The sequence below is a fragment of the Pelophylax lessonae genome (assembly GCF_965119305.1).
Source record: "Pelophylax lessonae genome assembly, chromosome: 4".
Taxonomy (NCBI): domain Eukaryota; kingdom Metazoa; phylum Chordata; class Amphibia; order Anura; family Ranidae; genus Pelophylax; species Pelophylax lessonae.
Window position 1 is genome coordinate 507,898,199 of NC_138771.1, and position 144,179 is coordinate 508,042,377.

General features: G+C 44.4%; 1 protein-coding gene across 1 annotated transcript; it reads right to left on the reverse strand.

The window, feature by feature from the left end:
* Positions 1 to 6,124: 6,124 nt before the first annotated feature.
* LOC309552734 (aldo-keto reductase family 1 member C1-like) lies at positions 6,125 to 101,357 on the reverse strand (the record flags this gene model as incomplete). Its single annotated transcript, XM_082253655.1, has 10 exons — positions 101,134 to 101,357; positions 72,713 to 72,880; positions 66,022 to 66,138; positions 63,416 to 63,493; positions 58,073 to 58,195; positions 39,741 to 39,850; positions 18,180 to 18,345; positions 13,156 to 13,232; positions 12,792 to 12,948; positions 6,125 to 6,340 (listed from the first exon to the last, which is right to left on the reverse strand). Exons 1-10 carry the CDS (start codon positions 101,218 to 101,220, stop codon positions 6,125 to 6,127), a joined length of 1,299 nt encoding a protein of 432 aa, XP_082109781.1. The 5' UTR covers positions 101,221 to 101,357.
* Between the last annotated feature and the right edge of the window lie 42,822 nt (positions 101,358 to 144,179).

A 144,179-nucleotide genomic window follows, 5' to 3' on the forward strand; every position in this document is an offset into this window, starting at 1 on the left:
ACGAGACAGCGCGTCAGCAATATCATTCTTAACCCCCGGAATGTGCACAGCGTACAGGAAAACATTCAACCGTAGACACCGCAAAACTAAATACCTGAGGAGGCGCACCACCGGCTGAGACGAAGCCGACGCACGGTTGATCACCTGAACCACCCCGAGATTGTCGCAATGGAGGCGAACCTTCAGGTTCCTGAACTCCGCCCCCCAAATCTCCAGGGCCACCACCACCGGGAACAGTTCCAGCAACACCAAGTTGCTGACCAGCCCCGCTACCTGCCATGCCCCCGGCCAAGGGGCGGCGCTCCACGCCCCCCGGTGAAAAGCCCCGTACCCCGCCGAACCAGCAGCATCGGTAAACAGTTCCAAATCAAAGTTGCTGATCGGCCCGGCCATCCACAAGGATCTACCATTGTATGTGGCCAAAAAACCGTGCCACAGACGCAAGTCATCCCTGTGTTCCCTGTTGAGCCTGACGAAGTGAGTGGGCAACTTCACCCCCGAAGTCGCCGCCGACAGCCGTCGGCAGAAAACCCGGCCCATGGGCATAATGCGGCAGGCAAAATTCAATTTACCCAGCAACGACTGCAAGCTGCGCAACTGAATCTTGCGCAAACCCAGCACCCCTTCAATTTCAGCTCTCAAAGCCCCCAATTTATCCTCCGGTAGGCGACACTCCATGGCCTCCGAATCCACGACAATGCCCAGGAAGCTGAGCACCGTGGTCGGGCCTTCCGTCTTGTCGGGGGCCAACGGAATGCCGAAGCTCCCGGCCACATGCTGCAACGTGGCAAGCAGGATCGCGCACCCGTTGGAAGAGGGCGGGCCCACACACAGAAAGTCGTCCAAATAGTGGATCACCGAATTCACACCGGAAACCTCCCGAACCACCCACTCCACAAAGGAACTGAAGGTCTCAAACAGCGCGCACGATATGGAGCAGCCCATAGGAAGGCAGCGATCCACATAATACGCCCCTTGCCACCGGCAGCCCAGCAATCGAAAACTGTCCGGGTGAACCGGGAGCAACCTGAACGCCGCCTCAATGTCCGATTTGGCCATCAAGGCCCCCCGCCCATAATGTCGCACCCAGGCCACCGCGGCGTCAAAGGAAATGTAAGACACCGTACAGGCATCCGGGTCGATGGCGTCATTCACAGACCCACCCTTTGGGAAGGAGAGGTGGTGAATGAGGCGAAACTTGTTGGGTTCCTTCTTGGGAACCACCCCCAACGGCGAAACCACCAAGTCACGCACCGGCACCTCCGAGAACGGGCCCGCCATGCGACCGAGAGCCACTTCCTTGTGCAACTTATCCGACACCACCAAAGGGTGGCGCAATGCCGAACGCAAATTCCTCGCCACCGGCGGTACCGAGGCCAAAGAGCAAGGGATACGAAAACCCACCGCAAAACCCTCCCCCAGAAGTCGGGCAGCCGCCCTATCGGGGTACCTATCTAGAAAAGGCCGCAGCCTTTCCACCCTCACCGGCGTCGTCCCCTTTGTGCGAAGGCTCTCCGGACCGCCCTTTTCCGGACTTAAAACACCGAGCCAAGGAATGGGAACCTCCGCAACCGGAGCATTCATGTTTGAAGCGACATGTGCCACCGAACTTACAGGAACCCTCATTAAATTGCCAGCAGAAACCCCTCCTCTTTGCGGCCGGCTGTCCCGGGGTCGCAGAACCACCGGCCCCCCCTGGAAAAAACTGATTCGGAGCCTTCGCAGACGACATGAGCCGCATCCACAGGCTGATGTCCTTGTGGTCCCACCGCAAGGACGGCCTAACCGCCTTCCGCTGCCGGAACTGTTCGTCGTACCGCAGCCAGGCCGACCCCCCGTAAACCCGATAGGCTTCCCCTACAGCGTCCATGTAGCAGAACAGGGCCGAGCAGTTTTCCGGCGCCTTTTCCCCTATGACGCCCGCCAGAATGGCAAAGGCCTGCAGCCAATTGGCGAAGGTCCGAGGGATAAGCCGATAGCGTCGCGCCTCCTCGTCCTCCTTCTTGCGCTCCTCCGGTTTAACCCTGTCCAGGTGAAACTTCTCGAGGGGCAACAGCGTGAAGATTTCCACGTACTCACCCTTCCAGATCTTCTCCCGGACTTCCTGCTTCAAATGTGCCCCCAATGGGCCCTCAAAACAAACATATACCTCACCTTTTGCCGAATCGTCCAGGCGAACAGCGTCCGCCTTCCCCTCCTTCGCCGTCCCGGTCTTGTCCCCCGCCGCCCCGGCCGTCACTGCCACCACTGCCGGCGCACCAACAACCTGGGGAGGGGCCCCAGCCCCCCCCGCAACTAGCCCCGTGGAAGACGGCCCCGCCAGCCCCGGGGCCCCCCCCGGCTCCGTGCCCGAGCCCCCCGCCGGAGGCACCCAAGCCGCCGCTGGAGACAAGCGGCCCCCGTCCCCCGGGGGCAAACGCCCCAATAGGTCCCGTAGACCCAGGAGGAAGCCCCTCAAACCCCCATCATCACCCCCTTCCGGGGTCCCCGCCCCCACTGGCCGGGACACCCCCACCCCCCGAGCCCCTCCAGCACTCCCACCCCCCACATCAAACAAGCCCCGCAAATCAGACAAAGCCAGAGAAGGAATTGTGACCTCACCTGTCTGCCCAGGGGGGGCGCCCCCAGCCGCCGATCCAGCCTCCCTCGTCGCCGACCGACCACCGACATCCTCTTCCACATCCGATCCGGACACCTCGCCTTCCGAACGATCGTCCCCGGGCACCGCCGACATCCGTCCACCAGGTGTCGCACTCCCGCCATCTGCAGAGCCGAGCGACAGGCGTCCACGCCCCCGTACTCCAGCTCCGCCCGACGGAGACCTCTGTGAACCAGCCGAACTTCCGATGACCCGGCCACGTGACTTGCCCCGCCGCGTCATCTCTCTGCGCCCAGCCGAGGCCGACTCCGAGTCCCGCCGATCACTGCTGCCACCGGCCGCCATGAAGCCGCTCCCACGCCGAGGCACCCCTCCGACCGGAGCATCGCCAGTAGGGGAGCCCGCCAGTCCAGTAGCACCCCGGCGAGAGGGACGGGGAGAGACCGAAGGCCGCCTCCCCCCACTACCCCCAGAGCTCCGTCCATGCAGAGGATTCCTCCCAGAGGCGCGCCCGGCCGCAGCAGGAGTACGCTTAGCCGGCGGCCCTGAAGGGTCCCTGTCGGGGCTCCTAGGATGACGCTGAGCTCGAGGGGAAGGGTCCGGTGAAAAACGCTCCGGCGGCCGTGACCGCCGAGCCCGCGGGACCGCAAGCCCCTCCGAATCCTGTGCAGAGTCCTGAACCCCCATCAACGTGGAGACCTGGGACCGGAGCCACTCAGTCCCCTTCACCGCGGCAGCGGCCTTAATTTGCTCCAGCAAAACGTCCAAATCCGCCATCACAGACCAGGGAAGCTGAGGTGAGATGCTCTGCAGTGAAAAAGGTGGGTGACCAAGCTTCTTCTTCCTTCGTCCGTTGAACTTCCACTGACCTCCAATCTGAGGGGCCACCCCTCCTAACTGTACCTCAACCCCTCCCAAACCTGATACACCAATCCCTGAAAACCCCCCAACTCAAAACAATTTAATTTAACTCACACCTGCCCTGTCTCCCCTCTTCACATGGTCATGTCTGCCCTGCGCTATTTTTTTTTTTTTTTTTCTTCGCTTCGGGCCTTGCTTTCATCATCTGCCAAAATTAAATGCCCGCAATGCCTGACCCCAGTCCTCTCCATGTGCAAATCCAAAACGCAGGATCGATCTGTTGCCGAAAACAAAGCCCTGCCAGTCAAAAAAAGTGGCTTCTACCTTTTTTAGCTGGCTCCTAGATTTGTTCAATCTTATTTTATTAAAAGATGAATAGAAAAGGAATGTACAACAATATAAAAAATTATATACCAAGTTATATAATATGGTGCAAAGAAAAGGATCATAAGAAAATTAGCATAGTTACAACATTATGGCATTTTCACAATATGATTTTCGGACGTAAAAGAATAATAAAGACCTCCAAAGGTTTCCGCATTGAAATACATGTAATAGATCTCATAGGCCACCAAAAAGCAAATGGACCTATTATATCGGAAAGCATATTGTGAGTTACGTCAATAACCTCCTCCTCACAGTAGGATATGATCTGTTAAGGTCATTAGAGATGTTATACACATGGAATTTTGCCATAATTTAGTGTAAAGGTAGCTCAGAAAAGTTTAATGCAGAAATATAAGGGGAATAATATAAATGAGACAGAAGAGGTAATAGGGAAAGAGTAGAGGGGGAAAGTGTTGTGAAGGTTGTACGCACTCCATCATCTGTTGCGCCCTTGGCCCAGTGAACAAAGTCAGCTGAACCAGTGGCCAGTGATAGTTTATGTGTTAATATGAGGCATTTTTGCCAGTCGATGGGTGAGATAGCAGGTTGAAGTTCCTTCTCCAATGCTTGCATGTGGGGCGGCAGATCAGGTGAAAAAGCCCGAAGCAACAGGGAGTACAGATTGGAGACGACCCGCTCGGGAGGACCGGCTTGCAAAAGCTGGTCCTCAAAACTCGAAGGGTCCGCTAGGATATCCGATAGAGAAGGCAGTGTACATAGATAGAAAAGGAACTGTTGTCTCTGTAACCATCCCGTCGTGAGTTGAAAAGATTCCCAAGATAGGACTGCAGTTATCAGTGATGGATCAGCGCGGAGCTCTTGGGCAAGGCGTCTGTGATCGTCTTTACTCCATGGGCCAAACCTCTTCCCACTAGGAGCGGACGGGAAGGCCGGGGGTTCCAAAAAAGGGGTCATGGGGCCCTGCAATTTAGATAGCTTCCCGGATGTGGTCAGTCGGTCCCAAATCTGAAGAGTCTGATAAGTAAGAGTACAAGAGGGAGGTGTAACCTTGCGGTGAACAACAGGTGTCCACGGAAGGGCACAGAGGTCTATTAAATTGAGGTGGCGTTCCCGCTAGACCCACAATTTAGATGGGTGATGGTGGAATCAGTCCACAATGCGCATAAGTACCGCTGCCTTGTGGTATAAAGAGGCATCAGGTACTCCAGCACCCCCTCGGGCCTTAGGAAGGGAGAGTGTTTGCATATCTAATCCTAGAATGGGCCGCTTGCCAAAGAAATTTGGAGAACAACCGGAGGAGCTTCCTAAAGTAGGATTTAGGAATAAACACAGGTATTGTTTGGAAAAAATACAGAAAGCGGGGAAGTACATCCATTTTCAACGTATTAATCCTCCCAAACCATGAGAGTCTCTTGGTGGCATATGTGGTCAAATCTGATTGGGTTCTGAGGGGTAGGGGCTCAAAACTCTCAGCAAAGAGTCGAGATGCATCGGATGGTATGTTAATCCCTAAGTAGCGAATAGAGGAAGATCCCGTCTTAAAAGGGAATAAATATGAAAGTTGGTGCAAAGTCCTCTCTGGCAGCGATATATTGAGAATCTCTGACTTGTTATGATTAACTTTGAAGTTACTCGTCTTCCCGAAGTCTTGGAATTCTCGCACAATTGAGGGCAATGGGGAGAGTGGCTGGGTGACAAACAATAGAATGTCATCCGCGAAGAGAGCAAGTTTGGAGTGTATGGGGCCCACCTGAACTCTTATGGCGATGGCAAAGTGTTCCATCGTAAGGATATAGAGAAGGGGATAAAGGAGGCACCCCTGCCGTGCCCCGTTCCAAATGGAAAACGCTGGGGACAACGGGTCATTGACTCGAATTCTAGCTGACGGGGAAGAATATAGGGCCAGGATCTTCGAAAGCATGTGTGAGCCAAGCCCGATCTGTTGTAAAGATAAACTAAGAAATTGCCAATCCACTCAGTCAAATGCCTTTTCTACATCGACCTTTAACAAGCAAAGAGGAAGATCTTGAGCATGCGCGTAATCAGTGAGAAGGAGAGCTTTGATAGTGTTGTCTCTTGCTTCATGTCCACTTACAAAGCCAACCTGATCCATGTAAATCAGGTAAGGTAACAAGGGTTGCAGCCTATTCGCCAACACTTTGGCATATATTTTCAGATCCACCCCAATTAATGAGATGGGTCTGTAATTCGCACAGAGGGATGGGTCTTTATCTGGTTTTGGGATATGGGAGATAAGAGCTTCAAGCGTCTGTGGGGGGGAGATAGAGCCTGCTGATAAGGAGGTAAATAAATTTGTCAAGGGACAAAGAGGGAAGCAAACACTTTATAGAATTTGGTGGTGAAGCCATCAGGGCCCGGGCTCTTGCCAGTAGGAGTACCAGCGATAGCCTTCACCACTTTGTCTTGTGAGAAAGGCTGCTCAAGTTCATCTATAGTATCTACATTTAATCTTGGCAGAGCGGTCCTAGCAATATAGTATGCCTTAGTCTCCTCCGGGGAAGGCGAAGGAATCTAGATTAGGTTCTGGAGTATATTGTACAAAGATTGGTAAAAATCCTTAAAGGTCTGGGCAATTTGTGAGGGAGCGGTAACTGATTCACCAGATTCACCCCGAATGTGGGTAATAAAGGTAAAAGGAGGCTTAGGGTGGAGTAAAAAGGAGGCTTAGGGTGGAGGGAGTGGGCCAGAGGCTTACCACATTTATCCTGCGATTTATACTGATGGAGAGCTAACTTGTCAGCGTAGGTGCGCGCTGACGCTTCATATAACTCCCTGAGTTGCGACTGGGCCAACCATAGAGCAGTTAACATGTCCACAGTGGGAGCCCATTTGTGATCTGTTTCTAAGGATTCAAGTTTGTGAATTGCAGACACTTAGGGCAGCCGAAGGTTCTGTCTTCAAATAGGTCCCCATTTGAATAAAGACGCCTCGTAAGACAGCTTAAAGTGCCTCCCATTGAATGAAGAGCGAGGTCATGTCCGTCGCATGATCCGCAAAAAAGTTAGAAATGGTTTTTGTGATCCAAGAGATACACTCCAAATTTAAAAGCAGGGAGTCAGTCAGGCGCCAAGTCCACTCCTTGACCGGAGTGGAGGAAAGTGAGAAAGTGAGGAATACAGGAGAGTGGTCTGACCAGACCATAGAGTCTATGACGCACTCAGGAGACCAATCTAGACAGCTATGATCTACCAAAAGGTAATCAATGCGGCTATAGGACTGATGGACATGAGAGAAATGAGTATAGTTCCGGGACTTAGAGTGGAGCATCATCCACACGTCAACAAGGTGTACACTGCATAGGGCACGCTTCAGGGCCCTCAGCTTAGTGAAAGGTATTGAGGAACGGGAAGATGAGGAATCTAACAGAGGATCTAACGGAATATTAAAATCCCCTCCCAGGATGAGCTTGCTCCGCAAAACCTGACAGGAGCTCTAGGTACTGCAGGGCCGTCGAGACCTGGTTGACATTTGGTAGATAAATATTAGCAACCGTGAGCTTAGTGCCCCAGAGAGAGAACTTCACAAACACATACCTTCCCTGTGGGTCCGAGACATGGTCTATCATTTCGATAGGAAGGGTTTTGTGGAAAGCAATGGAGACTCCGTTGGATTTCTGCAGCGGATTGGTGCTGTGGATCCACCTGTTGAAATATCTGTTAGAGCGGGAAGGAGCAGAGTTAGAACAAAAGTGAGTTTCTTGGAGGAGGAGCACATTTACTTGGCTCTTGTGCATCTGGTAGAGGATTTTTGCCCTTTTAGAGGCTACATTAAGACCATTGGTATTATAACACCACAATTTTAGCTTGGGGTGAGAACTGACCATATAGGCCATAATGGAGTGCGCAGAGGAGGGAAGGGGAAGCAAAGGAAAGGAAGAGAAGAAGGATCAAGGAAAAGATTAAGGAGCAGGGAGGGAAAAGAAGCAAGAGAGCAAGGAAGGTAGAAATGGAAAGAAAAGGACACAGAAGGGAGTGTCCAACAAATCTACGTGCTTATCACGTTCAGGCACAAACCATGCCAAACCTAATGTGGGAGAAAGGTCTAACAGGAGAAATCCGAGATGTGATCCCGGCAGTATGACAGGCATATAAGAAGAGTAATAAACACACCCTCTAGAAAATAAAATAAGCCGGAATAAAGTAACACTTGTACATTGATAATTAACAGAAAAACAACAGCACTCTAAATGGTCCAATGATGCATCTTAAGCAGAATGCAGTCCCCAACTCTCATCAGGCTTCCATACAAACCATTGGCATGGCCATTGCCCACAGGGTCGGCAAAAGCATACCTAGGACTGTGGGAGTTGGGGGGGGCGCATGTAAATAATTAAAAAAAAACATAGGTGACCACTCCTGAGAGTAGGGAACATGGTATACAACTACATCTTGTAATAACTAATGTAGAGCAACGGGTGTCAAGGTCCGTCCCAAACTCCAGCCAGATACAACTCACCGGCGAAGAGCAGGGTAAGAGCATGTCTAGCCAGAAGCCCCAAGCTCCAACATACCCATTCCCTGAAGTCATGTACATTGCCACGGGGAGAAAGGCATCATAGATGAAAGGACAGGACTAGAGTAGATTTGATGGGAGTTGATGAAATAAAGATAACCATATCTAGTCTATCGGTTAAGGCAAGTAAGGTCTTCAGCGGCCCTCCAATACAGGGTCTATTTAATCTCCTGGCGAGGTAGGGCATCTCATGCCATGATTCATAGACACAGATCTGGATCTTGGATGTCTACGCCGCTGTGGTAGAGGAGCCCATCTCTATAACCAGTGTCTGTCTCGGGGGGGGGGTCCAACAACCAGTTCAGAATGTCTATCGAATCTTGCTCAAGGAAGAGGAAAAGATCAGGGAGCTGTTCCGGGTCTGAGAGGACAAATTTGTGGTCATCGCGAGTTACCTTAACACTGAATGTATGACCCCAAGCGTATGTTGCACTGCTTGTCTAATAAGGTCCAGTAGGGAGCGAAGCAAATTTTTCAAGCCCTGGTTTATCACCTTCCTGCTCGGCTGATAGCAAAATTATAACCAGGCAGGAGCACTGTAGTCCTAGGAGGACATCATATGAATGCGCCTCTCATGCAGCCGCAGGATCTTTTACCGGCTGTGTCCTGTGGACACAGCCGATGACTGATCACTGTACCGGCCTGCTGCCAGTAGCATGTGATTGCTGTGACCAATCAAGGCAGATCACATGACAATTGTTAACAAAGGATGGCTTCCTTTCTTGCCATCCATTGTAAACAATTGTGTTGCTAGCTGTGCTTGATCACAGTATGGTACAGACAGGGCCCATCACAGCCAAACTGTACTATGTGATTAGCTTTGGCCGATCTTAAACCAATGAAATTCATTGGTATAAGCAATCATAAAGTGTAAAAAAAAATTCTGATCACTTTCTCAGAGTAGTACAGTAGTACTATGGTAACACTGCATTGCTCTGGTCATTTTTTTTTATTTATTTTTTTCACATACTGTCACTTGTCAGTGTCCCTGATCACTGCTACACCAGTTATACTGTATGATAATGCTGTACTGCACTTGTGAGAGTATGTAAAAAAAAAAAAAAAAATTTCAGACCTTAATACCATAAATAACAACATGTTATTCGATTTTTACTCCAGGAGTATATAATGTTTGGCGATTCTAGAGAAATTCTTAAATAATGTATTACAATTTAACTAAACCCATTAGATTTTAGGTGACTGAAAAATACTGGAGATTTTAGTCAACTAAAAGTAAACAATTCAGATGACTAAAATACGACTAAAACTAAAATGCCATTTTAGTCAAAAGACTAAAACCAAATCGAAATTTGACATCACAATTAACACAGATTGTCAGATTAGTTCAGGAATGTAGGGGCTCACTGGACTTCTGACAGGATCAACAGGTTTTTTTTTTTTTTTTGTACTTATTGAATAGATATAACAAACTACTGTCAAAAGTGTATTTGACAGACCAAAAAAAAAAAAAAAAAAAGAAAGTAACAGTTTATTTTTAAGGTTTACATAGAATCTAATTAATGTTTCAGCAGAGAACTATAATGGCTTTTAATGATAAAGGTGTAGTTGATGAAAATTACTCAGCCCCTATATATTGTAACATGTAATGACATTATTCATGTAGACATAAAGTTACTGAAAGGTTCACTTTAAAAATAAGCACACTTCAACTTTCTCTGTTATTTACCACTTTATAAAAAAACAGTGTTTGCCTGTAACCACAACATTCATGGCCCCTTGTATTGCATGCACCCATAATCCAGGGGATCACTAGATGCACAAAGTTAATTTAGAAGATTGTTTGAGGTGCTTGTAGTTTTGGCTTATATTTAGCAGCAATGGATTACCCTAGAAAAATCTTACTGTAGAAATAGCTAGCAAACAGGTTTCTAAAAAAAAAAGTAAACATGAAATAAAATACACGCTTTTTAAAAAATATTTTTATGGTTTTATTTTTTCCCTTTTGCAGGCATATATAAAAATATATAAACTTCGAAGATTCTTAAAGGATTAAATCACAGTTTTGTTACAGATGCAGTGCAGTGAGGGACATCAGCCTCATTTCCATGTCCCTTTACCAATACAGAAAATAAAGATTTTCAGAAAAAAAATACAATGAAACACATCAGCAGCGCAATGGGCGGAATATATCTTCAAGGATCACCAGGAGTAAGCGAGGTCATGCAATTCTAAAATATGGCCTTATTCTTCTCAATACTCATCCTGGAAAGGACATTTTGGGTGGTCAAACCATCTATAAAGGAATTTAACAGCTTAGATACAACCATTTTATTGGATTTACGCAAGAATAAGAAATGTACATTGTTATAATTGTGCAGGCATTTCCCTTCCCCTCATGTAGCTTTTCTTATAGTGTCAGAGTGAAAATCAGAGCGCATATAACTTTCAGGGTCTCACAGTTCCTGCCCCATCAGTTGGCCCCTTCATGATAAGGTTATGCGTAGTCTCTGAGCTCCTGAATGTGCAAATTAGGATTAGATAAAAAGCTATTTGTTGCAAATTTTTAAAATGAAGATTGGGTTTAGGCATATATCTGACACGTACCAAGCTGCCTATATAACCCCCTCAGTATAGGGACCCTTTAACATTATAAAAGAAGAACTATCATTACAATGTTTTACAATGTACTGCCTCTTATGGGACAAAGTACATATGGTACAGGTGCTACCTAAATCTAGTTACAAAGTTGAATCCAACAACAGCTTGGAAAGAGACTGATCCATTGTAACTGCAGCTTGTTTTGGCTCTGAGAATTTTCCCAAGACAAGAACAGAAGGGGACAGTGTTTTGCTTTGGTTAAACTTCAGCACAATATCCCGGATGAGCCCCCAATTGTTTTGCTTCGGTCTATCTAGTAAGGTTACTTTGCGGTATAAGCAAGGAAGCTCAGACCTCTGCAGTGTATACATGTGCTTTTACCACACAAAAATGCTTAACATAGAAAACTATTACAATATTAGGAATACCATACAAAACTGACAGATATACCTATAACAAGCAAGATGCTACCTACTTTCTAGCAAATAAGCAGACTATGGTCTGTAAACAGTAGAAATACACTTAAAAGTTACTTAACTCAGGTTAGAGTGCGTTCATGAACTTCGTTGGCAATAAGGACTCCATAATGCCTTAATACCAAGAAAGGTTTGTATCCAGCCAGAAGAAGCTATACCTGAAGACGCTTTCGCAGGATCTCCAGCAACTGCTTATACAAGCCTGGGGTCCTCATTGCCAATGGAGATAGTGAACCCAGTCTAACCTGAGTTAAGTAACTTTTAAGAGTATTTCTACTGTTGACAGTAGAAAGGTAGGTCGCATCTTTTTTGTAGTATGTAGCATCTTGCTTGTTTTAGGTATATCTGTCAGTCTTGTATTGTATTCCTAATATTGTAATAGTTTTGCATGTAAAGCATTTTTGTACATTTAAAGCACATTTATACACTGCAGAGGTCTGAGCTTAGGCCCACAGTTAACCCCTTGATTGCCTCTGATGTTAATCCCGTTCCCAGCCAGTGTCATGAGTAAAGTAACAGTGCATATTTTTAGCACTGATCACTATACTGGCGTCGCTGGTTCCCAAAAAAGTGTCAAAGTGTCAGTTAGTGTCAAATTTGTCTGCCACAATATCGAAGTCCCGCTTTAAGTCGCTGATCGCCATCATTGCTAGTAAAAAAATAAAAATTCCATAAATTTATTCCATAGTTTGTAGATGCTATAACTTTTGCCCAAACCAATCGATATACGCTTATTGGGATTTTTTTTCCAAAAGTAATGTACAAAAATATGTAGCAGAATACATATTGGCCTAAACTGGTGAAGAAATTCGATTGTTTTACATTTTTTTTATTGGATATGGTTTAGAGCAGAAAGTAAAAAATATGTTTTTTTTTTTATTCAAAATTCTCGTCGTTTTTGTTTATTGCACAAAAAGTATAAAAAAGCAGAGGTGATCAAATGCCACCAAAAGAAAACTTTATTTGTGGGAAAAAGAACATACATTTTATTTAGGTACAGTGTTGCATGACCGTGTAATTGTCAGTTAAAGTAATGCAATGCTATATCACAAAAAATAGCTTGAAGGGGGATAAATCTTATGGGGCTGAAGTGGTTAAACAAAATGCTTTTATTGCAGAAGAAGCTTTATATGTCTTTTCTGCAATAAAGCTCATCTTCTGCCTACCAGTAATATTTCTTCTGTATGTACACTCAGCAATGCACACACAGCTCAGTGTACATTCTTGGCATGCCCCACATTTCTCCTTTACCTTTAAAGCAAAGGATGAAAAAAAAAAATTAGATTAAAAAAAAAAAATAAAAAGGTTGTTTACTTCTACCCTTGCCTGGAAGTAATGTTATGGTGGCGCTCCGGTCCTCCAAGGCCATAGGGGCAATCAAGTCTTTTATCACATCTGTGACCAGCCGGCCGCACTGTCGGATCATTTCTCAGGCGTGCCTGTAAAAACCAGTAAGCCTGATAAACATCGTTGAACGACAGGAAGGGGGGAGGCGTCTCCTCCCGCTGCTTCTGAAAGCGTTTCAGCGGCTCATGAGCCACTCGTACTGCTTTCATGAGAGCTAGCCGCCAGCTGAAAAATAAAATACCTGGGTTATGGTGGATAGCTTAATATCGTATACATACTGCAGTTGGCAAGTGGTTAAAGCTAACCTCAGCAGAACACAGATTTACAATTAGCTTACTAGAAGCTGTTATGAGACCTTTGTACTGAGGCTCCTATTATCTACAAGGCCATCTATACTGGGACATGTATGGTACTAACTTATTATATACTCACCCTCTGACGTAGCGCATGTTTCTGTCAAGCTCGTTCAGCATTTTCATGTCTTCATCACTTAACTCAAAGTCAAATACCTGCAAAGCAAAATGACAAGTAAGATGGTATACTGGCAGGAAAATCAATAAATAGTCTATAGGAAAAACAACGCAGGACCTAGTCCTACAATAGATGGATTTTAGAGGCAATAGCATGAGCCGACTCAATATGTTTTATAAAAGTATCACAATAATTTTATTCATACATATATGGTTAAAAATTTGGGTATTTGCAAAACATCCAAAGATACAAAGAGAAAAACATTAAAATCCTACAGACAGTGTGTGAATACAGATTATGACCCGTACACAGCACCTCCCTTGCTTAGTACATCCTGGGTGTCTGTAACAATGGGTCACCTCCGTTGGTCAACGAGTTTCACTTTTAGCGTAGTTTCCTCACGAGCAATATTGGAGGAAATCATATTCTGCTAAACACAATGAACATAAGTTACATATATGCATTAGTACAGTTCCTTTAAATCATTTAGATTTAAGTACTTATTCAATATAAGATGTTTCAATTGGTTGACATCCCCCAAAGGAAACTTACAACTAGATCAGTTGGACCCACTGTAGGTCAACATACGCATGTCTTTTTGGCGGATAAAGGGAACGACAAAATATCTCACCTATAGAGGTGGCCATGCCAAAAAGGAAAATATGACATCTCTAGGGATAATGTGAAGAGAAAAGAGAAAAAGGTGTATTTGTAAAATACCGCTACAAAACACCTAAAAAGGTCTAAGCATCATTCAGCTCTCATAATTTATTGGTATGATATATACAGTATATATACCTTCACATTAGATATATCACCCTCCTTGGGATGTAGATATAGAACAAGGTCGGCAATCTTGTGTACAGTGGCCACAGAACATGAGCCACCAGGCATGCAAGTGTGAATCCAATACTCTGCAACATAAAGAGATGGTAAAATAGTAACCACCACCTTAAAGTTTGTATATCTATAAAGGTCCCTGCACCTCTAATATATGTACCTGAACGGTGCTGGGATAATGGAGACATCCATCTACCTATCCCAGTGACGTCACATGGCCAATCCCTAAAAGGAACCCCTAACTAAAAGAGATCAAACGATTCAACACATGAGCTATATGGGTAATCCGTGTATTACAGCCCTTCTGTTTATACACCGAGTCCCATATAGCCAAAAGTACCTTACCTCCCAACAATCCCTACGAGCAAGATGTCCGTCCACCTCCACAGAAGAACGGAATGATTCTAAGGGGAGTCCTTGTATGTCCCCACGGTATTGCACGTCAAGCTGGCAAATTTCCGGGATATGATGTCAGGACGCCCACCACTGCAGAGTTCGCACTTCCATTTGGGGAAGATGGAGATCCCCTAATGCAGTAGTCTTCAACCCTGGTCCTCAGGCCCCACTAACAGGCCAGGTTTGCAAGATAACTGAAATGCATCTCAGGTGATATAATTTGCTGCTCAGTGATTGCAGTATTCTAGTCTGCATCTCCCCAAGGTAATACATAAAATCTGGCCTGTTAGTGGGCCCTGAGGACCGGAGTTGAGGACCACTGCCCTAATGAACCCAATAAGTCCGGAAGGAGTCGGAAGGGAAGAAGGAGGAGTTTTGCAAACATCCTATATTTTTAACCATAAATGTATGAATAAAATTATTGTGATATTTTTATAAAACGTATTGAGTTGGTCTCATGCTATTGCCATTAGAGTCCATCTATTGTAGGACTAGGTCCTGCGTTGTTTTGCCTAAAGTATATATTTTGGCTGTGGCATGGGTGGAGGTCATCTTTTATGCTACCTTAAATAATCCTCATTCATTTCTTTGAAAGCAAAAGGCCTCAACTTCTGCCCATTTTAGGGCCTAACTCTACCTCCTCCTGGATAGGGATGAGGCTCGGGTTTGCAGTAACCATGAGATAGTGGTGAACCCTACATGTTCAAAACCGTAACTAAGTAAAAAAATGTGTTAATCCAAAATAGTAGCCATAATACACTACATTGCCTTTAAACAAAAGTTAGCTGGATTAGAAGGGCTAAAAACAGGGCTTTTGGATAAGCATAAATGTGTGAGGTCACAGCAGACATGTTGACAACAATTATTATCTGTGCAGCGCTACTCCCGGAGGAGCTTCTTGGTTTTAATGGGTCCTCTATTCTGCCAGGACTCCTTAAACTGCTCAGTCCCCACTGACACCTGCTTAAAGCAGAGCTTCACCCAAAAGTGGAAGTTCCGCTTTAAAGGCCTGCTCCTCAGCTCCTTTTCAAAAAGTGCACTTTTTTTTTGGGAGGGGGGACCTGGTCTTGACAGGAACCTGCTCTCACATACACTTGCCACTAGGCGATCCGAGCAGATGTTCTCCTAGCCAACTCCCCGTAGCCTTTTGGGACACGCTCAGGTCCCAGAAGATTGTGGGACCATTCACAATGCTCAGAGCAGCTCACGCATGCACAGTGAGCAGCTGGCTGTCAAGCCGCAAGTTGCCACAGCCGGCTGCTCACAGTTTAGATGCTGGCGCCAGGGATCAAAGACTAGTGGGGAAAATAGCTTTGGTGAGCATAGCACTGGATCCTGGGGCAGGTGAGTATCTGTTTAATAAAAGTTAGCAGCTACAGTTTTTGTAGCTGCTGATTTTTAATTTTTACAAATATGACTGGAGTTCCTCTTTAAAGATTGAGGGCCGCTCACACCCATGTAACTTAAGTGTTAGTATATTGCTACACCATATCAGTATTCAGGAAATAGGCAACAAACTGCTGAGTGTGAGATAAAGTAAATACATTGTAAAAATGCAAGTCAAACACAAAGAATAAACCTGTAGGCAGACAACTGTACATGTTTAAAGATGCTGAACTAAAAAGAGTGAACACTGGCCTATATTATGGCAATTATTATGCTGAAGTAATGCTAAACCAACTTGAAAACTAACCAATGCAAACATTGTTAAAAATGTATCACCATTAGCTAATCCCAAAAAATAAAGGTCATCGAGTGCACAGGACGCACACAGCCCCAAGAGAGATGTAACCCAGGAGGTGGGTGAAAAGTACCTGGCGCCCAAGGCTGGCTATAGACAGATCAAAATTTAGCCGTTTCAGCAGGAACTGGCTGATCCATCTATGGGCAGGCTGTCAGGTTTTTTCATACAATCACTGCCGCTGGCTATAACCAGCAACAGTGATCACTGGATTCTGATGGCGGTGAAACCTCCAGCTGTCTGAATACAATAGCACAGCAGGAGAGATTTCTTTTCATCAACCCGTGGTTGAAGGAAAGAAAATGTAATAATGTATGGCCAGCCTAATTGTCAATATTAGTCAGCTATTGCTGGGGCCCTTCTGTAAGGTAGTGCATATAAAGCTGTCCCTTTATGTCATTTTAATGGATGACTGATGGGCTACTAAGGAGCAGTGTTCGAGGATAACACAGCCATGCAGTACCTGGCTACATCTGTGATAGGGAATGCTGCTAGAAAAAGTGCTTAAGAATTCGTTTACGGCGTGTAGGTTTTGACACATGTTAATATAGACCTAAACCCTTATTAAAGGTCATGTAGTTATAAAAATTCTGAATATCTTAGAAAATTGGGGGGTGAGGGTGGGCAAATGGTTTTAAATGTTTTCATCCTTTCTTACATCTCAGTGCGGCAGATGTACTGCAGCTTCTTTACAGCCTGTACCTGTCCACATGCACTTAGCTTCCCACACATCTGGGAGGGGAAGATGATGCAATTGTGCCTTATCACTGCCTCCTATGAAAACTGGGTGCTAGCAAATTTGCGAGAATGCACATCAGCCCAATGCAGGGGCTTATTGTTACAGGGTTTTGCACCAAGACATCCCATGAGGCAATGGTCTTTATTTTCAAGTTGAAATAAAGGAGATTGGGGCATTACTGCTGTATTTAAGCCAAACTAAATCTAAAAAAAAATACGCATTTGAAATATGTGATTGCAGAATGTGCTTTTGCTGATGCAGTCCATGAAAACTGTACTGTTTTGCAACACCTCCACTGTTCCTTTGCATCTCCCAAGTATGTAATTTTAAGAAAAGTTTTTTCCCCATGTTGCCCATTTATGAAAAAGGTTTTGCTTTGTTTAAATGTCCCTCATGGCAGTACCCAGCTTCCCATGCATCTTTCTTTTTTTTTTATTTTTTTTTTACAATAACTTGCCTTTTAGCCTTGAAAATGGCCAGAATTTAGGATCAAGATTTGTCCCCTATATAAACTTTAACAGGGTTCGCAGTGAAGTTTAGTTTCACAGATTTAGGCAGAATTTGAATATACCTCTCCATTTGAACAGGGAAAGGCAGAACTTAGCTTGGGGGTGGGAGCGTACCTTTGAGTCAGGCAGAAGTCCACTGCCTGCTCCAGGGACATCTGACTACAGACACAGTAAATGATTATTGAAGTTACTTGGAGGCACCACTTTAGGCAGTACTTTTAGTTGAACACATTGAGGTATATCAGAGGTTCACTGTAACACTTGCAGTGTTAGGTGTTAGCTCTTCAGGCCAGTGTAAACCAAACAGCTCTAGTGACTTCCATGTTATATAAAACTTAAAGTACATATGAAAGAAGTTTTTTTTTACGAAACAGATAGGCTTTTGGAGCAATATAGAGCTGTTGCAGGGTTGAATAATATTGTAGCCAATCAGAATATTAAAATGAAGACTCTTGATCAAACTTTTTTCCTTAATAAAACTAAAAGCATACTACTTACAGTTGGTTACTGAGGTGTTGATGCCTAAAGAAGGTTGTCACTCTTTTCCTCTATTGTCTACCTAGTGAGTCACCAACCTGGAACAAGCACACTGTCTGAAATCCCATCCTGCATGCTTGCCTAGGTCAAAATATTCATTAGGCAGTAAAGTCAGAATTGTGATGAGGGTCCCCTATTGTACAACTTCAAACAAAAAAAAGTCAAATCAAAACCCCCACGATTATTTCTGTCCTCAGAGAAGTTTAGGGAGCCTACACAGTACCTGAAAGTTCTCTTTTATCCTGTCTGGGTTAAAGCTCTTAGCAAGGACTACAGTTTCTCTCTGAAGAAGGTGCCTCATGGCCACTTGAGCTGGAGATCGGTTATATTTCTTAGCCACATCATTCAAGGTGGGGTCATTCAGAACATATGGGCTAGCTGGATCCACCCTAAAACAGAGACCCAGGTTAGTTTTCAACAACATTCCAGTTCAGAATGACCACATTTAATTAAATAGGACTTAAAAATGTGCAAAGATTCCCCAAAGGGTGGAAACCTCCTCCTGTTGTTGATGGGAGCTCACTGTCCCTCTTATAGTCCCCCTCACCACACCTCTATCATTGTAGTGATCATGTATCATATTGTGGTGCAGGCCCACACATGCGCAGTGGATAAAGGGTAATAGTGCACCCATCCGGTCTTTTAGTCCCCAAATGATTAGAGCAGCCCCTGGTAACATACAGTCATAAATGAATGGCACAGATACAGTGCATTGCGAAAGTATTCGGCCCCCTTGAACTTTGACCTTTTGCCACATTTCAGGCTTCAAACATTCAAAAGATATAAAACTGTAATTTATTTCTCGTATTGTTCAATATGTGTGTGTATGGCTTTTAATTGTAATGTTTGCAGCATGTTCCGTTATATGCCCACTAGATGGTGTCGTTTTCTCTCTCTACTAGTGGACGGTTCTACTGACAGTATTAATGTTAATCTTATATTTTGTTCGTTATGCCTATTGTGATATATATGGCTGCGTGAATATTTTAGATCTGGCATGTAATGCGAATAAAAGATGGGTTCATTCCCTTCATATATATTATTTGTTGCACATCCGGCTCACTTCCTGGTTGTGGAACGCAGGTGACTTCCGGTTTCGGGGTCGACTTCCGGTTTTGGGGTCGACTTCCGGTTTCGGGGTCGACTTCTGGTTTCCGGGTCGACTTCCGGTTTCTGGGTCACCGTTCATATCCGCTCTCTCCCCATTGGTATTTAGAGCTGTGACAACTGCCCGACCGCGCCCCTTGAAGACGTTCAGTGTAACGAAACGTACGTCGGGCGGTCACAGTGGACACGCTCGCCCACAGTGAGGAGACGTGGCGGCCATCATTTTGCTGGATTGCCGTGGCGGAACATGCATGGAAACAATTTGGACTGCTTTACATGCTCGTTATGATTGGATCCTTGTAAGTGTTTTTAATCCATTATTTTGATCTGGTTAATAAATGGTCTGCGCTATGATACTGCTTTGTGCTTCATTCCTTACATACCTGTGACTACTGACCTGAGACTTCCAGAGAAGGACGCATATTATCCAGGATACATATCGAGTCCTACTGAGTCTATTTTTGGCATTTGGGATGTCTGTCACGGGGATCATCGTTATGTGGTAAGGGTCAGTGTGAACTGGGTGTCTGGTGGTGGTATCACGGATTCGCTACATTTTTTCATCTGATCATATTGGAACTCTACTTTTTAATCTTTCTGAGAACTTTTTATTGATGATTAGCGCTACATTGTTCTTACACTGTAATTTCTTTTGAAGAATCAACAAGTGGGACACAATCATGAAGTGGAACTAAATTTATTGGATATTTCCAACTTTGTTACAAATAAAAAACTGAAAAATTGGGTGTGCAAAATTATTCAACCCCTTTACTTTCAGTGCAGCAAACTCTCTCCAGAAGTTCAGCGAGGATCTCTGAATGATCCAATGTTGACCTAAATGACTAATGATGATAAATAGAATCCACCTGTGTGTAATCAAGTCTCTGTATAAATGCACCTGCACTGTGATAGTCTCAGAGGTCCGTTTAAAGTGCAGAGAGCATCATGAAGAACAAGGAACACACCAGGCAGGTCCAAGATACTGCTGTGGAGAAGTTTAAAGCCGGATTTGGATACAAAAAAGATTTCCCAAGCTTTAAACATCCCAAGGAGCACTGTGCAAGCGATAATATTGAAATGGAAGGAGTATCAGACCACTGCAAATCTACGAAGACCTGGCCGTCCCTCTAAACTTTCAGCTCATACAAGGAGAAGACTGATCAGAGATGCAGCCAAGAGGCCCATGATCACTCTGGATGAACTGCAGAGATCTACAGCTGAGGCGGGAGACTCTGTCCATAGGACAACAATCAGTCGTATACTACACAAATCTGGCCTTTATGGAAGAGTGGCAAGAAGAAAGCCATTTCTTAAAGATATCCATAAAAAGTGTTATTTAAAGTTTGCCACAAGCCATCTGGGAGACACACCAAACATGTGGAAGAAGGTGCTCTAGTCAGATGAATCCAAAATCGAACTTTTTGGCAACAATGAAAAAGGTTATGTTTGGCGTAAAAGCAACACAGCTCATCACCCTGAACACACCATCCCCACTGTCAAATATGGTGGTGGCAGCATCATGGTTTGGGCCTGCTTTTCTTCAGCAGGGACAGGGAAGATGGTTAAAATTGATGGGAAGATGGATGGAGCTAAATACAGGACCATTCTGGAAGAAAACCTGATGGAGTCTGCAAAAGACCTGAGACTGGGACGGAGATTTGTCTTCCAACAAGACAATGATCCAAAACATAAAGCAAAATCTACAATGGAATGGTTCACAAATAAACATATCCAGGTGTTAGAATGGCCAAGTCAAAGTCCAGACCTGAATCCAATCGAGAATCTGTGGAAAGAACTGAAAACTGCTGTTCACAAACGCTCTCCATCCAACCTCACTGAGCTTGAGCTGTTTTGCAAGAAGGAAAGGGCAAAAATTTCAATCTCTCGATGTGCAAAACTGATAGAGACATACCCCAAGCGACTTACAGCTGTAATCACAGCAAAAGGTGGCGCTACAAAGTATTAACTTAAGGGGGCTGAATAATTTTGCATGCCCAATTTTTCAGTTTTTTATTTGTTAAAAAAGTTTGAAATATCCAATAAATTTCGTTCCATTCCACTTCATGATTGTGTCCCACTTGTGGTTGATTCTTCAAAAAAAATGACAGTTTTATATCTTTATTTTTGAAGCCTGAAATGTGGCAAAAGGTCGAAAAGTTCAAGGGGGCCAAATACTTTCGCAATGCACTGTACATATACTTTAAATACATAAAATCATTTAAATTCAAATTAGTTATAAAACCTTGTTAGTAGTTCTGCATACCCAAATATCTAACAAAAAGGATATCCAAATATACCCAAGAAATACAGAATAGGTATTTTGTGTGCTGCTAAGCCTTATCTGGGTAATGACAGATCAAAATCCATAAAGATCGTGGTCGATCAAATGAAGGATATGTAACCTCATTTAAAACAGGGGCTTGATTTGCTTTTAAAGATTGTATCCAACAGCCTTCAACCCCCAACTACTTAAATTTGTGTCCTCATCCAAACAATCCAAAGCCACAAAACTAACTCCACAGTGCATTGCAATTGTGGCATATTCCTACATGCCTATTTACAGGAATTGAAAGTTTTCCCATTTTCAATGAGGTGACTGTAGCCCTATTAGTGCACTTGCGACATTTGAGTGCTGTCCATGATACTTTTTTTATTTGCACTAACTTACAATTTTTCAGGACAAGCTTTAGGGGTAATGACTGTGCCTGGTCAGCCTTGCTGGGTATCGTTTCTCCTTTTCCTCACACAGAGACAGTGTGTGAGGAAAGAACTGCCGATAACCGTTTACATGTGACCAGTTGATATTGGACATAGAGTAGCTGATCACATGCTAAAGGGCCACTGGGATTGGCTCACTGTCACTGGGAGATGGGGGACCGAGAGGAGAGGGGGTGCATGCTGAATCAATCTTGTTGAATCTTTCTCACTCTGAATATCTCTATCTCTGTCCCCCCCACTGGTTGACGGGAAGAAATCACAGTTCCCAAATCAACACAGACAGTTCTGATAGGGTAATCTCTGCTCCCGGTGTGGGGCAGGGAAGGGCAGGGGAAGATAGTGATTTTTGCTAGTGGCTAAGTGAATCCATCAGGCTGGTTGTAGCCAAGTTGAGTCACTTCAGAGAAGTTTTCCCAACACAGATAAAATTGTGACGGAGGAGGAGAGCTCAGCACACGACTTGTCTATTTAGAACACAGCTCTACATGTTCCTTCATTCCTGTGCCGTGTGTGAAGAGGGTGTGTCCCTTTCCTCCAATCATCTTCGACACAGTTTGCAAGAGCTTCAACTGCAGCCCCCCCCTCAGTGATACTGACAGATGAAGAAGGATTTTTATCACAATTCTGCTCTTTAGAATGGATGTATATAAGAGAGAAGACGGCAGATAAACAAGTAAAATGTATGTAGGAGGATTTGAATCAGTGAATAATAGCGAATATTCATTCGCTATTGTCATACAACTGGGTGGGCTAAGGGCACAGTGCCCACCCTTTTTTGTAGCCTATTAGAGCCCTTAGCTCTAAGTGCTTAACCACTTACCGCCCGCCGTCATATGACGGCGGGACGGTGCGGCTATTATCCTGGGCGGACGTCATATGACGTGACCCAGGAAATGCACGGCAGGCGCGCGATCGCGGGCGCGCCGCCGTGCACTGCCGGTGTCGGGGTGTCCCCGGGACACCCCCGTCACCGGCAGGGGGGAAACAGCCACTGGGCGTGGCTGTTTCCCACGTGATCGGCTGTGTTCCAATGACACAGCCGATCACTATGGAGGCGGCCGGGAGATGACCGCGCATGCGCGATCGGGAGCGCACAGCGCGGTCATGTCGGTGGCACTGTGTTCCGTAGGAACACAGCTGTCACCGGCAGTAGTAAACAGTCACTGATAGTGACTGTTTACTATGTGATCGGCTGTGAATCCATTCACAGCCGATCAGAAAATGTAAACAAAGAGCAGTAACTCAGTGTTACTAGCTCTTCTCTCCTCATACAGTTTCCAGTGTGAGGGGAGAAGAACTAGAAACAGTGAGTTACTGCTCTGTGTACCTGTAAAAAGTAAAATCACACCAATAAAGGTCCCCCCACACAGTCTCAGCCCCCCCAATGTCACCTGTCACCCAACAGTCACCTCATCAGTGCCCAGAAATTGACACCCATAACGTTCACATGTGAGGGCAGCGATCGCGGGCAGAATCACCGCGATTCTGCCCGCGATCCGGAAATCATTGCAAATTGAGGGACGCCTGTGCGTTGCCCGTTTTTTGCAATAGCACCCCAAACGCTGTGCAATGTTGCCGCCATTTCCACCTGCCGAATTGCGGTAACATCGCGCAAAAAACGCATGACGCCCAAAAAAGGTACAAGAGCTTCTTTGGGGCGTCATGCGTTGTTTGCATGATGTTACCTCAATTCGGCAGGCAGAAATCGCAGCAACATCGCACAGCGTTTGGGGTGCTATTGCAAATCACGAGCAACGCACAGGCATCCCGCAATTTGCAATGATTTCTGGATCACGGGCAGAATCGCAGTGATTCTGCTCGCAATCGCTACGCTCACATGTGAACGTAGCCTAAAATTCGCCCGTGCACCATCGCCCGTCACCTGTCACCCATCAGTGACCATCGCCCGTCACCTGTCACCCCATCAATCAACGTCACCTGTCACCCCATCAGTCATCGTCACCTGTCACCCCATCAGTCATCGTCATCTGTCACCCTATCAATCATCGTCACTTGACACTCCATCAGTGATCGTCACTTGTCACCCCATCAATCATCGTCACATGTCACCCCATCAGTGATTGTCATCTGTCACCCCATCAATCATCGTCACCTGTCACCCCATCAATCATCGTCACCTGTCACCTCATCAGTCATCGTCACCTGTCACCCCATCAGTCATCGTCACCTGTCACCCCATCAGTCATCGTCACCTGTCACCCCATCAGTCATCGTCACCTGTCACCCCATCAGTCATTGTCACCTGTCACCCCATCAGTCATCGTCACCTGTTTGCCATATACATGCAATCACTTACTGACCGCCTAACGACTATATGCGTCGGCCATTAAAAGCTAAATACTGGGGTTATGGCAGCAGATAGCCCCCATAACCCCGGTATTTTTTGAAACGGCGGGCGGTCGGCTTTCAGATAAGGGTGGTCCCAGTGGCGGATTCGCTGCGGAATTACCCTTACGGTGCAGGTGAAGAGGTGCCCCCCCCTCCTGCCGCGTCCCAGACGTTTTCCCAGCTTACCGGACCCGCCGGCAGCGGGGAAAACTATCTGGTCCCGGATCCTCAGAGACAGGAAGTCGAGTGAGGGCAAGATGGCCCTCACTCAACTCTATGGTCTTGGAGGACCGGAGCTACGTCAAAAGACTTTGCCTAGCAACCGGTTTAAAGGGCCGCTTTTTTTTTTCTTTTTTTTTTTTTCCTCTTTCAACAATTTTTTTTTTTTTTCTTTTCTTTTTTAGTGTAGTTGTGAGGTGTGAGGTCTTTTTGACCCCAGATCTCACAATAAAGAGGACCTGTCATGCCTATTTCTATTACAAGGGATGTTTACATTATAATAAAACATTTTTTTTTTAAAACTGTGTAAAAATAAAAAAATAATAAATAAAATAAATAGGAAAAAAAAAAAATTAAAGCGCCCTGTCCCCGTTAGCTCGCGCGCAGAAGCAAATGCATACACAAGTCCCGCCCACATATGTAAACGGTGTTCAAACCATACATGTGAGGTATCGCCGCGATCGTTAGAGCGAGAGCAATAATTTGAGCCCTAGACCTCCTCTGTAACTCTAAGCTAGTAACCTGCAGAAATTTTTAAAATGTTGCCTATGGGGATTTTTAAGTACCAATGTTTGGCGCCATTCTGTGAGCATGTGCAATTTTGAAGCATGACATGTTGGGTATCTAATTACTCGGCGAAACATTATCTTTCACATTATGGAAAAAAATTGTGCTAAATTTACTGTTTTCTTATTTTTTAGTTCAAAAAAGTGAATTTTTTTCAAAAAAATCGCATCTGGAAGACTGCTGCGCAAATATGGTGTGATAAAAAATATTGCAACGATCTCCATTTTATTCTCTAGGGTCTCTGCTAAAAAAATATATATAATGTTTGGGGGTTCCAAGTAATTTTCTAGCAAAAAAAATGATTTTAGCTTGTAAACACCAAGTGTCAAAAATAGGCCCAGTCTTAAAGTGGATAAATGGACAACTTTGTGTAAAGCGCTACTTGGATGTTAGGCCTATGTGTGTGGCCAGGCTGTGAAAAAGTGTTACACATGTGGTATCGCCATACTCAGGAGGAATAGCAGAATGTATTTTGGGGTGCAATTTTTGCTATGTACATGCTATGTGTTAGAAATATTGCATAAATGGACAGCTTTGTGTAAAAAAAAATGTGTTTTCATTTTCTTTCCACATTTTCCAAAAACTTGTGGAAAAAAATGACATATTCAAAAGACTCATTATGCCTCAAAAATTATACGTTGGGCTGTTTGCTTTCCAAAATGGGGTCATTTTATGGGGGTTTCCATTGTCCTGGTGCTCCAGGGCCTTCAAAAGTGCGATAGGTTGTCAGGAAATTATATGTGTAATTTGTGCTCCTAGAATGCCGGACGCTGCTACTTGGATGTTAGGCCTCTGTATGTTGCCAGGCTGTGAAAAAGTCTCACACATGTGGTATCGCCATACTCAGGAGGAGTAGTAGAATGTGTTTTGGGGTGTAGTTGCAAGTATACATGTGCTGTGTGAGAGAAATAACCTGTTAATATGGCAATTTGTAAAAAAAAAAAAAAAAAGAAATCTTCATTTTGCAAAGAGTTGTGGGAAAAAATGACAACTTCAAAAAACTCACCATGCCCCTTATTAAATACCTTGGAATGTCTACTTTCCAAAAAGGGGTCATTTGGGGGGTATTTGTACTTTCCTGACTTTTTAGTGTCTCAAGAAATGAGATAGGCCTTCAGTACATCAGGTGTGATCAAGTGTGATCAATTTTCAATGATTCGCACCATAGCTTGTGGACTCTATAACTTTCACAAAGACCAAATAATATACACTTACTTGGGTTATTTTTAACCAAAGATAAGTAGCAGTATAAATTTTGGCCAAAATTTGTGAAGAAAAATGACTAATTTGCAAAATTTTATGACAGAAACAAAGAAAAATGCGTTTTTTCACGATATTTTCAGTCTTTTTTTATTTATAGCACAAAAAATAAAAAAACCCAGTATTGATCAAATACCATCAAAAGAAAGCTCTATTTGTGTGAAAAAAAGGACACAATTTTTGTATGGGTACAGTGTTGCATGACTGAGTAATTCTCAGTCAAAGTGTGAGAGCGCTGAAAGCTGAAAATCGGTCTGGGCAGGAAGGGGGTGAAAGTGCACTGTAGGCAAGTGGTTAAAAAAAAAAAAGTCCCATTGGAATCCATGCATCCGGCGCCCTGCATGTAGACTAGGGGGCTGAATGGGGGGGGGGGGCAGCGCCCCTGCGCCCATAATAGATGGGCCACCACTGGTCACTTCATGTGAGGGTTTACAATCACTTTAGCCACTTTAGAAGGTTTTAGCCCTCTTAATGACCAGGCCAATTTTTGCAATTTTGCACTGCGCGAGTTTAACTGGTAACTGCGCAGTCATGCAATGCTGTACCCAAACAAAATTTATGTCCATTTTTTCCCATAATTAGAGCTTTCTTTTGGTGGTATTTGATCACCTCTGCGGTTTTTATTTTTTTGCGATTTAAATGAAAAAAACGAAAACTTTGAGAAAAATTACATTTTCTAATTTTTCTTATAGAAAATATCCAATAAACTCAATTTTTGCCATACATTCAGGCCAAAATGTATTTAGCTACGTCATAGATATAAAAAAAATCTCAATAAGCGTTTATTATTGGTTTGCGCAAAAATTATAGCATCTACAAAACTATGACGTACTGTATATACTGGGATTTACGCAACTTTTAATCTCCCATTTCTTGAAGTGCTAAAATGGCAGAGCGGTACGAAACCCCCCCAAACCCCCAAATAACCCCTTTTTGGAAAGTAGACACCCCAAGGAAATTCCTAAGAGTCATGGTAAGCCCATTGAATATTACATTTTTCTGTCACAGGTGTTTAAATATGACAAAAAATTAATTTTTTTTTTTTTTTTTTACACAAAGTTGTCATTGAAATTATATATTGCTCACGCATGCCATAGGTAGATTTGGAATTACACCTCAAAATACATTCTGCTGCTTCTTCTGAGTATGGGGATACCCCATGTGTGAGACTTTTTGGCAGTCAGGACCCCGAAAACCAATCACTGCTTTCAGGCTTTCTAATGGCGTAAATTGTTGATTTCACTCCTCGCTACCCATCACAGTTTCGGAGGCCATGAAATGCCAAGATAGCACAACCCCCCCCCCCCCCCATGACCCCTTTTCAGAAAGTAGACCCCCCCAAAGCTATTAGCTGAGAGGCAGGTTGAGTATTTTGAAGATCTCACTTTTTGTAACAAAGTTTTGAAAGTTGAAAAAAAACAACACATTTATCTTTTCTTTCTTTATTTTCCAAAACAAATGAGAGCTGCAAAATAGAGAATATTATGTTCTGCAGCACACCTACATATTGGAAAAACAGGCCTTCATCCCTAATTGTATATACAGAAATACTTTTCATAGGTTTGCGGGACTTTAAATGAGGCAAATTGATCCTTGGTTGTATGAAATAAACATTTAAAAATGTAATATTTTAATTAAAATAGACCATTATTGGCCATCCATTGTAACTACAGTAGATTATAAACCAGTAGAAAAGGTCTACTTCAATTCATAATAAATAAATATACAAAAAAAAAAAAAAAAAAAGAAAATGATGATTATACATTACAAGGAATACAACATAATTTAAATTGGTCAAATTACAATTAAAACAGGTTGGTATGTCGAGAAGAGCTGACAAGGGAGGGAATATATTCCTGCATCGCACAAAATATATATTTTTGATGGTACATAATATTGTTGGCATCTGATATGGTATTAAAAACATGATATCTTGGCATCCATATAACTCAATGCATTTCGTGGTTCTGTGCCCACTTCAACAGAAATAGGATGCAATAGAGATATCTACAGGTCAGCTCAGAAAAGCAGACAGCTTCAGGGAGAAGAATGAGGGTGTCAAGCATAAGTCTCACCCAGGGCTGAGGTGGGAGAGACCAGCCCCAGGCACAGAGAAACAAGCCAAGGAAAGGCCAGATCAGCGAAATACCATTTCCCAAGTATTGATATGTAGAAACTAGTATCATCCACGTTTATCTAAGAATATATAAAGTTATATGAAATGTATGTCAGACTTTAAATGATGCACTATGAGATAAATAAAGTGACTGTGAATACCAGGTGAATAGTATAAAACACAGGGGTCCAAAAGGGGGACCATTAGTAGACAGAAACCAAAACTTAAACACCAAAGAGAAACACAAAAACCAAGAATCCAGTGTTGCAAATGAAAAGACAAGAAAGTGAAATGAAACAAAATAAAAAGTAGTAGAAAAACAAGAAAAAGAAATTAGGTAAGTAAGGTGTAACCTCTGAAATGAAAGAAAGGTTGTTAGTGATAGTAATGAAGGTGTGCCTCCATCTTGCATGTGATGTTAAAAGGTGTCCATTTAAGTCTCAATTAGTTGCATCTGGTGTGGTAAAAACCTCACTGATTACCTGGCCCTCCTCAGTCTTGCATTTGTAGGCTTGGGGTCAACCCTCCCACCAACGTCATGGAAAAAAAACACACCGATCCGACAACAGACAGGTCAAGTGTGCAAACATGACGCTGATGCATGGATAGACAACCCCACCACCACCTAAGTGGCCATTGGCAAGGATGGGGAAGGGACGTCCGGCCATGCATCGCAACCCGGGATAGGACAAGCTCAAAACACCCAAATCATCCCTAGTGCTGAATGCTCTTCATAACTCATGGAAAATTACAATGTAACACTTGTAAATGACATATTAACAGATATTAAACAATATTGAACAAATCATTTAATGAACGTAGTTTGTGCGTGACAGAACATATAGAACCCAGGTGTCTTCCACCCAATAATTGCATAAATAGAGAATATTATGTTCTGCAGCACACCTACATATTGGAAAAACAGGCCTCCATCCCTATTTGTATATAAAAAAATACTTTTCATAGGTTTGCGGGACTTTAAATGAGGCAAATTGATCCTTGATTGTATGAAATAAACATTTTAATATTTTAATCAAGAGCTGCAAAATACTCACTATGCCTCTTAGCAAATACCTTGGGGTGTCTACTTTCTGAAAATTGGCCATTTGGGGGAGTTCTTGTTTGTGCTATCTTGACTTTTTAGGGCCTCCGAAATTGTGATAGGTAGTGAGGAGTAAAATAAGCAATTTGCGCCCTTAGAAAACCTGAAGGTGGTGATTGGTTTTTGGGGTCCCGTACACAGATAGGCTCCCAAAAAGTCTCATACATGTGGTATCCCTGCACTCAGGAGAAGCAGTAGAATGTATTTTGGGGTGTCAGTCCACATATATAACAATGGCATGTGTTAGCAATATATCATTTAATAACATCTTTGTGTAAAAATAAATTAATAAATGAAATGTTATTTTCCTAAAACTTGTGGCAAAATATAAAATATTCCATGGACTCAACATGCCTCTCAGCAAATAGCTTGGGGTTTCTACTTTCCAAAAAAGAGTCATTTGGGGGGGGGGGGGGGGGGGTGGTTGAACTGTCCTGGCATTTTATGCCAAATATTAGAAGCTTATGCCACACATCATCCACTCTCTAACCAATTGAAGACCAAGCCTTTTCTGACACTTTTTTGTTTACATGAAAACTATATTTTTTTTATTAGAAAATTACTTTGAACCCCCAAACTTTATATATTTTTTTATTAAGCAGAGGCCCTACAAAAATGGTAGGTGTTGCAATTTTTTTTTGTCACATGGTATTTGCGCAGAGATTTTCCAAATGCAATTTATAGGGGGGAAAAACACTTTTTTAAAATATAATGCACAAATACACTATATATTGCCCAATATATTGTTTGGTAAACTATAAAAGATGATCTTATGCCGAGTACATAGATACCAAACATGACATGCTTTAAAATTCCACACGCCTGTGCAGTGGCAAGAAACTACGTACATTTTTAAAAGCCTTTAAAAGCCTTTTCAGGTTACCACTTTGGATTTACAGAGGAGTTCTACTGCAAGAATTACTGCCCTCAATCTGAAGTTTGCGGCAATACCTCACATGCATGCTGCAATTGCTGTTTACATATGACACCAGACCGATGCTTGCGTTCTTCTTAGCGTGCAAACAGGGGTGCTTGAGATTTTTTTATTATTTATTTTTTACACCTTCCCTTTCGTTATTTTTTATCACTTTATTTGTTATCACAGGAAATTTAAATATCCCCTATGATAGAGATAGATAGATAGATAGATAGATAGATAGTAGTGACAGCTACTCTTTTTTAAAAAAATTGGGGTCTATTAGACTCTAGATCTCTCCTCTGCCCTTAACCGCTTGCCGACTGCGCACAGTATATTTACTGCGGCAGTCGGCCCCGGCCAGGCAGAGTGACGTAGGTCTACGTCGCTCGCCTGTCACTCCTTCCAGAGCCAATAGCGGGCGGGCGCGCGCCCGCCGAGGCGCGCGCCCGCCTCGGCTCGTTCACGGAGGAGTGCGGGAGTGTGACTGGCGGACCCGATGTCCGCCGGTCACACTACGATCGCCGCTACAGCGGGAGAAAGACAGAGCGGCTTGTGTAAACAAGCCACCTGTCAGTTCTCCCTGTGTAAAAGTGAAGATCAAACAGTTCTACTATGTAGAACTGTTGATCTTTGTTTTTACACTAGTAGACATGTCCCTACACAGTTAGAATCACGCCCCTAGGACACACTTAACCCCTCCCTGTCCAATACTGTTAACCCCTTCCCTGCCAGTGTCATTTTTGCAGTAACAGTGCATATATATAGCACTGATTACTGCAGTAATGTCACTGGTACCCCCAAAAGTGTCAAAAATGTCAGTCAAGGGTCCGATCTGTCCGCCGCAATGTCGCAGTACCGCAAAAAAAATCGCAGATCGCCGCCATTACTCGTTAAAAAAAAAAACACCAAAAATGACAAAAATCTTTCCCTTTGTTAGTAAACGCGATAACTTTTGCGCAAACCAATCAAAATACGCTTTTTGCGATTTTTTTTACCAAACATAGGTAGCGTAAAACAAATTGGCCGAAAATTTTAAAAAATTTTGATTTTTACATTTTTTTTGGGGGAATTTCATATAAAAAAAAGTGAAAAATATTGTTGTTTTTGCAAAAATTACGCTCTTTTTTTGTTTATAGCGCGTGATCAAAAAATCGCACAGGTGATCAAATACCACCAAAAGAAAGCTCTGTTTGTGGGAAAAAAAGGACGTGAAATTCGTTTAGGTACAGCGTCGCACGACCGCGCGATTGTCCGTTAAAGTCACGCAGTAAAAAATCGCAAAATAACCCCTGGTCTTTTAGCAGGAAAATCCTCCGGTGGTAAAGTGGTTAAAGCATCTGACCACACCAAGACTGGTGTGATAAGAGGCTTTCCCAATTTCCCAATGGCGTGGTTTATATCTGGCGAAACCAAAGTCATGAAATGCTTGATGCTTCCGGTATCTTAGGCCATAGAGATGATTGGAGCCATTCTGGTCTCCAATTAGCTCTATGGTTAGATGACAGAACCACCGGCTGCAGTCTCTAGTTACCTGGTGGGATAGGAGAGCCCGAGAAAACCATGAAAGTCAGCAGGCGGGGGTTCTCCCCTCCCTCAGTCTAGCAGCTAGTCATCCGCTAGGATTGCTTTTACATGAAAGCCAACCGCCGACTGTAAAAATACAATACCAAGATGATGCCTAAATCTGCAGTTATCATCTTGGTATAACCACTCAAAGTCCAGTGACGTACCAGTGTGTTGCTGGTCCTTGTAGGCTCTTTTTTTTATGCAGCCTGTGGGCTGAAAGAAAAAAAAGAGAACCAACAGATTCCTCCATTTACAGCGATCGATGTGGATAAAGAAATCTCTGCCAAGAAAAGTTTTTAAAAATATATGGTGAAACATAAGGGAGCTCCGCCCTCTGTGTCCACCCCATCCTCTATGCTTCACCATGTATGCTCTTTTTTTTTTAAACTGCGGAGGTGAAATTACCTCCTACAGCGCTGCAATCATTGATTTACCTATATGCTGAGAGAAAACGATGTTGCTGTAAGAACAAATCAGTTCTTTGGGGTGCTCTTTGGGCAGGGGTACCAGGGAGGACAAATCCGGAAAATGTCGCTCATGCAGCCAGCTCACTGCATCATTCTGGATTGTGAATTTGGGCCACAGCACCTTCTGGATACAAAAGGGCTGTGATAATCTCTTCCTGGAATTTTAGGAAGGATCCACTTCTTTCTGATGCTTTGTATAGCACATAAGAGTTCAACAGAGTCAATTGGAATAAGTATACAGACACTTTCTTGTACCAGCTTCTTGCCTTACGGTGCCATCATCTGGTCGTTGAAGTCCACCCTTTAATGTTCCGGTACCTTTGGTACCCTAAATTACACTTTCCACAAGTGTATGCGCCCCACCATTTACTTTTGGAAAGGTGCGCATACACCTTTAAGACTGGAGCTGTCATCACCCAGCGCCGGACTAGATGGCTATTTAAAGCGCCGGTTCTCACTCACATGTGTTCGTTCAAACACCCTTACCTGGATGCTAACCTTGCTTGAAGTTTCCATGCTTGCAAGCTTACTTTGCTGACGGAACCTCGCTGCGCTGATCCCTGTATCCCGCTACTGGATCATCCGCCTCTCCTGAACCACCCTTCGGCTGTATCGCTAATAGTGCTAAGTACCCCGCAGGGGAATTCTCTATAAACTTATACTAAGCTTACACTATCTAGCTCTGCATAGTAAAGACTGTTTATCACATCTGCATAACTAGATTGCTAGCTCTTGAGACTACTGCTACTTTTCTGCACTGGGTTGATCTCTTTTGTATGTCCACCTGCTATTCTATCATCTGCTATCATACAACATTGCTAAACCTTCCTGCATCCATCTGCTACTGTCTCACCTTCAAGTGTCTATCACCTACCACCTCCACTCAACCTATCCCTCAACCTTCATCATTGTGTTACCACATACATAAAGTCACTCTAGGAACCAGTTTGCTAATTGTGTGTATTTACTGGCTGAAATAAGACCTTCCACACATGATGAGTCATTGAGGTTGGGAATGGTATCTCAGCATATCTCTTACATGACTACTGACGTGGAACTATTTCTGCAGCTGAAAAATCCACACCATATAAGAAACGCAGGAGCGTTACAGATTGAACGAACCAAAAAATGGATTCAGCAGAAATAACCACTCAGGTGACACAATTAAAACAGCAAGTATCTGCGTTAATACACGCACTTGCTGAATTAAAAGAAGACAATCAGGCTCTGTCGCAGCAGGTAATTAGACTGACACAATTTACCTCTGCTCAGTCCCCTGAACCCAAGATAAATCCCCCTTTGGTATTTACAGGCGATCGCAAAAAATTTCGCGAATTTAAAAACGCATGTGAGTTACTTTTTTTGCTAAAACCTCGTACCTACCTTACTGATCACATTAAGATTTGTACTATTATTTCCTACCTATCAAGCGATCCCCGAGCCTGGGCAGATTCTCTTTTTGAGAAAAACGACCAGCTTCTCAACTCCTATGCCTTGTTCCTGGCAGAGCTCACTAGCCTATATGATGACCCCAATAGGCAGAGTACTGCTGATCTTCAGTTAAGATCCTTGAAACAAGGAAGGAGGCCTGTAGAAGACTTTGTCGCAGAGTTCAAGAGATGGACCCTTGATTCAGAATGGAATGATGCATCTCTGAAAACCCAATTTAGGCTTGGCCTATCAGAAGCCGTTAAGGACGAGCTCGCCCGAGCGGATCTGCCAAAAACCCTGGATGCATTAATACAACTCAGTATTACCATAGATAGAAGACTACGAGAAAGAAAGGCTGAAAAGATGGGAATGCCATTATCCGTTTCCTCTCGGAGTCTGGCCGTTCCTATGGAGGTAGGAACCATACGCCCACCGCTATCAACTATGGAAAAAGCCAAAAGACGAAATGAAAATCTCTGCTTGTACTGTGCATCCCCGGATCACAAGATAAACGTCTGTCCCCTAGTCAACAAAAAGAAGGGTGAGTGTTCACATGTCTCCCTAGGAGGATTGACAACTTCATTCACTAACCCCTACATTTCTGTTTTTTTGACATTACAGTGGGACCAGAACAGGATTACTACTAAGGCCATGATTGACACAGGATCTTGTGGAAATTATATGGATATATGTTTTGCTGCTTTAAATAAAATTCCTATTATTTCTAAACTCAAACCTGTCTCAGTAAGTCTTATTACCGGTGTTCCGTTATCCTCTGGTCCGATCACCGATCAGACACAAGCACTTCTAGTCACTATTAACGAGTCTCATAGGGAGACTTCTACCTTCGATTTAATACCATCACCCCACTTTCCCATTGTGTTGGGACTTCCCTGGTTGCACACACACCAACCAACCATAGATTGGAAGAAACGGTCCTTGACCTTCCCTTCTTGTTATTGCGAGGAAACGTGTAACCTCCCTTTTTCCGGGAAGATTCTGTCTGTGGTGACAGATGAGATTGCACCACTATGTTATCAGGATCTTTCTGAGGTTTTTCTTGAGAAAAATGCTCAAGCATTACCTCCTCATCGAGACTATGATTGTAGCATTGATCTACTCCCAAATAGCAAATTGCCGTTCGGTCATGTTTATCCTCTTTCACAGGATGAACTTGCCCATCTCAAAACCTATTTGGATGAGAACTTGGAAAAAGGTTTTATTAGACCTTCCACTTCTTCCACAGCAGCAGGACTCTTTTTTGTTCGCAATAAAGATTCAAGTCTCAGACCTATCATCGACTACAGGAAATTGAATGCTATCACAATAAAAGATCGCTATCCTCTACCGCTTATCCCTGAGCTCATTGAGCAGTTGCGTGGAGCTACCTATTTTTCAAAATTAGACCTGAAAGGAGCATACAATCTCATTCGAATCCGTGATGGACACGAGTGGAAGACTGCATTCAGAACTAGATACGGATTGTTCGAATATCTTGTGATGGCATTCGGCCTATGCAATGCCCCTGCAGTTTTCCAACGATTTATAAACGATATTTTTAAAGACTTACTAGATGTCTGTGTTGTGGTATATCTGGACGATATACTTATATATTCACGGACCCTGTCTGAACACATAAGACATGTAAGACTTGTATTATCGAGATTGCTTGCACATAATCTTTATGTGAAGCTGAAGAAATGCTTGTTCCATAAAGATGAGGTACTCTTTCTAGGCTACATCATATCCAAAACAGGAATCGAGATGGACATGAGTAAAATATCCTGCATTCAGGATTGGCCTACACCAACTACACGCAAGGCGCTACAGCGATTCCTGGGATTTTCAAATTTCTACAGGAAGTTCATAAAAAAACTTTTCTGCTATTGTGAGACCCCTCACACAGCTCACTAGCATAAAAATACCATTTAAATGGTCAGAAGAAGCAAATAAGGCTTTCCACTTGTTAAAGACAAGGTTTACTTCCGCTCCCATATTACGCCATCCAGACCCATCCCTCCAATACATTCTGGAGGTAGATGCGTCAAACATGGCAGTAGGAGCAATACTCTCCCAACGACCTACCCACACTTCACCACTTCATCCAGTCGCTTTTTTTTCTAAATCCCTGAGCAGTCCCGAGATAAATTACCCCGTGGGTGAAAAGGAACTGCTTGCTATAAAATTGGCTCTGGAGAATTGGCGACATTTACTCGAAGGCACCCAACTACCAATAATTATATACACGGACCATAAAAACCTCCAATATCTTCAGACTAGCAAAACTCTCTCGCATCGACAGGTACGATGGTCACTATTCTTTCTAAGGTTTAACTTCCTAGTGACCTACACACCTGCAGATAAGAACAAAAAGGCGGATGCACTATCACGACTAACTGAAGAAAACTACTTTGAAATCCCTTCCGTTCCTATAATACCTCACAAACGCATTATTGGAGTTGTCCGTTCCTTAAAGGAAGAGGTTCTGCATGGTATAAGTTTGGATTCACCCCCACCACAACTAAATACTGATGCAGAAGGCTTCCTCTACTACAACGACAAACTTTACATACCACCTACCCTACGCACCAAGATCTTGGAATTATCGCATGATGTGCCTATGGCAGGACATATGGGTATGACAAAGACTTTCAATTTGATTTCTCGACAATTCTGGTGGCCTGACATGAAAACATCTATACAAAAATTCGTCTCTTCATGCAATGTCTGTGCCAGGTCCAAAATTGACACTACGAGACCATCCGGTCTACTATGCAGTCTACCAATACCCCAAACTCCATGGGAGGTTTTGTCATTGGACTTCATCGTAGAATTGCCTCCTTGCAAAGGATTTAATACCATCTTGGTGTCAGTGGACCATCTGACAAAGATGGCACATTTCATTGCTATTCGCAGACTACCTTCGTCCAAACAAACGGCAGAACTCCTGATGAAACATGTCTTCAGATTACATGGTATCCCAAAAACTCTTCTGTCTGACCGTGGATCCCAATTTATTTCTAAATTCTGGCAAGAACTATGTCACATACTACGGATTGAGCGGAAGCTCACTTCTCCTTACCATCCGCAGACCAACGGACAGACTGAAAGAGTCAACCAATGCATCGAGCAGTATTTACGTTGTTACACTTCTTACCAACAGGATGATTGGTTGGATCTTCTCCCCCTGGCAGAATTTGCCTACAACAACGCAACTCACAGTACAACCAAGCAGAGTCCGTTCTACTTGAACTATGGGTTCCATCCCTCTATTCTCCCTCCACGCATCCTTCCTTCAAATAACCCAGTAGCCTCAGACTATCTTACCCAAATAAAGGATTCTCTGGGTTTACTAAATACTACCATTGCACACGCTCACAGTCAACAAAAGAAGTACTATGATCTTCGTTGAAGACCTTCTCCACAGTATACTATCGGGGACCTCGTTTGGCTCTCAACAAAAAACTTGAGACTGAAGATCCCTAGCAAAAAGCTTGGACCTCTGTTCTTGGGACCTTTCCCAATCAAGAAACTTATTGGAAAAGCTGCAGTGCAGCTTACATTGCCAATGGACCTAAAAATCCATCCCATTTTCCATGTGTCGCTACTAAAACCCCATGTTCCGGACCAAGGAATAAGGCCTAATATTCCACCTCCCCCTCCTGTACAAGTTGAAGGTGGAGAAGAATACGAGATAAAAGAGATTCTGGATTCTCGTATCTACAGAAGAAGACTTCAGTACTTGGTTAGATGGAAGAACTATGGGCCCCAAGACGACACCTGGCTAAACACCTCTGACATACATGCTCCTAGATTAATCCGCAATTTTCATGCGAGATACCCAGACAAACCAGCTCCAGAGGCCTTCAGGAGCAGGCCTTAAGGGGGGTATTGTAATGTTCCGGTACCTTTGGTACCCTAAATTACACTTTCCACAAGTGTATGCGCCCCACCATTTACTTTTGGAAAGGTGCGCATACACCTTTAAGACTGGAGCTGTCATCACCCAGCGCCGGACTAGATGGCTATTTAAAGCGCCGGTTCTCACTCACATGTGTTCGTTCAAACACCCTTACCTGGATGCTAACCTTGCTTGAAGTTTCCATGCTTGCAAGCTTACTTCGCTGACGGAACCTCGCTGCGCTGATCCCTGTATCCCGCTACTGGATCATCCGCCTCTCCTGAACCACCCTTCGGCTGTATCGCTAATAGTGCTAAGTACCCCGCAGGGGAATTCTCTATAAACTTATACTAAGCTTACACTATCTAGCTCTGCATAGTAAAGACTGTTTATCACATCTGCATAACTAGATTGCTAGCTCTTGAGACTACTGCTACTTTTCTGCACTGGGTTGATCTCTTTTGTATGTCCACCTGGTATTCTATCATCTGCTATCATACAACATTGCTAAACCTTCCTGCATCCATCTGCTACTGTCTCACCTTCAAGTGTCTATCACCTACCACCTCCACTCAACCTATCCCTCAACCTTCATCATTGTGTTACCACATACATAAAGTCACTCTAGGAACCAGTTTGCTAATTGTGTGTATTTACTGGCTGAAATAAGACCTTCCACACATGATGAGTCATTGAGGTTGGGAATGGTATCTCAGCATATCTCTTACATGACTACTGACGTGGAACTATTTCTGCAGCTGAAAATCCACACCATATAAGAAACGCAGGAGCGTTACAACCCCTCCCATGTTAAGGTTGTATTCATGGACACAGAGGGGCTTTCTCAACATCAGTCGCCAATGCAATTTGGACTGTCATATCTGTGTGAATGGAGGACAGAACGAAAACATTCCGTGTGTCCCTCCACTTCACTGCAAGTAATTTATTACACTTCAAGCAGGCTCTTTCCCCCATCTAATTTGGGAAGCTACAAACCATTGGGGGAAGCGCCATTATTTTTATGGATAGTCGACTGACAGAACGGTACCAGCTGATTGGAAAAAAGCCAACCAATATTAAAAAAAGGGCCGAGATATATCCCTGGGAACTACAGGCCGGTCAGCCAAACATCAATAGTCTGTAACATATTGGAGGGGATGATAAGGGACTATATACAAGACTTTAGTAATGAAAATGGTATCAGAAAGGATTCATGAAAAAATTATTTACATTATATATATGCATTTTTTTTTTAGCGCTGTACCAGTAAGATTTTGAGATCAGTAAATCACTGCTCATTTAAAAATGAAGTTTTTTTTATAAACCTTTTTTTCACTGATACATGTCCGCCAGGGCAGTACCCAGACCCCCATAACCATTGTATGCCCAATTACTTGCATATAAGCCTTCAAAATGGGCAGTTTTTATTTCCCAGTTCGGGTCCCTTAGACTTCGATTGGAATCGTTATTTGCAATGTTCGAAAGTTCTGGTGCGAACCGAACAGGGGGTTGTTCGGCCCATCCCTACCTCTAGCTGCTAGGTCAACCTGAGGACACTGCCAAGCATACATACACTATACGATTTAGCACCTCGCTGGCTCAACTAACTTAAAGGACATGAACGCAGAGAGGAAAAACAGGAACACAAAGAAAACCACCTTAACCCCTTTGTAGGCACCTGCCTTCACTGCTCTGATTTTAAGGATGCAGCCTGAGACAAGGACATGTCGGGCAGCCTATTGCAAATGCAGGATAGTTGGCAACTTAGCAACAGACAACACCTACCTGTTTCCTGCTCTGAGTTGTACCTTTATTTTGAGTTATAAATTTGAAAGGTGTGACTGGTGCTGCATTGGAACTTAAGGTTTCTAAACTGCTGGTAGCACAGTAGCTGGTAAAAGCCTGCTCTGGGTTTTGATGTGAATACCAGCTGAGCAAACACATTTATAAATATTACATACTAGATTTATGTATATATTTTAGACCAAGAAATCAATCACTATGCACACACCCTAGCTATAAAAGAACACAAGTATAATTATACCACCACATCAATATTTACCAGCCCTCATCCCGACTGGATCCCAAGACAGCAAACGCCACCAATACAATGTCATGTGACTTGCAGAATCCAAGCAGTTTGGTCTGGTTGAGGTAGATGTGGCACTCCACCTGCAGAGGGACATTAAAAGTGGAAGTATAGTGTTTTTACTTTTATATTCCCCTACAAAATTTACAACAGGTAAAGTCATTAGTTTATCTTCTATAATTTCATCATTTAGTGTTGATCTTTCCAGAACCTTAAACAAATTGAACTAAACTGTATCTGAGTACCACACATCAAAAATGCGATTTACGTCATTTTTCTTTTAAATTCAAAGCAAACTCATCCATCCATTTACATACAGTGGGTACGGAAAGTATTCAGACCCCCTTAAATTTTTCACTCTTTGTTATATTGCAGCCATTTGCTAAAATCATTTAAGTTCATTCTTCTTCCTCATGAATGTACACATAGCACCCCATACTGACAGAAAAACACAGCATTGTTGACATTGTTGCAGATTTATGAAAAAAGAAAAACTGAAATATCACATGGTCCTAAGTATTCAGACCCTTTTCTCAGTATTTAGTAGAAGCCCCCTTTTGATCTAATACAGCCAGGAGTCTTTTTGGGAAAGATGCAACAAGTCTTTCACACCTGGATTTGGGGATCCTCTGCCATTCCTCCTTGCAGATCCTCTCCAGTTCTGTCAGGTTGGATGGTAAACGTTGGTGGACAGCCATTTTTAGGTCTCTCCAGAGATGCTCAATTGGGTTTAAGTCAGGGCTCTGGCTGGGCCATTCAAGAACAGTCACGGAGTTGTTGTGAAGCCACTCCGTTATTTTAGCTGTGTGCTTAGGGTCATTGTCTTGTTGGAAGGTAAACCTTCAGCCCAATCTGAGGTCCAGAGCACTCTGGAGAAGGTTTTTGTCCAGGATATCCCTGTACTTGGCCGCATTCATCTTTCCCTCGATTGCAACCAGTCGTCCTGTCCCTGCAGCTGAAAAACACCCCCACAGCATGATGCTGCCACCACCATGCTTCACTGTTGGGGACTGTATTGGACAGGTGATGAGTAGTGATGTCGCGAACATAAAATTCGCTGTTCGCGAACGGCGAACATCGGCGAATGTTCGCGAACCGGCGAACATTGCGAACCGCCATAGACTTTAATAGGCAGGCGAATTTTAAAACCCACAGGGACTCTTTCTGGCCACAATAGTAATGGAAAAGTTGTTTCAAGGGGACAAACACCTGGACTGTGGCATGCCGGAGAGGGATCACACAAAAAAAAGTTCTTAAAAATTGTAATTTTTTGATAGAGAGCCAATTATTGGAAAAACAGCGGCGAACGCGAACGTTCGAAGTTCGCCGGGAACCGTTCACCGGCGAACCGTTCGCCGGCGAACCGTTCAGTACATCTCTAGTGATGAGCAGTGCCTGGTTTTCTCCACACATACCGCTTAGAATTAAGGCCAAAAAGTTCTATTTTGGTCTCATCAGACCAGAGAATCTTATTTCTCACCATCTTGGAGTCCTTCAGGTGTTTTTTAGCAAACTCCATGCGGGCTTTCATGTGTCTTACACTGAGGAGAGGCTTCCGTCGGGCCACTCTGACATAAAGCCCCGACTGGTGGAGGGCTGCAGTGATGGTTGACTTTCTACAACTTTCTCCCATCTCCTGACTGCATCTCTGGAGCTCAGCCACAGTGATCTTTGGGTTCTTCTTTACCTCTCTCGCCAAGGCTCTTCTCCCTCGATAGCTCAGTTTGGCCAGACGGCCAGCTCTAGGAAGGGTTCTGGTCGTCCCAAACGTCTTCCATTTGAGGATTATGGAGGCCACTGTGCTCTTAGGAACCTTAAGTGCAGCAGAAATCTTTTTGTAACCTTGGCCAGATCTGTGCCTTGCCACAATTCTGTCTCTGAGCTCTTCAGGCAGTTCCTTTGACCTCATGATTCTCATTTGCTCTGACATGCATTGTGATCTGGAAGGTCTTATATAGACAGGTGTGTGGCTTTCCTAATCAAGTCCAATCAGTATAATCAAACACAGCTGGACTCAAATGAAGGTGTAGAACCATCTCAAGGATGATCAGAAGAAATGGAAAGCACCTGAGTTAAATATATGAGTGTCACAGCAAAGGGTCGGAATACTTAGGACCATGTGATATTTCAGTTTTTCTTTTTTAATAAATCTGCAACAATGTCAACAATTCTGTGTTTTTCTGTCAGTATGGGGTGCTATGTGTACATTCATGAGGAAGAAGAATGAACTTAAATGATTTTAGCAAATGGCTGCAATATAACAAAGAGTGAAAAATTTAAGGGGGTCTGAATACTTTCCGTACCCACTATATGTCTCCATGCTTTATTTTCTTGAGAAATCGCTTTGAGAAACACCCCCATGAATTCTAGCCATGGCCATCTTGAGTAAGGGCAGATGATTCATGTAACTTTTACTTCCTGGAATTCACCCGCCCTTAGCTCAGTCTTGCAGGTATGAGGGTGTGCTTGGCTGAGAAAGTCGCTCTTTCAGATGAAAGAAAATAAATGCCCATGAAGACTCCTGCGATGTATGAGATCATTTTGGCCTAGACCAGAAACCAAGAAGCAACTGAAGAGATGTAAAGAAAAAGCTTAAAACAAGTATGTAAAATACCTTTCTATCTATTTACTAATGCTAGCAGCATAAGGATTAAAAATAGTTAAAGTTGATTTAGAGTTTAGCGTTACCTCCATAGGGTTACAGGTAACAGCTGGATCTTCCCCAACTGCAGTCTAGAGAACCTGGGTAATTTGATTGCATCTCCTCTCCCTAAGGAACAGAAGGATTCACAGCCTTCTCAATGAACGGCTTACCATGGGCCAAGGTTCTGGGAAGGGTGCGAGGTGGCGACATTCTACCCTGTGTTCTCCATACAATTGGCTCGGGTGTAGATTCCCAGCACCCTGCAACATTGAACATTCTTGATCCTGCTCTACTTCTCCAGGGTCAATTGTGGGGGCATTTTCAGCTTCCCTCCTTCCTATCTCCCCTGTGACTCTTCAGAAGTGCCCCATTCAGTAATATCATCATCACTGGGTTGGTGGACATACTCGGAGGGCCCAGGCTCTGACTTATGGTTTCCCTTACTTCCCCAAATGGCTAACCTTTCTCCATGGAGCTCTCTGCCTCTTCCACTATGCGAGGCACAGGAATTACTGCTGTTGCCATCCTCTCCTGTGTAGGCTACACCATGGTCCTGCTCTTACCAATTGTTGTTGCTCAGCTAGTCTAGATGCCCTGAGGATGTGCTTCTTCCCGGCATCTTCTCAGCACCCAAAGAAACAAATGTGCGCTGCCATCTTGGGGCACCCACTTTCATATGTTCCTCTGCATGCCTGTGCTCTCCGCCCTCCTCTTTCAGCCACTTTGGTGCCAGAAGCTTTCTTGACAAAGCAAACACCTCCCACTGCACGGTCCGATAGGAAATAACCTTGTACTGGCAGCTACTTCTTTGAGATACATGCATTTTCACTGTAGTAGAGCACTGCAGCAATCCTTCCCTGCACATACCTGCACTGGACAGTTCACAGGACACCCCAAGTCCTCAATCCTCTGACAGTTTCTATAGGTGTTGGCGGCATGTACTGAAGGGAAATCCCAGAACAAGCCCCCCATGTAGCACTACTACCATCTGGATCTTCCCCAAAAGTACAGAGGCTGCCAGTCACCCAGGCACCAGTTCATACACTTCGGCACCAATTAATCAGTCTAGGGCAGGGATCCTCAAACTACGGCCTTCCAGCTGTTGCAGAACTACACATCCCATGAGACAATGTAAAACTCTGACATTCACAGACATGACTAGGCATGATGGGAATTGTAGTTCCTGAACAGCTGGAGGGCAGATGTTTGAAGACCCCTGGTCTAGGGGTAGTCTTTTTGTTGTAATTTATTGCTCAAGGAACTTTAGTGGAAGAGGGGACCAGGGCACAGAATACTCCAAAAAGCTCAGCACTTAATGATTAGAGGACAATCTTTTTCTTGGGTAAAAGTGGGTATTGAACAGTCTAAGGCCTCACAGCTAGAGAATATGGCGCAAGTCTTTTTGGCATCTGGCTACCTTGTGCTAATGCACAACTGCTGGTACCCAGTGCAGTGCAGAATACTACATAGTCACAGAACTCAGTTTAGGGTCTTTTGGTCACCAGGAAAACTGAAGCCCTCCAGCCTCCTTCGGGCAGTCCAGTGAGTGAGACGGCACCAGAACTCTTGTGGTGAAGTTCTGTAATCAGTTTCTAGTGAAGTCCATCCAGGCCCTCAACCTTTACACCGCTGAGACTTCTAAAGCAGCTGTACAGTGCATGGGATGCCTGAAACTCTGCTCTTCTGTGTTAGACTATTTATCACCATTTAAGCCCCTTTCTGGACACTTCCCTCTAGGGATTGGCCAGTACCTGATAAATATTAAGGCTGGTTATTTTGGTTCTCACACCCTAAACTCTGGAAGCTTCCTCCAGAGGCAGTTGGAAGCAATCAACAATCACTGCTCCCTAGATTAAAGAAGGAGCCAAAAACGAAATGCACCTAGCATCCTACGGCAAGAGAGTGCTACAAGAGAGTTTACTTCTGCTTTAACCACTTCTGGACCGGAAGGTTTTCCCCCTTAATGACCTGGCCATTTTTTGCAATTCGGCACTGAATTACTTTAACTGACAATTGTGCGACGCTGTACCCAAATAAAATTTATGTCCTTTTTCCCACAAACAGTTGTTTTTGGTGATATTTGATCACCTGTGCGATTTTTATTTTTAGAGCTATAAACAGAAAAAGAACAACAATTCTGAAAAAAGAAAAAAAAAAAAAACAATATTTTGTACTTTCTGCTATAAAACATTCCCAATAAAAAAAAAAATGGAAAAACCAAATGTTTTCATCATTTTATGCAAATTTGTATTCTGCCACGTTTTTGGTAAAAAAAATCCCAATAAGTGTATATTGATTAGTTTGCTCAAAAGTTATAGCGTCTACAAACTAGGGGGAAGATTTGTGTCATTTTTTAAAATTTATTTATTTTTACTAGTAATGGCGGCAATCAGTGGTTTTTAGTGGGACTACAACATTGCGGCGAACAGATCGGACACCTAATTGACTGTCACTTTTGGGGGGGACCAGTGACATTACTACAATAATCAGTGCTAAAAATATGCATGGTTACTGTACTAATGACACTGGCAGGGAAGGGGTTAAATGTGTCCCTAGGGGGTGCTTTCTAACTGTGGGGGGGTGGGCTTATAGAATGAACACAGGAGTCCTGTATTTATTGCTGAGAGAACAGCATTCTGCTGTGTTTACAGTGGCAGGCCACCGTTCTGTCTCCACGGGGTGCGATTCCGGGTGCCCGGCAGCAATCGAGGCTGCCACTCACAGATTAGCTTCCCCTGTGGCGAATGAGCGCGTGCACGTGTCCCCATTCGCAGTCCTGCGAAGCGACGTACAGGTACGTCGTTTTGCGGGAACAAGCTGATCTGACGCAGTATATGTAAGGCGGCTGGTCAGCAAGTGGTTAAGATATATAGTCTGAAAATACTACTTATACATGGGGTCTGCCATATTTGCTCTTTTAAAATGCTGGCTGTGCTTCTTTAGCTTTGCTTCACTGATCCTTTCTTTTAATTTATGATTACCCATTAAAGTCCTAATCCCACCTTAATCTGAGAGCCTGATGTTTGGGCAAGAATTGGACCATTAGGGACTGAAAATGACTCTCCTAAACCCGATTTTGACCAGGAAAGTTGATGGAAAATCTCAGAGTGACCCGGATGATCCTGTAACAATGTTCTCAGCTTCTGCTTGGTTGCGGGATACATAGCAGACAGTCTTGTCATGATTCAATCTTGTCTATATTCCCATCGCACACATTCCTGGATTAGAGGCTCAATATTGTCTTGATTCAAGGTGGGCAACCTGTCAACTATGTTGGTGGGCCCTCTATTTGCCCTTCATGCTCGAGTACCTTTCACGTTGATCAGTGCCCAGGACCAGGCAGAGACTGCAGTCATGTGAAGAATCTTACATTAAGGCAGTTCCCTGACTTAGAGATGAGCCTTCAATTTGTGCACTAATTAAAGTGAAGAGTTCCTTTGAAAAGTGCCCCATGTCACTACACACTGTAACTTGTTAACTACTTTGTTTCTGTACCTTGTTACTAGATCATGGATCTCCGTAATGCAATTTCAGATTCAGTTGCTTTTGGATACTGGCCACCAGGGAGGCAGCCAGACATTGATCCCCTTCCTATCGGAGGACCTGTTACCTATATCAGGTACCATGCCGAACGATTGGTTCTTTGGGGTCTTGAACTTGTACTTGGTTACTCTTAGCAACAACACTCCTTCTCCTTGCCGAGTTAACCCTTTGTAGTGGTGTTACTTTATACCCCAGGGTGCTATAAAGACCCTGGTTCTTTAGATACACCAGAGCCAACATGCACTGCGGTGAATAACTTCAGACCAAACTCAGAATGGTTAAAGAGTAACTCCACTTTTGTTGAGAAAAAAACATTCCCTTCTGAGTGATCTGTGTACAGTGGATATAAAAAGTCTACACATCCCTGTTAAAATGTCAGATTTCTGTGATAATGATAGACATTGTGCCTCCATTTCCCCTCTCAGATGCTGGGTCCACTCTTTAAGCCCACAAGTAGTAAGGCTACTCGTTTGACATCCTCCTTTCTACATCTCAAAATTATACGAGATTATTTTTCCTTATTTACAGACACCTTGTTGCATCGAACTCCTGATGAGTGGACCTTACTAGTGTAGCAATATTTCCAGGCATTGGGCCTGAGGTGGGTCTGCCATTAGTACCGGTAACACTCCCAACACATTTAAGTTGTGAACCTAGGTGTGAGAACTGAGACAATGACCATTCCGGCATCTTTGGTTTGTTTTGTTTTATTGTATTTAGGCGATGGGAGAAGGGAATGAGTGGGATACTCCTCTGGCTCAACTAGGTACACTTTGGGACACTTGAAGAAAAATGCCTGCTGGCGCTGTCTTGACGCCAGCTGAATGCCGACCAGCGCTTTCCGACGCCTATAGATACTGTAGTACTGAAACCTCGACTTTAATTCAGAAGACCCAGGACTGTAGAACCTTTGACTTCTGACACTGCTTTGGCTCAAAAGTCACTGAACAGCTCCCTCCAGCCCTGCACTGGCTGAGGTAGCTCTGTGTAGATACTTGTGCTGCTGCAACTCTTAACTTGTACACTTCCCACTGTACACCGACTCTTCAGGGCCCAAACTACAAGCGCGCCCTTTGACACTTCAGGGTCCTCTACCTAGGTACCCCCTCTAACACTTCAAGGTCCTCTGACTAGGCACCCCCTTTGACCGCTAGCTGACTCCTGGATCCCTAGAACCTTCTCTGGAGCGGTCCCCTCTGACACTAGGCAGACCCTCAGGGGCAGTCCACAGTACTCATGACCTTTGTAGGCTTTCCTGGAACTGGACCCCTCTCTCTCTCTCCGCTGGTTCTCAGCACGCCGGATCCCCTCTGCAGCTCAGCTTCACACTCTTTGGATCCCCAGACCGCCACCTGGGACACCTGCTTCCTCTGACAGGAGGAGAGACAGTCGTACTCTCCTTCCTGGGACTCTGCTTCCCACCAAAGACGCTGAGTCATGCATTCCCTTCAAACTTATACCCACTCCCAGAATCCTCAGTGGCAGAATCTGCCTTCTGGGGTAGATACAAGCCTGACTGAGCCACTGATTGGGTTTCCTCCACTGCCCTATGAGAATCCTCTCACAGAGCCAGTGGGGAGACTCCCCTCTCAGCAGCCACACCTGGGAGAAATGACAGTCCAGCTGAAATCATGGCCCTGCTGTTAAGCAGCCAAGGCCCACTATACTTTACCTAGCACCTACCTGTAGGGTGCTACACTAGGATCCACGAAATGCGTAGAGCTTCAAAGATGTCAAAATATATCCGTTCATTCACAGACCAATTGTGTATTTTACTATGGAATGTTATGAACATTATCATACATGTGTTGCTTTATCATATATGAATTTCCCTATGCCAACTTTACTGTATATGGTTGTATTATCAATGCAAACCAATCGAATGCATAATTGTTTATTATGGAATGTGTAATAAATCATTATTTGTACTTAAGCTGCATCTATTTAGTGATCTTCCTCATTTATAGTCCCATGACCATTGCCTTATTTTTATATGTCTACCTTGACGAAGGCACCTGTTCCAGTGTAAGAAAAACAGCCCCAAAGCATGATGCTGCCACCACCCCATGCTTCACTGTGGGTATGGTGTTCTTTTGGTGATTTGCGGTGTTGTTTTTGCGCCAAATAGATCTTTTGGAATTATGGCCAAAAAGTTCAACCTTGGTTTCAACGTTTTTTTTCCATGTGTTTTTGGGGGACTTCAGATGTGTTTTTGGATGTTTTTCTTCAGAAGAAAAGGCTTCCATCTTGCCAATCTACCCCATAGCCCAGACAGATAAAGAATACTGAAGATTGCTGTCACATGTACCACACAGCCAGTACTTGCCAGGTATTCCTGCAGCTCCTTTAATGTTGCTGAATGTTGGCAGCCTCCCTGACCAGTTTTCTTCTAGTCTTTTCATACATTTTGAAGGGATGTCCAGTTCTTGGTAATGTCACTGTTGTGCCATATTTTCTCCAGTTGATGATGACTGTCTTCACTGTGCATCCCTCTAAAGCTTTGGAAGCTCTCTGCGGACCATGGCTTTTTGCTGTTGTATGCGACTAAGAAAATGTCAAGAAAGACCTACTAGAAAAGATGAACTTTTTTTGCGGTTAATCAGAGGCACTTTAAATTATGGCAGGTGTGAACTGACCCCTATTTAATTCCAATAAGAGGGTGTGCACACTTATGCAACCATATTATTTTAGTTTTTTTAGTTTTACTCCCCCCCCCCCCCTAAAAGATTTCAGTTTGTTTTTCAATTGAGTTGTACAATTTATAGGTCACATTATAAAGGTGGAAAAAGTTCTGAAATTACTTATCTTTGTCTCATTTTTTTCATCACAGAAACCTGACATTTTAACAGGGGTGTGTAGATTTTTTATATCCACTGTATGTTGCAAGGATTTTAACAAACTTTGTTGCAGATTCCTACTCTGTTTTTCTAAAGAAATTGCTGTTTGTTTGGCGGTGTCCGAATTTAGAGGGAGTCTGTATGGAAGTGGTTTTATAATTATCAATTAGCGGACTCTAATGAGGAAAGTTGCAGGGTCTGCACCCCCTTAGACATGATTTCCTTTTGAGAGTATCACACCAAAAATGGCATTTTGTTTGCAGGGGATGCTCAAAATCCGATTTTTATCATAGTACAGACTTCTGGAAAAATCAGTCAGCCAATCACACAAGCAGGAAATCACATTTCTAGGGGGCGTTCTGTACACCATCTGTGTACAGAACAACTCCAAGTAGTCAATTTGCATTGCATTTTACAGAAACTGACAGCGCTGCAGATTGAAAAGGAAATGTCATTTTTAAATAACATTCAATTACAATATGACTTGTGTCGCAATTGTATATGCTATATTGATTTTTTTTGCTAATTTTTTTTCCCCACGAAAAAGTAAAGTTACCTTTTCATGCAACTTTACTGAACAAGTTGCAGGAAAACAGTTCAATATAAACAATGTCCTATTCCCTAAACTCACTACAGTAGCGAGGCTGCCCAAGCATACCTCCATGAGCTGAAAGTCAATTTTGGCATTCTCCATGGCTTGCATGTCTCTGAAAATCCAGGTGCCCCCAGCAGGCTGCATGGCGCAGCAGTCCCAGAACCTCAGAACGTGGGTGAGAAGTGAACCAAACAAAAGAACCCTGGACCTCAGTCTTCCCCTTTTTAAAGCACAGGTTGGCTGGCTAGGACCAAAAAACCCAAGAACTGAGCTTACAACACTTAAACTGGTTATAATTCTCAGTCATGGAATCTGAGCAAAGCACAAATATCTGTAGTATTTACTTATCTCTCTCCAAAGCTCTAAGTGTCGTTTCTCTCTGGTGCTTTGTTCCCCTGTTATCAACATGAATGGAGAAATGTCATCAGCACACCAAGGATTCCTCAAAAGGGTCCAAAGCTTTATTCACATGGTCACACAGTACACATATGGCAACATTTCAGAGCCACGCAGGGCCCCTTCATTAGTGACCATTTGAATAAAGCTTTGGACCCTTCTGAGGAATACTTCGGTGTGCTGATGACATTTCTCTATTCAGATTGTCTGTGGTTTCTAGCCAGTGGTCATTACAGCACCCAGCATTATTACAGCCATTTCCATGAATGTATGCATGGGAAATATTGTGCTTGGATCGGGAAGGAAACTCAGGACACAGCTTGTCTATTCAGAACACAGTTCTTCTGCTGTGTGGAGGAGGATGTGTGCCTTTTCTACAGTCAACTCCCACACTGTAAATGCAGCCTCTCGGCCCCCTCCTTTGTGCTCCTGACAGATGAGAAATATTTTAACATTTTTCTGCCCATTTGAAGGGGTGTAGTGAAGAGAAGACTGCAGCTAAGCAAGTAAAACCTATGTAGGAGAATTTGTTTCATCTCTGTGTATCATCTGAGGCCAGTCACTTTACTGGATATATGGGAGGGTTAACAACCACTTTAACCCCCTTCCCCCAGCCTGGAACAGCCGCTAACTCACTAAGCCAACATATTTTAACTTGCCTACATACCCACCTGTCCTGCTGGAAGGATTGGCAGTTTATTTTCAAACATGCATATCTTAACCCTCCAAATGTAATATACAGTAAGCCCCCACTCCATCACGGTTCAGTTTTTGCGGTCCCGGTATATTGCGTTTTTTTCTGTAATGTTATTTTACTAATTAAATCATAGAAAATTAAATATTTTTGTGTTTTCCATAGCTCTTGCTCTGTCTCTCAGTATCTTTTATGTGTTTAAATGAGTTTCTATTGTTTTAAAAGTGTGTTTAAAGACCTTAAAATGCTTTCAAAAGTACAGCAACAGTAAAAAAAAAAACATGCCTACAGTGTATTTTAATAGGGTTTTTCTATTTTGCGGATTTTCACTTTTCGCGGGTGGGTCCGGAACGTAACCGCCGCGATGGAGGGGGGAGGTGGGGGGTTTACTGTACTGCAGATTTCAAGTCCTAAAAAATTGTGTCTGAATTAGTTTTCATTTTTTTCAGGCTTTTTTCCCTTAGCTTTGAACTGATGATCATGCAATTAACACTTCCTACCCAAATGCCATTTTTGAGGTCTAGGGAGATTGGTAGTTAACAAAAGATAGATAATTTTGGGTTTCCAGTTCAGCTCACATAAAGTGACAGAGACAGTTCATTTCTGGCAAGATTAGAAAGTATTTTCTAAATCTACCAAAAATGATAAATCTAACGCAGCTGACTCTAAGTACTAGTAGGCTGCAATATACACTGCTCAAAAAAAATTAAAGAAACACTTTGAAAACACTTCAGATCTCAATGGGTAAAAATATCATGCTGAGATATCTATACTGATATGCACTGGGTAATGTGTTAGGAATGAAAGGATGTCACATCCTTTGATGGAAATGAAAATTATCGCCCTACAGCAGGCTAGTCCATTTTGCTGAAATTTCATTGCAGCAATTCAAAATGGTACTCAGTAGTTTGTATGGCCCCCATGTGCTTGTATGCATGCCTGACAACATTGGGACATGCTCCTAATGAGACGACAGATGGTGTCCTGGGGTGTTTCCTCCCAGATCTTGACCAGGGCATCCCTGAGCTCTTGAACAGACTTAGTTGCAACCTGGCGGGATTAGATGGAGCACAACCTAATGTCCTAGAGTAGTTCTATTGGATTTAGGTCAGGTGAGTGTAGGGGCCATTCAATGGTATCAATTCCTTCATCCTCCAGGAATTGGCTGCATACACTTGCCACATGAGGCCGGGCATTGTCATGCACCAGGAGGAACTCCCGACCCACTGCACCAGCATAGAGTCTGACAATGGTCCATGGTTTCATCCCGATGCCTAATGGCAGTCAGGGTGCCATTGTCTGACCTGTAGAGGTCTGTGCATTTCTCCATGGATTGACCTCCCCAGACCATCCCTGACCCACCACCAAACCGGTCATGCTGAACGATGTTACAGGCAGCATAACGTTCTTTCACGTCAGTCACAACTGCTCAGGGTGAATCTGCTCTCATTTATTAAAAGCATAGGGTGCCAGTGGCGGACCTGCCAATTCCAGTGTTCAATGGCAAATGCCAATCGAGCTCCATGTTGCCGGGCAGTTAGCACAGGGCCCACTAGAGGACGTTAGGCCCTCAGGCCACCCTCATAAAGTCTGTTTCTGATTGTTTGGTCAGAGACATTCGCACCAGTGGCCTGCTGGAGGTCATCTTTTAGGGCTCTGGCAGTGCTCATCTTGTTCCTCCTTGCACAAAGAAGCAGATTTCAGTCCTGATGATGGGTTAAGGATCTTCTACAGCCCTGTCCAGCTCTCCTAGAGTAACTGCCTGTCTCCTGGAATCTCCTCCATCTTGGGACTGTGCTGGGAGACACAGCAAACCTTTTGGTAATGGCATGTATTGATGTGCCATCCTGGAGGAGTTGGACTGCCTGGGCAAACTCTAAAGGGGCCTGGTGTGGCATCATGCTACCAGTAGTGACACTCACCCTAGCCAAATGCAAAACTAGTGAAAATGTCATAAAAGAAGAGTAGGGAAAACATTTTTCAGTGGCCTCCAACCGTAAAACCATTCTTTTTTTGGAAGCCGTCTTATTGTTGCCCATCTAGTGCACCGGTTGATAATTTTATTAACATCAAAGCAGCTGAAACTGAATAACAACCCCCTCTGCTATTCAATTTACCACATCAATGTCCCAGGAGTTTAATTGACTTGATGCTATACTCTGAATAAAAAGTGTTCCTTTATTTATTTATTTTTTATTTTTTGAGCAGTGCAATACATTGTTATTCTTGGATTTAGTTATCCTTTAAAGTGTTACTAAACCCAGGACCCTGCATTCATTATATCTGGTCTCCCACAGTACACAGACATGGAAATGCAATTATTTTAGTAAATATAAATTGCTAAATACCTTTTTTGTAATGAGCAGTATGTAGCAGTCTTGTGACTTCTATCAGTGTCTGGTTAAAGCTTGTAGAAGGAGTTTTCATTCTCATCTAACTGTCCTATGATGCTGCAGGACCCTTGACCCTCTGCCTGAACAGTGCTGATTGGCACTGTGCTAATCAAATGCACCCTACCAAGAAAAAAAAACTCTCTAGCAATATGCGCCAAACTGAGCATGTGCAGAGTGGCTCAAAAGGTCCTGTACTATCAGGAGATGGATTGAGGACTGAGGAAGAAGGAGAGGATCAGAGAAGATAGGATCAACAGACTTTTTACACAATGCAGAGGATTACCCCTTAGGTTCCACAGTGAGTATAACAAGCATGCTTTGCTGCATATACAGACTGATTTTACTATTGTTTTTAGTAACACCTTAAATTATAACTATAGCCAAAAATTTCTTTTTTTTAGTTTTGGATAAAGTAGAAAGGGATTAGAAGTCATGCCAAATTGTATTGCTGTCTGTGCCCCAGTTAGGGAGAATCACCCTCTCTTTGTCCTGTTTACCATTTTAATTGAAAGTGAAAGTAAAAGAAAATCCCAAATGTTGGGTTGTATCCAGAAAATTAACAGAGGGGAAAATCTTCCAATGGGGACACTAGTTCTTATAACCTGGGGGTCACCCTAATTTACAGGGATTTTCTCTCACTTCCCGTTTGGCTATGGGACAGGAAGTGATGGAATTTTTCCAAAGTGGGACACAGATGGGGAAAAAAAAAAAAAAATCGGACAGCTGTTATAACTCTCCTGTACTCTATTCAGAATGAAAAAAAAAAAGGTTTTGACTATAGCCCTTTTTTAACCACATGCCGACTGCTCACAGTAATCCTACTGCGGCAGTGCAGCTCTCCTGGGTCCAGGGTCGTAGACCTACATCGCTGGACTCCTAGTGATTCCGACGGCGGTGTTAAGACACTGCGGGAGTCGGGCCAGGGGAGGAGAGGCGGCGATCGCCGCCTCCCTCCCCCGATCCTCGGGGAAACTGTGAGAAGACCCGCCTGCTTATGTAAACAAAGCAGGCGTGTCTTCTCAGTGACAGACAGGCAGCGATCACAGGATTCAGCATAGCTGAACCTGCGATCTCTGTGTCTGTCACAGAACCCCCCCCCCCCCACACACACACACACACACACACGTCAGTAAGCATGAGGCATACTTTTAACCCCTTGATCACCAACAGTGTTAGCCCTTCCCTGCCAATGGCATTATTACAGTAACAGTGCAAATTTTTAGCACCAATTACTGTGGTAATGTTCCACTGGTCCCTAGGGATGATTGAACTTTTCAAAAGTTCGGTTCGGCCAGAACATCCGAACTTCCCGAAAGTTCGGCCCGGATTTCAGAACCGCCTTGAAATCAATGGGACCCGAACTTCGGTAATCAAAAAACACAATTTTGAAGCCCTAAAACCCAATAAATGCCCCTAAAAAGTTCCTAGGGTTCTGGGTCATACCCCAGGGACTATTAATCACACAAAAAAGTTCTTAAAAATTGTCATTTTTGATAGAGAGCCAATTATTAAAAAAAAAAAAAAAAAAAAAAAAAATAGATCGTTTGTATTAGGTCACTTATAGAACAGGTTAGTGGCTTCTCTCTTTTCACACCATGCCGGTTTAGTAGCAAGCGTTTTTTTGGGCATTTTTTGGGGTCTTTTGAGGCAGGCAAAACATCTGAACTTGTGTATAAGGGTATATATACACACATACTTATATGTATATATATACACCTAGACATATATAGGTGTGATAGTAGCAGAAACATATGCTTGCGCTAATGAAATCATTTACACTAATATGGCTCCGCTCCTATCACACCTATATATGTCTAAGTGTAAAATACATATAAGTATGTGTGTGTATATATACCACTATACACAAGTTCAGATGTTTTGCCTGCCTCCAAAGAACCCAAAAAAATGCCAAAAAAAACGCTAGCGCTAAAAAAAAAAAAAAAACGCCCAGGTGTGTTCTTGCAGGCATTTTTTGGGGGTTTTTGGAGGCAGGCAAAACATCTGAACTTGTGTATAGTGGTATATATACACACATACTTATATGTATTTTACACTTACACATATATAGGTGTTATAGGAGCGGAGCCATATTAGTGTAAATGATTTAATTAGCGCAAGCATACAGGCATACCCTGCTTTAAGTACACTCACTTTAAGTACACTCGCGAGTAAGGACACCGCTTGTTCAGCTTGGCATGACACTACTCCTGGTTTTTAACATTGGCGTCTATAGGTAATCTTGGTCAGCTTGACATGGCACTGCTCCCAAACCATAAGTGACAGGGATACTAAACTTAGGGATCACTGAGAGGGGACCCAGGACTACAACATATCCTGTTTGTGGCTGGCCAGCTTGCCTAGGAAATCTACTATGTCATAGTCCTGAATCCCCTTAACGTGCTCCCCAAGCTTGGTGTCCTTGTCACATGGTTTGGGAGCAATGCCATCTCAAGCTGACCAAGATTTCCTATGGAGCTAGTGTATTTACATGCATTGAGAAATGAAAAAAGGTATTGCTTCACTTTAAGTACATTTTCGTTTTACATACATGCTCTGGTCCCATTGTGTACTTAAAAGTGGGGTATGCCTGTATATTTCTGCTATCACACCTATATATGTCTAGGTGTGTATATACATATAAGTATGTGTGTATATATACCCGTATACACAAGTTCAGATGTTTTGCCTGCCTCCAAAAACCCCCAAAAAATGTCTGCAACAACACACCTGGGCGTTTTTTTTTTGGGCGCTAGCGTTTTTTTGGGCATTTTTTGGGGTTCTTTGGCAGGCAAAACATCTGAACTTGTGTATACGGGTATATATACACACATACTTATATGTATATACACACCTAGACATATATAGGTGTGATAGCAGAAATATATGCTTGCGCTAATGAAATCATTTACACTAATATGGCTCCGCTCCTATAACACCTATATATGTGTAAGTGTAAAATACATATAAGTATGTGTGTATATATACCACTATACACAAGTTCAGATGTTTTGCCTGCCTCCAAAAACCCCCAAAAAATGCCTGCAACAACACACCTGGGCGTTTTTTTTTTTTTTTTTGGCGCTAGCGTTTTTTTGGGCTTTTTTTGGGTTCTTTGGAGGCAGGCAAAACATCTGAACTTGTGTATAGTGGTATATATACACACATACTTATATGTATTTTACACTTAGACATATATAGGTGTGATAGGAGCGGAGCCATATTAGTGTAAATGATTTCATTAGCTCAAGTAGTGTTTTCTGCTCCTTTCACACCTATATATGTGCAGGTGTATATATACATACATGGGTGTGTATATATACCCCCTATACACATGTTCAGATGTCATGCCTGACTCCAAACATGTGCTCAAAAATCCCTATAGACGCCTGCAGCCAAAACACAAGCTGACAGGGGCGAAGCCATATTACTGCAGCGAAAGTGACTTCAGAGAAACTAGCTTTTCTCTATAGCGGTCACCCTGATATGGAAGGGTTTGGTCACCCTGCTATAGCAGTCAGCGTCAGTTCACCCTACACTACATTACGGTCACCCTGATATGGAAGGGTTTGGTCACCCTGCCATAGCAGTCAGTTCACCCTACACTACATTACGGTCACCCTGACACTTCACACTTTCCCTACAGAAACTAAATTTTTGCACCTAACTAAAGTGTAAAAGAGCACCCTAACTACACTAGATATCCCTTTCCTCACACTAATAAATGCTAAATGACACTTTTAAAGTAAAATTAACAGAACTGCTTCCACTCTCTTCCATGTCCCTGTATAACAATGCTAGGAATTTGGCGGGGGCTATCTTATATACTGGGGGGCGTATTCACTAATGATTGGACTATGGACCCCCTAGTCACTCCAATCACATTCCTAGCATTCTCCTACCCCCTAAATTGGCTTTTGCTAATGGTTCTGGTCCAATCACAGGCTTTTAAAGCCCATTTCCTGGCCCTTTGCATTTTGGTCGGTTCTGGTTGCCGAATTCCGAACTTTTTCAGCAAAAAGTTCTAAATTCGGCCAAACCTCGAACAGTCAATGTTCGGGTCGAACCGGTCGATCATCCCTACTGGTCCCCCCAAAAGTGTAAAAAATGTCAGTCAGGGGTCCGATCTGTCCGCCGCAATGTTGCAGTCCCGCAAAAAAAAAAAAAAATCACAGATCGCCGCCATTACTAGTAAAAAAAAAACACACACACAATAAAAATGACATAAATCTTTCCCGTAGTTCGTAAACGCGATAACTCAAATCAAAATGCGCAAATCAAAATGTGCAAATCAATCAAAATACGCTTATAGCATTTTTTTTAACCAAAAATATGTAGCAGAAAACAAATTGGCCTAAAATGTAAAAAAAAAATTAGATTTTTACATTTTCTTTTTTGGGAATGTCATATAGCAGAATGTGAAAAATATATATTTTTTTTTTTTTTCAAAATTGTCGCTTTTTTTTTGTTTAGAGCGCAAAAAAAAAAAAATCGCACAGGTGATCAAATACCACCAAAAGAAAGATCTATTTATGGGAAAAAAGGACGTCAATTTTATTTGGGTACATCATCGCACAACCGCGCAATTGTTCTTTAAAGTAACCCAGTGCCAAATCGCAAAATAGGGCCTGGTCAGAAAGAGGACAAATCCTTCTGGGGCTGAAGTGGTTAAGGATAAATTTATCTCAACAGCCATTAGGAATACGGATATGCAGATGCTTACTGGAAGCGTATTTAAAAATAATGAAACTATGAAACAGCATGCAAGCAAAAATGTACATGTCAAAAAAATAAATAAATACATTTTAAAAAATAAAAAGCTTTTAGCTGATTGTCACATTAACTATAAAAGGTTTAATTGCTGCAAACTTCTAGTTTAAGAAAACATGATCTCCCTTTAGCCTACTTTTGTAAAAACATTTTTTTCTATCAGTCATGAAGAAATTCTCATATTTACATAAAGCCTCTATGAAGGTGTTGAGAAAACTTCATATCTTTCGCCCTTTTGCAAATTTTTCGGTTTGACCTCACCCTTAATACCTCACCCTTCTGACCACACCTCTAACCTGCAGGACTGGCCTAGGATCAACATATCCTGATGACTGACTGGCATGAAAGAGCACAGGCAAAACTTGAATTACTTGTTTGTTTGTTTTTTTGTGGTGTTGCACGCCATTGGAGAATAGAAGTTATTTGTGTCAATTACCTGGTTGCAGACCGGTTTGTATCGCAGGTCAGGCATATTTAGTATGAGTTCTAGCTGCCGCCGGTTAAAGCTGGATACTCCTATTGATTTGGTTAGACCAGCTGCCTTACAGTCCTCCATCGCCTTAAATGAAAAAGATATATACACATGTGAGTGGCCATAGCACTTTTTAATATTATGGTAATCAATCACTAAAGCACAATACTATGAAGCATTTTGTACACCTTGCTTGCTAATTTTTTATTTTGTACACCTTGCTTGCTAATTTTTTTTATTTAACAATCATTTTTTTAATTAATTTGTAAGGATCGACAATACACAAATTAATAAGCAGTAGTTGAGAACATTGGTTTAAACTTCAACACAAGGAAGCGTCATCAGGGGAGGACTGGGCCAGGGGGCAGAGAGGCAATTGCCCCCCGGGCTACTCGATGCCCCATAAAAAGGCTGCACCACATCTGACACAGACATGCCTAAAGGATTCCTGGTGAGGGGAGAAGTGAAAAGTTCCCACCGCTAACGTACTGAGTGTGGGATAAAGACAAGGACAGAGCGCAACCCTCCCCCCGGCATGGATAGGGTCAGCTGTGTCTGGGCAGGGACTGGTGTTATGCCCCACTGGAGACTCTCCTCCTCCGACCAAGCTGTCCCAGCTCACCCCAAGCTCCCCTGCTGTTGGGAAACTGGATTTGGCTGGAAAGTAGAAAGTACCTGGAGCAGGGCTTCGGCCTGGAATGGGGGTCAGGAGGAGGCCGGGAAAGAGAGAGAGTGGGAGGGGGGCCGAGTGAGTGGGAGGGGGGCCGAGTCGCTGCACCATGGGCTGAAAGTTGCCAGTCTGCCCCTGAGCATCAGTAAGTTTTTAGAGCGGAGGAAAAGACACATAAAAATCCAGTGTGTTCCAAACTTGGGAATATAGCTAAAGGTTACAATCCTTTGAATAAGCAAAAGCTTTATGGTGAGAGAACCAGGTAATCCATTTCTTTTTGAAAGTGGAGGTGGAATAATTCCTATAAGCCAGCATCAATTCAAATGGTGCTTGAGTATTTAGCCTGGAAATGACAGTCGATAGGCTAGGTGCGTCAGATGATTTCCATAGACTGGCTATGGTGATCCTTGATGCTATCAAAATATGAGACACAATGGTTCTAAGGGATGTGGGATACATATTAACATTTATTCCCAATAAAGTTGTGCTTGCTTGCTAATTTTAACAATCAAAATGTGTGCTTTTAAGAGCATTTGAGGTTTTTTTTACAGCTGAAGTTATCGCATGCATGTATTATTGGCAATTGTTTGCAGTGTTTTGTATGAATAATTTTATTTGCCTTTTTAGCACTCCTTGAAGCCAAACTCCAGGCAAACCGCTATATACACATAGATTAAATGCATATATGGAGGGTGTTTTACCTGCAAAAGCATTTGTTTCTCTCCATCCAGTCTTGAGATTTACACATCTCTGCCACACAGCACAACCCTCTCTGGCAAGGCAGGAGACCTGATTTTTTTTCTGCTGCAGTTCAGAAACACTTACAGGCCTTGCCCCAGCCTGTGAATGGATGGTAAAAGGAGAAGCAGCTGACTGATGAGCTCCAGGTTAGTAGCAAATCAAAGGAAACTCTGCTCTTAAGGTCTCTTTAAAATCAAGCCCATTTTGGCTCGAAACGCGTTGGTTCAAAGCAGCATTCAAAGTGGATGAAGTGACAGCTAGCAAATCTTTGCAATAAAGATTTTATTGCCGTGAGATATCTGCAGTCCAGGCTTTCAGTACTTGGATGAGTTCATCTCCATGCCGCTTTGCTCTCTCCTCCTTTCAACATGTTCCTTATGAGTACTGCAGCACACCTAGTTTGTCTCTGTGCTGCTTCTTCCTATCTAAATCTGAACCTTGCTGTACAGAGACTGCAAGAGACAGATACCAGGTCAAATTCAGGTACTTACACTGAGTGCATTAAAAAAAAAAACAAAAATACTTTTTCAAAAGCACTACACAATACAGTACTTTGAAAAAGTATTCATATCCCTTGAAATGTTCCACATCTTGTCATGTTACAATCAAAAACAAATGTATTTTATTGGGATTGTAGGTAATAGGCCAACACAAAGTGACACATAATTGTGAAGTGGAAGGAAAATGATAAATGGTTTTCAAATTTTTTTACAAATAAATATCTGAAAAGTGTGGCGTACATTTGTGTTCAGCCCCCCTGAGTCAATACAGGAGGTCCCCGGGTTACACACAAGATAGGGTCTGTAGGTTGGTTTTTAAGTTGAATTTGTATGCAAGTCAAAACCGGTACATTTTTTAAGTGTATTGCCACCAAAAAAAAAAAAATGTTTTAAGTTTTTTGGATAGCATAGGGAAGGGTTACCACCCCTGTAATGTTTGTTTTGCTGTCTGTGCCCCTGTTCTGAAGATTTCACCTCACTTTCTGTCCCTATGGAAATTGGATTTTGAAAATTTTGGGTTGTTGTGGAAACAAGGATTGGTGGTAAAGCTTTGGTGGAGACACCTTTTTCCCAAGAGAACTCCTACTGGAGTGAATTTCCCTTCCTAGGCATAGATTTCCTCTCACTTCCCGTTGTCCCCCTCCATTTGTAAGTAGTAGTCATTTGTAAGTCCGATGTTTGTAACCCGGTGACCGCCTGTACTTCGTAGAACCACCTTTCGCTGCAATTACAGCTGCAAGTCTTTTTGGGGAAGTCTCTACCAGCTTTGCACACCTAGAGAGTGACATTTTTGCCCATTCTTCTTTGCAAATTTCACCCCGCCCATAGGGCTTAATCGTAGATCTCCCTCTCCAGCATATGCCACAGAGCTTATGGACGGGCTCCTTAGTTGAAGGAAGATTGTCGGGAGAAGCACCTCAAGTTTTCTTGGGTTACATTGTCAAATGGAGTAGAAGAACATACAGTTCAAGCCAAGGCACTTCACAAGACCATACAGTTTGTCACAGCCACTGTGTTAGGTTTGAGACTGATGTTACCAGTGGATGGCTTCTGCTGGAGGGGTGGTGGAACAGGTCAAATAACACTGCAGTTGCCACTAAAGAGATTCCAGAAGATTCTGCAACACCAATCAGTGTCCCTCACTCTGTCCCTACTTGTCCGGAACCTTCCCCTGTAGTGAGCAATATCCACGTCCTGCAAATTCCTCTCCCCAACTTGCCACTCACTTGAAGTGTGCCCAAATGATGTAGAAACCCCTATTTAACCGCTTGCCGACTGCTGCACGACTATTTATTGCGGTGTTCAGCCCCTCACAGGCAAATCGAAGTAGTACTACGTCGCTAGCCTGTGAGGCTCTAGGGAGCGAGTGCGCGCCGCCGGAGGCGCGCTCCCGCGCGGTCACGGACCCCCCCGCGCGTGTTCCCCAGCAGACCCGATGTCCGCCGGGCACTCACGATTGTCCGTTACACCGGAAGAAAGGCAGGCGGCTAATGTAAACAAAGCCGCCTGTCATTCTTCCCTGTGTAAGAATGGAGATCAGACGGTTCTACTATGTAGGACCGTTGATCTCGGTTCTTACACTAGTAGCCACAGCCAATCACAGTTAGAAACATGCCCCTAGGACACACTTAACCCCTCCCTCTCCAATACAGTTAACTCCTTCACTGCCATTGTCATTTTTACAGTAACAGTGCATATGTATAGCACTGATTACTGCAGTAATGTCACTGGTAACCCCAAAAGTGTCAAAAATGTCAGTCAAGGGTCCGATCTGTCCGCTGCAATGTCGCAGTCCCGCAAAAAAAAAAAAAATCGCAGATTGCCGCCATTACTTGTTAAAAAAAAAACAACAAAAATCTTTCCCTTTGTTAGTAAACGCGATAACTTTTGCGCAAACCAATCAAAATACGCTTTTTGCGATTTTTTTTACCAAACATATGTAGCATAAAACAAATTGGCTGAAAATTTTGATTTTTACATTTTTTTGGGGAATTTCATATAAAAAAAAATTTGAAAAATATTGTTATTTTTGCAAAATTGACGCTCTTTTTTTGTTTATAGCGCAAAAAATCGCACAGGTGATCAAATACCACCAAAATAAAGCTCTGTTTGTGGGAAAAAAAGGACGTCAAATTTGTTTAGGTACAGCATCGCACGACCGCAATTGTCCGTTAAAGTCACGCAGTGCTGAATCGCAAAATAGGCCCTGGTCAGGAAGGGGGGTAAAATCTTCCGGGGCTTAAGTGGTTAAAGGTTCCCAAGGTAAGATGGCCAGCTCAATTCTCATGAGAATTCAGCATCAAATCAGATGCTTACCTTCCCAGAGAGGACTAACAGAGTCTCTAAGAGGCAAACGTCCCTTATTGACACCTCTTCCCTTGTAACAATGGCACAGTCCTACCTACAGGCAAAAATAGTTCCTGCATCTGCCTACAAAATCATAAACTTTCACTATAAGAAGCAGCAAATAATATACATGTGTATTCAAATGTAAAAGCGGTCTTAAAATACATTCCAGCATTTGCAGTTTGCTCTTCAGACCACCTTAATGTAAACACTCACTGGCCACTTTATTAGGTACACCTGTTCAATTGCTTGGTAAATTGCTAATCAGCCAATCACATGGCAGCAACTCAATGTATTTAGGCATCTAGGCGTGGTGAAGACAACTTGCTGAAGTTCAAACCGAGCATCAGAATTAAAAAAGGGGATTCAGGTGACTTTAAACGTGGCATGGTTGTAAGTGCCAGAGAATGGTCCAAAAAAAGAGAAAATATTCAGTGAGTGGCAGTTGTGTGGACGAAAATGCCTGGTTGATGTCAGAGGTTTTTGGTTGTAACATGACAAAATGTGGAAAACGTTAAGGGGTCTGAATACCTTTTCAAGCTACTGTACATGTAATTATGGCTTAATACAGAATTGCAATATTGTATCTCTTTTCTATCTGTCCGGAGTTCAGCTTTAAAATATTACTAGCAATACCTGCCATTCTGTAAGCTTGTATTGAGCAGAGCATAAAATGGAGCCATTTCTGGTGATTGTAAATTCTACTTCTGAGAGGCGAGAATAAGAAGGATAAATAAAAGTAAAGTATTTAAATTGCTAATATACTACAAACATTATCTCAGGACTGAATGTCCTGGACGTCCTGTTCCAAGGACAATGTCACATGGTGCATCCAGAGCGACTAGTTCACGGCATAGATGCAGCTTAATATTATAGGGCCATTTATTCTAAACTGCATACTACTGTTTCATCATCCGTGTAGTGTATTAAAACTAGGCCATGCTTTCTATACATTATGCTGATGATAGCCAACAAGTCTGAAACAGGTTTATGCAGTTTGCTTCATTGTTTACTGTAAACTTTACCCCAGTATATGAACTAGTTTTGTACCTTCCAAGTGTCACGAATGTCTGTGTTGTGATAGATGACTTTTCCATTCTCATCCATTGGATAAGGTTCATCCCCAGGCTGTTTTGTGGAAGAAAGAAAACATGTTTATTTGTGATATGGAAATTTTTCATATTGGTAATGCGTTTGTAAAATGTATCATTTGTTCAAATATACGTATACAGAGATACTTTAAGATTTAGCACCTTAAAGTGGATGTAAACCTGATTCATGAAATTTGACCTAGGCACATATATCTGCCGTGTTTTCTTATCTCTCTCCAAAGCACTAAGTCCTGTGGCTTTCTCCTGCTCCTTTCTTCTGTTATCAGTATGATAACTTCTGGCAAGTTCTCTTTTAACTGAGATAATACCCAGACTAATTTTGTGTCAGGGTGGGTGCCTTTAACCACCTCAATACTGGGCACTTAAACCCCCTTCCTTCCCAGACCAATTTTCAGCTTTTAGCTCTGTTGCATTTTGAATGACAATTGCGCGGTCATGCAACACTGTACCTAAACCAAATTTGTGTCATTTTTTCCCCACAAATAGAGCTTTCTTTTGGTGGCATTTGATCACCGCCAGGTTTTTTCTTTTTTGGTGCACAAATAAAAAAAGACCGAAAATTTTGAAAAAAAAAAAAAGTTTTTTTGTTTAGGTTATAACATTTTGTAAATAGATACGTTTTTTCCTGCACTGATGAGCACTGATGACGCCGCACTGACAGGCACTGATGAGGAGACACTGATGGGACCTGCAGACTAAACCAGGAAGAGGCATCTGGCACCTGATGAGGTTACAACAAAGAAGGTCACATGGTACTCGGCTTTTAAGAATGGCACAGAATCATGGTCGGTCAATGCTGGATTCACTGGCAGTGTGAATTTTGGCCAACACCAATAAAAAAGTTATTAGGAGGAAATAAAAACACGAGCTGGGGGTGGGGGAGGGGGGGAGGGCAGGAGAGGAAGGGGAATTCATCTTCAACCTATTGCTGCAGATTAATAATTGCACAGCTCACAGCAGTCTTCACTGTTTTTATATATTTTTTTACTAGTAATGCTGGCAATGTACGATTTTTAGCAGGACTGTGACATAGCAGCGGACAGATCAGACACCTGACATTTTGTACACTTTTGGGGGGACCAGTGACATTACTACAGTAATCAGTGTTAGAAATCTGCACTGTTGCTGTACTAATGACGTTGGCAGGGAAGCGGTTAACACCAGGGGCGATCAAAGGGTTAAACGTATGCGATGTAAGCGATTGTGGGTGCCCAGCAGGTGCGTGCAGATCAGCTTCCCCGCTCGCGCTGCAGCGCTTGCTCCCGCAAAGCGACGTACGGGTAAGTTGTTTCGCGGAGTCTGCCGACCTGCCCCCGTATATCTGCGGCGGCTGGTCGGCAAGTGGTTATAGGAGCCTTAATCACATCACGGTCAAGAATGCATACCAGATTCTGTTGATCACTGAATTGTTTGACCGTCTCAAGGGAGCAATGGTCTTTACCAAGCTTGACCTAAGGGCCACTTATAAAAACAAAAAGCGGAGCGCCTCTAAGTGTAATCAGTTTAATATGACAGAATCAGACAGGTACAAGAAAACTGCTGACATTAGAACAATTTGAAAAAAGCTCATCTGTATAGTGGCCTGCTGAAGCATGGAAGTCCACGTCCAGGTATTATGGCTCCACGGTGGTCATGCAAGAGATAGTGCAGAGCGGGGAAGCGTAGTAAGCTGAAGGTCCATCTAGCTGGATGGCCGGCAGTTTCCGGGTACTTCTCCGTTCCTCAGATGCTGACAAACAGATGAGCTTTTTTCAAATTGTTCTAATGTGAGCAGTTTTTTTGCATCTGTCTGACTCTGTCACATTAAACTGATTACACTTAGGGGTGCTCCGCATTTTGTTTTTATTCCTGTATTACAGAACTGACTTCTCTCTGCAGCTGAGCTGGCCCTGGGTGTCATCCATTTCCTCATTTACTTATACCATTCAGTGACTATACATGAACTCAAAACCCTTTGATGCTATATAGGTATGTGTTATGCTCCAACCTTTACCTTGTTTTATTAAGGGCCACATATAATTTTGTAAGGATCAAGGAGGGTGACAAATGAAAGACCACGTTTAATACCAAAACCGGTCAGCAATGCGCCCGCTGTCTTCCAGGAGTTCATCAATAATGTCTTTTGTGATATGTTGCAGCAATATGTGGTAGTCTATTTGGACTTGAAAAAAGGTAATAATTTCTTAATTAACTTAACCCAGTGACAATTGCTCCCAGGCTGCTTGCACCTAGATTATGGTCCTGCAAGCTGGAAAATATTTGTGCAGGGTGCAGCTGAGAGTGGCATTGTTACGTGACAGCTGAGCGTGAGATTGGCCAGTCCTTTGTCACGAGTTATCGAAAAAGGCAGGGGTCTGACATCCGCTTTCCTCACAATACCCTCATAAAAAATAAAATAAAAATAATAATTCAAAGTTAGTTTACAGCATCATATACAGAAAAGTATGTGATCAAATGGAAGAATCTTACATCCTAATAATTTTTTGAGCTCCCAGAAGAGGTAACATAATAGTTGCATTTTGGATTTTTTTTTTTTAATAGTACCTTGAGTTCCATGGGGTTGTGGATAAGGAATAAATCCATATAATCTAGCTGAAGATCTTGCAGGGACCTTTCAATTGAGGGTCGTACTCTCTCAGGCGTTTGGTCAGTCAGCCAGAGCTAAAGAAAAAATGGTTGAAGATATATAATAAAGTAATAGCGCTAACAACATTTTTCAAAAAAATGGGGTGCTTTTGGAGTTTTGGATGTTCCCATCCACATTTGTGTGTCCCAGCTCCTCCCGCTACAAACCTCATAATACAAAATAACTCAAAACCCAGCAGGGATCCTGGGAACCCCTCATCATGGGAACAGCTAACCTCAGAACTTAGTGCAGGGGTGTGAATGCCCCTCATAATGGGCAGAGTCAGTGTACAGGCCCAGTCAGTGTGCAGGCCCAGGATTTCAGCACAGGGATCATTGGTACCCCTCATAATGGGCAGAGCTGGTGTATAGACCCAGAATTCAGCAGAGCGATCTCACCAATAAAGTCTTAAAGAAACAGGAGAGACTTTCTTTAATTCTCCGGCATCCACCACAACACTGAAAAATAGGTTTTGGATGGATCAAAAAGGAGAAGTATAGCCATAACTCTTTTGGCTATACTTTCATTCTGCACTCCTGAGGCCAAAGCCCGCTGTCAGCTGAGGTCACAGAGCCAGTGCAGGCTCTGAAAAGATCCTGTCCCTATGGTCAGGATCCCCTAGAAGCCTGGAACGGCAGCTGGCTTAGCCTCTCGGTGAGCCAGCCGCTCATGCTCCCTGAATCGCTTAATTCTAAGTCTTAGAGCCAGCTTCCGACCAATGCTGCATCCACCTAGGCCAGTATACAATTAAGGCATAAGCTAAATACACAGTTGAAATTATATATATAAATATATATATATATATATATATATATTTTTTTTTTTTTTTTTTTTTTTTTTTTAACTGTTATAACAGAAAAAAATCCTGGCACACTGCTCAGCTAGTCTTGTTATACACACATGATTTCTACACTACAGCCAATGAGTAGCACCATTATTTAGAGCTTGTAGTGTTCTAGCTTCCTTTCACACATAGTCCAGTCAATTACCTAGACTTTGAATGAGCATCGGCACAGTGGTGTGGTCCACCCTGAGTTCTCTGTGTAGGCACACCTAAGTGTCTTAATCTTCTGGGCCTAAGGGGAGCCAGAAACATGCAAAACTAAAAATTGCTCAATATAGCAATGTCTTTTGACGAAGATCAAGTGTAGTATTGACTTTAGCCCTTAGGGGTGTCCCTGCTGCCCAGCTAGGATGTTGAGAACCACTTTTATCTACCCAAGCCTTTTGGTCCTTGTGGAGTACCCTCTGCTTGGCTTTGCAGGATTGCTGATTCAATGTGGCTTCCCCACCCCCCCTCCTTCCCCCACCCGAAGGTGGTAGAGCTTAAACAGCCTGTAAAAAAGTGAAGACCCAGATGCTGAGGGTCAGGAGGGAAGCTGCCAAGCAACTTCTGGCAAAGCTACTCAATATGGGGGAAAAGCACGTCCAAGAAGAACCCTGCTTCCAACTTCCACCGAGACTCTGGATCAAGTCCCCTCCTGAAACTGTTCACAGATTGGCTTCCCCCCCATTGGAGCCCTAGATGAAGCAGGCAATCGTGCTAAAGTTGAAAGAGATGGACGGCCGAGTTCCCGACATGACCCGAGAAGTCTTTGGAAATTAAGAGTATACTGGACCAGGGCTTCAGCTAGGTGGAGATGCTGTCTGTGCAGACCTTCATACAAGGCATATTTTACGTTGCCTTTGCATCGTTACAGGTCTGCAAGAAATACTGGGAGTTGGTTAAGACCTGCACCATGGTTAAAGACCCAGTCTGGAACCTCAATGCCAATGGATTCTGGACACGTAGGTGGACTGTCATTCAGGGGTTGGAGGAGAGACCCTTCCACAGGGGACCTCCAGCACCTGCAGCACTGCTTCTCTCTGGGAGCCTCCGTGGGAATCCTGCATTAGGTGGCATAGCCCCACATCTGCTGTGGCACGCATGGTCACGTAGGTAAGGATTGCAGTGAACTTGCTTGCAGGCTACGAGACCAAGGACTGTCTCAGGTCCAAAGCCTACAACCTCAGAGTTGCGTTTGTTACAAAAAGAGCTGGTTCTTGGCAGAAGAGGAATAGAAACCACATTGTGTGGATTGCTGTCAGAGGATAGGGGGTGCCGGGTATGTTTGCCAAAGGTAAATGATGGTGGTACAGGATTTGGGGAAATATCTCCAGAAGTTAGGAGACGCAGAAGAGTGAGGGAGGTAATATGGGAGTGTGGCTTATGTGGGGGGACATATCCCATGGCACTGGAAGTTCTATTGGTATGTGGATTCAGAATTAGCAGGTGATGATGAGTGCAGTAATAAGGTGAAGAGAGGAGTGAGGGTGATATATATATAACCTGTGAGGCAGGGAAGAGGGGTGAAGGAGAGAGGATACTACTGTGAGAAGGAGAAGTAGGGAGTGTATAATACAGAGTGGTTGGATTGAGAAGCAGACTGGATGAGAGATTAAAAAGCTGGATGAGGAATCATGTCAATGTAGGTAGTCTGTTTAATGTTTTGCAGTGGTCTGCTGTGGATGTTCGCTTTGTGCATTTGCTGAAGTGCAATACTTAATCCAATATTAATACTTTAGCCAAGAGGATAGTTGCCAATGCAATCCCTGCCTGTGCGTCCCCTAGAAAAGGCCTACATTTATACTGAGTTGGGTGGGGGTATTGGCAATTAATCAGTTAGGATTGCATAGGAGGAACACATGGCTAACAGAACGAATGTTTCACACCAAAGGCAAACTACAAGACACAGCAAGAGAGCAGGAGGGCAGACAGTTCTTAAGATAAGATCAGCTCATAATTTATGTATAGACAATAAGAGAGCAAAATTAACATCACAGTGATATGAACAGAGGTAAAGATTAAGCGCACTGAAAATAATGAATTAGTTGCAGTTAAAGGTGGAATTTGAAAGCAGCATAGATTACCTGTGAAGGGATAGACAAGAGTTTTTTTAAATTATGCTGAGCCGCAGTGAAATACTTAATGCAATATTACTACTTTATCCAAGATGATAGTTGCCAATGCATTCCCTGCCTGTGCAACCCCTGCCTGGGGGTTGGTTGCCATTAGTTTGCCTGTACAGTGCCTCATCTGTACCAAGTATTGAACCTGCTGCAGCAAAACTGACCTATGTAAAAGAAAAAAAAAATGGCATTTAAGATTTTTTTCTGCTAGCTCTCTTTATTTTGTAAACAACAGCTTGGGGAGCCAGTTTGTATGATGAAGCCACAATGAAGTGCACTTGGAACAAGATTAGAGATTTTTTGGGTAAATGCTGGTGTTTTTTTGGCAGACTTTGGATGGAAATAAAGTTTTGTACCATCGTGAGCAAGCCTTATGTGAAGAAGCCAAAATTATAGTATGCTTAGGTTTCCCTAAGCATAATTTATCGAGACATTATGATCAATACCATGGGAGGAACCCAGAAGGTACTTCCTTTATGGCAATTGAACAATATCGTCCACACTGGAGGGGGGGACAATGTTAGGAGGGGCATCTCTCAATTGGAGACTAAATGGATTTTTTTTTGTATAGGCCTTTTGGTCTTAATGTCGATTGGGACATCAACTCTTATTACCAACAGTTGAGATATGCTTTTGATCCTGTTAGATTATCTGTATTTGTGTGCTTTGTTACATGTTGGGGTGTGGTTTCTCTCCGGCCATTGACTTTGCAGACTTCCGTTTTTAGGGTTTGGTGCCAGTGTCACATTTTTGATTTTTATTTTCCATAGCTCTACATCTTTTGGTTTGTGTTAGAGCCTGTTTGGGATATGTTGTATTTATCTAATTTTTTATCTGTTTTTTATTATTCAAAATTTTTGTTATTTTAACTCAAGAACATTTTTTTTTGTTTTAGCTCTCTTAATTAAGTACTCAATTGTTTGTGCCTCTTCACATGTTGGCCTACACCTATAGTGTAGGTGTATTTTATAAATGTATATTCTGTCTGCTTTCTGATTTTCAGAGTATAGTTTGTTTAGCACTCCATTAGGTTTATTCCTGGGTGTGTATCGTTTTTTTCTGTGTTCTATTGCCCCTATTCATTGTCAATTCGGGTGTATTGGGCCTTTTGTTTTGTTTATCCTAGCCGTGGAACGCATCTAGCGTCAGTTCCGGTCTGATCATGGAATGCACTGCCGTCATTTACGGTCTCTCTCTCGGAATATGACCACTTCCGGTTATTTGGCGGTACGTCATTTCCGGTTTCGGATCCCGCAAGGATCGGTTGTTTCTCGCTCCATTTTTGACCCAGTGCCACCTAGTTTTACCTCTCTTGGAACATTGAGGGGTGTGTGTACTCCTTGAGTCCTTTTTGATTATTACCAGGATTTACTATTTTGTGCTCATTTTCCCATGATTTACCTTCACCCACTTCCGGTCTATGCCCTATATATAGAGTGGGTATACGTTACGTGGCCACACCCCTGATGATGTCACCTATGATGAAACGCGTCGGGGAGGAGCTTAACCACGGGACTCTGGTACTGCATACCACTGGGGGTCGGCCATATTTTTGGTTTGAAATGGATCTACACCACCGCCACCTTTGTGTTTACATGCTTATTCATATGGAGGAAGTGTGAGTACCTTGTGTGCAGTTTCTACATGTTTACTAAATCGTTTTCAGAAATATATGCGCAATGATTGCTTTTTATTTCCTTATTTATATGTTTTGGAGCCTGTCTTCATGCTGTTAAGGAATCTGGATTCACTGACCAAGTGATTTTACAAGAGCTGACTCTGACTGCTGCTCAACCCAGTAGTCATTGAAATCTGGTAAGAGACAGTGCGTTTCTCCCTCTTGATGGTGGATCAACTGTCTCCTTCCCACTATCCTTTATGCCTTACGTCACTAGAGGACTGTTTGGAATTATTTTGAGTGCTGCTGTTTATTTGATTATAATACACTCAGGCCCAAGTTCATCGGGGGGGGGGGGGGAAATGACTGCCAATGTGTTGTTTATCAGCGTTATCCCCTTTCTGTAGGCTCATGTTACTCCCCTCCTCTACTTTAGAACAAAAATCAGAATCATGTAATGTCTGTGCATCCTCAGGAAGCAAGTGTCTGACACTGTGTTCAAATAATTCAGCTGACTCCTCCATGCCTGATGCTGGGGCTATGGCAGGAGTATCTGTGGACAAGGAGGCAGAATAAGCCACTTTAGCAGCTGTGGTGGACTGTGCACTAGTCTCTGCTTGGGTGATTGAGGATGGTTTAGTAAGCCATCTTCTCTGCATGCTTTGGCTGGATTGCACGGGCAACATCACTAAACAGAGAAAACAGTGCCCTGCCTGAGGATGGACCACATCCACCGTTGCCTGTGGACACAGATGCTGCTGGTCCCCTCACAGTGCCATGGTATTGTCTGCCTCCCCTTGTTGGCCTACCAGACAGTAAACATGCCCTGTCGCATTTTAATATACTGTGGTAAACGTGCACCAACGCGCTGCAATATACTGCCGTAAACGTGCACTAACGCACTGCAATATACTGCAGTAGACGTGCACTAATGCACTGCACTATACTGCCGTTAATGAGCACTAACACAGTACACTGCAGTAAACGTGCACTAACGCACTGCACTATATTGCCGTAAACATGCACTAGCACACTGCAATGTACTGCCATAAATGTGCACTAACACACTGCAATATACTGCAGTACCTGTGCACTAATGCACTGCACTAAAACGTGCCTTAACGCACTTAACTATACTGCAGTAAACATGCACTAACACACTGCAATTTACCGCAGTAACAATTCACTAACACACTGCAATATACTGCAGTAAACCTGCCCACAGTTCACCCAACACTACTGGCAGGTGATAGGTTGCTTTAAGAGGGCTGTATGGTGCGCCAGAAAATGCCTCATCCACCATCGGGAGAGGATATCCATTGAGGACTGTCACAGACTGGCCCACAGTCTGCTCAGAGACTATAACCTTATGGACTTTGAGGAAGATGATGTCTGAAGATTTCCCCTTCCTCCACTTTCCCATGTGCGTCTTTGTCCTTTTAATATAGCTTTGAGTTTGTGAACACTTTTTCTCTCCATTATCCCCCTTTCTTATCTCCCATCACACCTGTTGCTTATTGAATGGTTTTTGAAATGTTGCATGGTTTTATTTGTGGTGCCATGTAGGACGTGCAGGACAGTGGTTTTCCTCAGGCACTGCACATCTGACATTGCATCGCTAGGTACCTTAGGGGCCAGACAATGTTTTCAGGGTAAGCGGCATCATGTCTGACGTGATGGTTCGGGGAACTGTGCTTCACACAACACGTTAGGCATCATACCGCAGGGTGAATGTAATTATTGTGTGATTGGAACTGTATTCTAATGTAATGTATTCATGCGCTGCGCCGCAATGCAGGGTGGAATGTACCCCGATAAAGTATTTCGTTTTTTATATTTTATAAAAAACTCCTAACTTGATTTCTCCTAGCTTGATTTCTGATGTGATGAGGACTACTGTATATAAAAACACTTGTATATATTTTTATACATTTCTGAAAATATAAATTTGTACGTTTCGGTTTATGCCAAATTTCTGCTTGTTCTTGAGTTAGGCATTTTTGGAAAAATCCCATAATAAATGTAATAAAATGTACAGTCACCTTCCCGGTATAGAAGATGTCCTCTCTTTTCAGTGTTCCTCCTGCAATCTTTTCCCTGATGGCTCGGCCCACCTCTAATTCATTACCATATATAAATGCACAGTCAATGTGACGATAGCCAACTTCAAGGGCAACTCTTACACTTTCCTCTGCCAAGCTCTTAGGAACCTGAGGGGTAGATAAAAAAAAAAAAAACAACATTGATCAAAATAACACATTGCTGCAGTATCCTTTCTGGTACATGACTCCAGTGCCATTGCGCCTTTTACTCTGGGGACTCAACCTTTACATTTTTCCAGCTGGTCACTGGCCTGAGACTCAAACTGACAGATTTATAGTTATTCAAAGTTGTATGTGGCCATTATTCTTTAAATGACAAACCCAGGGATTTTTTCAGATGGAACTTGGCGGAACTCAATTCCACTACCTCCGATGCTGGCCCTTTGCTCTGGCATTGGCCCTTCACTTCTGTGTTTATGGGCACAAAACCCACTCTGCTCTGCATGACAGCAGAGAATAGTGCAAGGTTGTGGCATGTCCTTCTGTGTTGTGGTTGTTCTGAGCGAGTACACCGACTGTCTCTTATCAAACATCCTCTTTTTAGCTCAAGGTGATTGTAGCTATATTAGTGCACTTGTTACAAAAACAATTGTGTACAGTACGTACTGTATGTGACACTTTTTGTTATTTGCATTAACATCCAGATTTCCATGACAAGCTTTTATGGTGTACACCCTTCAAGGTCAAAGCAGTATTGTTCCATAGGCTGCTTCTGCCTTATATCTCCTGCTGCTGTTGTCTGAGTACATTTATTTTGACTGCCAGTCCAAGCAGCTCATCCCTTCTATCTTATTATTCCTGGTAGAGTTTTTAGGCAAGTGGCTCAGGGTGTCTTTTGGTCCCATCATCCTGTCAGGCAGGACTCTTCTTCCCAAACGATTCTGCACACTTTTGCTGCTCTGCATCACAAGCTTTTTTTGGCCCATGTTCTGATTTCCTCAGACTTCGATGGAATTTCAGTTCATAAATTCTGAATTTGGGAGGTTTGAAAAACCATAATTGGTAGAACTTATATGTAGTAGTTCAGTATTGAGCAATTTCATATTATGCATTTAAAAATCACTTGAGATTCTCCTTTAAAAAAAAATAAAATAAAACATGTTCAACCCCTTCCCAACTGTTTGCTGACATTCCCCAACACAATGGGGTTGAGTTACTAAAGGCAAATAAACTGTGCACTTTGTGCACTCAAATGCAGTTGCATTCTGCAAGGGCAGTAACTACAGAGCTCAGTAAATGAGGGCTGACTTCCATCACCCAATCATGTGTAAGCAAAAATTATGTTTTTTTTTTTTTTTAATTTTCCTTGCTTGTGATTTCCTTGCTATTCTTTGTAAAGTGAAGCTTTACCTCATTTACTAAGCTCTGGAGTAACTGTCTGTGCAGAGTGCAACTACACTTGCAAAAGTGCACAGTCTATTTGCCTTTAGTAAATCAACCCCAATGTCCCATGCAGAGGACATGCTAAAATATTCCTTATGAAAGCCAGGCAACACTTCAGGCCACTGGAAATAATTGTGTTCCTCTATGTATCCTATGGCTGTATAAAGATAGACCCAACAACTCACTGACAAAACTTTGACAATAATCAGGCTCCAGTCTCTAGGGTACTTTTTACAATTTATTGCACCCAACACAAGGTCTCTTCTTACGCAGACGACATGCTCTTCTTGCTCACTAACACCGCTATATCTATACCGAACCTACTCGGCGAATTTGAATTGTATGGCGCTCTTCCCAATCTGAAAATAAATCTGCTCAAATAGGTGGTGATGGGGGACACCATTGCCATGCCTGAAAACAACGCTCTGCATTCTAATTTTAAATTCACGTGGACCTTGTCAGCCCTAAATATACACAATACTTAACCCCTACTCTCCCATGATATATAGCAATCTCTTTCTTACACTATTTTCAGCCCCTACCTATCCCAGCTCCTATGCTTGCAGCAGATGTGGCCAAATCACATACAGCTACCTCCTTTGATATTAACTATTTTCTCCTATGCTTGCAGCGGATGTGGCCAAATAACATACAGCTACCTCCTGTGATTGTAATTAATTCAGGGTGTGAAAAAAACAGATTGAGTCACTATATCCTGCAAGTTAAGGCTAGTACACACTATAAGAAAATCGGGTGTACATTTTTGTCCAAAGAATTTTTTGTACAATTTTCGTATAGTGTGTACACAACTTTCGACAGCCGATTCTGAATTTTCGTACGAAAATTCTCGAAGGGTCAAACTCCAAATTTTTCTCATACGGCAAAAAAACGAACGATTTTCGTTTATTGTGTACTATTTTTGTACGATTTTTGTACAAGAAAAATCAGAAAAGAAAGACTGCGCAATGATCAGAAACAATAGACAAAAAAAAAAAAGCCTTTGTCGTACGAGAATTTTCATACGTATTTTCGTTCATTGGTTCCAATGTGAAACTATGAGGAAAATTGGATGATCATTCGCCCGATTTTATGAATGACATATAGCAATCTTTCCTGACAGACTCCATGGCAGCATGGTCTTGCCTCCTCCGACCTCCGAGGAACCCACTCCCATAAATCTTTGCTCTGGGCCAGAGGCCTATTAATATGCCCTGGATGTGCAGCAGCATCTTCTGGCCCAGGTCTGGTTGTGGTCGTGCCGGTGGGGATAATACATTCCTAGTTTATGGCAGCAGTTTGATTGTTTGTCTGCTTTTCTTTCTCTCCCTTCCCTGGGGCCTAGTACAGCTATGGCGGCTGGAACGCATCTACGCTCCAATCCGCCGCTTCGGTGGTTTCTGCACAGCTGTGGGTCTCGGGCAAAACTGAGGCTTGGTCCGCGCATGCACAGTCCAGGCAAGATAAATATCTGTCAAAGCAGCTATTCCCTGGGTTGCACTGCGGGCTTATGAGGCAGCTTGCCCAGGCACTATAATACATAGCTGAGGTGAGTACTGTTGCTCCAGGTTCTCTGGGTGGCAGGCTGTTGTGGCTCGCTCTCCCTCACCTTTCTCTTGCTGGTTTCTTTCCAGTTTGCCTGAGATTATGGTCGTGTTACCGCCCCCCTGTGGCCAACCCTTACACTGCAGGTAAGTTGTTTTTTTCCCTACTTCCAGTATGGTTTGGGTTCCTTGGTCAGGTGCCTCTTTTTTTTTATATAATATATATTTAGAACAGTGCCATATGTCACAGCAAACAATTTCTGAGATTCAAGTATATCAGCTTAAAAGGCGACATGTACATTTATATTTAGAAAAGAGAGCACAGGTGAAATACAAGAAACTAAGCAGTTATTTGTTATACATAGCTCAGGTGTTCACACCTTTGAGAGCTCAGGGTGACTTCTGTCATGTTATCACAGACTAAAATGGCAAGAAAGTCTCGGCAAAGGGACATATATCACATCCTAGACTGCCTAGGCTGGTGAAAAGCTAAATTAATTGAGATGATCTTCCCCAGGCCGAACATCAGGGGAGGAGGGCTATGGTAGCCTCCCCTAACACACCACCCAGGATTGAACCAAGCCAAAACACGTTTAAAGCACCATAGGGAAGATAATAGGAAAAAAGAAAAACAGTGCCATCTTCATGAAAGGTGGTCTCCCCCTTAGTGGCAAGACATTAGTACTATCTGTCGGGTTAAAGCGCACATACAAAAAGATTGGAGATGAAGGACCTCCCAGATCGTCACAAAGGGACACATAGGTTTACAAAAAAGGAACTTTATTAAAGATAACAATTGAAAAAATATGAACTATGCTCTATATCAGTGATTTATACCGGATTATCGGCTAGTGCTGCCAATCAAGCTCCATTATTGCCAGTTTAAGGGTGGACCGTCATATTTTCACTGCATGCATGCTTGCCTTTACCCACAGTGGTCTATTAGGATTCACCTTTGTCGGCATCGGTTATCTTTACAGGTGTATTACACCTATACAGGACTGCTCACATGAGCCCATTAATGCCGGATGTATGTGTGAATGTGGAGGGTAATGTATGCCCAGCTGCCCCATCCTAGTTTTAAATGACAACGTTGTCTCTTTTATTGTCTGGTGAAGGTCATATTGATGTGATTTTTTTCAATTGTTATCTTTAATAAAGTTCCTTTTTTTGTAAACCTGTGTGTCCCTTTGTGACTATCTAGGAGGTCCTTTATCTTCAATCTTTTTGATACAATTTATTTAGTCATGGGACTGCACCAATTTTCCTTGTGGTGAATTTGGTGATAAGGTGCATTAAGTCAATGGAAATAGCAGGTTTGCAATTTCCAAATTATTGTGGTTGATCTGGTGGAAAATCCCTCCACTTTTCCTAAGAAACATACAAACCAAATTTCAACAATGGTAACAAATTCAAAAAGAGAAAAAAAAATGAGTTAGCAAGAAAGAGAATAGGGGAAAAGGTCAGGAACATACTTGGATTCTCGCAAATGATGTCATCATCCACGCCAGGCCCGCCACCACCGAATATAGTAGATATCATCCAGAGTAAGGTGAGTAGTCAACCGCTGTCCCATCTGTCATAAAGGGTAAATCTAGTCCCCCTACTTCTGGGATTGAACACGCTGCCTAAGAGATGCTTTCACCAGTTCTAAAGGGCCATACACACTATAAGATTTTCTGAAGACTTTTTCCTTCAGATTTACCTTTTCTATGTAGTGCAATGGGCCTGCCAGATTCATTCATACAAATTGAAAGTATTTAGGTTTGACTTCATATTATATGGCTTTGGTAAATCTAAAGGAAAAAGTCTTCAGAAAATCTTATAGTGTGTATGGCCCATAACTGTGTCAAATCTTACTAGAGGATACTTGATCTGGGTCACATTACAAGTTGCAATCCAGTCCTCAGCTTACCTGATCTCATTCACCTTACGCACCCACTCCTCTCGACCAGGAATTTTTGTTCACTTCCAATAGATTTTGAGTAACCTCTTGGCTGCGCTCCTCCGATACCGACTAATTGGCACAGGAGAGACATGCAGGAGAAAATGGATCAGGGAGAAAGGGATGTTAAGGCCCAGGATAGTTTTAATCTGACTCTTGATGTCTGACCAAAAGGGTATTATCATAGGGCACTCTCACCACATGTGCAAGAGCGTACAACATCCACCGCAGCCCCTCGAGCATAGCTCAGAGGTCAAAGGATATATCCTGGTCCAGCCTGACAGGATCCTTTAGTTTGTCTCCTGTATTTTAGAGGCGATAGAACTCAAGTAGGTGAGCTGGTACAGGTGGGTCAGCTGGGCAGTGGTAAACTCTGACCACAGGTCCCTTTCCCAGACCCAGATATATGTGGGCTTAGCGGCAGAGACAGACAAACCCAACAGTTGGTAAAGTTCAGAGACCATATGTGGTATAGGCTCATCCATTGGAAAAGGCTTTCAAATGGTGTAGGAGAAGTAATATAGAATGGCCGTGAACGTTTTCTTCCATTCAAGATCTCAAAGGGTAACAGCCTACCACTCCTCATAAGCTTACCGTAACTGGGGTTACTATTGGTTACCTAGGGCCCAAAGAATGCCATCTGCTCCCCTGGAGGGAACCAAAGGAAACCCCCAGTGGCACCAGTGGGGACACAGAAGGTGCCCACACCTAGACGACATGTTAGATAATTGGGTGAAGAAGCTTTTAGGTAAGGGCACAGGTAACATCTGCAGGTAGAAGAGAATCCTTGGGTGGATATTCATTTTTATGAGATTTACCCTCCCAGCCAAGCGAAAGCAGTTTTAGTCCAGTGTAAGAGATCCTGTCTAACTGCAGCCAGCAATGTGGGGTAATTGTCAGAGTATATAATGTTAAAGCGGTCTGTAAGCTGGATGCCTAGATATCGCAGGGAGGATTTGGCCCATGCAAAGGGGAATGCAGCCCTAAGGCTGTTTGCCAGAGCAGGGGACAGTTGAATGGGCAGAATTTCCGATTTTGTAATAATTTTGAGGTTTATGAATGAAAAAGTGTGCTGTTACCAAAGGTGTATAAATGAAATAGTGTAAAAAAGTCTGGTGCGCTACGGCAATAAAATGAACAATGTCAATGATGCATACAAAATAGTGTACAAACAATTTAAAACAATTTGAAACAAATGAAAATGTGAGTGATTAAAGTCTCTGGTTACTCTTGCAAATCAATATAATGTGTTTTCCGTGAACAACTCCACCAGAAAAAAGCTAAATAGATGAATGTGCAAATGAAGTCCAGTGTTCATGTAAATTCCAAAAATAATCACTGGTGGCCGTGAGAAAACCAGGTGCTGCTGCAAATCAACGAACGTGACGTGAAAATCCCAATGTTTTGTCAGGGTGAATGATATGTGGCATAAGTTACTTCAATCGGTTTGCCAGAATTTTTTGCTAAGATTTTAACACCCGTGTTTAGTAAGGATATGGGACAGTAACTTTGGGGGGCGGTGGGGTCTTTACCTTCTTTCGGGATCACTGAGATATGAGCCAACAGTGCTTCCGGGGGAATTATGCTACCTTTCACTAAAGAATTAAAGTACTTACACATTGGGGTCTAACAGTAGGGGGATGAACGTATTATAATATGCCTTGGTGAACCCGACAGGTCCAGGGCTTTTCTCATTGGGTAGGGACTTCACGGTAGATTCTATCTCAGCAGCGGTGATTGGGGATTCCAGCTCAGAATGTTGCTCGTCCTTCGGGGGGGGGGGGGGGGGAAGCCATTTGTGGATACCAGTCAACCTAGTAACCTGGGCATCGGGGGATAAAGCCGTGCCCAAGTTATATAGTTCTGTATAATAATCGCGTTCCGCGTGGCAATTTTAGACAACTGAGAAAGTATCTTCTTGAGGAGGAGTGAAGCTTATGCAAACACATTTGGGCACATTTCTTTCGCAAGTATACGGCCGCATTTATTTCCATGCTCATAGTATCTATGAGACATGTAGCGTAATTGTTTGCATGTTTGGCGGTCTAGCAAGTGTAGTAACAGCTCTCCAAGTTCAGTCAGCCTTGTCAAAGCCTCTGGGTCTCTGCTATGTTTATGAGTAAGTTCCGTTTGTGAAGGGCAGAAAGTACCCTTTAAAAGTCCACTTGGTGTGCCTTCTTAAGCTTAGTACCAAGGGAGATCAGTTCTCCTCTTACCACTGCCTTAAGGCCTTCCCATACTATCCCCTCGCTAAGGTCTTCCATAGTGTTTTTTGTGAAGTAATGGAGCAGAACCTCAGAGACTTTTGAGACCACCACAGAATCATCCAAGAGGTATTTACTCGCCATGACCAGGTCCTATGGGTACCAGGGGGCAAGACGAGAGTAACCATAATCGGTGCATGATCTGAGATAGTAATGTTCTTGATCGACGAATGCTGCAGAAGCTCAAGAGTGGGGTGGTCTACACAGAGAAGGTCATTGTGGGTATATATGTTGTGCACTTTAGAGTGGTAGCTGATGTCTCTTTCTGTGGGATGAAGTACCCTCCAGGTGTCCATCAGAAGATGTGTCAGCAAAGGGATGAAGTACCCTACAGGTGTCCATCAGAAGATGTGTCTGCAGGGTTTTGCAGAAGTGTTTAAGAAATGCGTATGAGTGGGTGGGTTGCCCTTTGCGATGTGTCAAGTAAAGGGTCAGGACTGATGTTGAAGTCACCCCCAAGAATCTGAGAACCCTCTTTAAAAACTCAGCCAGGCGCACCAAAACTGTATCAATAAAAGTTGAGTTGGTTAGCACTGGGAGCATAAATAGTAGCAAATATAAACTTTTTCCTGCAATAGTTTCCTTCAGGAAAATGAAACGGGCCGGAGGGTCCACCTGACTCCCTGTGGGTTGACAAGAACATGAGTTGTGAATCGCTATAGCCCCTAGATTTGCAGACCGGGGACGTACTTAGATACCACTGACTATACAGGTGGGTGGGCAGCTTAGGTATTGGATGAGACTCCTACAAAAAGATCACCTGTGTCCCTAATTTCTTCATTTCCCACCATAGCTTGCTACGTTTGTACGGGGGAACAGAGACCACGAATATTGTATGATGTTACCTTAAGAGTTGCCATAGTAGATCAGGAGGGTGGGTTAACCACCAGAAGAGCAGACAAGCCTGGTGTGGGCGATGGCGCAGGTGGATAATCCTGGGAGAAAAAGGAGCAGAAAGAGAAGGAAAAAAAAGAGAAAAAGAATAAACATGAAAAATCTTTACATACAATGTAAGCAGCATAATTTGTCAGGAGTAGCCTGACCAGCATTTGAAATATCTGTAGACTAGGCTGAGGGTGCCACCCTGCCAGGGAGGGCCCCCTGAGCCTCAGCCCGTGGTCCCATAAGGGAACTATACCCATATAGGTATGGCCTATGTGGGAAACGTGAGCAAACATAGAAAGAGATGGGAGGAGGCTTACCCCGTGCACACGCGCATCCTAGAATTTACCAAGTGCTTTTGAGAGGGGGTACTCTGGGGTACCATAAGGATCCCAACCAGGTCCTAAACAAATGTTCTAAGCCCTATTTGGTAAGGATTCAAACAGTGCCATCTCAGTATTCAGTCAAGCACAAATCCTGTGTTGCTATGCTCTGCCCCACGTGGTGGCAGGGTCAGTTCTGGTGGTTCTCTGTGTGCACGGATCAGAACAGGATCTCGAGTCAAAGTGTCATCTTCAAGGGTTGAGATCTCCTCTTGGCAGATAGGATCAAGAGAACAAAAAGAAAGGAGGATGATGGAACAGCCTAGACAGGCCCGTCAGTCTCTTGGAGTGGAGGGGCTGGTAGAATAACCAGAAGCAGGATGTTGGCAACCTCTTTTGTGGCTTTTGCGTTTAGCTGATCCCCTCAAATCCAGGAAATCGACCGGTTCTAGTCCAAGACTAGACAAGAAGTGCGGAAGGTCATCCTTAGTACGCAGCCTGACTTTTTTGCCATCTTTTGTCACCTGCAAATAAAAGGGGAAACCCTAGCGATATGTAAGGTCTGCCTCCTGGATGGCAGCCAGCAAAGGCCGAAGTGCCCTGCAATGCATGAGGGTATGCCTCAGTATATCTTGATAGAAAAAAAGGCGGGCTCCTTTGAAGTCAAAGTGTGGTTTCGTACACATTTTCTGCATGATGCGATCCTTGAGAGTGTACTTGTGCAGTTTGCATATGACATCTCAGGGATTGTAACATCCTGTGAAGGAGGTCTAAGAGCCCTATAAGCTCAATCTATCTTGATAGGGACAGTGTCAGGGAGCTCCAGGATTTCTCCAAATATGCCCACAAGGGTGGGGATGGTATCTCTTGGGGCCTTAGCTTCTGGTAGGCTGCGGATGCAGAGGTTACCCCACCGACTACAGTTTTCAAAGTCATTTAACTGGCTCAACAAAGTTTCTATTTTCTGGTCCTGTGCCACACATCTGGTCTGAAGCCTGGATATAGTGGGGAGTGCCTCATCAAATCTTTTCTCCAATTTCTCCAGTCGGGTCCCCAAGTGTGTGGTGTAAGCTTTAAGCTGTGCTATGTCCTCTTTAAACGCCTTTTCCACTCTAGCAATAAACTTGTCTAGGTCTCCCCGAGTAGGGAGAGACCAAATACGTTGCTTAATGTCCCCATCTTCCATGAAGTCTGCAATATCAGAGCTTCTGTCCTGTGAAGCCGTAGAGCCAGGAGAGGCTGGAGGGACAGAATCACTCACTGACCTCGGGGAGGGAATCGGGGGCAATGTAATCTGAGCGAGCTGGGCCGCGTGTTGTTGTGAGGCCTTAGCAGCCGGCGCTATCTTGGATGTCCCAGTCCCCCGTTTATGGGTCCCAGGGAAGAACGTTTCCAGCTGTCCCTGCCGAGAATGATTGGTCCTCGGTGCGAATTTCCGCCGTCTCTGGGAAATTTTAAGGGCCGTCCGGAAGCAGAATCCCCATGTGCTCGGGTGTATGCAGTGGACGACGTGAAGCTGAGGTGAAGCACGTCCTCACTCCTCCATAGGAAGGACACAACCCCCGCCTGGTGCCTTTTAACCCTTCCCTTTCAGCCCTTCAAAGTCAGAATGGCAACATACGGCACGTGAAGATAAGGACCCTCCTAGGTCACATTGCTGTCATTCCTCTTCAAGCTCCAGATGCCACAGATCGCCTTCCAGGGATAGGAATCACCTAGAAGAATCTAAAACTGCATCTTGGCATGACCCTCACCGCCACTCCAGCCACTCTGAGAGGAAAGCTTGCTGGGGATGTGTGTCTCAGATCCCTGAAGACAAACTCTGCGAGCCATTCTATGCCCGGGCTACGAGTGAGAGAGGTTGGGGACCAGCAAGTGGAGTCACTGGTTAGAGGGGTGGTCCAGGAATCCCTTAGAAATTTGCACTCCTGTTGCTGATCTCAAGCGGATTTATATATCATCAGGTATGGCCTGAAAACCAGCCCTGGCTCTTGCAGCCCTGTCCAAAGCAATGGAGGCCTGGATGGATAATGTGGATGTAACCCTGAGAAGCATCTCCGAAGAAGTGGCCAGGAACTTAGCAGTGCTCGAGCTGAGGCTGGCGTGCACTTTTCTGGAGGAGTCTTCTCTTGACATTATCTGCCTTGTGGCATGGGTCATGCTCTCTCCCGTCACTGCTAAGCGCGCCTTGTGACTGCGCCCTTGGTTAGCTGATCCTGCCTCTAAACAGGTGTGGTGTAGGTTTCTGTTTGAGGGTTCGTCTCTTTGGCAGCAAGCTGGATAGTGCCATCACCCGTGCCACAGGTGGTAAGTCGGGGTTCTTATCCTAGGATCATCGCCTGTTAGGCCAGAAGAGAGCTCAGTCCAGGCAGGGTTTGGATCGTGCGAGGGACGCACGCCTCTCTAGACCCGACCATGAGTTCAGGAAGACTTTGACGAGAAACCAGTCATCAGATCAGAGGTTTTCTAAGAAAGTGTCTTCCAGTGGACTGGAAGTCACTAAGTCCTTTTGATATTGGGCCTGCCCAGGCTGATCAAGTAGGGCTTGCACACTCCCTGATCAGCACGCCTGGGCAACCTTGATTAAGGATTACTGGACCATCAAAACGGTCTCCTCGGGTCAAGCTTGTGCATTCTGTGGCCCACTTAGGCTCAGGTTTGTTCCCACAACCTTACCACACTTCAAAGGATAAAAACAGGTTCTTCTGTCCTACGTGGATTCATTGGTGGCTCAGGGTGCTGCCGTGCCAGTTCCAGCCGGCGAAAGATTTTAAGGTCTGTAATTACCTCTCTTCTTGGTTCTAAAGAATGGCTCCTGGAGACCGGTCATAGATCTTACTTACTTGCATTCCTTCATCAAGAAAGAGAGATTCAAGTTGGAGACGCTGGAGACACTGTTTACAATCTTTTCAGCCAGGCGACTGACTTGTGTCCAAGGATCTGAAGGACGCTTACTTCCATGACCGGATAGCAGTCGATTTCCAGAAGTTTCTTCGCTTTGCAGATGTCCAGATCCACCTTCAGTTTACCTGTCTCCCGCTCGGGCTTACAACATCGCCTCGTGCTTTTCAAAACTCCTATTAGCTGTTGTGGCCCTGATCAGGACCAGAGGTATTCCTCTCCACCATTATTTAGATGATGTGCTGTTGCTGTCTCAGGACCAGGAGCAGCTATTAGTGCACAGAACCCAAGTCATTTCTACTCTTATTGAGTTTGGCTGGCTATTGAACATGGAGAAAAAAGGTCATCTAGAGCCTACACAGTCTCTGATATTCCTTGGGGTGCAATTCGAAAGGCTCAGGAGCACCATCTCCTTGCCTCTGGAGAAAATCCTGGTCATTCGGGACAGAATACGTCCGTCCATGTCATCCTCTTATCTCTGGGCCTCACAGTGTCTGAGGATCATTGGCACCATGGTTGCCACAACAACCATAGTGAAATGGGCACAGTGGAAAATGCAACCTTTCCAGAAGGGCTTCCACCAGCAATGGAGTCCAGGGAGACAGGCTCATCCCATCAGGGTAACTTTGTCAATGTGGGAGAGCCTCCCTTAGTGGCTACAGCTGAAGAACCTCCTCAACTGTCACTCCACTGTTCCTGTTTCCTGGATTACAATCACAACAGATGCCAGCAACATGGACTGGGGCGTTCATTGCCTAACAGAAGTAGCCCAGGGCAGATGGAGTTTTCGGTCTCGCAGAATAGTCTTGAATGTTCTGTAACTTCGGGCAGCATTCTGTGCTCTTCAAACATTCCAAAACTTAACAGTGGGAGCCTCTGTTCTTCTGAGATTAGACAATACAGCAGCAGTCTCATACATAAAGCGGCAGGGAGGAACTCAGTCTCTTTGTTGAAGGAAGTAGAGCCAATCATGACCTGGGCTCAGAAGAACTTGTCCAACCGACAGCTGTTTATCTTCGTGGGGTCCAGAAAGTTCAGGCGGACTTTTTCTCAAGAGTACACCTGGACAACTAGTGGGGTCTCCACAACAAAGTTTTCCGGTGGGTCCTATCTCTGGGAGTCATCCCGGAAGTAGACCTGTTCACTTCACCGTGCAACTTTAAGCTGGAGAAGTACTATGCGAGGTGTAGTTGTCTCCAGGTCTTCGAAGTAGATTCCTTTATGGACCAGTGGAGATTTTGCAAGGCGTATGCCTTTCCCTCTGTTCCTGTCATCCTCTGGTTCTTGTTTAGACTCAGGGTAGAAGAGGGGGAGATTCTGGCAATAATTCCATTCTGGCCAAACAGGCCATGATTTCCCCTGTTGATGCAGCTCAGCTTTCGGGACCCAGTTTCTCTGCCCTCCAGACCAGATCTCCTGTCTCAAGGAGTGGCTCTACATCCTTGCCTGGCCCATCTGCACTTAGTGGCTTGGTTTTTGAGAGGGGGAGGCTGGAACCCCCTGGCTGTCCAAGCAAAGCTATCTCCACACTATTGATGCCAGAATAGCTGGTACCAACAAGGTCCATGAAAGGATTTGGTTAAAATTTATAAGATACATATCCAACATGGTGGACTCTTGTAATGATCCGAGAATTCAGGTTATCCTGGGTTTTCTACAGTCTGGCCTGGATCTGTCCTGGTCATTCAGCTCCCTTTGGGTTCAAGCTCCCTTCAGGTTCAGCCATTTCTGCCTTCACCGGAATATCTTGGGCTAGGCATTCTCTTATCTGTCAGTTCTTGACAGGGGCTTCTAGCCTTAGGCCTCAAAGAAAACCAAGCTTCCCTAAATGGGACCTTCCACTTGTCCTGGATTTTCTTTCAGAAATTGGACTGAAGCACACAGATCGGCTCTCCATCAAAGACCTTTCCCTCCTAACTGCCTTCCTGGTGGCCATCACTTTGGCTAAAAGGGACTCTAAAATTAGCGCTTTGGGTTGCAAGGAGCCGCTTCTAACTTTCTTCCCTGACCGTGTGGTGCTGATTCCCATGCTGGGTTCAAACCCCAAGGTATCCTCTGTTTTCCAAGAGAACCAGGAGATCATCCTGCCAACATTCAGGTCCTCTAAAAGCCCTAGCTCTCATCCTCTAGATGTGGGAGAAATTCTGAAGCTGTATCTGGAAGCCAAAGCTATTTTTTGTCAGTCGGACCATCTGTTTGTTCTTTTTCATGGAAAGAACAAGGGTTTGCGTGCCTCTGCCTGATCCATCGCGGCTTGGATCGTTCAGACCATTCGGTAGGCCTATAAAGCCAAGGACTTGGCACCTCTGGAGGCGGTGACTGCTCATTCAACCAGAATAGCTTCTACATCGTGCAGTCTCTTGGCACATCGCCGTAGTAACCTGCAGAGCAGCCTTGTGGTCTTCAATTAATACTTTTATGGCCCATTACTGTGTTGAACCGGCCTCTTTATCTTCCGTTACCTTTGCAAATACTGTCTGTTAGGGGGGAAATTAAACTTTCTTTTGACCATCAGTTGCCCACCCGGGCACGTATAGCTAGTTATTCCCCATATGTATGCTGCCACGGAGTCTGTCAGGAAAACTGAAAATTTCCTATCAAATACTTACTGTATTTTTCCTTTCCTGATGGACTCCATGGCAGCAGGAGTTCTCTCCCATCTGCTGGAGTAAGCCAATCATGGAACAGGGCCTCTGGCCCAGAGCAAAGATTTATGGGAGTGGGGTCCTGTGTGTTTGCTGCCATGGAGTCCATCAGGAAAGGAAAATTATGGTAAGTATTTGATAGGAAATTTTCCATTTTTTTCTTCCATTGTTTTCAGCCCCCTCTCCCAGCTCCTATGCCTACAGCAGATGTGGAAAAATTGTAAAAGGCTACCTCCTGTGATTGTAATGAATTCACGGTGTGGAACAACCTTTTCGCTGCCAGAGCACTTTTTGCAGGTTTAAAAACAAATTTTAGCCCTAAAGATAATGTAAAATCCCCAAACATTATATATTTTCTAAATGCAAACACCCTAGAGAATAAATCAGTGGTAGCTCCAATATTTTATGTCACACAATATTGCCGCAAAAGGTCTAGGAAACGCAACATTTCAAAAAGAAAACCTCAAGTAAATTTTAGGGCAAACAAACACAATAAATTACCCAAATTTTTAGTAAAATATAAAAGACGAGGTTGCGCCGAGTAAAAAGATACTTAACATGCCAAACCTGAAATTTATGTGCGCCCCTGCAATGGTGACAAACTTCAGTACCCTATATTTTTTATAGGCGATGCTTCAAAAGCTCCCTATAGGTATCAGTTTAGTGCTATGGAAGAGGTATTGTGCTAGAATTATTGCTCTCACTCCAACGTGTGCGAGGATATGTAACATGTGGATTGCAATTGACATTTTGACACATAGCTGCCCCCGACGCATGCAATTACATTCGTATGTGCGTATGTGTGGAGGTGGGGAGATTGCCTGAGGAAGAAGCATGCATGTTTTGAATGCACGCACCTCCTACTCCACCTTCTAATCTACCCGGAAGTGAAGTTAGTGGCTCTAAGGGACACCGCGTACCCAGAAGTGCTGGGAGCCACCAGCACAGCCGACACAATTCCCTGGATCCCTGCTGCTCATCCTGAACCCATTACATGCCTGTTTTATCATCCCCATCCTGTGAGTTTGCATTTGTCTATTGTTATTAAACACATCTTTTATACTGCACTTAGATGGCGCTGCTCTCCTTTCTCATTTGTTGGAGGTGGGGGGCCCTCACAATTTTTCTGGTGGGGGATTTTGTGTACTTGGGTGTAACTTTCTTTTTTTTTTTTTTTGCAAAAAAAAAATTAGATATGCAGGGTCTAAAAGACCCCAAATGTCCCCTCTGGACTCAACTGAATGTATTGCAATGCACTGAAATACATCCCTTTCCAGCTGAGCTACCCGGGGACACTGACCCGGAAGTGAAATCACGGATGTCGCTTTCCAGGTCACAGCAAGAAGGAGAAAAGTGTGCACGTGTGTCTGCTCTTTTCCTTCTAAAAAAGTAGAGCGGTATACATGCTAGTGAATTTATAACTCCCCAATACAAATCCTGTCTCTATTTTTCAGACTATCCTGGAGAAGCTTAAGGACTTCGCAGAAGGTTCTAGGATCATGGGGGGGGGGGGGGCTTTAATCTATAATCAAACCAATTCTTAGATGACTCTCACTCCTTACACCTCTTATTCAGCTCTTAAACACATAAAGAAAAGCCTAAATGCCCTACACCTTGTGGACCTGTTGTGAGTCTTACACCCCAAGAAAAAGGATTTTTCTTTCTACCCCTTTCCTAATGACTCTTACATGAGAATAGACACATTCCTGATTTATTAATCATTACATTCTAGAGACCAGTGAGTCTCTATAGGCTCTATCAAAATCCCTGATCACACCCCGATCTCATTTGAAATACACCTGGTGTCTGATTGATAGGACCTGGCACTGGAGACTGAATGACTCCCTTCTGCAAAACCAATTTGTTTGTGAAGAAATTTCCAGGGAGTGGTGTTCCTTTTTCTCCACGAACGACACTCCAGACTGTGATCCCATGATTGTATGAGAAGAATTAAATATTAAGGCCATTTTGATCAAACTGGGGACTCAGCTTAAGAAGGGAAAGGGCTGAACAAATATCTGCCCTCCTAAGAAATATTTGAAAACTTGTGGTGGCTCATAAGGAAATCATATGTGTTAAGGGGGGATGGGTGCGCTGATAGTGTGTTGAAGCTGCTCCCGGTATTCAGTGCTTGATGAATATAAATAAAATTTTGTGGTATGGGGTGCGCTAAACAACAATAAATGTGAATATAATTAACATATATCAATCTGTGAATTTTGCAAATCAATAGGTGCATTAACATAAAAGTTCATAAATGTCCATAAATGATTGATGCAGGTGAGTAGAATATTGTATTCTATCCAAATAATACGTGTATCCACCACAGAGTGAAATTTGTCCTTACCAAACGGAAATAAATAAGGTGCAATTATATATTCATGTGCTGAAAAATCCAATCTCCTTGTGAACAAACACCACGTGCAAATCACCTAGAATTAGCCTCTTACCAGATGGTAATAGGTATACACTTTTTCAGTGAACCCACAGCCTCGCTTCCTCTTTATAATCCTGAAGTTGGATGCAGCAGCCACACTGACATTCCTCCTCCACTAGATGGCACCAGTACCGCTTGTATCAGCAAGAAACACTGCTTGCTCCTTCTTTACAAACTCACAGATCCACCGTGTAATAAAGGAAAGGGAGGACTGATAGTGTATTACCCTTGAGATTTATTCAAAACAATACAGTGTTGCACTTACAATTAGATGTCTTGTATTCAGCATAAAATAATGGCATACGAATTCCTGCAGAGGCTTGCGACCGGCTGCAGCACGGACCTGTTACATGTGACCGGTTTCTTCCAATAGGACTTCTACTGAGATATACAAACAGGAACCGCCGCTATTAGCGTGCGTTCCACCGAGACCAGGAAGCCCGACCGGAAGTGACGTTACGTGGCTCCACGCCGGAAATACGTCAACGCGTTTCACCCTCGTAGTGGGCGTTATCAAAAAGACCTACCTACCGATGTAATAGCCAATATCTTCCAATGCATTTACAAGTTGATGACCAAGAGTCTCAGCTAGTCGAGTATATTCATACTTATGTCCATGGGTCAGGGTTGTCCTGCCACCCTTCTTCTACACTTACTGACTTGGATGCTCCACTGACAAAAGTGTAACAATTGCTGTATAAAATATAATCAGCGCTACCTCTCAAATGTTTTACCCTTGCCTATTCACATGAAACATAACCTGTGTCAGTGTTTATTTAACTGTGATTAGTTGCTGCTGTACACTCCTAGTGATTCCACTACACCAAATAATACATAAACAAACTCATATAGTGCAGAGCAACTAAATATACCACTTTATGTGCTCTTGATAAAAGTCCATTTACATAATATTAAATCCAATAAAAAGTGTCAAACAAAGTCCATAATTTAATGTGATCCATCGCAGTGTTCTTCAATCACCATTCAGCTTATGACACATGAAAGTGCACACCACCACGGGCTGAAAAACCTGCTCACCTCAAAGAGGAGTTCAATCGGCTCTTTGCAAAAATCACTCCGGCACTATCCTGCTACGATTTCCTTCCTCCCCTCCAGGAATCCAGCTCTGTTAGCACCTCTCTATGCTCAGCGAACTTCATGTAATCAAAAAGACAAGACTACATGGTGCTCTCTATTTCAACAATTTTATTAAATTACCCCCATAAAAACACACTTGCAAGATATAAATGTAGCACTACTCCCTTGGGAGCTGCTGGTGACCGGTTCCCCTAGGTTACCCATAGCAACCATACAATAGTTCAGCGACTTCAAAGTGCCTGGCTTAGTCAAGAAACAGTCTAGGAGTTATGGTTTTTGTGGTTTGATTGAGAACTTGGATAGGAGAAGGGAATGAGTGGGATACTCCAATATGAATAAACTATGCACAATTTGCTGGGACGTCTAGAAGTAACTGAGTGCGGCAAGTCTGCTGCTTCACCTTGTCACTAGCGATGAAGTAGTAATTAATGAACTGCTACAGCTACAGCTGTACTGTACTGCAGAACACTCTTCAAGGCCCTTCCTGGCACCCCCTTTGTTCCTATTCTTCAGGGCTTTCTACATGGCACCCCCTTTACTGTAATACACTCCGTGTGAGCTAGCTCCTGGATCCCCTGAATTCACTGGAGTGGTCCCCCTTCCTGGGCCAGACCCTTTGGCAGCTCCCTCAGTACTCACGGACACTGTTTTTCCCAAGAGACTATGCCAGCAGCTCCACCATCAGTTACACCGGATCCTCTGCAGCTCAGCTCCACACCTGGTTCACTAGACCAACCGCCTAAGACCACCTTCCTCACACTCTGCAGGAGGAGAGACAGCCGTCCACCTCCTCCTGGGACTCTGCTGCCCGCCAAAGACACCCTGTCACATGCCCCCTCCGTTTTTATGAGAAATCCCAGGATGCATTGCAAGAATGCCCTCCCACTGGGACTCCCATAAAAGCTAATGTGTCACTGGCTGGGTTTCCTCCACTGTCCAACAAGCTCCCTCATTGGATACAGTGTGGACACTCCCTCAGACCCAGTGAATCACACCTGGAAACATGTGACAGACAACCTAATAGATCAGGCTCTCCTGATAAGCAGAAGGAGCAGAGATGCATTTACCTAGCACCTACCTAACTAGGAGGGTGCTACTGTATAATTAAAAGTGCTTAAGTATCTAGCACGTCTGCTTGCTCATCACTTCACACAAATTGCGGTGGCTGCGTGACATCAAGGGTTCACCTCCTCCCTCACAAATGCATACTGGTAAGCTCCCAGGACCAGATGGCTTCTCTCTTCCATGCTACAAATGTTTGATACTGCTTTGTTTTCTCAACTTTTAAAAGCATAGAACGCGGTGGGGGGGTCTGAGACTTTGTTCCCACCTGACACGCTTAGAGTGCACATTACAGTGATTGCGAAAGAGGGCAAAGACCCATTACTATGCCAGAATTATGGGTCTCAATTTTAAACATGAATCCCAAACTATTTATCAAGATCCTTGCCTCAAGATTGTTGGTCTATATCAGGGCCAGATTTAGCATGTCTGATGTGGGAGTGTAGTAAAAATTGTCAGGCGGGCAGAGGACGGGAGGTCAGCAGGGTAGTGTACAGTGTGATCCACTGTCAGCAGGGCAGTGTACAGGGAGCCAGCAGGGGAAAGCATAAGAGGACAGCGGGGCAGTGGGTGTGGCACAACTGAAGTCTGGAGAGGCACACCACCCCAGCACCCCCTAGATCCAGCCATGGTCTATACCCCTGACATTATTCACTTGGACTAAGTGCGATTTGTGCCCACTAGGGAAGCAAGGAATAATGCAACCAAGGCCCTAGCTATCATCCATGTGGCCCATTCCAAGGGGATCCCTCTCTCAATCCTATGCACGGAAGCAGATGCAGAGAAAGCGTTTGACAGGGGGAGTTGGGCTTTTCTGGATGGGACCCTATGGCACTTGGGCATGGGACAAAGGGTGATGCATTGGATTACCATGATTTACATTTACCCTTCCACCGAAGTGAAAGTAAATGGCGATCTCTCCGTTCCCTATATCTATCACAAATGGGACTCAAAAAGGTTGCTGTATGTCAGGCTGTTAATATTTATATTGAGGCTGGAGCCCCTCCTCCACCAAACCAGGGACAACCCAACTATAAACGGTCCTTCCATAGGGACTGCCTTCCCTTTGAAAGTCGTTGCATATACAGATGACCTGCTGTTTTTTTATTACGAACCCAGGAATTTTGCTTCCGCACCTCCTGGCAGTTTTGGATGAATATGGATCTCTCCAACTTTTGCATACATTTTTGAAATTCTGAATTGCTAAACATCTCATTATCTACATCTACTATGGTCAGAACATCTCAGAACTAACTTCCAATTCAAATAGATGTTGTCACACATCAGATACCTGGGCGCCATCCTTCCCAGAAATCTAGGGGAGACTTTTGGGCTTAACTTTCCCCCACTTCTCCCAGTAATAAAACACTATCTGGATGCCTGGCACAGAGGCAATTTCTCCTGGTTTGGTAGATGTAATATTATTAAAATGAACACACTAGGTTTTTATTACTAAAACTGGAGAGTACAAAGTCTGCTGAAGCTCTGCATAGAAACCAATCAGCTTCCAGGTTTTTTTTTTTTTGTCAAAGCTTATGTAGCACTGTCCCCATAGGGCCTGCTGTAAGAGGACTTCTCAGGCCTCCTCTGATTACCAGCACACTGTCACTTGAGGGAACAGTTCACACATCCCTCCTTACTCCCGATGGCTCGTCACACAATACACACTCCAGGGGTATTGGCTTTTACTTGGAGCTTGGATGGGAAAGGAAATAGTGGGATACTCCAACTAACTATTCACAATGGACAAGGACAACTCTTGCCTGGCCTCATCAGGTTGCTTGTGGAAGCAGCTGCACTGCTTAATTCATATTGCCACATGTATGGAAAGGTTTAGGTCTCCTTGCTCTTTTCTCTCCAGCAATAGACTTGGTGAATCTACATTATCTTTGAGACACTCACTAGCATCCCCTTTACTGACACCCGCCCACTGACTCTTCTAGCTGCAGGGGTGGCCCCCCTCAGGTCAGGCCCCTTAACACAGATCTGTACTCACTGTACTGCAGAATCAGATCCTCCAGTGTCTCCCCTTTCAGTCAGCTTCACTGGACTTCTGGGTTCAGTTCCTCACTAGCACTCTCCAGGCCCTCAGGTCGACCACCCAAGGCGGCATGACATCTCTACAGAGGAGGAGGCAGCCGCCCCTCCTTCCAGAACTCAGTTATCCAGCCGAAAGACAACGAGCACATTTGCTCCTAGCTTTTAACAGTATCCCAGCATGCACTGAGGCACTTTTCCTCTGCCAAATCACCAGGGCTGTATCAAACGACTGTGCACTAATTCGTCAGGTTTCCTCCCACTGTCCAATATGCCTCCCTATTGGACCAGTGTGAAACACTCTTCAGACAGAACGAGTAGCACCTGAGCACAATGAGTAGACCTCGCTAACAGATCCTGCTCTCTGGTAAGCAGAGAACAATATAGATTTACCTGCAGTCCTTCTGATAAGCAGACAGGACTCAAAATTATACTTTCTCTCTAGCACCTACCTAGGAGGGCGCTACACTTAATTAAACAAGCTGAAGTTTTGAAGCTAATTGGCCAACATGCACAGCTGCACCAGATTTTGCACTCTCCAGCTCTAACAGCATTCTTTCAATAGCGGCCATTTTCAGTGTGATATTGGCGTGGAGAGAGATAGAACAGGGCTCTGTTCAGTGCTACTAGAGAGTTAGGGTGCTAGTGTGCCATTGTGATTCTGTTGTCGTTGTAGAGTATCACTTTAGTGTGACTCTAGTGATAGTGTAATGTAACCATTAATTTTTACTGTAGTGTGAATCTAGTGATAGTTCCATCTGTGTGAGTGTAGTGACCATTCATTTTTACATTAGTATCAGTTAATTTTGTCAGGGCAAGTTTACTGCAGTATAGCTCAGTGCATTACTGTACATTTAACGCAGTGTATTTCTGTGTGCTACTGCATGTTGAACGTAGTATTTCTCAGTGCATTACTGCACATTTATCGCAGTATATTTCAGTGTGTTACTGCACTTTTAACGCAGTATATTTCAGTGCAGGTTTACTGCAGTATATTGCAGTGCATCAGTGGAGGGTGTCTGTGTAGAGAGTACTCAGGTTAAAGTGCAAAAAATACCAACTTCTATTGATTAAAGTGCATCCATGTACACATTTTCACATCTTTATTACATTTTGTTAATAAGCTCCCCCCCCCCCTCCAATCATGTCTGGGAGGCTAACAAGGAAAGGCAGACCATGGCACTGTGAGGGGGCCAGCAGCGTATGTGTTCACAGGCAAAGATAGACGTGGTCAGTCCTCAGGCAGGACATAAATTTCCTCTGTTTAGCGATGTTGCCCATGCTATCCAGCCACAGCATGCAGAGGAGGTGGTGGACTGGCTTACCAAACCATGATGTTGGTTCTGAGGTTGAGAAAGGTAGGAAGAACACTGGTACACAAATTTGCAGTCATGTTCCCCCAGCCACAGTGTATTGCCAAGTTGTCTCCAGTGATAATGAGGATGGAGGAGATGATGATGAGGTCACTGTTGTGACTTGGGTGCCGGATAGAGCAGAGGAGGACAGCGAGGGTGAGGCACAACCCCAATGAGGCAGCCATCATGGAAGAGTAGAGAGCAGCCACCCTATTCCATCACATTTGCATGAAGCTGTTGACATGAAGCCGTTATCTCCCGGCCCACTTCCCACAGATCAGCTGTCTGGGCCTTTTTTAGCATATGTGCAGCCAATCGTACTGTTGCAATTTGCAAACTTTGTCTCAAGCACATCAAGCTTGGGAAAAACACCAGCCATTTGGGTACCACATGCTTGACAAGACATTTAACCTCCTACCACTGTTGGCAAGAGCACCTGAAAGCCACACAAGGGACACAATTCTGTTCCTCCTCCATACTCACCTCAGACTACCCCCTCTATACCTCATGAACTCTCAGCAGCCTCCACTGACAGGGATGATGGTATAGCACAGGGTGTCCCAGGTCCTTGCAGCACATCTGCCAGTAGCACACCACCAGCTATAGACTATACTTGGCAAATTTCTCTGGTGGATTCTGCACCCTTCTGTAAATTTGCAGAATGTGCTGTACCACAATGGCACTGATTGGCAATGTTGTGGCATCATTGGCCAAGGCAGTCAGCCGCTAAGTCCATGTTACTGCTGACATATGGTCCAGCAAGCATGGTCAGGGGTGATATATTTCTTTCACAGAGCACTGGGTAACTCTGCATGCAACTTGGAAGAATGCAGGACAGGACTCAGTGCTGCAGCTTTTGTGGCGCCACGTCTCCATACAGCTAGTAGTGAAAATTTGAGATTTGTCAGCTCCATTCCCTCCTCCATCTCAATGCCCTCCTCTGCTGAATTGTCCTATAAACCATTACATAGCCCCTAAGCGTTCATGGGGCTATTCAATAAATAGGAGAAAATGTGCCATGCAGTGCTTCAACTGGTGTGTCTAGGGGGACAGGATCCACACCGGAGCCTGGCACATGTCCTTAATTTGGTGCTGCAGCATTTATTAAATAGGTACCCAGGGTTGGAATATCTGTTAAAGCAGGCTAAAGCAGGTGTGAAAAGTCTGTAGCCATTTCAGGCGGTCATACACAGCCTGTGCTCGGTTTGCTGAAATTAAGTGGGAATTCCACCTGTCCATAAACCAACTGATTTGTGACATGCCCACCAGGTGGAACTCAACTTTGGCATTGCTGCAGTGGCTGCACATGCAGCAAAGAGCCGTCAATGATTACCTGTGTGAGCATGGCACAACGACACGCTGAGGCCGGCTCAGATTTTTTTTCCCACGCCAATGGCTGCTGATAAAGGATGCATGCACTGTACTATCACCATTTGAGGAGGCGTAAAGGATGGTGAGCCGTGACAATGCATTCATCAGTGACACAATCCCTGTTGTATTTCTGCTGGAGCAGATTCTGTGTGGCATTATGGACAGGGCACTCAAGGCCCGATTTATGCAGACACCATTCTTGCCATGCCACAGAACACACAAAAGGAGAGGGAGGATGAGGAGGAGGATTCTGGCAGTTTTGGAGGCATTGAAGCAGAGGAAGACATACGTCAACCTTAAGAAATGTTTTTTCCTCCCCAGAACCCTTGGGAGTAGTAAGTGGCTGGGAGGAAGCAGTTCCAGATACTTTAATCCTCGGTGACCCCGAGGAGTCTGCTTTTTATGCCCCTGAAAACTTGCGATGCATGCACTGCCACATGCTTCAAAGCTATGTGATCCTGCTGTATAGGATTGGTTCAGTGGTAAATTGGCACAAGAAGAGGTCTCAGTGTGGGCTAGTCCTGGGGACCCGGGGGGGAGAAAGGGAAAAAAACGGGGGTAGGGGGGCCCCAAGTTCAGGGGGTGACTGTCCACTGTAGCAGCTGCCAGCGGAAGAGACAGAAGTGATATCTGGGGGGAGACAAGAGGGAAGAAGCGCAGCGCCTTCTAAGTGCAGCAAGACATTTATTGAAGAAGTACAGCAGTTTCACACTCACATTTTTCAGGTGAAAGAGAGGCAGTTTCAGCAAGATGTGTATGTCATCTGGGGCATCATTGGAGCGAGTCCTGGTGGTGGAGGCAGTGGGTCCCGATGAGAGCGGCAGGGGGGTTCCTCCGTATGCGCAGGGGCGGCCTCGGTGGTGTCACACGGGCTCCCCGTCAGCTGGTGGAACGCTGGCACTCGTGGGTCCTGGGATCCTGACGTCACTCAATTTACAATTTACACTACATTTCAGTTTATTTTCTTGTCCTCCTTCCCTGTACATTCAGCCACATTACTTTTTGCCCACACACTCCCCCTAGTGGCTAAACACAGATCCTCCACCTTTTGCAGACATCGACGCCCTGCCTTTTGCCTTCCCCGAGCCACCGTCTGCATTACTGCATAAATGCCCTTTCCCAATATGGTGCATTCATGGCTGAAGGAGTGCATGCTCCGCAAACGTGTCGCCGTAGCATCCCGCATCACCGCCAGGAGTGACGTCAGGATCCCAGGACCCACGAGTGCCAGCGTTCCACCAACTGATGGGGAGCCTGTGGACACCACTGAGGCTGCCCTTGCGCATATGGAGGAACCCCCCTGCCGCTCTCATCGGGACCCACTGCCTCCACCAGTGGCGGCTGGTGCACAAAATTTTGGGGGGGGCGCAAACAGAAAAACGAGTGACCTGCATGCCCCCAATCAATGCAGAGTGCCACAGCATGCCCCCAATCAATGCAGAGCGCCACAGCATGCCCCCAATCAATGCAGAGCGCCACAGCATGCCCCCAATCAATGCAGAGCGCCACAGCATGCCCCCAATCAATGCAGAGCGCCACAGCATGCCCCCAATCAATGCAGAGCGCCACAGCATGCCCCCAATCAATGCAGAGCACCACAACATGCCCCCCAATCAATGCAGAGATCAGTGTGCATGCTCCCTTCAATGCAGTGTGGGTTCCCCTGAGACCAATGCACTTACCTGGCGGCGGCTCCTCTTCAGTCCCGGCGGCGGCGGCTTCTTCTTCAATCCCGGCGGCGGCTTCTTCTTCAGTTCCCGCCGGTGGCTTCTCCCCTCCTCGAGACTCCGTCCTCTTCTGCGGCGGTGGGAAGGTGACCGGGCGGTGATGGTGAGTGACTGATGCGTGCACCGGCACCGCGCCCAACGAGGTCAGCAGGGATGTCCTGAATCATGATTGGTCCAGGCTAGAGTCTGGACCAATCATGATCCAGGACATCACAAAAGGGGGAGTGTCGGAGTGCAGTGCTCTGCGCCCAGGTGACCCCCCAGAAGGCAGCCAATCGGCGCCTCTGCCGGGTGGAAAACCCCACCCCCTCCATAGCCACCAATGAGTCCGGCGCCCCTAGTGGGCTAAAAATGTACTTTTTTTTTTTTTTCTTTTTTTTTTGGGGGGGGGGGTGCGCCCCTGCGCCCCCTATCGGCCGGCCGCCACTGGCCTCCACCACCAGGACTCGCTCCAGTGATGCACCAGATGACATACACATCTTGCTGAAACTGCCTCTTTCACCTGAAAAATGTGAGTGTCATACTGCTGTCTTCAATAAATGTCTTAGAAGGCGCTGTGCTTCTTCCCTCTTGCTGTATAGAATTGCATTCTCTGTGATTACTTCACAAGCCATGCCCCCTAATAGTTAGAATCACGCCCCTAGGGACACGCGTAACCCCTTGATCCCCAGTAATGTTAACCTCTTCCCTGCCAGTGTCATTTTTACAGTAACAGTGCATATTTTTAGCACCGATTACTGTAGTAATGTCACTGGTACCCCAAAAATGTCAGTCAGGGGTCCGATCTGTCCGCCGCAATTTCGCCATTACTAGTAAAAAAAAAAAAAAACAACAACAATAAAAATGACATAAATCTTTCCCGTAGTTAGTAAAATGCAATAACACGCTTATTGCGATTTCTTTTACCAAAAATATGTAGCAGAAAACAAAATTGGCCTAAAATGTTAAATTTTGATTTTTACATTTTTTTTAGAGAATTTAATATAAAAAAAAATGTGAAAAATATTGTTATTTATTTCAAAATTGTTGCTCTTTTTTTGCTTATAGCACAAAAAAAAAAACAAAAAAAAAACACAGGTGATCAAATACTACCAAAAGAAAGCTCTGTTTGTGGGGGAAAAAAAAAAAAAAAAAAGGACGTCAATTTTGTTTAGGTACAGCATTGAATGACCGCACAATTGTCAGTTAAAGTCACGCAGTGCCAATTCGCAAAATAGGGCCAGGTCTTTGAGCAATCCTCCAGTCTGAAAGTGGTTTAAGAGGAATTTATCTAACACTTTTCCTGACTCTGGTAGGTTACTGTGTTGTGAAAAATGTAATTTTGAGGCTTCTGTGGATCAAGAGGTGGTGGTGGAGGGGGTGGAGGAGGGGGCCACCTAAGTGATGCATTTCACAATTTGTTTAGTCCTCGTCATCCAGGGCTTTAAGCTTCAACATCCCATTGGCAGCATCTGCATCATATGATGGACAACTATCTAGGGGCGAAAACAGAGATGGAGAGCTTTCCAGTTGATGATCCACTGGGTTACTGGGTCAAGAGAATAGACCCCTGGCCAGAACTTGCCCAGTATGCAATTGAGCTGCTGGGCTGCCCTGCATCCAGCGTGCTTTCCAAATGGACATTCAGTGTTGCCGGAGGTTTTGTCACTGATAATAGAGCGCGTCTGTCCACAGACTCCGTGGACCGGCTGACATTTATTAAAATGAATCAGTCCTAGATTACCAGGAGCTATGAAGCCCCTGATTAAGTATTTTTTGGGATGTGGAATCTCTGCAAGACTTCTAGGCTGCCTAGCGTTGTGGGTGTGGTTTTCCTCTGGAAGACATTTTTTGGTGTAGGTTTCATGGGAACAATTAACACCCAAATAACAATTTTTCCACACCTGTTTGACAGGTGCATATCATTTCATTTTTTCACAGCCAATGGCCAATTCTTGCTTTCATCATGAGTACCTCTGTAGGGTTACGGTATGAAGGCACCTCTGACACCCAAAGACCAATTTTTACGCACCTGTTACATTTAGCCAAAGTGGGACACTAGAATTTATCCAGAAAGTTTCTAATCTTGTTCCCAGTGCACTACATTGTGGCCTCATCATACAGAATGGTTTTGCTTTAAGCATCAGTAAATCACTGCTCATTTAAAAATGAAATTTTTTAAAACTTTTTCTCATTGATACATGTCTCCCAGGGTTGTACCCGAACCCCCATAACCATTGTATGCCCAATTACTTGCATACAAGCCTTCAAAATGGGCACTTTTGATTTTTACAGTTCGGGTCCCTTAGATTTCAATGGGGGTTCGTTATTCGGTTCCAAACTTTCGCTATGTTTGAAAGCTCTGGTGCGAACTGAACAGGGGTAGTTCGCCCATCCCTATCGGACATATATTCTACCGAACTCACCCATGGTAGATTTCAAACTGCCTTATATTGCCAAATGGTACTTCGGCATCTCTTTCTCCAACAAACAGATAAATCTGATAAACCCATGCTGTTACCCGTGGCCAGAACATATGTGAACAGAGCCTTTTAGTAGTACTATTAAAAAACAAGAAAGCCACACACTAATAATGATACTAGACTTTAGGTTTACAATAAACAATTTGCAAGCAGGCAGGCGTTTTATTGCAAAAGAGACAGTTATACAAATTGTTTTCACACAACTTTCCCCCAGGATTCACACTTTTGTTCAACTGAATTGAAATAAACAATGTTTGAATTTTGGATGAAATTTGTGTGAAAACATTTATACATAGAGCACTGCAATAAAACTTTCTCATCTGCCTGTTCATAATCTTTTTTAGAATGTACATCATCCCGACCTGGCCAATCAAGATGACCAACGATTCTGAACTCAGGCAGAAGGCCAAGCAAAAAAGTAATTTTAGATAAACTTTAAGGGCTGGTATAGATTTGCAGTCGGGGGCAGACAAATAGGCAAATGAGATGCAGATTTACTGTCCCCTCTAAGCTGCAAATGGAGCTTGAGAAGGTTGTACACGTATCACCGTGGCAAAATGATACCCCCTGTCACGTTCTGCATTCAGGTACTGGCGACAAACTTGACTCATTCAATTCAAACTTGATTCATTCAATTTTAGAATCCACTGTGGATTGGATTGCTTTTCAGAGAGCAACACAGGTGTGAACTAAATTTTAACTACTTTTACAGGAGCTCTGTGGTGCTACTAACTCATAATAGAACCCCCACGCACCACATTCTATCAGAAACATAAAATATAATTTTATGCTAGTGTTTGAAAACAAGCAAGACAGTCATTCATAGAGCTGACCATGAATTCAGAACACTTTTGGTAATCATATAGTAACAAACAAACGTATAAAGCTGTACATATGAAAAATATACACCCAGGAATAGCATACCCACCTCTCGGGGTGCATAGGTGCCATATCCAAAGACTGGCATTTTGTGGCCATCATTCAGGACTACGCAGGAATCGGGGGTCAGTTGCATAGTTTTGGCTTCAGGCAGATCCTTACACCTGTCACCTGTAGTGATTTTGACTTGCTGTAAGACGACACTGCATTTTTGCTTTTATTTTCTCTGTGACGGAGTAGGCTGATTAAAGTACAGCCTCCCTGCTGCTAGGCGCTTAGAGAACACCCATTTGCATTTGGTGTTCTGCCACTATGACACACCTGAGCTAGTTATAGAGCAACTGCAAAGGTTCACTAGGCAGCAACTGAAGTACTGAGATTCAAAGCTGTTGACTCATCATTAAAGTAAATGTAAAACCTCACACAAGCTACAACACTGACATTTCATTGTTAAAGTAATTTTAAATCTGCAGCTTTAAATAAAATTTAAAGGCAGAAGGAGAAGAGAAAGAGGGTGCTTTTGTGGGAGTTCTCATCCAGTATCCAGCAGAGGTGTAGGTAAAGCAGAATGGCACTTGCAGCAGCACTTGGGAGAAGAGAAGCAGCTCTGGTGGGGATGAAAAAAAAAAAAAGAAACAAGGTGGTTCAAAGTGCAGCATTCTACAGTTTTTTTTTTTTTTTTAGTAACAATGGTTAAAAACACTTGCAGGATCCAAAATATATTATATACATATCAATAAATGAACAGCAATTATAAAATAATATGAACCATAATAAACCGATATACGTACAGGTTTTTGTGCTGTACTCAGTAGGGCCACATTTAAAGGGCTGCAATGGTTTTTACCAGATGAAGGTCAGGAAAACACTATGTGGTCATCATAATTGGATAAATGGCATACATCAGTAAAAAAGAAAAAACTATAAAATAACATTATTGCATATGTCTGTGCTTGGTATCCTACTCAGGTGAACCAGGTATTGCCCTGATATTCAGAAGAGGGCTGTGTATATAGACAATCAATGGTAATATAAATCTTATGTCTTATCACTATTAAAAGACTTACTGGTGTAGTATCACAATTTCCCGACCACCCCCCTATACATGAGATCTCCTGTGGAGAAAGAAATAAAAAAAAGTTAGTATGCTGATATGATATGGAAAGGCTGTATGCATGGGTGGTCTCTTATCAACGTAGTTATAGTATAATGTGGATCTCCAGCTCTTCATTAATACTTCCTGGAGACAGTACATCTAAGGCATAAATCTAATATGTTTCCCTTTGGCAGAAATGCTAGAAAAGGTTAAACATTGGAGAGGTGGCAATTACATTAGGCAGCTGAGCCGCCATGAGTCATACTGGATTTATGAAACCAGGGTCGCGGTCCCTAGGGGGTTAAATGATGATTTAGATTTAAATTGTTCCATTTCTGATCAGTAGTATTGTTGTTTCATTTCTGAATTGTATTTGTTTTTGCCTGTGTTAATGTGAACTGTAGGACAAGCAGCACTCCTCTATATATATATATATATATATATATATATATATATATATATATAATGTTTTATATATTTTTTAAATGTATATTTTTTATTTATTTTATTTCAATAATCGTTAAATTCAGTACGGGTACTGTTTTTACCCAGTAGCGGAACTACCAGGGTCACAAAGGTCGCGAGCGTCCGGGCCCTGGTGTTCTGCCACTGAGAGGCGACCGGCCCTTGTGTTCTGCCACTGCAAGGGGCGCTAACATCTTCGCTAGTTATGCTCGGGTTGGGACAGGGGAGATGCACTCACTGCACAGCTGACAGCCGGCCTAGTCTCTCCGCTGGGTTCGCCCATTTAATTTGCAGCTGCATGCCGTCGAAGAGCAGAATCTAGAAGAGAGAGTCAGCTGACCCAGTACAGTGAAGAGGGATGAGCTGGAGGAGGTTGCAGTTGCTGTCTGAGGAGATGGCATCTATGTCAGTGGAGACACATGGAGCTGAGGAAGCCGAGAGAGACAAGGAGCATTGCAGGGGGAACCGTGTGGACACTGAAAGCAAGTAACTGTCATTGATCCTGACACCCAGTACTGCCACTGAACCAATCCCCACCACCGCTGATTCCACCCCCCCCCCCCCAGCATTGCCACTTATCCCATCAGCACCCACCCCCCCCCCTCCCCACCCTCTGCAGGGGGTTTATGTGGCCCTTTGTACACCTAGATAGGAGGGGCAGCTTATAGAGGAACCGATCCCCTCCATTTTCTTCCTGCGTACTGATCACTGACTGAGTTAAAGAGGGCCCTGACCATGCCAGTGGGTCCTGATCACTGCTATACCAGTGGGTCCTGGTCACCACCATACCAGTGGGTCCTGATCATTGCCTTACAAGTATCAAAGCCATGCCCAAAAAATAAAACTACACCAGCAAGGAGGCATTCCAGATTCTGAGCATGACAGATGCGAGTAGGGAGGAACTCTCACTGTCAGACTCAGATTCTAAATATAAACCCATGGACAGCAGAGGTTCAGTAACCGTTTCAGAGGAGGAAAGGCTCCAAAATAAATAATGGGGTGTTCCGAGGAACAGCAGAGAACCACCAGCAGCTTAATACATCCCTGTGACGTGGCTAGCACAAGCAATGCAGTTCACCCAGATCAAAGATCGGGTACTAGTCAGCCACCAATAATTAGGCCCCATAAATGGTGTCCCAGAGAAACCTTTAGACCCTGTATAGCTACCTTCAAATTCAGAAACACCTATAATCCCCCCATTTATAGAGAAACTAGGAATTCTAACAGAAACCCCAAATTCTTTGGCCATTAATTTTTTTTAAATTTATTTTTCAGTGAAGCTTTTTTTAATTTAAATGCCGACCAAAGCAATCTTTATGCCCAGCAATATATTACCCAAAATCCCAGCTCGGTTTGTTCCTGTTCATTTGAGTGGAAACTATCATAATTCAAGAACTGCAAGTTGCCCTCACACTAAATATGGAACTAACAAAAAATGAACTGCAGGCGTATTTACCCTGTGCCCCTCTATTCCACCACGTTGTACTGGACCTACTTAAAAATATTTATGCCAATTCTACACTTTACCGTTAATTTCCAGTGCCCTCGCAGAAATCCCCCTGAATATGACAAATTTCATAAAATTAGGTCACTACTCATTTATTATACCGAAACATTTTCTGAAACGCATTATCCTGGCAAACATATCTGTGTCGATGAGTCCCTCGCCAATTTTGCCGGCAGTAACAAAATAAGATCAAATGCAGGGTGAACATATACAAACTCTGTGAAAGGGCCACGGGGTATTTGTATACATTCCGGGTTTATGAAGGAAAGGAGCGCCAGCTGGAGCCCCCCGATTGCCCAACCTATATGAGGAGTAGCAGAATAATTGTGGGGTGCCTTGTATTACCCCTCTTTCATTATCAGGGCTGCTGTTAGAAATCACAGGGCCCTGTAAAGCCTAGCCGGCAGGTCCCCCCTCGAATATATCAAAACAAAATTTTCACTAAAAATTTACTAAAATTTTTCTTAGAGTACACAAAGATAACAGAGAAGCTGTGTGAATTAGCCCTTTTTTTTTTTTTACATTTTTTAAACAAAAAAACATTTTATAATTTTCAAAAAAAATAGTTATAGGTTTGAAAATTAATTGATTTTACAATTTTTTAAATTTTTTTTTCCACAATTTGTTATTTTTTTACAGGACAGGGAAGCTGTCAGCTTCTGCAGGGGGGGCCTGTGTCTGTGTTTCTCCCTGCAGCAGCTGAAAGCTGGCGGGAGGGAGAGAAACTAGTTTTCAGCTGCTGCAGAGAGCACTGATTCCTCTGCTGTTCGGGCCGCCCTATGTGCCCGGGCCCCCCACAGGAGGACTGGTGCTCCCCTATCAGCAGCCCTGTTTATCATCACAACCTCTACATCATGGGTGTCCATACTTTTGGCTTCCCTGGGCCACATTAAGTGTAGATACATTTTCTCGGGCCGCATATAAAATAAATACTATAATTAAGGTATATAAGTAATAAAACGCTGCTGCGCCCTTCCAGCGCTGAAGCCCCCCCCCCCCCCGGCACTAATTTAACACATCTAGAGGATGATCCCTTCTGAGGCAGCCTCTGCCTACAGTTAGTTGGAAGCCGCCGTGGCAGTGCCCCCAGCCCGACTTCCTTCTTCCCCATCAAAAAAAAATGTCAGGGGGCAGTGGGCTGCATTGCCTGCGGCTCTGGGCCGCATGCGGCCCCCGGGCCGCAGGTTGGACATGCCTGCTCTACATGGACAACTTTTACACAATATCAAATATAATAAAAAAACAGTTTCCTGGGATCCTACAACCATATAGTGATCCAATCAAGTGGGGTAAGTACTCGAATAAAAATGGTCAGGCTACCACAGAGGTGGAGCCCCTAGAAGAAAGTTGCAAGTAAAGCTCAACATCAAAATTAATGCAAAACACACTTTATTGAAAACTCAGGCTGGCAAATCTATTCCAGACGCTAAAAAAGGGGGGACCCCCTGTGACACTCAGCATTAACACATATAAACACAGTCACACAAAACACCCCACATAAAATAGGCCCCACGCAACCAAGCTAGCATACCATCAAAGAACTTCATCCTTTTAATCCTCATAAGGTAAAGTGCAATAGTAAAATTTGGTAATCACAATACAGAGGGAACCAGGTGAGTCTGGAATAAACCCAAAAATTGAGGAAAAAAGAAGTTCAAAGCCATATTGCTGCTCTGCCATAAATTTAGCAGATCTCCAGGAAAACTCCTACTTTGATCATAGATGGATACTAAGTTCACATTCCTTTGACAGGAAGGTATAATCGTGTTGCTAAATGGCAAAATCATGAATTTCAAAACTGTCCATCACATATTATGCAACCAGGGAGGAAGGACATGGCTGTCTGTAATCCTTATGTCATTGCCGAGCCGAGGTCATAGTAGTGTAATTGAGGTGTTTACAAAATATATGTACAGCTTGAAAGCTCACAGCTTGATCTGTGGCATACAGGTAAGTAGGCAGAGTTGGTCCAGTCTCCCAAGCAGTCCTCAAGGAGCTGGTAAAGAAGCTGTCCCCCTCAAGGAGAAACCTCGCCTTGGCAATGGTAGCCGTAATGGAAGTCAGTGCAGTCACTGTCAACAAGTCCACTCCGTCCTGACGAAGTGTGCGTGACGCACGCGAAACGCGCTGGCGTCACAGCGCGAAGGGCCCGCGTTCCAACTTGCGTTCCAAGCCACGCTCTGAGGACCTTCGGGCTTTCCTTCCGGTTTCCGGACGCCGCAACCATAGACGAGGAAGCAGGGACAGCGAGTTTCCGTGGCCTCAGCACTTGACCTTCCACAGGCTGTGGGGATTCGGTTCCACCAATGGAGACCGGCCAATACACCCCCAAAGGGCAGGGTAAGAAGATCTGTAGGCCCCTCTGGCCATGCCCAGAGACTATGGACTTTTGATCCCATACTCAACCCTGACCCCACGGAGTGGACTTATTGACAGTGACTACACGGACTTCCATTACGGCTACCATTGCCAAGGAGCTCCCCCGAGCTGAACATAGCTTTTCCTTAGGTTTGCTGCTCCATAAGTGAGGTTTCTCCTTGAGGATGACAGCTTCTTTACCAGCTCCTTGAGGACCTGCTTGGGAGACTGGACCAACTCTGCTTAATTACCTGTATGCCACAGATCAAGCTGTGAGCTTTCAAGCTGTACATATATATTGTGAACACTCCCATTACACTACTATGACCTCAGCTCGGCAATGACATAAGGACCACAGGCAGCCATGTCCTTCCTCCCTGGTTGCATAATATGTGATGGACAGTTTTAAAAGTCATGATTTTGCTATTTAGCAACACGATTATACCCTCCTGTCAAAGGAATATGAACTTAGTACCCATCTATGCTCAAAGTAGGAGTTTTCCCGGAGGTCTGATAAATTTATGTCAGAACAGCAATATGGCTTTGAACTTCTTTTTCCTCAATTTTTGGGTTTATTCCAGACTCACCTGGTTCCCACTGTGTTGTTATTACCAACTTTATATTATTGCACTTTACCTTATGAGGTTTAAAAGGATGAAGTTCTTTGATGGAATGCTAGCTTGGTTGCGTGGGGCCTATTTTATGTGCGGTGTTTTGTGTGACTGTGTTTATATGTGTTAACGCTGAGTGCCACAGGGGGTCCCCCCCCCCCCCTTGTATCATTTAGCGGCTGGAATAGTTTTGCCACCCTAAGTTCTCAATAAAGTGTGTTTTGCATTAACTCCGATGTTGAGATTTACTTGCAACTTTCTTCTAGGGGCTCTACCTCTGTGGTACCCCGATCATTTTTGTTCAACTTTTACACAAGCCTGCCCCTTTTTTCCCATCTTTATTGCAAGCAAACTGTAGCCTGTGGCACAGTTTGACCCAGTCAGAAGGGCTTCCTACAACAACTGGTCTGGTTGCCACCAAGCTGAGCAGGGGGGAGTCAGCCAGTTTAAGGAATGAAGAGATTTCGACTCTTAAATGGAGAGACATGGATGAGATGTGTACATCCTTTCCTGTATGCACAACACCTCAGTGGAAAAATCAAGGAAGCCCTATTTAGCCACCAGATCAATCATTGATATAAAAAAAAGTATCTACCTTTTCCACTTGACCCTGTACAACTCCTACATCATCTATAAGAAGTCCACACAGACATGTCACCTTCTTACATTATTTCTCATGTTGAGGGCAAGCGGCGGTTCAGGAGAGGAGGGCGCTCGCTTGCCCCCCCCCCCTTTTTCCTGCTCAGATAAGGGTCTGGAATAGGGTTCCCCTTAACCACTTAAATGCAGAGCACTTTCATCCCCTTCCTGCCCAGACCAATTTTCAAGCTTTCAATGCTGATTGGCATCTATGGGAAATCTTGGTCAACTTGACATGATACTGATCCCTGTCTTTAACATTGGGGTCTTTGGGAAATCTTGGTCAACTTGGCTTGGCACTGCTCCCGAACTATAAGTGACAGGGACACAAAACTTGGGGAGCACCAAGAGGCCACCAAGGACTACAACATATCTATACATTTTAAAAGTGGAGTATGCCTGTACACTACACTGACTGCACTAAACTGACTGAACTCACTATCTACTACTACCTGCGTAATCTCTATTGTAACACACTATACACGGCTGCCGTGTAAGCAGCAACTTTATATAGTGTGGGGCGTGGACTTTGCCCCTGAGCCATGATTGGCCAAAGGCACCTTGCCTTTGGCCAATCATGGCTCTGTCAGGACATTGTGCAGTGATTGGCCAAAGCATACAGGTCAGGTGCATGCTTTGGCCGATCAATGCACTGCAACAGCGCAGTGCATTATGGGGCACTCATCAGAGGGCAAACTTCCCACTGAGCGCCCCTTTTGTTTGTATGTTCTACGAACACACGATCAGCTGATGTTCGAGTTGAACCAACGTTCAACTCGAACACAGAGCCCATCCCTACTACCTGCCAATTTCCTGCCACGTTTAGGCCTGTTGCATGGACCACCCATTTGCCTGCCTCTGGAGCATGTACAGTATCTGCCTACCGCCTGAACTGACCCTGAACTGTTAATCGACTATGCCTCTGCATGCCACCTGAATTGACCCTGGCCTTTTAATTGACCATGTTTCTGCTTACTACCTGAACTGACTTCGGCCTGTTAATCAACCATGTTTTTTTTCCTGTTGCTTGGACTGATCATTTGCCCTGCCACTGTAGTAGTGGCATTCAAGACAACACGGGCTCCCAGTTATACAAAGTGAGGGGCTCCAGAGTAGTATTTCCAAGTGGAGAAAACTAAGCTCTTGGTTTTCCCTAGGTTTTGCAATTACCGGACAGGGCCTTCTTTCCGAATTGGCACGCCTGGCAGTTTTCCCGGGGGCCCCACTTGCCAAGCGGCTCCACACACAGGGTGGCAATGATCTGCCCCCCCAGGCCAGATTAGTTTACCTGGGGGTCTAGGGCATCCCCCAAACCTCCCCCCCATTGTCTGCTAGGAGCTGGCGCCGGCTGCTTTGGTGTGGCTCTGCGCTGTACTGGTTGCTAGGAAGGCCAGCCGACTGGCATCTAGCAACCAGTGACATCCTGAGCAGAGGGGACCCAGCATGCACAGCAGGAGGAGGATCCTCCTCGACGCCTAGAATGGCTCCACCCACCTCCTCCCTTCATGTGCTGTGCGGCCACTGTGGAAGGCAATTAGACTGCTGCAGGCTGCTTGATTTTTTTTCTCTCTCTCTCTCTCTCTCTCCATCCTCTGTCTGTGCCATCCTTTACCTGCCATGTACATCCTCTGTGTGCCATCCTTTACCTGCCATGTACATCCTCTGTGTGCCATCCTCCGCGTGCCATGTACATCCTCTGTGTGCCATCCTCTGTGTGCCATGTACATCCTCTGTGTGCCATGTACATCCTCTGTGTGCCATCCTCCGCGTGCCATGTACATCCTCTGTGTGCCATCCTCTGTGTGCCATGTACATCCTCTGCATGTCATGTACATCCTCTGTGTGCCATCCTCTGTGTACCATCCTCTGGGTGCCATGTACATCCTCTGTGTGCCATGTACATCCTCTGTGTGCCATTTACATCCTCTGTGTGCCATCCTCCGCGTGCCATGTACATCCTCTGTGTGCCATCCTCTGTGTGCCATGTACATCCTCTGTGTGCCATGTACATCCTCTGTGTGCCATCCTCTGTGTGCCATCCTCTGCATGTCATGTACATCCTCTGTGTGCCATCCTCTATGTACCATCCTCTGTGTGCCATGTACAACCTCTGTGTGCCATGTACATCCTCTGTGTGCCATCCTCTGCATGTCATGTACATCCTCTGTGTGCCATCCTCTATGTACCATCCTCTGTGTGCCATGTACATCCTCTGTGTGCCATGTACATCCTCTGTGTGCCATTCTCTGTGTGCCATCCTCTGCGTGCCATGTACATCTTCTGTGTGCCATCCTCTGCATGCCATCCTCTGTGGGCCATGTACATCCTCTGTGGGCCATCCTCTGTGGGCCATCCTCTGTGTGCCATGTACACCCTATGTGTGCCATCATCTGTGTGACATCCTCTGTGTGCCATCCACATCCTCTGTGTGCCATCCTCTGTGTGCCATCCTATGTGTGCCATCCTCTGCATGCCATGTACATCCTCTGGGTGCCATCCTCTGTGTGCCATGTACATCCTCTGTGTGCCGTGTACATCCTCTGTGTGCCATCCTCTATGTGCCATGTACATCCTCTGTGTGCCATCTTCTTTGTGCCATCCTCTGCGTGCATGTACATCCTCTGTGTGCCACCCTCTGTGTGCCATCCTCTGTGTGCCATGTACATCCTCTGTGTGCCATCCACATCCTCTGTGTGCCATGTACATCCTCTGTGTGCCAGCCTATACTTTCCATGTACATCCTCTGTGTGCCAGCCTATACCTGCCATGTACATCCTCTGTCTGTGCCATCCTTTACCTGCCATTTACATCCTCTGTGTGCCATGTACCTCCTCTGTGTGCCATCCTATGTGTGCCATCCTCTGCGTGCCATGTACATCCTCTGTGTGCCATGTACATCCTCTGTGTGCCATGTACATCCTCTGTATGCCATCCTCTGTGTGCGAGCCTATACTTGCCATGTACATCCTCTGTGTGCCAGCCTATACTTGCCATGTACATCCTCTCTCTGTGCCATCCTTTACCTGCCATGGACATCCTCTGTGTGCCATCCTATACCTGCCATGTACATCCTCTGTCTGTGCCATCCTTTACCTGCCATGTACATCCTATACTTGCCATGTACATCCTCTGTCTGTGCCATCCTTTACCTGCCATGTACATCCTCTGTCTGTGCCATCCTTTACCTGCCATGTACATCCTCTGTGTGCCATCCTATACCTGCCATGTACATCCTCTGTGTGCCAGCCTATACTTGCCATGTACATCCTCTGTCTGTGCCATCCTTTATCTGCATTGTACATCCTCTGTGTGCCATCCTTTACCTGCCATGTACATACTGTGTGTGTCATCCTATACTTGCCATGTACATCCTCTGTCTGTGCCATCCTATACCTGCAATGTACATCCTCTGTGTGCCCTCCTCTGTGTGCCATCCTATACTTGCCATGTACATCCTTTGTGTGCCAACCTATACTTGCCATGTACATCCTCTGTCTGTGCCATCCTTTACCTGCATTGTACATCCTCTATGTGCCATCCAATATTTGCCATATACATCCTCTGTGTGCCAGCCTATACTTGCCATGTACATCCTCTGTCTGTGCCATCCTTTTCCTGCCATGCACATCCTCTGTGTGCCATCCTATACTTGCCATGTACATCCTCTGTGTGCCATCCTATACTTGCCATGTATATCCTCTGTATGCCATCATCTATGTGCCATCCTATATCTTTCCTGTACATCCTCTGTGTGCCATGCTCTGTGTAGATCCTCTGTTCCATCCCATACCTGCCATGTACATCCTCTGTCTGTGCCTTCCTGTACTTGCCATGTACATCCTCTGTGTGCTATCCTATATCAGTCCTGTACATCCTCTATGTGCCATCCTCTGTATGCCATCCTATACCTGTCATATACATCCTCTGTGTGCCATCCTAAACCTCCTATGTACATTCTGTGTCCATGTGCCCTCCTGTACCTGCCCTGTAAGTCATCTCACTGTGCCATCCTATATCTGTTATGTACATCCTCTGTATGCCATCCTATACCTGTCATGTACAACCTCTGTGTGCCATCCTATCCCTGCCATGTACATCCGCTGTCTCTGTGCCATCCTATACCTGCCATGTTCTCTCTGTTATTCAATAATCCATAGTGTTTTTGTACTGTAATTTCTTGTTTTTCAATTCCTTGTGTTTCAAATTCATGTTATATTCATATTGTCCAAACGTTGTGTTAATGTTTAAACACTGATTTTGTTGGAGGTACCAATAAATATCGCCTTATCGATAATTTGCATTTTTATTCTGGTGGATGATTGTGTAGACGGGACCCCAGTGCACTGCTTTGCCCGGGGGCCTATAAGGCTCTTAAGATGGCACTGTTACCAAATCAGGGTCCAGAGTCCCGAGGCTTTGAATAGCTTTGGGTGGGAAGAAGCCTCTACCCCCTTTGTCCAGTATAAACGAAACAAGGGCGCCAGGTCAGAGTAGTGTTTAAATTAAAAACAAATTTATTGCAATGCACTTACATTTAAGAGAATCAACATCAGCATTCAGGTGAAAAGCATGGATCCCCAGCGATAGGTGCCGAGGGGTGGTTGGGACGCAAGCACCCAGCCAAAGGTGTGTTCACAGATCCAGGGATGGAGGATGGGGAGTGGATGGTCCGGAGATCCCGAGGGAAGGGGATCTCGCTGTGCCTCCTCCTCCTGGGGACATCCGTGGTGCACAGCCGCAAGCCGGATGCAGCGTCACAAGACACTGCCGGTTCCTTCACGGAAGCCGGCAGGAGACAGCTGAGACTGTGGAGAGGGCGGGCCGCAACGTAGTTTCAGAGGATCAACCTTCTTCATCAGGCTGGCCCACCCCTCCACTTGAGATGCTTTTATCACGCCACAGGGGAGTGACAGGAGTAGAATATTATCGCTAATTGGTACTACTAGGGAACTGCTATTGAGGGAAGGAAAAGGAGGTGTATGGACTTGAAAACAAGGAAGGCTAAGGGACTATAGGCAATATATGAATGTGAAAATAATAATGTGCACCTACTAAACAATGGTGTGTGCACCTGCATGTGTAAAAAGGAGGGGAAAAAGATGCCATGTCTAAATGAAAAACAATGAAATAAAATGAAAAATGGTCAACATTACAAAGTACATATTAAAAATGTATATACATATGTACACATGAAAGCATAGATATGGAAAAGCTTGACGTCTGGTCTATCTTCATACATTCCTTTTTGCAGCCCCTGGTACAGGCCCTTCCCTCTTATATCAGGGATTCCATCCATCTCTTGGACACCTTGTCCCAATACAGTTGGGACAATTCGTACACTTGGCTCTCCTTGGACGTTACATCCCTGTACACCTCCATTCCTCACAATGTAGGCATCGCAGCAGTCAGTTACTTTTTGGCCAGGGAATCCAACATTAACCATAGGCAAGCCCAGTTTATAATTGAGGGGACTCAATTCTGTCTTGAACACAATTATTTCAAGTTTTCAGGTGAATACTACCTCCAGGTGCATGACACTGCCATGGCTGCCTCCTTTGCGCCGTTCTATGCCAACCTCACCATGGGTTGGTGGGAAGACACCTGCATATGGAAGAACAATCCCTTTGCCTCTCGTCTAGTGTTCTATGGGAGATACATTGACAATGTGGTTATTATCTGGGACGGACCCCCCTCCACCATAGCTCCTTTCATTGATTATTGCGATAACAACACTATGGGCATCTCCTTCACTCATGTCTCTGACCCATCTCTTTTGATTTTCCTGGATCTAGAGCTGTTCCATCTTGAGGGCCAAATTGTGTCCAAGACACATTTTAAGCCCTCAGCAGGAAACTCATACCTTCACTCTAACAGCTGCCATCATCCCAATGGGATACGGAATATCCCCAAGGGACAGTTTAGCAGACTTAGGAAAAATTGTTCCCTTGAAAAGGATTATGAAGAACAGGGCCAAATTCTAACCACCAGATTTCTTGATAAGGGATATGATCCTGCCCTAGTCCATGCAGCATTTGAGGAATGTAGAAATCCCTCCCGCAACCACAAAAAATCTATCTCCACTCCTGACGGCTTATGGGGATGTCAAATTCACCACCCAGTACCATTTTGCCCACAGAGAAATGGAGAATATTATCAGACGCCATTGGGGCATACTTCAGGAAGACCCAAAATTGGCCCCTGTCTTTCCAGTGCGCCCCCGGGTTATCTAAAGAAAACCTAGGAGCATCAAAAACATCATAGCCCCCAGCAAAATTCCTGTGCCCAAGACACCTACACAGAATTTGATCTCCTTTTGCAATTTAGTAGGTATTTTCCAGTGCAAAAAGATATTGTGCAAAATGTGTCCATATGTCACGCACAGACAAAAATGGTTCTTGGACTCCTCTGGGAAAAAATACTTTCAAACAATTCCACAGTTGCTCTACGGAGTTTGTAGTGTATGGTTTGACATGCCCCTGTGGTCTCCTCTACGTGGGCTGCACTATCCGCACCATGCGGGCCCGTTTTGGGGACCACAGGAGACTCATAGAAAAGGGTTCTGATGAACATAGCGTTCCCAGACACGTCCTTCTATATCACAAGTCCACAGAGGGCTTGCATGTTTGGGTCATTAAGGCCATCCCTCCCTGCGACTCGGTGGCTGAACGGTTTCAGACCCTATGTCGCAGGGAAACTTTTTGGATATTCACCCTGAATTCATTGTCGCCCGGAGGACTCAACGAAGATTTGGAGATAAACACGATCCTCTGATCTTGTTGACCTTATTAACTTGCCCTTCCCTCCTTCTCCTACCTTTTATTGTTCGAGGCACCACTATATGTGTATAAAGCATATCAGTATCATCGTCAAAATATTATATTGATTTTTTACATATTCTTAATAAATTTGTATACAATCTCCCCCCCCCCCTTCAACCCCCCCCCCCCCCCATCTTTCCCCATTTTCCTCCATTCTGCATTTTAAGTGATTTTAACATGCCTTTTTTTTTCTGCGTTTTTAGTGATTTTAACATGCCTTTTTTTTCTGCGTTTTTAGTTATTTTACCAAGCCTTTTTTTTTTTTTGTTTTTTTTTTAGATATACATACATTTTTTCCATATCTATGCTTTTATGTGTACATATGTATATACATTTTTTATATGTACTTTGTAATGTTGACCATTTTTCATTTTATTTCATTGTTTTTCATTTAGACATGGCATCTTTTTCCCCTCCTTTTTACACATGCAGGTGCACACACCATTGTTTAGTAGGTGCACATTATTATTTTCACATTCAGATATTGCCTATAGTCAGGGCTGGTGCTTCCACTTGGCAAACTAGGCAGCCGCCTAGGGCGCATTGCAACCTAGGGGCGCAGCTATGAGTCGGCACTCTCTGTCCATCATGAATGATCCTTGTGAGCTGAGGGGAGGGGGCGGCAGTGGGGGAGAAAGAATGGACAGAGGAAGATGCCAGGTGTCTGGGGCAGTGGCTGAACTACCAGGCCCTGGCTTTCCACCACTGTTGGGGGGGCCCAAGAGGCAGGAAGAGAGCCCACAGGAGTGCTGCCTGCATGATGATCCTCTTTGGCTGGAGCTGAGTGATGTAAACCCTGGGCAGGAAGTGACTCTCTGCACTGAGCTGGTGGGCAGCCGTTCATTTCCCTGGGTCGGTATTAAGCAGGGAGCGGAGAAAGGCTGAACCTGACCCCAAGCTTGGCACTGGAGGGCGGCACCTTTACTGGAGCAGAAACGACGAGGCACTGGAATGGTCTGAGGAGGTTGGGGATTCGGGACGTGTGGAGCTCTCTGACTGCTGCTTCTCCCTTCACCAGGAGCCTGTGGTGAGCACTGTGGTCCAGGAGAGGAGCATCCTAGGAGAAAGAATCAGCAGGATCGTGGTGAAGGGGGGCAGAGCGCGGGCCACTCTCTTCATACCGCCCAGTGAGTGTCCCCAGAACAGGGAATCAGGGTCCCTGGGTGTGACATGGAGGTTCCCTGGTGTGAAAGGGAATCAGGGTCACCAGGTGTGCCATGGGGGATAGGGGTCACTGGGTGTAACAGGGTTTCGGGGTCACCAGGTGTGCCATAAAGAATTGGGGTCCCTGGGTGTGCCATGGGGGATTGAGGTCCCCAGGTGTGACATGGAGGAACATCAGGGTCCCCAGGTGTGACATGGAAAAACATCAGGGTCTCCGGGTATGACATGGAGGAACATCAGGTGCCCCTGGTGTGACATGGACGATCATCCGGGTCCCTTGGTGTGGCATAGAGGGACATTAGGGTCCACAGGTGTGACATGGAGGAATATGGGGGTCACTGGGTATGATAGCATAACATAGAGGAGCCATCAGATCAGGGTCACTGGGTATGACAGAGGAGTTTTTAACCCCTTCCCTTTTACATTTTTTTTTGGGTTGGGGGGGGTGCAAGTAGCTTGTCTTGCCTAGGGCGTAAAATAGTCTAGCACCGGCCCTGCCTATAGTCCCTTAGCCTTCCTTGTTTTTAAGTCCATACACCTCCTTTTCCTTCCCTCAATAGCAGTTCCCTAGTAGTACCAATTAGCGATAATATTCTACTCCTGTCATTCCCCTGTGGCGTGATAAAAGCATCTCAAGTGGAGGGGTGGGCCAGCCTGATGAAGGAGGTTGATCCTCTGAAACGACGTTGCGGCCCGCCCTCTCCACAGTCTCAGCTGTCTCCTGCTGGCTTCCGTGGAGGAACCGGCAGTGTCTTGTGACGCTGCATCCGGCTTGCGACTGTGCGCCGGGGATGTCCCCAGGAGGAGGAGGCACAGCGAGATCCCCTTCCCTTGGGATCTCCGGACCATCCACTCCCCATCCTCCAACTCTGGATCTGTGAACACACCTGTGGCTGGGTGCTTGCGTCCCAACCACCCCTCGGCACCTATCGTTGGGGATCCATGCTTTTCACCTGAATGCTGATGTTGATTCTCTTAAATGTAAGTGCATTGCAATAATTTTTTTTTAATTTAAACACTACTCTGACCTGGCGCCCTTGTTTCGTTTATTCTGCATGTCTGGAGGGATCCCTCACCTCTTCTAGGAGCAGCCGGTCTTGCACCTCAACATAATTGGACTCCCTCCCCCACATATGCTACAGAGACCATCTCATCTTTCGACCCAGGACACCACACTGAAGCACACCTGCGGTCAGGTTTTTTGGATTTATGACTATGTGCCATATATAACATTATGTACAGTCCATCATTATGTGATTGCAGTGAGCGCTGATCCATCGATCCTGGTCAGTGTAGTATTGTTTCCCCTTTGTCCAGTGTTACCTCACTGAAGCCCTAAGCCTGATTTTTCTGCCTGAACCAGTCCTTTGGCTATTTTTCAAGACCCGTCTCTGCTTACTGTCTGTGATGATCCTGGCCTGTAATGTACTATGTTCCTAATTATATTAAAAAAGTGGTGCAGCGCTCCCAAATGCTAATGTGCTAGTATCTCGGTAAATCTGTCTGCATAGCAATTTTCAAAAGACAAAAGCGCATATAGACCATTGGTGGGTCTTATGCCCCAGGTGATTATCACTAATGTATGTGGATGATTGGAGCACATAGTGGTGAACATTAATTAAGGCAGGGGTGGGGAACCTTTTTTCTGCCAAGGGCCATTTGGGTATTTATAAAATCATTCGGGGGCCGTACAAAATTATCAACTTAAAAATGCTCTGGCTTATACTGCTGTGAGTACTGCTGGCTCTGGCTGGTACTGCTGTGTGTGCTGCTGGCGGGAAATGCTGGCTAGCAGCGGCGCTGCCCTGGAGGAAGATGTGATGTTTCCTGTATTGGTCGCAGGTGGAGTGCATTTGATATCACTCCGCCTGTGACTCACTCAGACAGTCAGAGTGGAGCCGGAACTATGCAGGAAGCATTGGCTCCGTTCTGACAGATCAGCTGAGAGACACAGACTCAGCTGCACGGGGGGCCGGACCAAATGACTTTGAGGGCCGCATATGGCCCCTGTGACGTAGGTTCCCCACCCCTGAATTAAGGAAACAGTCATTTGGATTTGAACACAAGCCTGTTTTTTATGAATGATTGAGCATATGCAAGCAAATTCATACCAAAGGACACTTTATTGACTGATGCATTGTTTTTTTTTTGTTTTGTTTATGTTATATATGGTTTGATATGATCTGCTGATTCAGAAAATTTCAACAGAATTAAAGGGATACTAGCACATTAGCATTTGGGAGCACGGCACCACTTTTTAATTCAACTTTGCACATTGATACACGTTTAGAAAGTGTGTATAGGTGTGAGCAATCCGCTTTGTACGTTTTTAGTTTTGTAGTCTTCTAGCACTCAATAGCACAACATAGCAGCGCACAAGTACACCCTTTTTTAAATGTACTATGTCCTTCCCTGCTCCCTGGAATAATCATTTGGCTATTTGCTGACCATATCTCTGCCTGCTGCCTGTGCTGACTCTGGCCTGTTCTTTCTACATCTTTCATAAAACATGTGGCAACAAAATGACATTTTCAAAAGACTTACATAGTTACATAGTTACATAGTTAGTGAGGTTGAAAAAAGACATCAGTCCATCCAGTTCAACCTATGATGTGTGTGTGTGTTTGCTTTTAACCGTACATTGTATACTCCTGTATGTTGTGGTCTTTAAGGTGTCCATCTAATAGTTTCTTAAAACTATCAATGCTCCCTGCTGATACGACTGCTTGTGGAAGAGAATTCCACATCCTTACCGTTCTTACAGTGAAGAACCCCTTACGCACTTTAAGGTTAAACCGCCTTTCCTCAAGTTTTAGTGAGTGGCCACGTGTCTTATTGTATCTCCTTTCTCTGAATAGTTTGTTCCTTATGCTAGGGTCACCAGTACAGTATTTGTACATTGATATCATATCCCCCCTCAATCGTCTCTTCTCCAGAGAGAACAGGTTCAGTGCTTGTAGTCTTTCCTCATAGCTGATGTCCTCCATTCCCCTAATTATTTTTGTTGCCCTTCTCTGGACTTTCTCCAGTTCCAGCACATCCTTCCTGAGGACCGGTGCCCAGAACTGGACAGCATACTCCAGATGTGGCCGGACCAGAGTCTTGTAGAGTGGGAGAATAATCTCTTTATTTCTGGAGTGAATCCCCTTTTTTATACAACCCAGTATTCTGTTGGCTTTGCTTGCGGCGGCTTGGCATTGCATGCCACTGCCAAGCCTGTTGTCTACCAGTACCCCCAAGTCCTTTTCCATCCTAGACTCACCCAGAGGTTCCCCCCCTAGTGAGTAGCTTGCTTTCTGGTTTCTGGCCCCCAAGTGCATTACTTTACATTTTTCAACATTAAATCTCATCTGCCATGTAGTTGCCCACCCCGTTATTTTGTTCAGGTCGGCTTGCAAGGTTTCCACATCCTGCATAGAAGATATTGGCATGCCTAATTTAGTATCATCTGCAAATACTGAGATTGTACTCGATATCCCCTCCTCCAGATCATTTATGAATAAATTAAACAGGATTGGTCCCAGGACAGAACCCTGGGGGACCCCACTTTCCACACCCGCCCAATCTGAGTACTCCCCATTAATCACCACCCTCTGTACTCTCCCCTGGAGCCAGTTCTCTATCCAGGTACTCACCTTATGGTCCATACCTACCTTCCTTAGTTTGTACAGTAAGCGTTTGTGGGGAACGGTGTCAAAGGCCTTTGCAAAGTCCAGATACACCACATCCACCGGCTTACCTTTATCTAGGTGGCAGCTCACTTCATCGTAGAAGGTTAATAGATTGGTTTGGCACGAACGATTTTTCATGAATCCATGCTGATTACTACTTATAATACCGTTTTCATTACTAAAGTCTTGTATGTGGTCCCTTAACATCCCCTCCAAAATTTTGCAGACTACTGATGTTAGGCTGACCAGCCTATAGTTACCCGGGATATATCTCGGCCCCTTTTTAAATATTGGTACCACGTTGGCTTTTTTCCAATCAGCTGGCACCATACCAGTCTGTAAACTATCCTTCAAGATCAAGAATAATGGTCTGGCAATCACCTGGCTGAGCTCATTAAGAACCCTCGGGTGCAAGCCATCCGGTCCCGGGGATTTATTTATGTTAAGTTTCTCTAGTTTAGCTCTAAGTCTATCCTCTGTTAGCCATGGCGGCACTTCCTGAGGTGTATTATTTAGTTCGGCCTTACAAGCAAGGTTCGTGTAGCCCCCCGATTCCTTTGTGAAGACTGAAGAAAAGAAATTATTTAACACTCCCGCCTTTTCTCTGTCCTCAGTGGCCATTTTTCCTTTATCATCTTTTATGGGGCCAATGTGTTCTGACCTCACTTTCTTACTGTTTATATACTTAAAGAACTTCTTGTGGTTCTTTTTACTCTCCTCCGCTATATGTCTCTCGTGTTCTATTTTAGCCGCCCTGATTTCATCTTTACATTTCTTATTACACTCTTTATAATGCTTAAATGCTGCCAATGACCCCTCAGTCTTGTATTTTTTGAAGGCCTTTTCTTTAGCTCTAATATACATTTTTATGTTGGAGTTTAGCCACCCAGGGTTTAGTTTTGCTCTTATAAATGTATTTCCCTGTGGAATGCACTGGCCCACCCCCTTGTTAAGTATGCTCTTGAAGCACTCCCATTTTTCCTCCGTGTTCTTTGTTCCCAGGGTTCTATCCCATTTGATATTTTCTAGCAGCGAGCGCAGTTTAGGGAAATTGGCTCTTTTGAAATTCAGTGTTCTTATATTACCCTTGTGTTTCCTATTACTGTAATTAATACTGAAACCAATTGACCTATGGTCACTGTTCCCTAAGTTTTCCCGTATTTCTATATCCGTGAGCAGGTCTGTATTGTTGGTAATCAGTAGGTCAAGTACCGCATTGTTTCTTGTCGGTGCATTCACCATCTGACCCATGAAATTGTCCTGCAAAACATTTACGAACTGCCAAGCCTTGGCTGAGTGCGCGGTTCCTTCTGCCCAGTCTATATCTGGATAATTAAAGTCCCCCATTATAATGACATTTCCCATCCTTGCTGCCAATCCTATCTGTAACATGAGGTCCGCCTCACCCTCCTCCCTCTGGTTGGGGGGCCTATAGCATACGCCCAATATTATCTTCCCCACCGTGCCTTCCCTTTGAAGCTCTACCCATAGGGATTCTGCCTCGTCCCTAGCTCCATTATTAATATCATCCCTCATATTTACCTGTATACTGTTCTTAATATACAGACATACCCCTCCCCCTTTTTTACCCTCTCTATCCCTGCGATAAAGGGAATACTCCTGAATGGTCGCCATCCAGTCATGAGAGCTGTCAAACCAAGTCTCAGTTATCCCCACAAAATCTAAGTCCTCCTCAAACATCAGCAGCTCCAGTTCTCCCATCTTGTTGGCCAGGCTTCTGGCATTGGTATACAAACCTCTTAATTTTGATCGGTTACATTTATCCTCATTTGATGTTTTTAGGCTGCTCTCTTGATTTTTCCCCGTACCCACCCTGGGTTTAGGAACTCCGAACACCCTACCGCTAATGCCCCCATTTCTGCCCTCTGAAACTTGCTTTCCACTGGCTAATTCTACACCTGTACCCTCCCCCCCCGTTCCCTAGTTTAAAAGCCCCTCTAACTTTTTGGCCATCCTCGCACCCAGTACGGCTGCACCCTCCCCATTTAGGTGCAATCCGTCCCTACAAAAGAGCCGGTGGCCGACTGAGAAGTCGGCCCAGTTCTCCAGGAACCCGAAACCCTCCTTACTACACCAGCTCCTCAGCCACTTGTTAACTTCCCTAATCTCCCGCTGCCTCTCTGGTGTGGCTCGAGGTACAGGTAGTATTTCGGAAAATACTACCTTGGAGGTCCTTATCCTCAACTTAGCGCCTAAGTCCCTGAAATCGTTTAGGACTCTCCAACTACCTCTGCCTATGTCACTGGTACCCACGTGTACCATGACAGCTGGGTCTTCCCCAGCCCCACCCAATAATCTGTCCACCCGATCCGCGATGTGCCGAACCCGAGCGCCCGGCAAACAACAGACTGTTCGGCACACACGGTCTTTGTCACAGATTACACTATCTGTCCTTCTAATAATTGAGTCCCCTACCACCAGCACCTGTCTTTCCTTTCCCTTTCTCCCGGCCTCACTGGAGGAGTTCTTCCCCTGGCAGCTAGGGGCGTCACTCTGCTCCAGCACTGCTGGTCCCTGACTGGTTTCCCCAACATCACACAACGGGGCGTATCTATTGGGGTGCTCCAGCCCAGGATCAGCCTCCTTGCCTTGTCCCCTTCTACCCCTCCTAACTTTCACCCCTCTACTCTGCTCTGATGCCTGCACCTCCAATACTCCGCCCACCTCTGTGCAGACCCCTGTCTGCACCTGACTGGTATGATCCTGGCTCTCCTCCGGTATGGACATTCGTCTCAGTGTTGCCAGCTGCTTCCCTAGATTCAGGACCTGAGCTTCCAGGGAAGCAACGTGCTTACATTTTGCGCATTCGTATTCGCCCTCGATCACATGTCTGAGGAACGCATACATACCACAAGATGTACACCGAGTCGCATCTCCACACCCGCCAGGCATTGTACCTACTAATCTAATCTAATGGGGATACAGTAATTTAAGTCTATCCTATGTGGCTATTTCATAGCTTCCTATCTATACCTTCTCACCCTCTGGTACTCCGCTACCCTCACTTGACACTCAGTTGCACAACACTCACAATCTCACAGCCCGGTCAGTCGCACAACACTGCCAGTCGTACCACCCGATCAGTTGCACAACACTCACAGTCTCACAGCCCGGTTCAGTCGCACCACACTCACAATCGCACAGCCCGGTCAGTCGCACCACACTCTCAGTTGCCCAACACTCAGTCGCACAGCGCAGTCAGTCGCACCACACTCTCAGTTGCCCAACACTCAGTCGCACCGCTCAGTCAGTCGCACCACACTCAGTCGCACAACCCTCACAGACACTCCGCCCGGTCAGTCGCACCACACTCACAGACACAGAGATACTCACCAGTCGCAAAGATACTCACCAGTCGCAAAGATACTCACCAGTCGCAAGGACACTCACCAGTCGCAAGGACGCTCACCAGTCACAAGGACGCTCACCAGTCGCAGGGACGCTCACCAGTCGCAGGGACGCTCACCAGTCGCAAGGACGCTCACCAGTCGCAGGGACACTCACCAGTCGCAAGGACACTCACCAGTCGCAGGGACACTCACCAGTCGCAAGGACACTCACCAGTCGCAGGGACACTCACCAGTCACAGGGACACTCACCAGTCGCAAGGATGCTCACCAGTCGCAAAGATACTCACCAGTCGCAAGATACTTACCAGACTCTTTATGTTTCTTAGAAAATACGATGGGGTGTTTGCTTTCCAAAAATGTGGTAATATTTTGGGTATTTCCAATGTCCTGGTGTTTTGTTTCGGGGGCTGCAAAAATGAGATACATTTTAATTTTCGTTCCACATTTTACAAGAACTTGTGGCAAAAAAAAAATGCAAAAGACTTTGACTCTGAGAAAATACATTGGTTGCTTTCCAAAAGGTCATTTTGTGGGTGTTTCCACTGTCCTGGTATTCCAGGGCCTCCAAAAAATGTGATAGGCAGTAAGGAAATTAGATGTGTCATGTATGTCCCTAGAAAGCCTGCAAGTGCTCTTTGGATGTTGGGTCCCTCTATGTGACTAGGCTGTGAAAAAGTCTCAAACATGTGGTATCGCCATACTCGGGAGGAGTAGTAGAATGCGTTTAGGGGTGTAGTTGTAAGTATGCCTATGCTGTGTGTGAGAAAAAAAAACTTTTATTTACTTTTATCATTTTCCAAAAAAGTTTGGCAAAATTTACACCTTCAAAATACTCACAATGTCTCTTACCTAATACCCCAGATTGCCTACTTTCCAAAAAGCAATACTTTGGGGGGTATTTGTACTATCCTGGCATTTTAGGACCTTGAGAAATAAGATAGGCAGTCATTACAGCATTACATCCGGTTTGATCAATCCAGGCATTGAGCCTAATATGGGTCTGACATTGTTACCGGTAACACTTCCAACACCTTTAAGTTGAATACCCAAGAGTGAGATTAGAGACAATGACCATTCCGGCATCTTTGGTTTGTTTTGTTTATTTTTTAATGGGGATGGGAGAAGGGAATGAGTGGGATACTCCTCTGGCTCAACTATGTTTAACTGGGACACTTTTTAGAAAAATGCCTGTTAGCGCTGTCTTGACGTCAGCTGAATGCCGACCAACGCTTCCTGGTGCTTGAAGATACTGTTTTGCTGAACTGAGCTAGAACTTCGACTTTGACACTTTGGTTAACTCAGAAGATCCAGGACTGTAATGACTCTTGACTCTTGACACTCTGTTTAGCTCAAAAGTCTGCTGAACAGCTCCCTCCAGCCCTTCACTGACTGAGGTATCTCCTTGTAACTGCCTGTGCTGCTGCAACCCTTAACACTGTACACTGCACACTGCACGCTGTACACTTAACTTTTCAGGGCCCAACGAACTTGGAATGCTTTCCTGGAACTGAACCCTCTTTCTCCGCTGGTCCTCGGCACACCGGATTCTCTCTGCAGCTAAGCTCAGCTCTCTCTCTGGACTCTCAGGCAGCCACCCGAGACACCCGATATTTCTGACAGGAGGAAAGACAGCCGTACTCCCCCTCCTGGGACTCTGCTTCCGACCAAAGATGCTGCCTCATGCGCTCCCCTCAAACTTATACCCACTCCCAGAATCCTCTGCGGCAGAATCTGCCTCCCGGGGTAGATACAGGCCTGAATGAGTCACTGATTGGGTTTCCTCCACTGCCCAATGATAATCCTCTCATGGAGCCAGTGGGGAGACTCCCCTCTCAGCAGCCACACCTGGGAGACATGACAGCCCAGCTGAAAATCATGACCCTGCTATTAGACAGCCAAGGTCCACTATACTTTACCTGGCACCTACATTGTAGGGTGCTACATCTATATACCATAGTTTGTAGAATCTATAACTTTCATAGAGATGAAATAGTATATACTGATTTGGATTATTTTTACTAAACAAATGTAGCAGAATACAGTTTGGCCCTTAATTTATGAAGAAAGATTATTTATTTGCCAGTCTTTCTATCACATTTTTGGTATTTTTTCAGTTATATAGCAAAAATAAAAATAAAAATGAATTAAACACCACCAAAAGAAAGCTATATCTGTCTAAAAAAAAACAATTTGGGTACAGTGTTGCATGCCGCAGTAATTGTCATTCAAAGAGTTAGGGCTCTTTCACACGGGCGGTCCAATCAGATCTGCCTGTCAGTTTTTTAGGCGGATCTGATCGGATCCTCCATGCAGCTCTATGGGGCCGCTGACACCCACTGCCATCCGCATCTGATCCTGTGCTGAAATCTGGACGGATGGAAACCCTATTTTTCCATCCGTTCAGTAATCGGAGCGGAGCGGATCTGATGAGAGCGGACAAGCGGTCCGCTCTCCTCCGATCCCCCATAGAGGGCAGCGGGTGCTGAGACACCTCCCTCTCCGCTCTGCAAGTGGAGACGGAGCTGTCATCCACCCGGCTCAGCGGGGATCGCGGATCGATCCCCGCTGAGCAACACGGATCCGCCTGCGGAGGCGGACCGTGTGAAAGAAGCCTAACAGTGCTGAAAGCTGAAAATTGGCCTGGACTGGAAGGGGGTGAAACTGTAGTTACTTGAAGTGGGTAAATGCTACATCTTCTCACTTTAACCGCCTCCCGCCAGCCGTATAGACAAGGCAGGCAGGATGCTTTCTTGTTCTGGGACAACGTCATATGACAGCGTCCAGTTTAACTTTGATCATGCGCCTGCATGCAGCAAGGCGATCAAGGGCGCGCTGTGTACATGGGACACAGCGTGACCCTGATCTCAAGAAAGAGCCAATGACGCAGCTCTTTACCCATGTGATCAGCTGTGTCCAATCACATGTAAACACGGAAATGCCTTTTATCAGCTCTCCTCGCCTCACACTAACCGATCAGCGGGATCCTCTCACAGGGGAGACCTTTACAGATAATCAGGACACTAATCATCTGTGCTCTGATGATCAGTGCAGCCCCAACAGTGCCCAGTAGTGATACCAGTCTGTGCCCATCTGTACTGCCAATCTGTGTCCATCAGTGACGCCAATTTGTGCCCATCATTGATGCCGATCAGTGCTGCCTTTCAGTGACCATCAGTGTAACCCATCAGTGCTGCCCCTCATTGCCCTTCAGTGTCGCCTATCCGTGTCACCTATCAGTGCCTATTAATGCTCCTCAGTGCTGCACATCAGTGCCGCCTATCAGTGCTGCATATTAGTGCCTCCTCGTCAGTGCCCATCAGTGCAGCCTCATCAGCACACATCAGTGAAGGAGAAAATTACTTATTTACAAAATGTTGTCTCAGAAACTAAGAAAAACTTTTTCTTTTTCCAAATTTTCAGGGTTTTTTTTTTTAGCAAAAAATAACAAACCCAGCAGTGATTAAATACCACCAAAAGGAAGCTCTATTTGTGGGGAAAAAAAAAACATCATAAAAATGTAGCACTGCCCCCTAGGGAGCTGCTGAAAATTACACTTCTTGGGTTCCCCTGGGTAACCATTAGCAACTGACAGCAGATACACGGTATTAGAAGTTCTCGGCTCAGACAATGAACAGTCCAGGGGATTTGTTTTTTTTTTTGTTTTTATTGGAACTTGGATGGGAGAAGGGATGAGTGGGATACTCCAACTTGAACTATGCACAATTTCTGAGGACAACTGACTGTAGAAAGCGGCAAGGCCGCTGCTTCACCCTGCCACTGAAGTGAAGATAGAGAACATGTACTCTTGTTTAGATTCCTCTTCAGGGTCTAACTTGGCACCTCCTTTCTCACTGACTGTGCACTAACCTTCTGTCCACTGACACCCTACAGGAGTGGTCCCCTGCCTGGGCAGACCCCTGGCAAGCTTTCCGGTACTCTGTTTTTCCCTGAGTCACTCTGCCTCTAACTCCTTGGTCAGCATCCACTGGACCTCCTGGCTCAGCACCACACTTCTGGTCCACAAGGCCGACCGCCTGCGACCACCTTCCTCAGCAACAGGAGGAGACACAGCCGTCACCCTCCTCCTGGGACCTGGCCCAAAGACCCCGCAGCCCATCGTCTCTCTGCCTCTATACCCTATCCCATGATGCACCTCTCCAGGTGCCAACCCACTGGGACAGTTACAAAAGCCTGTGTATCATTGGCCAGGTTTCCTCCACTGTCCAACAGGCCTCCCTATTGGATACAGTGGGGACACTCCCTCAGACCAGATGAATACACACTGAGCACAATGAGCAGGCCTAACTACTGATCAAGCTCCCCTGTGAAGCAGGCAGAGCAAATTATACTTTTTCTTAGCACCTACCTAGGAGAGTGCTACTAAAAAATTAATTTGGGAACAGCGTTGCATGACCAAGCAATTGTCTGAAAGCTGAAAATTGGCCTGGGAAGGAAGAGGGTAAGCCCCCGTTCACACTGGGGCGACCTGTGAGGCGACCTGGTCGCCTCACAGGTCGCCGTAGGTCGCCTGCCATACAGAAGCTATGGACCCGTTCTAATAGGAGCGACACAAGTCACTCCGACTTAGAAAAAGGGTCCGGAGCTTCTTTGGGGTGACCCGGAGCGACCTGCATAGACTTCAATGTTATGAAGTCTGTGCCGGCCGCTCCGAGGTCGCGGTGCGAGCAGCGCGCCGCGACCTATGTGGTTGCCTGGGGAAGTCGGATCGCCCCAGTGTTAAACGGGGCGTAAAAGTGCTCTGTAGACAAGTGGTTAAACATTTGATATGTTTTCTGTTTTCTATTGTGAATATAATCTGGGTTTATGAGATTTGCAAATCATTGCATTTTGTTTTTGTGTAGAATTTACACAGTGTCCCAACTTTTTTGGCATTGTGGTTGTATAACTAAACGCAAAACACTTCTTTTTAGTTTTGGACAGAGTGGAGAGGGATTAGAACACCTGTCGGTTTTATTGTTGTATGTTTCCCATTAGGGAGATTCATTCTCTCTATTTGTCCTACTGTTATCATTGAAAGTGAAAGTAAAAGTTCCAAATTTGGGTTGACACCAGAACAGTAATAGAGAGAAAATACAGTATTGTAAAAAGGAAAAGTAGTTCTGGCAATCCTGGTGACACCCCTGGATTCCCTCATTGTGGAGGGATTTCCTCTCACTTCTTTTTTTCTCTATGGGACAGGAAGTAAATGGAAATTTCCCTTATAGGACACAGATAGCAAAATAAAACCCTTAGGGGGTTAAAACCCTGCTCTATCTAAAATAAAGAAAAATAAGTTTTGTCTTTAGTTACACTTTAAGCAGAACTCCATGCAATTACATTTTCTCACCACTATTCTTTTTAAAGGTTAGGAACAAGTAGAGCTGGAGGTTTGTCCTCTCTGTGGGAATCAATATCAACAAATGTTCCAAGGAGATGCCCCCAACTACTTGTACTGAGCTAAACCAACTTCATATGTCACGGCAATGGGTGGCTTATTAGTTGAGGTCAGCCAATAGAAACAAAATATTTCCAGCCAATGGCCAAGAAGCTAAAAGCAAATTTTTAGTCTGAGTTTTGACAGCTGCTATCGAAGTTACTTTAAAGCGGAGTTCCACCCTAAAATTAAACTTACCTCCATCTTCATGCCCGGGGTCACCTGAAAAACAAATGGATAATCGCAATTTTTTTTTTTTTTTACTTACCTGGTTTAGAAGAAAATATACTTACCTTACTTCCTATTCCTCCCCTCGGCGGCCACGGCGATTCGTCACTTCTTGGCTTGCAATGATTCCTGGGAGCTGAACGTCATCGCTCCCAGGAATCAATGCGCCTGCACCGGGCCCGACGTCAGTTCCGGTGCAGGCGCCGTCATACCTTGCTAAACAGCTTCTGGGCATGCCCAGAAGCTGTGCAGGGATGACGCTGCGGCACCGGAAGTGACGGCGGGGTCGGTGCAGTGCATCGTGGGACCGAAGAAGACGGAAGAGGACACAGAAGAGGATCGCGCTGGCTTCAAGCTGCCCACACCTGAGATGGCAGCGCTGGACAATACTTTTTCAAGGTAAGTATTTCTTCTAAAAGGTAAGTGCAACCCGGGACAGATCAAAGGCTAGTCATTGTGGAATGCACTAGCCCTAACTGTCCCGGGGGTATTTTTATTAAAAAAAGCTTTCCCAGGGTGGAACTCCGCTTTAAGGCTCCATGCGCACATGAGCGTATAGTTTTCAGGCGTTTTTGTGGGTGTTTTTCCAGGCGTTTATTCAGGCTTTTTTCAGATGTTTTTTGCAGGTGTTTTGAGGCAGGCATTGACATCAAACAAAAACGCCTGTAATCTGCCGAAAAAGAAGCTTGTGTACTTTTTACAGCTTCAGGCGTTTTGCTTCAGACGACAAAGTGCTCATATGAACAGTGGCCATTAAAATTAATTTTTTTAGTTTTGAGACTTCAGAGGTGAGCGTTTTACGAGCTGAAAAACTCTCAGGTGCGAAAAGAGCCTAAGCAAAGTACAAAAAGCATCTGACAATATATAAAAAAGTATTTCTACATATGCTAATAATCCATGCAAAAAACCTAGAAACCCTACCCTACAAGTGCTACAGTGATGAATATGATCTAAGGAAACAGTTTAACAAATTCAAATAAAACCATATAAAAAGTTGCAATTGTCGAACAAAGTGCAGTACATAAAACAAGATGTGAACCGATCTGTGTGATGACATGAACCAACTGTCCCAGGTGTTGGAGGAAAAGGTTTACAAATCAATCATTCAGTGATCATCGCTGATATTGTTCCAGTGTGGACCTCCAATGAAATGCTAGTGTCTATATGCTTTATGCTTAGTGCAAACTTATTGGAGCATGCTAGTGTGTTTTTAATACAAATAAATCGCTTTACACAATTATTATTTGTTACCTTGTCCCTTTTGTAAAATCTTTTGGGCTCTATATGAGAACCATCTAAATGGAGATCTGTGTATGGAGGAGCAGCAACAATTCATGATTTCAGACTGTCATTGACCAGGTTATTTAATTAAGTGAACAACACCTGAAAGCCGAATTTTGCCCAAAAGGGGAAGTTCCACTTGTCTGCCTCCTCCCCCCCCCCCTTTAACTTTTGGCACTTTATTTTATTTATTTTTTTGGGGGGGAGGTACCTGGTTTTGTCAGTTTGGTCCCCCCTCCTTCCCCTACAACCTTCTTGGACATGTCTCCGGTCCCAGAAAGCTGCAGGACCATTCACAAAGCACAGCAGAAAGCCGGCTGTGAAGCTGCAAGCAGTCAATCACTGTAGCACCTGAAGGGTAGGATTTCTAGTTTTTTTTTGCAGGTTATTAGCATGTATGGAATAATATTTGTTTGACGTCCTACATCCTATTCACACATTTGGATCAATGTAATTGGGCATGATGGTTGGTTATTATTATTTTTGAGGAATTATCAGCCATATACAGGTTTTTGTATGCACGTTATATTGGTTGATATCAAAACAGCTGCTTGGGGGTTAATTTCAGGATTTATTAGTGAGCACAGATATTTTTGGTTTATGTTTATCTATAAAAAAGGCATCTCCAGGTGCATGCATGACCTTAGATAGGTGGAAGGTGACCTGCTATTTTTAAATGTCAGGTTTTGTTGGGGAAGCATCAATTACAGCTGGGAGCTGCAGCCTCCCCACACCACTCCTTTTCAGCTGTAGTTAATTTTTTTCCTAACAAAACAAGCCAGGTTTTGGAATTGTGTTGTGCAAATTAAATTGGAAAAAAAAAAAAAAACCAGATAATTTAAAACAGCTCATTTCTATCCTTGTACTTGCCACCTTGGGCTACCTGAGAGGATACCCGAGTCTTTCTTAGTGGATTTGAAGTCCGATTGACCTCCCTGAGTAAGGATTTTTCTTTACTCAGCACAGATTCTTCCATGGGACTTTTCTTTATAGACACTTTAAGTTTCACATTTATTACTAATAATTTATTTTGTTATCAATTGATTTATACAATTCATTATAGGTATTTGTAGCGCTGCACTTTGTTTATCCATTGTTACCTGGTGTCAAGGTTATGATTAGGATCCTAGCGCAGATAAACCTTTTCTTATTTATTCACTGGGGGATGCCCTATCTATAAACCAGTAGGTAGTTTATGTAACAAAATAAGTTTATAGTATCTAAAGCACATGTGTCAAACACAAGGCCTGCGTGCCGAATCCAGCCCTTCGGGTAATTTTATGTGGCCCTTGCATCCCTCCTGCAGCTGTGGCATCCCCCCCCCCCTCATCTTCACCCCCACCTTGACTCAGCAGGCAGCAGCAAAGAGGAGGAAAGAATGCCTCCCCCAGATCCAGTGCTTTTCTCTCCAGTGCAGCTTCAGCGAGATTAGTCTCTGCAACCCTCCTTCTTAACAGTTGGCAGCAGAGAGGAGGTCAGAACTTCTCCTACTTTGCAGCTGCAGCACCCCCTCATCCCCACCTTCCCTCATCTCAGCATTTAGCAGACTCCAGCAGCTATAGACAAATATTTATACAGCGCTATATAAAATCAAATAAAGTGACAATGTGCATCATATAAATCAATAAACTCACTTACAGTGCAATATATAATGTCAATAAAGTTTATTCAAAGTAAAGTGCATAAAAGTCCACTAAAATATAAATATAACCGTGGTTTAAAATTCAATAAAGTGCTTGATAGATGTTTCCATATAAAAGTGCAAGTGACACCACCACCGTTTAGCCACCAGATTGCCTCTCACCTCACTGAAGCATTAAACCAGCATTGAATCCTCAAAAAATGCCACTTCCTGGATCGATCTCTCACCATTCCATGGACATGATATGTGAATAAAGATAATGAGGCATCTAAGTGTACACTGCTATTATCCTTTAACCACTTACCACTTTCTAACGTACCAGTACGTCGGTACAATTTGCGGGGTTATACCGGGATGATGCCTCTAGCTAGAGGCATCATCCCGGTACCGTGGTTTGAAGCCGACGGTCGGCTTTCCGTCGGTAATGACCGATGCGGCTCGGGAGCCGCTCGATCGTTACCCGGGGGGGCGGGAGCCCCGAGCACCCAGCCGGCACGTCCGCCGGCTGGATGGAGTCCCGATGAATGCCGGAAACGGCATTGATCGGGTCTCCGATGACGTAACCCGGAGGCGGTGTCCGTGACGTCACTTCCTGGTTACTGTGCTGCAAAAGGCGGCAGATTTGAAAAACGGCTGTATGCAAAAATGCCCAATACAGGGAAGTGTAGTGGAGGGGTCTAGGGTCTTTTAGACCCTCGATCCCTCCATAAAGTGTACCTGTCACTACATATTGGTGTCACAAGGGATGTTTACATTGCTTGTGACAGCAATAAAAGTGATCAGATTTTTTTTTTTTTTTAAAAACTGTAATAAAGTTGAAAAAAAATAAAAAATAAATAGGAAAAATAAAAATTTAGCCGCCCCCGTCACCGTTAACTCGCGCACAAAAAAAACGTATACGCAAGTCGAGCCGCGAATGAAATCGCTGTTCAAACCCCACATGTGAGGTATCGCCGCGATCGCCAGAGCGTGGGCAATAATTAAAAAAAAAGAGCTACACTCTACCTCTAAACTGGTAACCGTTAAATAAATTTAAAGCGTCGCAGATTGAGATCTCTATTGACCGTAGTTTGTCGCCATCCCACGGGGGGACGCAATTTTAAACCGTAACATGTTGGGTATCTATTTACTCGGCGTGACATCATCTTTCACAATATACAAAAAAAATTGGCTAACTTTACTGTTTACTATTTTTTAAATGCAGTGAAATGTGATTTTTTCAAATTTTTTCCAAAAAAATGGCGTTTTAAAGACCGCTGCGCAAATACCGCGTGACAAAAAATTTTGCAATGACCGACATTTTATTCTCCAGAGTCTTTGCTAAAAAAATATATATAGTGTTTGGGGGTTCTAAGTAGTTTTCTAGGAAAAAATACTGGTTTTAACTTGTAAACAAAAAGTGTCCGAAATAGGGCTGGGGCTTAAGTGGTTAATTGATTCACATTGAAAGTAGAATTGCACTCACATGAATCAGCACAATGGGCTTGTGCGGACCGTACACGCCAAAAACAGGAGCTGTCGGGAGCCTTGCTGGTGGGTCGCCGCTCGTCCGTCCAGGTCTCCGTCCCCTATAGGACGTTATGTTTATTGACATTATATATTGCACCTAAGAGGAATATATATTGCACTGTAAGTGAGTTTATTGATTTATATGATGCACATTGTCACTTTATTTGATTTTATATAGCGCTGTATAAATATTTGTCTATAGTTCATTTCTCCCGTTAGTGAAGGAGGTTCTATATAGCTGTTGTATTTTCTTTGTGTCCCAAATTATTGGGTCTTAACACTATACCACTTTATATTTAATTGCGCTGATTTACCTTTTTGCACAATTTTAGACTCCAGCAGCTGACTACAGTCCTCCCCTGGAACTCCTCCAGACACTGTACTTTCTACTTTCCAGCGCCGCCTCCAGCTTCTTCTGCAGCAGCACATGGTAAGGGGGGCGAACTGTGATGTAACAGAAGGTGGGTGACTTATGATGTAAGGGGGGGGGGGGTGCTCTGGAAGGGGACCATAATGCTGATGCAACCTGGAATGAAATTGAATTTGACACCCCTGATTTAAAGATTTTACCTGCTTTAACCCTATTTGCCACAGCACTGATCTCTACTTTCTTGCAGCTTGCAGGCAAAGCCAACCAACTTAGCAGTGTTTCTCAACCTTTTTTTTAGTCAAGGCACAGTTTAAAATTATTCTAAAATGCTAAAAAAAATTAAAAAAAATAAAACATTCTAAAATGTAATAAACTATTCTAATAGTTTTGCATAATACATCAACATCCACATGTAGGACACCCAACATTAGATGGGATTTATTCTTTCAAATCCAATACACTTTTGCACACTGGTACTGACCAGTATTTCCATGTTTCTCTTCTCCCTCGGTTTTTCTCCATCACTCAGCTAATGTGATCCCAGTGCTGACAGAGAGAGGCAGGCGAGGGTGATTTGTTGTTAAGATGCTGGCATCCATTAGACGGTTATAATGGTGCACAATAAAAACATAAAGCTTTGTGTAACTAAAGGGCAAGGTTCGTCCATCTGCTGGTTTGTATACAGTTTTGGGGCAATTTGTAGGCATTTTGCCAAGGCACCCCTGAAGAAACCTCAGTTCACCCTGGTTGAAAAAGGCTGACGTAGCAGACAGGGATGTTTAGCTAAACTGTCATGATGACCAATGCATTCTCCCCCAAAATCCCTTTAATGCAATAAAGAAATTGGACTACAGTACATTTGTACATTTTTTTGACGGACAGTTTATATGCAGGGATCTTTATTTGTAAATAATTCTCCTACCACAATGCAAAGGGATCCACTTACAGTTGGGCAAAAAAGTATTTAGTCAGCCACCAATTGTGCAAGCTCTCCCACCTAAAAAGATGAGAGAGAGGCCTGTAATTTTCATCATACAGTATCTCACAAAAGTGAGTACACCCCTCACATTTTTGGAAATATTTTATTACATCTTTTCATGTGATAACACTGAAGAAATGACACTTTGCTACGATTTAAAGTAGTGAGTGTACAGCTTGTATAACAGTGTAAATTTGCTGTCCCCTCAAAATAACTCAACACACAGCCATTCATGTCTAAACCGCTGGCAATAAAAGTGAGTACACCCCTAAGTGTAAATGTCCAAATTGGGCCCAAAGTGTCAATATTTTGTGTCACCACCATTATTTTCCATATTTCTATTATTTGCCTTAACCCTCTTGGACATGAAGTTCACCAGAGCTTTACAGGTTGCCACTGGAGTCCTCTTCCACTTCTCCATGACGACATCACGGAGCTGGTGGATGTTATAGACCTTTGGCTTCTCCAACTTCCATTTGAGGATGCCCCACAGATGCTCAATAAGGTTCAGGTCTGGAGACATGCTTGGCCAGTCCATCATCTTTACCCTTAGCTTCTTTCGCAAGGCAGTGTTTGTCTTGGAGGTGCGTTTGGGGTCGTTATCATGTTGGAATACTGCCCTGCGGCCCAGTCTCCGAAGGGAGGGGATCATGCTCTGCTTCAGTTTGTCACTGTACATGTTTGCATTCATGGTTCCCTCAATGAACTGTAGCTCCCCAGTGCCAGCAGCACTCCCACCACCATGCTTGACTGTAGGTAAGAAAAAATTGTCTTTGTACGCCTCTTTTGGTTGCCTCCACACACGCTTGACACCCTCTGAACCAAATACATTTATCTTGGTCTCGTCAGACCACAGGACACGGCTCCAGTAATCCATGTTGTTAGTCTGCTTGCCTTCAGCAAACTGTTTGCGGGCTTTCTTGTGCATTATCTTTAGAAGAGGCTTCCTTCTGGGATGACAGCCATGCAGACCAATTTGATGCAGTGTGTGGTGTATGGTCTGAGCTCTGACAGGCTGACCCCCCACCCCTTCAACCTCTGCAGCAATGCTGGCAGCACTCATTCGTCTATTTACCAAAGACACCTCTGGATATGACACTGGGCACATGCACTCAACCTCTTTGGTCAACCATGGCGAGGCCTGTTCTGAGTGGAACCAGTCCTGGAAAACCACTGTATGGTCTTGGCCACCTTGCTGCAGCTCAGTTTCAGGGTATAGGCAATCTTGTTATAGACTAGGCCATCTTTATGTAGAGCAACAATTCTTTTCTTCAGCTCCTCAGAGAGTTCTTTGCCATGAGGTGCCATGTTGAACTTCCAGTGGCCAGTATGGGAGAGTGAGAGCGATAACACCAAATTTAACACACCTGCTCCCCATTCACACCTGAGACCTTGTAACACTAACGAGTCACATGACACCAGGGATGGAAAATGGCTAATTGGGCGCAATTTGGACATTTTCACTTAGGGGTGTACTCATTTTTGTTGCCAGCGGTTTAGACAGTAATAGCTGTGTGTTGAGTTATTTTGAGGGGACAGCAAATATACACTGTTTTAAAAGCTGTACACTCTCTACTTTACATTGTAGCAATGGGTCATTTCTTCAGTGTTATCACATGAAAAGAAATAATAAAATATTTACAAAAATGTGAGTGGTGTACTCACTTTTGTGAGATACTGTAGGTACACTTCAACTATGAGAGACATAATGGGGGGAAAGAATCCAGGAAATCACATTGTAGGATTTCTAATGAATTAATTGGTAAATTCCTCTGTAAAATTAGTATTTTGGTCACCTACAAACAAGCAAGATTTCTGGCTCTCACAGACCTGTAACTTCTTCTTTAAAGGCCCGTACACACGTACCGATCGTCGGCATACAAACGTCGGCGGACGAAAGATCTGCCGATTGTACGCGTGTTAGTATGGTGCCTCCGACAGATGTCTGCGCACAATCCGCGGACAAAAGTCTTTCTTGCAAACATGAAAATTTTTGTCTGCGGACACCAGAACGGACGATTGTTCGCCTGTCAGTACACAATTCGGCCGACACACAGCTACAAATCCCAACACGCATGATCAAACCAAATGAGTTCCCGGAAGAATTTTCTCTAGTAAACTCAACATTTTATTCAGAAAGAACTTTCGGCTTGCGGAAGTCCAAGAAATAGGTGAAATGCGGAGCACATGCTCATCTTGATAAATGTGAGAAGAAGGAAGATGCTGCTCATAATGCCATACTTTTCTAATAAAAAGGCATGTGTTCTGTTATGATGAAGATAATGTTTGTCTATTCTATCTGTTCTATCAAATTTTATAATTAAATAATTTGAACTCTTCACCATTATTTTTGTATTTTCACACCAAAGATCTAACTATTGATATGACCCTTTATTCTTGTATGAATTAATGTCTAAAACATATTTTTCAGGTTATGCACAATATTAAACATGTTAACATATTCAGATAGGCCATTTTTTATTTTCATTTTCTTTATTTTTTGTATCTCAGCAAAAAAAACCAAAGAAAACATCAATACTTTCCGTATAACTAAACATAAAAAAGGTCCATTTGGACAAAATTAAACTAGAAACTGGCAAACAGGGGTAAAATAAATAATAGGGGGTTACAAAAATTAAAGTTGCTGGTAACTGAAATCAGGTTGCCATGAGGGCAGGTTTGGATCCTGCTGGCCATATTGCCACTGGCCATGTGGCATTTGGCGAGGTGGTGGGTGTTGTGGAGGTGGAGGTGGAGGGCACGGGTGCTCCTGGCATGCATGGCTGTGCTCAGTAAGTATGCCGTTTTCAGCCTTTTGCAGCACATCGAGGATAATTTTTCTGGCATACTGACACTGCCTGAGGTCCACCTTATCCAAAATTTTTGCCGTCATGTTGCCGAAGGACTCATTGGCCTCCGGTTTCCGACGTAGGGCTATGGTGGCCTCCTGGATAAATTCATCGGTTATGTCATCCACGTGCTTCCTCTTTTGCCTCCGTTTGGCAGGAGGAGGTGGTGGTGGAAAGAGTTCCACAGGCTCCTCAGGCTCCGCAGGCTCCCCAGGCTCCTGGCTGCAACCTGGCTCCTCCTCAGTGACACTTCCCTGTTGATGAAATGAACAATTGATTAGAATGTTATAGTGTATATAAAAATGCATGTTTGTTATATTATTGTGAACAAATAGCAGACTTTACATACAGTGGCGTATCTAGGGTCTCCAGTGCCCTTGTTGAGGAGCTTTATTTGGCAACAACCCCCCCCCCCCCCAAGATCAATGTAAAACTGTAACCCACCCCCCAAAAAAAAAATTAAAGGGCATTAAAAGTTTCTAATTTGCCCCTTGTTTGCCCAGTGTAGAGCTCTCTAGTGGGCAATCATTGTCTCAGGTGTGAAAAAGAAAGAGAGGGTTGAGAGATAGAGAGAGGGAGAGAAAGAGGGGGTGTGAGAGAGAGAGGAGGGGGTTGCAGAGAGAGAGGGGCCTGAACTTGCAGAGGGCTTGATGTAGGGCATTGAGGGTGAAGCAGTGCAGGGAAACAGGAATAAGGAAGCCACCTGCCTTGCTGACCCAGAGTGAGAGACCAGAGACATGGAAGCAAGGATGGATGGATCATTTGCAGGAGCTGTTAGTTTTGTATTAAAAAAGGTTGAGCCAGAGGAATGCTGAGGCTACAGCAGTGTTTGTTAGGACCAGAGGTGTGCTGGGGATGCAGCACTGTTTGTAAGACCGGAGGTGTGCTGGGGATGCAGCAGTGTTTGTAAGACCAGAGGTGTGCTGGGGATGCAGTGAGAGGCAGTCTCAGTCTCCTGGTCTTTTGGCTCAGCTGCTCTCAATGTTTTACACCTGCATGAAGCAGCTCTCAATGTTTTACACCTGCATGAATCCGCCTGCAAACTGGGGGTTCTGGGGTGTGCAGGCTGAGTGGATTGTTAAAATAAACAATAAAACAATGCCAATGTTTTTGTGACCCACCCCCCTTGGCCTGCGCCCCTGGCGGTTGCCTGTCATGCCAACCCCTTGCTATGCCCGTTTACATAAAGGGTCAATTATGGTTTAGCTTATAATTTTGTTACATGATTACATTTTAGCAGACAATATATTGTGAAATGCCATACCTGAGTAAAACTCTCCTCCAGGAAATCCTCATCCTGGCTTGGATCAACCGACACTGAGCCCTCTGCCGAAGTAGAAGGCAGTGTTGAAATTGACGGCCTGGATTCCATGGTGTCTGCCAGGAATCGCATGTTATCATAGTACCACAGCCGTGGTACATATACATTCCGTGCACCTGCTCCAGACTGGGTGGACTCCTCTATTTTTTTTAACTCCCGCCTGTAGGCAGTGCGAATACTGTTTATTTTTTTGCGTATATAATTAAAATTTGCCCCAGGACAGACGGGCTTGTAGAAGGCCACCAAATGTTCCATGGCCTGTTTTTTGAGTTTTTTATTTTTATAATCTGCGGACTTCACTTGCCACAAACACGGCAGTTGCCTGAACTCATCAATAAAACTTATTAGAAAGTTGTGGCTGGTGTAATTGTCCACCATATTGCAGGACAGTATATGCCTGCAAGACACAAAACAACACAAAACATATTAAAATAGCATGTATTTTGGCACATAATAAAGATATTCCTAATAAAAGCTGTATAGGGCCCAAAACACACACTTTCTATTAAAAGAGTCGTACCTTTGTTTGTGGGGAAAAGTCGTGATTCGCCGCTCGATCGTGCTCCAACTCTCGATATGTCCGCTAGCGAATCGTCGGCCGAACGATCTGGCGTCCTTTAAATACAGCGCAGGCGTCAACTCCTCCTCCAGTGGCGGGCTTGTGCAGGGGTGTGTACGTGCCGAAGATCAGGCCTACATGCGACACTCACACCTGAAGCAGTGGAAAAATCTTGTAATCAAGAATAATGTCTCAACAATCTGGGAGCTCAATTAGTGTGGGCCGAAGTGATTGGGCCACCCGAAAATCAAGGGCTACACCCATGTCAAAGCCAGAAATGGTGGAGATGGTCTCCATTTTAGAAAAAATGGACTATGATGGCAAGTTGGTAAATTACGATCGGCCCAATGCCAGGAAAGATGGCATCATGGATAAGGTGGTGGCCTGTTTGGTAAAAAAATTCGGTGTGGAGCGATCGAAAGATCAGATTCGGAAACGGTGGTCTGACCTGAAACACCGTGAGCAGGATCAGCTTTCCCAAATCCATCGGATTTTGAAAAAAAGTAAGTTTTTTTTTTTTTTTTTTTTATCATGCAATATGTTTTTTATAATTTTGTGTATGTTGTATTAACATGTCTAGATTATAATGTCTATGTAAAAAGTTAGATTACTCATTTTAGTTGTCATGTCGTGATTTGATCGATCTATTGTTGATGTTTTAGTATATGACATTAAAAGTCAGGAAGCCATAGTTAAAAATATATGTATTGTGTTGCAACGAACGTTCTTTCCTGCACGAATCTTCTCAGCAAACATTCCTATTAATCACAGATTATTATTCAAACCTTTAAATAGGAGAAAAACGTAAACTCCGTGCCAAACAATGGGAAAGGAGGAGGAGAGGTTTGGCAGCTCCATCGGCAGTTGTGGAAGAAGAGGAGGACATGGGCCCAGATGGTGGCACAGATTCGACTAAAGGTAATTGGTTCCTATGCACTGTCAAACATTAATGTACCATATTTTTCGTAGATAACCATGTACATGTCTTCATATTTGTTACTAAAAGAGCTATCAAGCAGGGCACCATGTCCTAACAAATGTACCTCTTGTGACTTTTATGATATGGCCAATGTTTTGTATTATGTAGATGAAGACATTATGCCTGAGGTGATTCTGGTGGAGCCAACAAGTGACCAGACACCAGAGCAACAAGAAGGTTTGTAGTCACAGATTTTTGTGTAGTGGGATCATAGAAATATGTGTATTTGCAATGATTGTTTAACCTTATATTCTTGTATTCCCTTACAAATTTACATTGCAGATGTTGCATCATGCCAGGATGTGGCATCCCCAGCCATGTCAGAACCCCGATCTCCTGGCAACTTGGCAAGCAGCGTGGAAGCCACTTCCGAAACTGTGGAGGAACCAGGACCAAGTGTCCAAGAGCCAATTGTGTGCCCACGTAGGTTTTTTCAGAATGATTTTTATCAGTGTTATTTTTAGCCTCCAATTTACAACACTAGTTCCCTATGGGAGCCTCTTTATTTGAATGGAAGTCGCACCGTAAGTCGGATCAGGATGCTCTGACTTGCGGGGCCACTTGCGTTGTGAAGATTTTTGAGGGGGAACTACACCAAAAAATTGAAGAACCCACCGTGGGTGTCCCCCCAAGTTCACAACCAGGCCTTTTGTGTGTGGTATTGAGTTTGAGGGTATGCCCACAACAAAAAGACAGCGTGGGTTACCCCCAAAACCCCTACCAGACCCTTATACAAGCATGCAGCTTGTCAGGCCAGGAAAGAGAACGAGCAAGCGGAACAAACACCCCCTGGACCACAGCAGGACACATGCCCTCAACATGGGGGGGTTTTGTTGCTTTGGGCCAGGGGGCCTCTGCACCGCACACCCAAAAGCACCTTACTCCCATGTAGAGGAGGACAAGAGCCTCATCCCCACAACCCTGTCTGGTGGTTTTGGGGGGTCATGCGGCCAGGGGGTTCCTAGGACTTTGGAAGCAACCTTCAACAAAGGGTGGCCCCCAGATCCCGGACACCAATCACTGTGTGAATGGGTATGGGGTACATAGTACCCCTACACATTAACCACATAAATGGAAGTGTATGTGAATAACGACAGGAGACGTTTATGAAATGTTCTTAAATATCTTCATCCGGTCTTCTCCACTCTGCTCTTTGGATCTTCTCCTCTCCACTCTTCTGCTGTGCAATCTTCTGCTCTTATGTTGTCTGCTCTTTTGCCTTAGGTTCTGCTTCTTCCTCCTGTCCTCATCTGATGCTGTTGCCGTGCATTCTGCCCGTCTCTGGTCTCTGCAGCTTAATATATATACATTACGACCATGCCCTCACAATGACGTCATCATGCGTTCACACCCCTAATGAATATATAGTAAGCTCAGGAGACCGGCAGAATCATCAGCAACAGGATCAGAGGAGGACAGGAGGAAGAAGAAGAGCCTAGGGCAAAAGAGCATAAGAACAGGGTAGGTATTAACTCGAGAGTAATTAAAAATAACCTGGACACCAAATGTTTCTCTATTATGACTAGTGTTGAGCGAACACGGACTGTATTATTCGTGTTCGTACCGAATAATTGGATTTTTTGTACCCGAACACGGACACGGACACTTTACTGTATGTTCGGGTAAAAATCCGTGTTCGGTCGTTTTATTTCCGGGTTTTGCATGCTTTGGCGCTCTTTTCATGGCGGGCTTTCAACAGCCAATCAACAATCGTTTAACTGGTGTGCCTTAAGCCATCCCAGCCATGCCTGCAAATGTCTCAGTAGCTGTGATTGGCCGTCTGAAGCATGTGACCAAGTCTTTATAAGTTCGAGGCAGCCGCAGCGGCGTCATTATGCTGCTTAGATTCAGGGACAGAGCACACATCAACGTGCTGGCTGCTGATTAGGGAAAGATAGGCAGGAAAAAACCATTTGTGTCCGGATAGAATTGAGGGACAGGTCGGAGTGTTTAGGCAGGGCGAGTTGTAGGCATTTTAGGGATAGAGTCTGCTGAATTATAGGGTCAGTGTCTTCTACAAACTACAATCGATATTGCTGTGTGGGGGGTGGGGTCTGCACTCAATCCTGATCTACGATCTCTTCTCAATCCTGTTAGGGACAGAGTCTGCTGAATTTTAGGGAAACTGTGTTCTACAAACTACAATCGATATTGCTGTGTGGTGTGGGATTGGAGATAGGCAGGTGTCAGTGATCCACATCCATTTTTCTGTGTGTGAGCTGCAGTGAACACAATCTTTTTGGGCTGCAGTGAACACAATCTTTTTGGGCTGCAGTGAACACAATCTTTTTGGGCTGCAGTGAACACAATCTTTTTGGGCTGCAGTGAACACAATCTTTTTGGGCTGCAGTGAACACAATCTTTTTGGGGTGCAGTGAACAAAATCTTTTTGGGGTGCAGTGAACACAATCCTTTTTGGTGTGCAGTGAACACAATCTTTGTGGGGTGCAGTGAACAAAATCCTTTGTGGGGTGCAGTGAACACAATCTTTTTGGGGTGCAGTGAACAAAATCCTTTTTGGGGTGCAGTGAACAACATCCTTTTTGGGGTGCAGTGAACACAATCTTTTTGGGGTGCAGTGAACAAAATCCTTTGTGGGGTGCAGTGAACACAATCTTTTTGGGGTGCAGTGAACACAATCTTTTTGGGGTGGAGTGAACAACATCCTTTTTGGGGTGCAGTGAACAAAATCATTTTTGGGGTGCAGTGAACACAATCTTTTTGGGGTGCAGTGAACACAATCTTTGTGGGGTGCAGTGAACACAATCTTTTTGGGGTGGAGTGAACAACATCCTTTTTGGGGTGCAGTGAACAACATCCTTTTTGGGGTGCAGTGAACACAATCTTTTTGGGGTGCAGTGAACACAATCTTTGTGGGGTACAGTGAACAGAATCTTTGTGGGGTGCAGTGAACACAATCTTTGGGGGGTACAGTGAACACAATCTTTGTGAGGTGCAGTGAACACAATCTTTGTGGGGTGCAGTGAACACAATCATTGTGGGGTGCAGTGAACTCAATCTTTGTGGGGTACAGTGAACACAATCTCATACTTCTGAAGGTTTGAGGGTGCTGCCTGTTCCATACTCCCCCTACTCCTCATCTAGCCTTTTAGGGGTACAAACAATAGTAATTGGGGCCTAGTGTGGTTGTGTACGTGTGATATACATACACTTTTTTGGGATCATATTTTCTATTCCGCTATTTAATCAAAAACCTTTGGGGATCAGTTAAATTGGGGGATAGTCTGTGTTGGTACGTGTGAGAGAGATCCACCTTTCCAAGTTGTTGGGGTTCATCTCATACTTCTGAAGGTTTGAGGGTGCTGCCTGTTCCATACTCCCCCTACTCCTAGCCTTTTAGGGGTACAAACAATAGTAATTGGGGCCTAGTGTGGTTGTGTACGTGTGATATACATACACTTTTTTGGGATCATATTTTCTATTCCGCTATTTAATCAAAAACCTTTGGGGATCAGTTAAATTGGGGGATAGTCTGTGTTGGTACGTGTGAGAGAGATCCACCTTTCCAAGTTGTTGGGGTTCATCTCATACTTCTGAAGGTTTGAGGGTGCTGCCTGTTCCATACTCCCCCTACTCCTAGCCTTTTAGGGGTACAAACAATAGTAATTGGGGCCTAGTGTGGTTGTGTACGTGTGATATACATACACTTTTTTGGGATCATATTTTCTATTCCGCTATTTAATCAAAAACCTTTGGGGATCAGTTAAATTGGGGGATAGTCTGTGTTGGTACGTGTGAGAGAGATCCACCTTTCCAAGTTGTTGGGGTTCATCTCATACTTCTGAAGGTTTGAGGGTGCTGCCTGTTCCATACTCCCCCTACTCCTAGCCTTTTAGGGGTACAAACAATAGTAATTGGGGCCTAGTGTGGTTGTGTACGTGTGATATACATACACTTTTTTGGGATCATATTTTCTATTCCGCTATTTAATCAAAAACCTTTGGGGATCAGTTAAATTGGGGGATAGTCTGTGTTGGTACGTGTGAGAGAGATCCACCTTTCCAAGTTGTTGGGGTTCATCTCATACTTCTGAAGGTTTGAGGGTGCTGCCTGTTCCATACTCCCCCTACTCCTAGCCTTTTAGGGGTACAAACAATAGTAATTGGGGCCTAGTGTGGTTGTGTACGTGTGATATACATACACTTTTTTGGGATCATATTTTCTATTCCGCTATTTAATCAAAAACCTTTGGGGATCAGTTAAATTGGGGGATAGTCTGTGTT